The following is a 144,179-nucleotide window of genomic DNA, read 5'->3' as shown; positions in this document are numbered from 1 at the left end:
TTCCCCCTTACTTGTACCCCTGCTGTTATCCCGTCCGAGTAATGTAACATCTACTTCATCACCCAGCGTCCTCCTCAGGCCCCTTAAAAATGAGGAGTTATATTTTTCTTGCATAATATTCATAGATCAAAAATCAAATTCATCACTATTGTTGCGAAATGACTTTTTAAAATTTCTTCATTGATACCACTTCGTATATCTAAGTACCGTTAAACGTAAATGTTTATAATCTGGATTACACATGTAATGACCCTGTACATCAAGATTATTCACTAGTATTATAGGCCTACATTGGTGAAGATCAGGTGTAACATCATAATGGTAAATTGAAAATCAATCTGTTTTTAAAGGAAAATTACAGAAAAGAACGATGTGAAACATCAAATTAAACGCAATTTGACCTTCGCTTAGTTATTGCTTTTTCACTTGATCTCAGCAGCACAAAATTAAGATTTTAATAATAAGCACTTGTTAACAGAAGTCATTCGGCGAAAATTTCCGAATGAGACCGTGTTTGTAAGACCAGTTCGAAATACTCGGAGGTACCTTATTCACTAATAAGTTTAATCTTATTCATTGCTAAATTGTGTACTTGTCAAAGCAATATCCTGAAAGAACTTAATCCTTCCCTTAATCTGAGAATAGCAAAAACTCGAAATTTCGACCTTCCGATTGACAAAATAAAATTTACATGATTAACCGAAATCAACATCTATAAAATTTTATCAATTGTATTTCAGAGGAATGCGGAATATCTTTTTTAAAAAAATTAAGTCTTTGTAATGTTCTTAAGAATATTTTGATAGAATATCAAAAGATAAAGGTTAAACAACATTCAGTACACTAACAGAGCTATATCGTTTAATAGCAACTGATACGTACATCTAAGACACTAGAATAATATGGCGATGATTCCACTGCTAATGGGAATAACATAAATATTAGGTGAGTAAATGAATCAGTTACTTACCAGTCTCATTTTGTTCTCCAAACACACTCATTGACAAATTACTATTCGTCCCATCGATGTGGGAATTCACATATTCTAGCGTGTAGTGTTATTTGGGAGGCGTGTGAACCATCTTTTCATATATTTCTCGACCTCATCATTGCAGTTGGAATTTTTGTTCTTCCAAGTATTCCTGCAGTGGTTCAGAGAAATATTAATCACTCGAGGAGAACTCTGGTTTTTAGGATCGACCAAGTCAATGACAATTGCTGATGTAATAGCAGTGGAAGGACATGCATTGTCATGAAGGAAATTATGCTGTTTTTTCTTCGTAGAGCGTCATTGACTTCTATTGGTAACAGTTTGCTGTTGTGATCTGCGATGATTGTGACTCATGTTTCAAAAATCGTACAAATTACTGTTTCGTCAATATGCCGCCACTCTACATCGTATGTTGACAGGAACTCATCATCTTCTTGCAAATGCCGTGACGACATTTCCTTCCTGAGTAACTTCTACTCAAAGGACAACATTTGTTGGGGTCCAACCTGGCTATAATATTCCGAAATGCAAGTATATTGAATTATTGTTTCGACGCTCTCAACACTGGTGTTTGAATCTGATTGTTCCATTGTTTTCGACGCTTCCAACACTGATATTATTATTCTAGTTGTTGCATTGTTATGCCTCAATTGTTAGTTAGATTTGGGTTCACCATCTCTTTCAATAACGAGGCTATGAGAGGTCTACCTACAGTTTAACATGGGATCCAAACCAATGAGCTCTCTCCAGGAAACGAATCTGGGTCTCCCATGACAAAGGCGCGTACGCTATTCACATAGCCACAATGGAGCTCATGCACCGATTGGTAAAATAAGGTCCTTAAATCAAATTCGACAAATATTAATGTTAACAGTAGTGGGTTGGAGAGCAATACGGATCAAATTAACAGCGGAGTCTCTTAGCACTACATTGAACGCTGAACACTAACCATACATTTGTAATTTTAACAGATTTTCATCAGTGTTTTGTACAGTTAATAATCTTAAAGTTTCAGCAGGTTCACGTTCCTTTACTAAGAGCTTTATGATCCAGTGCTGCTTGACTGTGCATTTTACATTTTCGGTCGGTCACCATTTTACTGTACGTCAAAATGTTTACCCTATTTCATTAAAGATCAGGGATGGTTTTACGAGTGCTCTGAAAACGAAGTAAAATTTTTTAGATCTTTCAAGAAGAAGAAAAAATAGAAGTTGAATCGCCATCGTATTTTGTTATAAACAGATTTCAGAGTAACGTTTCGACCTACATTCTTACCTAAAGTACAAGAAAAATTAAACTTTGAAGACTTAAATTTTTTATCTGAAAAGTCTTACTTAAAACTTTAAAAAGAAAAATTATCATATCATTTGAAAATTCAATTCAACAAACTACAGCGTAAAATTATTACCCGATGATTTTGTGAAAAAGTTGCTTGTGCACTTCACTTTGCTTGTAAGATTTTTGCCATGTATTCATTTTGGGAAGAAATTTATAATTGGCGCAATTGAAGTGAATGCTTATTTTACGAAAGATTGAATAAGGGCTAGTTCTATATGATGTAAATATTGTCCTAAATTTGGTCTCTCATTTTCTTAAATCTTTTCCATTTAAAATGTAGTGCGAGTTACAAGAAGTATATTAAAGCTATTTTTATAGGTTTAAGTTTGTATGCATCAACACCACTGGACAATACAATGTTTTGCGAATGATGTGATTATCTTCGAACAAAAAGGAATAATAATAATAATAATAATAATAATAATAATAATAATAATAATAATAATAATAATAATAATAATAATATAAAAGGAGAAAATAGTTGAGTTTGGCTTCATCTTATTGGTTACAAGCTCTTCGATTTGCAAGTAGAGAATTCGAGTTCACGCAGGTGTGTATATGAGGGAGAATCTTGATTTTGATTCAGTGGTTTTTCTTATGAAAAGTTCATGATTGGCAGGCCAAATGATCAGATTTAATTTCATATTTCTGTAATTGATGAATTAACATCTTATCCTATGTGTATAAACCAAATATATATATATATTTTTTCTTTTTTAGGAAAGTGTTCTACGTAAAAATCCTGATATTGTCATAGCAACCCCAGGAAGGTTAATAGATCATCTTAAAAATACATCATCCTTTAGTCTCGACAGTATTGAAATCTTGGTTTTGGATGAAGCAGACAGGTAATATATATACAAAGAAGATAATCGCTGTTACTTATTTAAAATATTTTTTCCCAGCTCTTTTAGAAAACTTAAATATCTCGATGGAATGAAATGAAATTTTCGTTTTAACTTTCCACGGTTATGCCCTTCAGGCTAAAGTAGACGGATGATTAATGAAAGTGAATGATAGTGTAATTAAATATTTTTGTGCTTTCCTACCGGGAATCAAACCCAGTACCATGTGCACCAGAAGGGCACGCGCTTTCCACTGGATTGGCTGAGAGAGCTTAAATGTCGTGATCTATAAATTGTTTATAAATTGCTCAGGCTTGCGAAAATTGTTTTAAATAAATCCGAATAATGTAATAGATCGGATATAAAATCTAGAGAAAATGGTGGAGTGATTGTATCATAATGAGTGTAGCTGAACCCTTATAAATATGTAAAGACCGAATAAAGAAATTTAAATATATGCAACAAGAACGAATAGTATAATTTCAAAGCGTTGTGAATAACAACTCAACTCCTTTTCTTTTTTTTAAATTCTTATTTGTCTATTTATTTGTACAAAATAGAAATGGGTCATAAATGCATTGTCCTGGCAAGTTACATTTCTTAAAATTTTAGTGACAACTGAATGAAATGTAAAAACAATAGTAAAGATGGTGCATAGTTGTTACTGATTATTTATATTTTAGCGGTTGCTCCTTGTAGGCTGATGGAGAATGAAGGGTCTGGGACCATGCGCACTATATAGAAACTGTACTGATCGCTTAGTTACTCTGATTTAATGCCTTCGATATACATGTAGATTATTTTCTTTCATATTCTTTACTCTGCGTATGTATTTAGGTACACCATCATTCTGAGTTCAATCTTATAACCTGAGTGAATCTTTAACTCTGAAATAATTAAATGTAGAATTTAAAATTGATAAATAAATAAAATAATAGTACTTTATTCGACATCATTACTAAGTTTTTGTTCATCTTTTCCCCAAAGGATGTTGGACGAATACTTTGCAGAACAAATGAAGGAAATTATCCGACAATGTAGTCGAACCCGGCAAACACTTCTGTTTTCTGCTACTATGACTGAAGAAGTAAACGATCTGGCTGCAGTTTCGTTGAAGAAACCTGTTAAAATATTTGTTGACAGTAATCAGGATGTTGCATTTAATCTTCGGCAGGAATTTATAAGGTAAGTTGCCTTAAAGCAAGTTTTCTTTTCTTATAAATTGTGTGGTGTGCTTCATATCTAACGAAGAATTGTGTGCGTGCTAAGTGTCTGCAGAAGTTATCCAGATGCGGAAAGGCAAGTTATGCACTGGTCCTGAAAACTTACGGAGAATATTGCAGATTCATTCGAAATATTTCATAGAAACGTCCCGCAACTTAAACTTTTGCCTAATAGTTTTGACAGTTTGTTCTTTAGATTAAAGCTGCACAAAGTAAGAGCTATGGAAGTAAAGCAAATATGTATAATACAAGGATGAGTCATAAGTTTTGTAGTATTAGTGTACGTTCATTGTTTGTTGCGTGTGTAACACGTGACAAGTAATTCAAGCCATTGAAGGTGCTCTCTAGCACGAAAATAAATAGTGATAAATTGAACCCTGAAAGAATATGTACTGCTTCGTTTCGTATATTATTCGACACTCGCAAAGATGAAGGTGCAACAGATTCTAATTAAGGAACTTAGTCTTTATGATTTCGAACTCCATAACGCTGCGAAAGCTAACCGAAACATTAATTATGAGAATGGTGAAGAAGTTGATCAGTACGAGAAATTTCGCTCAGGTTGCAAGAATCTCCCCTATGAGACAAGGACAGGTAAAGAGATTCTGAGGTTATGCGCCAGAACATAGAGGCAAATGCAGTGTTTTGCACTCGGAGGTTGTCAGGTGAGCTCACAAGTAAACCTTACGTTTGGGTGAATCGAGTTGCTGACTGAGACACATATGAGAAAGTAGTACTAAATGTGGTCAGTATTTCAGTGAAGTTTTAGGTGCGAAGCTCCAGGGGTTTAGGAGATACAGCTACCAGAACATCACATGGAAGTACAGAATAGTCTTCATACAGTTGGAGGTAAAAGCTCTGTAAGACCTCTTGTAACGACAAAAGGTGAATAACAAATATATGAGTACATATTAGGATTAGGGGGAAGTCATATAGTAAGGGTATACCTGACGGCGGCCATCTTGAAATCCGCCATTTTGAATTAAGGTTAAGTTTTTAAAATAGGAATAGGGTCATGTGATACATGATTTAAGGCGCAAATTTAATCAGCAGAACAATGGTGACGTTAATTTTGATTTACGCGCAATTGGTAAAAAGTTACAGGGAAATTAAATATTATTGCAGTATATGTATTAGCCCTTTACCCCACCTTGTAAATTTTGTGTCAATGATAATAATTAAATAAAAAGCAGGTGGATAAATATTAGGTCTATGGTAAGAGTTGCCATGATGGCGGCCATGTTCAAATCCGCCATTTTGAATCAGATAAAAGTTTTAAACAAAACGCATAACAGTGACACCTTATTAATAGCAAATTTTACCATAGCTCCAACGGTATAACCATTTTTGCTTTATCATTAACCAGCATTTGTTATCGCATAAACAAGTTGCTAATTTAAGGAAAAACGACCAAAGTGGAATTGAGTCATAATTGAACTTGGGTCTTTCTTCCAGAAAGTCCTCAATTAGTACAATCAGTATGTAGTTCAGAAAAGAGTGCATGACTTGCACAAATGCTCTGCTCACAGTAAGCACACCTGACAAAGGCAATCGAGTTACACTTGGCACATTTGTCGTTAACAATTTCGTCAAAGCAGTAGTCGTAAGGAGCGATCCATTTAATTTTGTGCTGGTTAATGATAAAGCAAAAATGGTTATACCGTTGGAGTTATGGTAAAAATTTGCTATTAATAAGGTGTCACTGTTATGCGTTTTGTTTAAAACTTTTGTCTGATTCAAAATGGCGGATTTGAATATGGTCGCCATCAAGGCAACTCTTACCATACACCTAATATTTATTCACCTGCTTTTTATTTAATTATTATCATTAACACAAAGTTTACAAGGTGGGGTAAAGGACTAATACATATGCTGCAATAATATTTAATTTCCCTGTAACTTTTTACCAATTGCGCGTAAATCAAAATTAACGTCACCATTGTTCTTCTGATTGAATTTGCGCCTTAAATCATGTATCACATGACCCTATTCCTATTTTAAAAACTTAACCTTAATTCAAAATGGCGGATTTCAAGATGGCCGCCGTCAGGTATATTCTTACTATATGACTTCTCCCTAGTCCTAATATGTACCCATATATTTGTTATTCACCTTTTGTCGTTACAAGAGGTCTTACAGAGCTTTTACCTCCAACTGTATGAAGACTATTCTGTACTTCCATGTGATGTTCTGGTAGCTGTATCTCCTAAACCCCTGGAGCTTCGCACCTAAAACTTCACTGAAATACTGACCACATTTAGTACTACTTTCTCATATGTGTCTCAGTCAGCAACTCGATTCACCCAAACGTAAGGTTTACTTGTCAGTATCTCATACTCTAGTGTGGTTCGTCATCTTTACGATTTCAGTAGAAGCACGCGGAGCTTCCGAATTTTACCTCATGAATTGATCCCAGTACAACCCCAGAGACTGAATATATGCAAGGAAATTCTACAGAAACCACTTGGTCTCCGTTTTGTGAAGAGAATAATTTCGTACTGCAAAAAGTTGATATTATTCTGAAATCGTAATCGTAATCGTTTAATCACTGCATAATCAGTGATTAAACAAGAGCCAGGTGCCGAAATCTGTTGCCAAATATGCGTTTCGAATACATAGTGATGCTCTACGTCTAGTAAATTATGAGAGGATAGTTTACTACGGTTTCGTTGCGATCGGTCGAACTATCAATGCAAACAGTTGGAGTGGATATATATCATTCTGTGTCAAAAATGTTCTGCGAGCCCTTCTGTAGCAAGAAACACAAAAGCAGACAATGACCCGGAATAGAACTTGAGGAGATTGATAATTGCTACAACCAGTATTTAGTCCAGACCTCGAACACTTGGATTATTGTTTGTTTTGATCTATAACTTTACTCTTGCATACACGGTGCTTCAACAACTACGAGGAGGTAAAAGCTGTAGTGCAAGAGTTCTTCCTCTCGAAGGACAAGACCTGATATCGAAGAATAGGCCGAAAAATAAGTTGAAATGGTGCAACGATGGCTTCTACTTGTCCGTTTCTTAGTAAGTAACTTCACACATAAAACAAATGATCGAAATATTATTTGCTTTTTTTTTTTTTTAACTCATCCATGTATTTTATTGAACTACATTAGTACATCTGCTTTGCCTTTAAACGTGGACATAAGAACTCTGTAATTTTCTTTTCTTCTTTACGTTAATTTTTATAGTGTGAGCTGGGACGGAAAGTATTTCGTAAATTTTATAAAGACAGTATCGGAACTCGAAAAGAAGAAAGAGATCGACAATTTTAGTTATAGATTTGCCAAACAACTATATAAATAATGGAACATAAAAATAACGTATTGATTACTGTTGGATCTGTAGTATCTCATTTAGAGTACTAATTTAATTAAAGATGATTCACGACTCGTGTTAATCCTTGGTTGTTTCAAGTTTAGCATTTATGCTAGACATGAGTACTTATTTGTTGGAAGCAATAAGCTTCTTGGTTATATGAGTAATTCTGTTACGTCTTGATGTTGGTTGTCCTCGATCGAGGAATATTATTGTTAATTTCGAATATGTACATTTTTAAAAGTCGAAATTATTTCCATTAAACAATTACGAGCCTGATCGGTGCATCCAGTTCTACCAAATGGAAAATCTTTACTTAAACGTAATTACAATAGTAGTATTACTTAAAGTAATGAGTTTTCATTATAACGTAAATTGCTTGAAGAGCAGTCATCAATAAATTCAAAATATACTAATTTCGATCTCCATAAAATACTTTTCCTTACCTAAATCTTGATAATACTGTCAGCGAAAATTCTACGTTTAATATGATTTTTTAAAACATGTACATTTTGAGTTTATCAATTAGTTATTCTTCATCTGAATAATTTTGGTCTTTATGTATTAAAGTAGGGGAAATAAATGTGTAGTGACATATAATAAATCTTTGTAAATCGTGATTTATCAGAATCCACACTATTGATAATATATATTTTACAATTTCAGAATTCGATCTCATAGAGAAGGTGACAGAGAAGCCATTTTGGCTGCATTGATTTGCCGAACGTTTCGCGATCATACCATGGTATTTGTGCAAACAAAGAAGCAGGCACATACAGTTCACATACAGCTTGGGTTACTCGGTGTGAAGGTAATGTAAAAATATGCAATATTGTGTTTATTTTAAATGTTACTTCTATATCTTTTTTAATGTAAGCAAAGAGTATAGTGATACTGTAGGCTCTGTCTTGTTGAGTTACCAAGACAAAATAAGAGGGACACAAAGCAAGAAATTTAAGTTTGTATGTAAACAATGGAAGTAATAAAAGTGTTTCACTTCAGACACAAAAACCACATTAGAAAGGCAAATGCTGAAGTGTGTCTGGATTGACTTGGCCCTTCACCAATTCTCTATTAATAATGTATGATGTATCTGCGAAATATGCATAATATTTACTGTGTTTATTTTACCACGGTTCTAGTTTGTTGTAGCTACAATCGTTTTGATTGCTCCGTCGCTTCGAAGTTAACAGTAACATTTTGAAACGTATATATAGAGAGGGAGAAAGAGTCAAGATGGCCAATACTAAGCATCTAACGTAATTGATTTCGAATTAATAGCTGTTTGTTAGGTGATGCATTTGATTCCTGATGTCATATATATATATATATATATATACACGAGTTTGCGAAAAATTGATTATACATGTCCCTATGCCATATTGTTAATTGTAAAATACAACCAAGTGCCCAATGATGTAAATTTACAGCTTAAGGAAGGTGTTATGAGCCTCTTGTATCCGCCTCTGTATATAAATAATCTTTAAAGAAACTCGGAATTCTATTTGTTTATCCATTAATATTCGAAGTATTCAGTAATAGTTACCGAAAAAATTTAACACAGTACTAAGGCCAACTTTAGATTTTTTCACCGGTATCATTGATGTATGTTTCGTAATTTTAATAAAGCCACGCAAAAATACAAGAGGATACATTTGTAGTTTTTAACACCAAATGCAAAGGACGTTGTTCCACCTATAGGTAACTAAGAGCACTATTTGTTCTTTCTGATACTTAGATGAAGACAGCAGAACGCTAAAAGTTGAAATTATAAGCATCAACTAATAGAAATTGAACATTTGGTAAGCTGTTTGTATATATACTGATAAGTGCTATAAGATACATAATTCAAATAGAACGTTTCTACCTTGTATCTCAAATTAGGTGAATCATTTCGACAGTTTCTGTGTGTTTATCACTTTTTTTTCAGTAGCATCTTAAATTGTGGAACTATCGTAGAAAAAATAGAAAATCTTAATCTTCGGATATGTTTTTCTTTTATGGAAACCCATGTGTTGTGCTTTAGTAAGTTTAAGTTCATAATCCTTGCTACGAGTGATAGTGTTCGTCTATGTAACTGCTGTATGCTGTTGCAAAGAAAGCAGCGTTACTGGATGAATATCTTCCTGTGGAAGTTTCTCTTGATTCTTGTTCAGATATTCAGATGACTCAAAATTATATACTTAGTTATCTCTTCGCAAAGTAACCAAAGAGCTGTGGAAGGAATTTCCCAGTCGTTGTTCTCCGTTTGGGAATCATCATCAACATTTAGAATATAGTTGAGTTACTTACATTTTCATTGTTGATTTACAACTTATATAATACTGGATCAACTTATATAATACTAAATATACGAGGATAAATCAAAAGTAAATACGATTTCGTGTTTTACCAGAAATAATAAAGACTGGATATGTCTGATGTCATCACTTGTATACTTGTAGTAATGTGCAGTTAGGACTATGCCTCACTGTCGTACTCAGTCGAGTGTCGCATAGCAAACAGGCCACACGTTTGGACTCAAGTATGATATTCAGTGCGAATGCACTATTCAGGAACAGCACACCGTAGACCCACAGGGAAAGCTGTAAATACCGGAAGTTATTGTGTGATCCTGCAAAACAAACTGAAATCTGCAATTCATCAAGAGCGACGAAGACTGCTGTCTAAGTGGGCGCTTGTACTCCACGATGTCAGGCTTTGTACAGGAATGGCAACAGTAGACGCTTTGAGTTGCATCCCCATTCTCCATACAACCCTGACCTGGTACCATCGGATTACCAAATCTTCTGTTTAAAGGAGGTGTTGCGTGATCGTCGTTTCAGGTCAGTTGACGAGGTCCAGCAGGCAATGCTGACGTGGCTTCGTGAGAAACCAAAAATAATCTTCGCGGACGAGATACAGAAGCTAATTACACGATACTAAAAGAGCATTACCGTACAGGGAGCATATGTAGAAAACGGATATATGTAGTTTTTCTCCCTGTGTGGAAATAAAGATATTAAGTGAAAATTGTCTTCACTTTTTTTATTTACCCTCGTACATTGATCTTGCGTAGTATTTAAGTTGTTCACATAGAAACAATATATATGGGTTTTAAGTAGCGAATGAAAATGTAAAAAATAAGCAAATTTTAAAAATTGGGCAAATGTTGAAAAAGAGTCTTCATGTAGATCGTCCCATTTTCGTATTACTTTTTTTTTCTTTCTTTTAACTCATCGTAACGTATAATATACTGAATATCATTTCTAAAAATTCAGTATAAGAAGCTTCTGATTACTAATTAGAATGAGCAAACTTCACATCATTACTAACTGTGACTGACTTTATACATAGTTTTCTCTTAGGATATAAAATTTGTAATCTGTACCCTGTTTGTTTTTATTATTTTAATTGTGTAAAAATATTCTTTCAGGTTGGCGAGCTGCATGGTAATTTAACACAACCTCAACGTTTGGAAGCATTAAAAAAATTCAAAGATGAAGAATTGGATGTGCTTGTAGCGACAGATGTTGCTGCAAGAGGTCTGGATATTAGAGGTGTCAAAACCGTAAGTAGAAGTATTAATCTCGTGTAAAAAGATTTGTGGTTAGCTTATAGAATAAAATTTCTTAGCAAGCAATATAGTAAACAATGTTTTCCTTTTGTAAATCTATAATATTATTTTCTGTCTTGCTGTGTCCAGGAACTTCTCATTACTTTTACATTCGGCCCAACTAATTTTCTCCATTCTTCTACTTATCTCTGTTTAAAAATCTCTGATCGTGTTTTTAGTTACTCTGAATACAGTACTATGTTTCATACTAATAATTACAGCAATCCAAAAGCACAATAAGCATAACATGTTAGATATATGGTTGTTACCCTGATTATGTTTTTGTTTGGCTAAGGGTCGAAGTAAGACTAATTTTAAAAGAATAATGTTTAAAAAATAAAGCATATGATGTAAAAGAAAATGTAATTCTGAAAACATAAAGCATAGAATCATAATATGTGAAATAAAGCATAATTATGTGAAAAATTAATTATCTGTTGTACCCAATATATATATATATATATATATATATATATATATATATATATATATATATATATATATATATATATATATAAAATTTTATTTCCAACTACAATTTTCTTAATGCTTTATACTGAAGTTTTTAAGAATTTTAAAATATTAGAAGCCTGTGACGAACAGGATAATTAAAATTACATTACGGTGTGTAAAGTTGAATGCTTTCATAGTCAGTACCCACTTCGAATTGGAGCAGTTTATCTTCCAGTTCAATAAATAAGAAAAGCTTTTCTACGTTCAATTAGATTTTGAATTCTGAAAGATCGTGTCTAATAAATAAATAAATAAATAAAAAAAAAAAGGCTCACTTAAGCCTTGCAATTAATCCACAGGTTCAGGGGTATAGATGAAGAGACACAGTGACATAGGTGACTAGATTGTCATTCTTGAGCATTGCTGTTCATTATCGCAGTGTGTATTTATATAGCTGTATACTATCTTACGAGTACAGATTTACTTTACTGTTAAAATAATTCAATTTATAATATTGATAAACAGCATTAGATTTTTGTTTATTGCTATGAAAATAATTGTAAGTATAAAATATTAGTAAATAGACAACATATAAAATATTTAGAATATTTGCGTTAAAACAAATTTAAAATAAAAATTGCAAAAAGATAAGACATTATATATATATATGAGCATAACGTAGCTTGCTGTAATAATATTGATATTAGTTTATAATAGAGTTATTTGATCAAATAAATATTGTGAATGTCAGTAAAAGTATTATATGGATGGTGTCATTATGTTTATACTGTAGTTTAACTTGAAATAACGTTCAGCACGTTTTCGTGAGCTTCGTTTCTGTCTCTTTGCGTATGTCCCGTATTTTGCATAAGTAAAAGCTATATTAGTGTGAATGCCGAATAAAATATTCTGACATCATGTAATTTTAGAACATGGAAATACATTATTCAGATTTTTTCCGTTGTTTTTAAGGTCATTAATTTTGTAACACCTCCCACATTGGAACATTACATTCATCGAGTTGGTCGAACTGCTAGAGCTGGACGTTCTGGTGTTTCTGTATCTTTGGTGGGAGATTCTGATAAGTGGATAGTACAAGAAGTGATGAAACGGGCAAGGAATCCAATTAAGAGAAGAATTGTTCCACCAGGTAATGTTTGTGTATAGTGCCTTAGTTTACCAATTGTAAGGTTTTGCGACACTATGAATTTTAAAGATATAGATAAAATGGGACATACGTAATTTAAGATGATGGATGGAACTATCTTTAAATATATTTTCAAAAATTACTTCATATTAGTATCAAGTATAGACATTTTAATATTATGGACTAGAGATGCAAGGGCTCGGAAAAAAACCGGCTTTTTTGGAAAAAAACTCGGTTTTTTCTGCTTTGCTTTTTTGCTTGGGAAATTTTGGGCTTTTTTCAAAATTCTGCTTTAAATCGATAAAGCAGACTTTGTTTCGCTTCTCTATAACACAGAAAGTCATTTAATTAGTGGTTGATGCCGATAATAATATAAAACCTCGAAAGTAAACCATGAATTTCGAAAAGATATTTTAAACAATTTTACTTCAACATTTTTACATTATGAATTCCAAAGGATTAACCAATGTATATAATAAACACATTTTAACCTCCTATATACAAAAGTAAGCAGAGTTGGCAAGAACCTTGGTTGTTTCTGAAAATGCCAAAAACCCGTTTTGGGGGGACAGTTTAAACCAGGCTTTTTTGGGGTTTAAACCAGATTTTTTGATTTAGATATTTTGCTTTATGTATTTGTATTACATATTCACAGAAATAAGTTTGTTCCGCCTTGGTGCTATTATTCAACAACGTGGTTATGCTGGAAGAGGTCCCATAAGCTTAAAGAAGTCCGGTCAGTAAATTTCTTAAATTGAGAAACTCCCGCCCTAGCCATCGGGAAAATCCCCTCATTCTTTTAAATGTAAAACAATAACGGGAAAATCCTGTAAAATTTAATTTCCATGTAAAATTTAAAGGTCAACGTATTATAATCAGTACGCTAAAACTGAGTGACACACAATCATAGTCAACGTCTTGCGAATAAAATCATAAAAATAAACACACTGCTGAACAAGACTGCACTTATTTAATATAAAAACACATTTACACCTGACGTTTCGATCTTCTATCCAAGACCTCATCAGACGTGAGTGTACGTCTGATGAGGATCTTGGATAGAAGATCGAAACGTCACGTGTAAATGTGTTTTTATATTAAATAAGTGCAGTCTTGTTCAGCAGTGTGTTTATTTTTCTAAAACTGAGGTATTAAATTACAAATTTAGTATGTAGGTATCATTGAAAGTCCAATCCAAGCTAATGTTGGAAGCTAAGTAGGCAATCGATAAATTTTACCAATTTTAATCAATATATTTAAGCAACCTTCGCTTCTTTATAAAACAACAGACATGCAGAAATATATAATTTGGTTTCGTTTTGTATGTTTAGGCTTAACATCCTTACGTAATACCGAGGTTATCAAGGTTACGAGGTATTACGTAATACCGGTTACGTAATACCGAGGAAAGCGTAATACCGACTTTCGCTTTAAGTGACATCCGAAAGAGTACTTGGTTTACACATGAAAGAAGGGTTGTGGTTCGACCGAGAATTGAACATGGGACACCTTGATTAAAAGGTGAAAAGGAAATAAGACTAATGCAGATGGTTTGACATGTGAAACGTCACTATGAAGTTCACACGATTCGCATTTTTGTTCTTTTAATTTTTTTTAGTTTAAACCAGTTATTTAAAAAAAAAACATTTTTTTTAGTTTAAACCAGTTATTTTTTTAAAAAAAACAGCTGGTGTAAACGAGCCAACCCTAAGAGTAAAAACTTCTTTCAAAAAATACACAAATAACTAGCAAAATTGTACGTAGTATTTTTACTTCAAAATATTCCATACCCTCTTTTTGAAACAAAATAAAATTAAAATAAAACATAAGAGAAATACTTAGATTTGTATGATACAATTAAAGGCTGCACATGGTTCTGTATATTCTTGAAATTCTACAGTCAAGTTTTTTATAACCACCATCAAGGGCGCCCATCAGGGGGGTTAAGGGGGCGCTTGATCCCCTCTGGAGGAAAATGTACTTCAGAATATTGAAAATCCAATAGGATTTTTACATTAGTTACAGCAAAATTTGAAACTATTTTTGAAACGTCGCTTATACTTCCCCTCCTTGGAAACCACATGGGCGCCCTTGACCACCATCACGGTTTACCCAGTCCTCAAGTTTTCTGAATTTTTAACAAGAGGGATTCAACATATCATTACGGAAAAAAAAAAAGACTACGGAATATATTTAAGTTAAGCTAAATACAACTGCACAACAAACGTGACTGAGTGGTTGGCTTTTGCGCTTCTATCGGGAAGTCCGGGATTCAACCCAGCATTCGACCATTCTGACAAAGCCTTCCTTCATTCCATCTGAGAATGTAGAAATAGTGCAAGTACTGGCCGACTAGGAGTGTAGGAGTTGGCCGACTTCCTTTCTTATTGTTTTTAAATCGTTATTATTACTAATTACCAGCAGTGACGGTTTTGCGAAGGTTAGAGGATCGGTCTTTCGGACTGAAGCCTGTTCTCCAAAGTTGCGGAATGTCTAAAACGAACGAAATATCTATTAGTTATGCCTTTACTCATAAACTTTAAGCTCCCGTCAAATAAAAATTACGAATATTTAGAAAAACTAAACATTAGTAGTAAGAAAACCCCTCCCAAAACACTTTTTTAAATTCGCCACTGATTCTCAGTATAAAATGATCTTCAAGGTTGTATCCGGAAGATTATTGCTAAACATATAAACGAAACGAAATATTAGTTATGCCTGTACTCATAAACTTCAAGCACCTCCCAAATAAAATTAAGACTTTTTAGAAAACGAAACAATCAGAGAAACCCCTCCCAAAGTACTTTTCTAAATCCGCTATTGATTATTTGTATAAATTGGTATTCAAGGTTGTATCTGGAAAATTATTGCTAAATCATTGCACAACTACAGTATAACAGAAATGTGGAAATACGGTTTGACGGACATATTGAAAAACGTATGCTTTGACGGATATATAGAAAAACGTAAGTTAACTTTCGTGCTAGAAGCTGGAGTACTAAGCTCTTAGAAATGAAACACGGATGACAAACTAAAATGATCTAGAGAAGGAAAAAAATGTCGATAACTCAAAAGTTAAAATAAAGTTAAATAACCTGTAAAACTGCCCTCAAATACTACATTCTTCATGTTAGCTTTAATTCGTAAAATATGTGCTCCATCCATCTTGATGGTGAATTACAGAGCTAAATATGGCATTCAGGTCGTGGAAATCTTATCTAACTATAGAATATACTATAAGAAAGCTATTTGGATAGAAAAATCATGAAAATGAAAAAAGCCAAAATTTCCAAAATTCTCGGTTTTTTTCCAAAAAAGCCGGCTTTTTATGTGAAAAAAACCATCGATTCAAAAAAGCCGGCTTTTTTGCATCTCTATTATGGACACAATAGGAGACATTTATCCGTACACTGCTTTTGTAAAATAAAATATAAAAGGCCACTCGGTTTCAAAAATAACCGTAGTTTTTTCTTCTTGTTGTAATCTACTGGAGGTTTGTTTGCAAGTGTAAGTAAATGATCTCTGAAACAAAGAAGTTTTTTTTTTCTTTTTCTTTTTTTTTTTTCGTTTTTCTATGCTAATAGCTTTACGCTTAAGTTGAAACATGTATAAAGCATTTTTCTCGCTCTATAGTTAATATATCATTGATTTTTCCCGAAACTATTTTGTTAGTTCTTCCTTTTAAAAAAGCTAGCTAACTTACTTGTGCATTTCCATTTCTTTCAAGCGAAATAATTCGTAGTTGCCAAATTCCTTTTCCTCTCATGTGTGACAGAAATAGACAAAAAGACGTATCTCAGCAGACATTTCATAATAGGACTTTCCAACAAACCTTTAACAAACTTGTTAAATTGTACCAGCTTATCATAAAATCAGTATCGCTGTTCAGAGAACTCTGGAGACGTAACCAATCGATAGAATGCAACCAAACTTGTGGGAGTATATTTGGGAACATGCAGAAACGATTGATGTAGAAAATAAAATTAGTTGAAATTTTCGCCACCAGAGGTAATTGTGGCGCTGTACAACGCCAAGTAAGTGCAGCGTGGATGAAAAACAACACTCGTGATGCTAAATGGTAAGAAAGACTCTAAGTACCTCTCCAGGTGCATACTCACGCCTGCATGTGTTTCAGTGATACGGGTTTGAGCACCACTATGTGCCAGAAGTGAATTGATGGTGATTCGATGTTTGCTTCTTTTTTCTTTCCACATTCTTTGCCTTGTGATCAAGGAGTCCCGGGTTCGATTTCCGGTGAAGACACACGTGAGTCGGATCCGATGTTAACCTTTAGGTCCCGTCCTTAGAACATCATCATCTCATACGGTACTAGTCAATATGGGGTTTCCTTGCCCAGGGATCTTCACGTCAAAAACCTACCTTTGGGCAGAACCCCACACCACCATCATCACCCATAACACGCCCACAATGCCATGCGTCGCACGGGGGACATAATTAAGGCCATTATTTCATTGAATATCAATAATATCATTTGTCTTCCATACCACACTTACTGTGCTTAACACTGAACAGAAAAACAACAGCATCTTGAGGCGAGATTTGATACTAATCTTTTCCTGGAATTTTGGGGGAGAGCCTGCAGTTTATGAGAACAAGGAGGACTAACATTTAACTTCGTTTTTGTAAGATATCCAAGAGTTTTAAAGGGAGGCTTCAGCTCAGAAGCCCCTTCCCCGTAAATCCGCCACTGGCCACGGAGTATTAATAGCATTGGTAAGCAATGCCACGAGACTCACAGGAGAGGTAATTACAAACTTTCTTATTATTTAGAATCACTAGTTATGTTTTTCTTGCACGTTGCCACAGTTACCTGTGGTGGAGAAAATTGGAACTAATTTTATTTTCTACACCAATCGCTTCTGCATGTTCCCAAATATACTCCTGCCAGGTTTGGTTGCATTCTGTCTAGTAGTTACGTCTCCAGAGTTCTCTGAACAGCGATACTTATTTTATAATATTTATTGCAGATAAATTGACATCTATGTTCACTATATAACAAATTACAGGTAATTATTATTATCATTTATAATGTATTTCGTATGCAGAGTACAATTGTTCCATAGTATTTTCTGTTCTAAGCTAAGGTAACACTATTGTTATATTAATAAGCCACAACAATAGAAGATCTTTTATAGAAACGGCAATCGAATATAAATACATCGGTGTCTTAGTGTTTCTATGGAAAGAACTTCACACATCATAGTCATAATTACAATAGCGTAAATGTATTACCAATCAGTGATGTAGGTACATGGTAAACCGTTTCCAAAAATATAGCGTATACCCATCCTTATACTCTCCATTACCCCTCTGATTTTCGTATTGATGATAGAAACGTTTGTATATTATGCATTATATAACTTCGATTTCAGAAATTGTGGAGAAATATCGGTTAAAACTGGAGAACATTGAAAGCGATGTAAAGAGGATCCTTCAAGAGGAATACGAAGAAAGAGTTCTAGCGAAGGCAGAAAATCAGGCGAATCGCGCAGAAAAAATGTTGAAAGGAGATAAAGAAGTTCCACGAACGTGGTTTCAGTCACAGAAACAGAGAAAGGAAGAGAAAGGTAAGCTTTTTGTGCTTTAGTGATAGTCTCTCAGATTATTCTTCAGACACTATTTTTATGCTGTCTGTTATTGCGTGAATATTGTAATGTCGCTTTTTCAGCACCGTTGCATAAATTATCTTTGTGTTAAATCGTGTGTTTAAATTGTGTTTTCTTTCTTTTCCTTTTCTTTCTTTTTTTTAACTTTGGTAAGTTGAAAAATTGTTGGAGTTTCAATATGGCGGACCAGGCTTTTCAAACGTGACAATTTATCCTTTTTGTAGATTATTATTTTTCTTCGCGCGTGAAAAATCATATAATTACTTTCTTAAAAAGTAAAAAAATGTTGTTTTCGCTTGAAAAGTCACAATGTAAACAGATATATTACCGTTGGTATTTTCAGAAAAAAAAAAAAAAAGTGTTTTAAGTGGCAGTATTTAATATATGAAACTTTCGTATCTTATTTTATTCAATTTAAGTGAATAATATTGTTTTGTTGACGAAATATGATGGAGAACATGTTTCTGTAAAGGCTTAACAACTCGTCAAAGTTGATAGAAAGTAAATTGTAATGATGAAGCTACAAATGTAATGTAATTAAATAATTTTATCGCGATAAAGCAAATAAGTTTGTATGTGCGATTCTATAAGTGTATAAATAAGTTCCGAAATAATTAACAAAAAGAGGTTTGTTCAAGATTAAGGCGTACCTTTAAAGAGATGTAGAATGTGTAACTAATAGCCCTAATGTATCAGGGTAGCTAGCTCATGCTTGATCGACTTGTTTCAGGTTCTGTATTTGTACCGTACCCTATGAAGATTTCAATAAATGAATAAATTTTGTAAGCTGGTTATTTACTTATATGTAGAAATTTCATTGTTGCGTATAGGATGGTGATAGTTATGTATTGCTCAGATTTGTATATGTCAAATGAATCTCCGCTGATTTCACGTAGGTAAACCGCAGACGTGTACCGACTTAAAAGTCGATAACAACAATCAACGTAAGATAAATGTATTTGACGTAACGTTACAAGAACGCTGCCCTAGTTTGTTACATATCGGTATAACGTTAACATGAAGACTAAGGACCAGAGAAGGTGGAAGTTAGAGATTAGCGATCGATGACAGGAACGTTTATCGAACCTGATGAAGAAATGTTTCGGGTTGAAAGTGCTAGAAGAAAAAGGAAAATACTTGAACTAGACTGAAGCAAAAGCTAGAGACAAGGTATTAATAAGAAGGAATGATAAAGAATACTAAAAGAAGTGGTCGTAGTGGAAAGTCTAGGAGTAAACAATATAGTTGTTGCGATGGGCAAATATGGTGTATATCAATGGTGAGACTGTGAACAAATTCATTGTTCGATGAAATGAAAATCTAGATGTTAATTGGAAATACTCGACGTGTTCAAAGAAGAAACGTGAGGAAGAAGACAATGATAGCGAAAGTGAAACTAATGACGCAACGAATTCAAAAGTTGTGATAAAATTAAACGTATCGGGACAAAGAGAGGTTGTAACGGTTAATTTGGAGGAAAACTGTGGGAACAGTGGCAACGAATGAAGGAGAGCCAAGATCCAGGAATCCAAGACTTTTTACGAGGGCTATTCCAAAATTTTGAGGAGACGGTCAATTCCTTTAAAGAACAACAAGAGAGCTTGACGAAGAAGGTTGTGAATAATGGGAGATGGATCGATGTAAGATATTTCCTACTAAAGCAAGAAATGAAAGGAGACTGTGAGCAAAGAAAGGTAGAGTTAGCCAAGGAAGTCAAACTATTGGAAGGAAGTATTCGCTAAGATAAAGATAAAAGTTAATGCAACAAGATATTGATACTATGAAACAAGTGGTAGTAGCGGTAACAGAACATACTATATAATTGGAACACTGCTAATTTAAAACACACGAACAAATTCGGAATGTGGAAACGCGTTTAATGATCTGTACTTCAGATTTGAATGGTAAATATAATACTCTCAAAAGTGAAGTAGAGTTGTTGAGTGGTAAGTTGGCAAACAGGGGGAAATCCGATGTTTTTTTAAAATTATTATTTATTTTATTTATTTATTTATTTATTTATTTATTTATTTTAATTACACGATTTGCAGGTGATGGACTTCGTTTTTTCGGAGGATTCAGACTTTATTAACTTACAAGACGCACCCAAACAACTGATCTTGTTGTAAACTAAATGAAAGACTGGATTCTGGGAGTTCCACTGTCGCTAAGGTTGAAGATCTGCTATTCTTGTTATACGCGTTGACTAACCGATGGCTGCTTAATCATTCCGGAAGTGATTACCTCTCCGCTGGTTGCCTATATCCATGAAGGACATTTCGACGTAAAAAGCTGTGTTTCTTTCGTACCCTATTTTTGTTCCAATAGTTCTTTCTAACTTGTTCGCGAGACCTGGTTTGTGCGAAGACGAAATATAGAAACTGAGACACTATTGAAGAATCTTTTCACATTAATGTTAAGTACGCTTCCGAAAACTTACGTGTCAATATTGTGGGAAAATTACTTACTAGCGCCAAATTCTAATACATCTTTTCCATCATAGGTGTGCATACCACATTTATAACATTGTAACAGCTACAGTGCCCACGTTAAGGAAATTATTAATGACCTACATAAACTGTATTTTTGGAGTTTCCCTTGCTCAGCATATGTGGTCATGGATAGAAGATCACAATTTAGCCCCATTTGTGAAGCGTACTGTGAGAAGCATTACATCAAACCATGCTTCATCTCGCCGTACCCACGACACGCCAATAGTTTGATTGAACAACGCCATTCACAGTTGAATTCTCCAAATGAAGTGTAAAGATCATACGACTTGGAAACACTTCTTAAAGAAATACAAGATTTACTAAACAATTCAGTCTGCTCTGCCACGGGAAAATATCCTGCCAAACTGTTTATCTTATATTTGACGGTGAGTTATTTAAACAGTATTATCTTCGGCCAAGCCATATCAGTTCCGACGAAAAGAGATCCGATCTATTCAAGAAATCATGGTATCGTTCTTGTTGTGGCTATAATTATTTTATTTAGCCGTCGATGCGGTTCTTTATTTAAATTACCGTATTTGTGCGAATATAGACCGCACCTAAACTTTTGATAAAAGATTATAGAAAAAAAAATCTCGAATATAGGCCGCACTGCTAAATTTACGAGAAAGTTCAATTAGACAGTACTTTAAATTGCATCTCTCTCCTTCCCCTTCTGCAGTTCTCGCATAACTAAGGGTGACTCATCACCAACAGGACAGATTTTGCGTATTGGAAGGTCTGGTGACGTCACTAATGTAAGCTACATTGTAAGGAAGTTCAAAATTGATTTATTCGAGAATAGTTGATCATTTGGTTTCTAAGGATGGGAGAGTACTAGTTACACAGCGAAATTTAAACTTGAAGTTATCATCTATGCAAAGGTACACGGAAAGTGGAAAGCTGGACGTAGATTTGATGTTGATGAATAAACTTCGTTGGTGATGTGCAAGTGAAGAGAAACTCTTAGATACTTTGAAAAATCGGTGTTCATTTCGAGGGCAAAAGTGCAAATATCCAGATGTAAAAAAAGACTTGCTTGATTTTGTAGTTTAAAACAGGAAACGTGGATATGCCGTTACAAGTGAAATGAATCAAATTGAAGGCTACAAAATAATACGTGCACATGTCATTTTGCAACTGACGATTTATGATCTGAGGGGGAAAATCTCGATTATAGGCCGCACCCTGATTTTTCAAGCCCAAATTTAAGGAAAAAAGTGCGGCCTATATTTGCGAAAATACGGTATGTGGAAAAATATGTTTTTGTGAAGCATATGTAATTGTAACATAATACTTTCACTATCGTTACATATATTATCTTTTAGTTAATTCAAGGCTTCATATATTCATATTGTGCCCGGTTTCTTTTCTTTGATATGTTGAAAAACATTTGGAAATCCAGTATGGCGGAACCAGGCTTTTCAAACGTGTGACAGTTTATGCTTTTTGTAGTCATTATTAATATTGTGCGGCAACGTCATGATAGCCACAATGCGTGGTCCTCTAAACTGACCGAACAGTCGTCTCCTCTTACTGGTGGCATTGTAACTTAATATGCGTCCAAGGACTTTGCCATATTTTTACCCTAATATGCGTCCAAGGACTTTGCCATATTTTTACTCCCCTTTTAACTGTAATGAGTGACTTACACAGGAATTTGAGAGACCACTTTCCTTTTTTTTTTCTCTTTCTTTTTCTCCCCTCGACAATGAACGACAGATGCTCCGTTTCGTGTTAATATAAGTAAATAAATAATTAAAAATAATAAATAGAAATAGAAATAAAGTATATTAACGAATAGCCGTTTTCAAACATGTTCTTGTAGAGCAGAAATTTGAGTACGCAGTTTATGACATCATGATTGTTGGGCACTCAAATTTCTACACTATATAAAATACCTTGAAAACAATTATTACTTCATGTAATAGAGTTTTGTAAATATTACGTGGCTTACTTTCTAACTTTTATGTATTCTTCATTATCTTTAATTGATTCACTAAAATTCAGAAAAGTGCGGGTGAGCTTGGCGAAAAGCATTAATTTACTCTTGAAAGTATTTTTCGTAGCTTGATCTAGTGACAAGCTCTTCTTTCATAAATGCTGTTGAGAAGCATAACACTCGAGTTTGCATTAGGAGAGAAAGTCTAATTAAGGTAGATGTAATTATAAAGAAGTTGCAAATAACATATATATATAGGATGTTACAAAAATGTGTCAATATTTTGGGAACAGATTTATCACATCAAAATAAGGTGGAAAAAAAAGTTCGTGGACCTGTGCTCAAAAGTGGGTGGTTTCGGAGTTACAGGGTGCCGAAAACATGGAGTAAGAACTTTAAAAGTTCATAGCTCTACTACTATGGAATCTATCGTAGTCGGGACAAAACATCACTGAGGAACTGGTATGTGAAGTATCAAATATCTATGTTTAAGAATTCTCCAGTACTTGAACACTAATTTTTAGAGAGGTAGGTGGAGAGTGATCAAGTACTCCCAAACAGTCTCTCTTAAAATGATTGTGCAAATACCGGAGGTTCTAAAAGATGGATATTTGGATAGTTCACATACTAGTTCCTCAGTTATATCTTGATCCGACTACGATCGGTCCTATAGTATTGGAACTATCGACCTTTAAAGTTCATTTTTCACATGCACTTCCAATCACAGGTCCATATGAACTTTTTTTTTTATTTTAATGTGAGGAATCTATTCCCAAAATATCGTGACAAATTTTTGTAACACCCTATCTCTCTCTCTCTCTCTCTCTCTCTCTCTCTCTATATATATATATATATATATATATATATATATATATATATATATATATATATATATATATATCCCTCTTGCAGAAAGACTGGCACTGACACCAACTGTGGCAAAGGAGAAGAAACCGAAAGGTGAAGAGAAGGAGAGTACCAAGAAGGAGAAATCGAGAAAGAGAAGAAACAAACGAAAAGAAGAAAACGCAGATGATAGAGTACAAAAGGAGCTAGAGAAAGTAGCAGCCTATCAGGCAAGATTAGCCAAAAGGAATAATAAAATGAAAAAAATACGAACTGCCGTTGATTACGAAAACGCTCGGACAAAGAAATTACAAAGTAAGTATAAATTGGAGTCATTTCTGTTTTACTCTTCAAATTGATCCTTTATAAAAAGTTAAGTGTAGGTTCAGTTTTATCCTGTGAGGCTTCAGATACAGGAAATAAGGGTTTGTGACGTAAGTTCACGAAGGAAAATGTTACTAATGAGTCATGACTGTAACACTTGTTGACGACGGAATAACTATACCACGCAAATATTATATGAAAATAGTAATATATTTATAATAATCATAATATTTTCCTGGAGTCAAATCACGAGTCAAACTAACATACAATTCTTATGAGAAGCACATAAACTCAGAAATATTATTTAAACTATGTTGCATAACCCCTGAAAATAACATTGGTTGTCACGTGAAAGTAAAAAACGATATTAGTAATTTACGATCACTGACGGAAAAATTAAATGACTTTTAAATGACATCTGCATGAATATTGTAATTTATACTTCATTAGTACTTAAAAGTGTCTCCCGGTATCCCAACTTCATCTATACGTTCGTTGCCCCTTTACCGGAGGAATCTAAAACATTGATAATATTTAGATAGAGCGTATTCTAGTTCCTGTGTAATTCCTTGGCCCGATTACGATAGGTTCTATAATTCTTGAACTATGGAGCTTTAAAGTTTATTTTTCATTGTTTTTCGACAGCTTACAACTTCGGAAGAAGTCATTTTCCACCATATGTTTACCAGACAGTAGATTGGGTAGCTAACTTCTGACCCACTTTTCCCCCCACCCCCTAACTACCAAAAATTATGAAGCCGCCACTGTGCACTTTAACACACAAGGATACCCCCAAGTGAGATTGAATATGCTTTTATGACATTTAAAATCATAAAAACTTACACCTAAACTTACATCTAAAACTTACAACTTATAGCGCTGTCTTTGATTGAAAAAATAGTTTTTGTTTGGTGTAAATTGGTTCAAAAATAACTGAATTATAAGAAGATAAAGTTTACTATGTTGCATACTACAGATATATGTATATACTAGGGATGGCCAATTCCGGAATTTTTACTTTCCGGAATCCGGAAAGTAAAATCGGAAAATTCCGGAATTCGGAAAAATTCCGGATTTCGGAAAAAATCCGGAATTCGGAAAAATTCCGGAATTTAGAAAAAATCCGGATTTCGGAAAAATTCCGGAATTCGGAAAAATTCCGGATTTCGGAAAAATTCCGGAATTCGGAAAAATTCCGGAATTTAGAAAAAATCCGGATTTCGGAAAAATTCCGGAATTTGGAAAAATTCCGGATTTCGGAAAAAATCCGGAATTCGTAAAAAATCCGGAATTTAGAAAAATTCCGGAATTCGGAAAAAATCCGGAATTCGGAAAAATTCCGGAATTCGGAAAAATTCCGGAATTCGGAAAAATTATTTTTTCTTTTTGTAATCCTAAGAATTTTGTTCAAACGCAAACGAACAAATTTCCTTTTTGTAATCCTAAGAATGTATGATGCAAATTAAGCTGAAACTTACATCCTAAAGTATACACTACTCAATCTTCCCATGGTTAATGAGATGTAGTCCAAAAGTACGATGTACTTCTAATATTTAATTTTTGTTTTACTGTGATATTGTCCAGATGTAAGACATATATCACACTGAGATAAACAACTTGACATAATGAAGATGTTATCATACGTAGTTTTCCAGAAAATCGTGAGAAACTAATTTTTGTGAAGTTAAAATATGCGTCTCTTGTTGCCAGTGGGATGCAATTGATAACTTTTATGCTGGAATAGTCTTATTATTATTATTATTATTATTATTATTATTATTATTATTATTATTATTATTATTATTATTATTATTATTATTATTATTATCAATCGTTTATGTACTGTAAAAGAAAAATGTGAACCGTTAAGTAGTAGATTTTATCTGTTGTTTTTTGATATCTTCTAACAGTAATAACAAACTGCTTGTAAATACGCAATGATTATCAAGGACAATGGCATATTAAGGTAAGGACTACTCTGCAGACTAGCAATAAACAATAACAGATAAACAATAGTTGCAAAAAAAAAAAAAAAAAAAAAAAAAAAAAAAAGTAACTAACTTGGGCACGTCAGAATGTTCGCGAGAATATAGGGACGCATTGAGACTAGCAAAGAGCGTGCTATTATCATTACTCATAGGGCCGTACGATGGAGGCATTAATGTTAATGGCTCTAATGAGCACTTACTTGCTCTAACGGTTAACCTCATTTTTGAGATGATTCTTAGAAGGGGCATGTTGGCATGCAGTTAGAAGACCTATATCCATTATTTAAAAAGCACACGTTATCTGTGGAGTACTAACGATTTGCGTCACTATCGAACACTAACGTAGCACTAGCGACGTTTAAAGTCGAAATTGGAGTCTGACATAAGTGGCTTGTCAACTTCACGGACATTATATTTTTCTTGACGAGAGAATTTTGCGCCCAGGAAATTTGCGCCCTACCACAAAAATAGGAAAAAATGCGCTCGCAATATATTTGCACTGGGATGTTTGCGCCCTACCCCAAAAAGAGGGGAAAATGCGCCGGCTATATATTTGCACTGGGATGTTAGCGCCCTACAATTCAACTTATTTTTGTATTGTGTAAAGTAACTTCCACTCACACTTGAACTAGGCTTGCCTATCATCGCCTCAGTGAGTTACTCCATCCGTTATAATATTCCGAACAAATGAAAAAAATACAATTTTAGTTCACTAAAGGGCAATTTATACAAATACAATTTTTCATTATACTACAAAATTTACAAAAAAGTATAAATGACTGATATATAATTATTAATATAATCAAAGAGTATAATTTAATCTACAAAAGGTTGTTTGGCTCTACCCAGATATCTCTGTTCACAATCCTTGCGAGTTGTTTGGCTTTTCAGGACACAAAATATAGAAAAGAAAATGTAAAGTGAATGTAAAATCAGTTCAGTAATATTATCAAGAAAACTATGTACAGTGTGTTTACTTGCTGGAATTCAAACACACAATTGCGTTCAGTTGTTCTTTCAGAAAAAATGTTCCGGGGGGCACACTTAGTATTCCGGAGGGGGGTCACTGCTGGTACTATTCTATTTATTATTATATTATAGACGTATTATTTTGATCTCCTCCGAGGGGGCACTCTGAGAGCTCTGGGGAGGCCAGTGTTCCCCCAAAATCATCTCTGGAAGAAGCAGTGATTGCTTTGATCCGTTGTGTTCTTTTGGCTTATATTGAAGTTTATTCTCCCCTTATATAGCCACAATGAAAATAAATCACAAATGGCATGGTTGTGGGGGAGGATTGTTTATGCTGTAATGTCAGCCCCTCCGAGCAAATGCGTAAGCTCCAATAGGTTCTTTTATTTCGCAGGGCTCAACTTCCCGGTGGAGGTACATCGCAGGCGCAATTTTCCCTGTTCTTGAGGTAGGGCGCAAATTTCCCAGACGCAAAATTCTCGACACCGTTCGAATGACCTCGGAAAACTATATCTTTTTCAATACTTTTTTATATTCTTTTACTCGAGATTTCTTCATAGCTTCTAATTAAAATACTTACTAATATATCCTCATTTTATTGTCCTAACCAATCAATATGGTTATGTTGTCAGTAAAATATTTAGATTGATCGAGCCTCTGGTGTGTAACCACAGTATTTCATATCATCCCCCCATTTAGAAATCTTGGCTAAACGAACCAATATATGTTGCCAATAAAATAGTTTAGAATGATTGAGCCCCTGGTAAATAACCACAGTATTTCGTGACAGACCCCCCCCCCCTTCCTATTACCATATTCTAGCTACATGCCTGACTCAGCTAATTCTCTACATTCTTTACCAAGCACACATTTTCTAAAGCGGAAAATGCTCTCTAAATACCTAAGCTCATTATTTTCAGCAGATGCACAAATTGGGTAACATTCTATCTACATGAATGTTATATATATGTCGATTACTGGAAACCGCTTCTCGCTATCTATTACCATATTTACTATATAATGATTAACGTTAAAACCGGAAATGGTTGATTTGTACCGCTTCCGGTTTGAATATTACATTCATCAGGGAACTCGATTCTTAACTATTGACTCTGTACATCATGGCCAAAATTGATTGGTAATCCATCAGATAGTTCTTGAGACTGTTTGCTTCACTGACGGACAGAATGAATATATGGCTATAGAGTTTTGATAAACTAAATTCGTTAATGAGTGATGATGGAACAAATATAAGAAAGGTAGGCCTTCCACCGGGAAAATTTTCGAACACAAAATTAGCCATCGAAAACCCACATGTCCTGGGTTAGAATACCATAGATGAAAACTCTACCACTGAGTCATCAATCACCCGCTTATTAGTTTTATTAATTATTATATTAATATAAATTAATGAATGCCTGCTTATGTTAATTATTGAACAATTACATTGTACACTTCGTAAAGTCAAAAATTATAAATTTGTATTTACTGTACATACAGTGAGCGCAGAAAGTGTTCGTACACCTATGCTATTGAAACGAGAATGCCTGCGAAAAAGAAACAGAAAATTTAAGAAGTGTAATAACACACACAATGTGAATAATGAAAACTAAGCTTTATGAATGTATCAATAAAGAACCACAAAGACAAGTTTAATGGTCAGAAAGTAAATAAATTCCGTAGAAAGTGTATAGAGTAAACGCAAAAAGTGATCGTACACCTGACGTACGAATACGAAACAAAGATACCACAACTGGGGTTCACTAGTATTCACCTGAGTATACACCTCTGTATAGCATGACGAGTAACAGAATGAGTTTAGTTGTGAATAGAAGTGAAAAAACTGCACGTTGGGCTGTCAAAGTGGGAAGCAACCGAACAGAAACAAATGAGGAGACAAGAAAAGTAATTATTAAATTGCATAAGAAGGGTAAGTCTTTGAGAAAGATAGCAAACCTTGCAGACAGGCCTCGTACAACAGTACAAACAATAATTGCGATGTATAATGTTTCTATCACTGTGCGGAAAAAAAAAAAAAAAAAAAACTGGAAGACCAAGACTGTTGAGCGAACAAGATAAACGTTACATTATTAGGGAAAGAAAAAAGGTTCCAAAAAATAGTGCTGTGCAATTGGCAACGGATCTGGAAACACGCGGTGTTAAAGTATCAGCCAGTACAGTGCGGAATATTTCCAAGGTATCATGGTTGGATAGCCAGGAAAATGTTCTGGGTGAACAAGACAAATCGTATAAAGAGACTAAAGTTTGAAAAAGAGTATAAAGATAAGGGATCAGGCTTCTTTCTGGAATAGGGTCACATTTTCGGACGAAAGTAAATTTAACTTTATCGAGTCCAATGGGAGGCGTATTGTATGGCGCAAGGTGAATACAGAGATGAATCCTCAAAATCTCGTCCCTAAAGTAAGACACGGAGGAGGGTCCGTGCTCGTCTGGGGTTGTATGAGTGCCTCAGGGGTGGGTCGTCTCCACCTTATCGATGGAGTGATGATCCACAAAGTGTATATTAACATATTAAAGGAAAATCTCCATACTAGTGCGCAGAAGATGGTTCTTGAAAACAATTTATTGTTCAGCAAGACAACGACTCCAAACATACAGCGGAAAATACTCGATTGTGGCTACTCTATAATACCTTGAAACAGCTTCGCACACCTCCCCAATCCCCAGACATGAACCCCATAGAACATCTATGGTCTGTTCTGGAGACAACAATCAGAAGGCACAGCTTCTCTACTCAGGGCCGGCGCTAGCAATTTTGCCTCCTTGGGCGGTGCTTTCACATGCCGCCCCTTTAATCCGCAAACCTTATTTTGACAGATAACGTTCAAGTGTCATTTAAAAACATGTATAAAATGGAAAAGTAAAAAAAAAAAAAAAAAAAAAAAACTACCTTTCTGGAATGTTCACGTAATATTTAAACGACTCTATACTGACACAATATTCAGTATGCTCGATTTCGCTGTATATCTGTAATATAGAGCAGCGCATACAGAAAATAAAATTTTAAAAATATACTTTAATCATGACTAAGAATTTTAATTTTTAGGCTTATTTTATATCAAAAGGCGTTTTCAACAGAGTATGGAGCAAGAAGATAATACAGTAAATCAGATATTATGGTAAATGTAAGTGATTAGCTTAAGCCTTATAATGTACTAAAACACAATAGACATACATAAATTTAACATATCTTAATTGAAAGAAACTTTTCTTGCTTTGATATGAGCAAATCCCTTTATCACATCACGTAGTCCAATGTTTTAGCCAATTTGTGTTCTATTGATATCGTCGCTAGACCACTCAAGCGTGTTTCAGACATAGAAGAGTGTAGATAGTTTCTAATAAACTTAAGTTTCCAAAAACTTCTTTCTCCACTTGCCACTGTTACAGGCAAGATTAACAAAATTCTACGTGCAATACTAACATTGGGAGCAAAGTCATGTTCCTTAATTATTATTATTATTATTATTATTATTATTATTATTATTATTATTATTATTATTATTATTATTTTGTGAACTTTCACAGGCTTAATTATAGTGGATAACACTTTCAGTTTGTCTTTCAAATCACTGGGGTTAATATCTTTCAATTCTTCGTGTGTTAAAATGGTGGTAAGTTTAGTACACTTTTCAGACAAAAAGTTCAGGTGGTAGGCTATATCTTTACGATTACTTATATCGCAAAGAAAATTGAAATATTCGCTGTGATGTTTAAGTTGCTCAAATCTTTCTCTTAAAAGCTAACACAATCACTTCTAGAACTTTGTAATAAAAATCGATCTTGTATCTTGTTTGTGGATGTTTTCAGTAGCTTCATCCTCTGCCTCGTACTGAAACTGTCTCTTCTTTCGACTTCGAGCTTGCACTGTATTACATATCAGTGGATCACCCGTATCTAATGCTGATGCCAAGTCCATCGTATCAACTCAGTAAGATTTAAACTTTGCATAATTTCTGCTCCTCTCAAAGTACCCAGATATATTTTCAAGAAATCCTACTGCATCCAACACATGAGAATCAATGCTTTAAAGTCATATCAGACAACGAGTGAGTAAAGGAAAGAAAAGTAACTCAGCTGGTTTGCTATACACAGAGCATCGTGGACGACCATTCTATCGGTTCTATTGTCATTACTTATTTGAAGTAAGGCATCATAAACTTCCTATATTTGATAACTGAGTCAGAGCATCAATTCGGCTCTCCCACCTTGTGGTGGATTATGATTTTAAAGTGAGACTACTAATATGTTCCTTTAGTATGGCCCAACGTTGAACTGACGCAGAAAAAAAAAGTCATAAACTTTTTTTTAGCTATACAAAAAATGAAACATTTCTCAAGAAATAATACGCTGTACGATTTACTATATTCGGAATGAACAATTTGTAAATTGGTCAAAAACTCGCTATTAGAACCTAAATGTCTCTAGATGCTACCAGGGGCGAATACAGGGGGGGGCGATCGGGCGATCTCCCCCCCCAGAAGAGGAAACTTTTTTATTTTATATATAAATAAAATATATAGTTTATTTTTTGACGCTCTTAAAAGTAGCTCTAAGTAGCAGTATTACAACCCACCGCCCCCCAGAAGTCCGTCCTGGATCCGCCCCTGAATGCTACAGGCTAGAACGGCCTGTCTCAAGTAGGAGTGTACCTTTTGCATACTTGGAGCGGAGCGTTAGAACATTATTGAATAGAAAAAAATATAAAAAGACACCGTGATAATCTTATGCACTCTAGCTCAAAATCCTATCTACACTGCTGCAAGGGAAATATTGAACGAGATACCTGTGGCTAGTAGTTTGATAATTGAAAACGAGGAGGAATGCTCTGAATTTCCTGAGAGAGTATTTCTTGAATGTGAGTGAAGTAAGTTCAATTACATTCTCAGGTTAACACAATCTTATTTTTCCATGTGAGCCTATTACGAAGCATTATATTTTGATAGTATTCTTTTCTTTTTCAAATTTTGCCGCCCATTAGACTTGCCGCTCTGGGCGGTGGCACGGCTCGACCCTCTCTCGCGCCGGCCCTGTCTCTACTAAAGAAGGCCTAAGAAAAGCTATTCAAGAAGAATGGGACATAATCAGTCCCGAAGCTACAGAACTACGAACTACTACAGGTGAAATCAATGCCACGAAGACTACAATCATTAACGCACAGGGTAATCCCACAAAATATTAAATAACGTAATATACTTTATAAGCACTAATTCAAGCATAAGTGTACGGTGACATTTTGCGTTTACAAAAAAGGAATTCTCTCTTTTCTTCTGAACAAAACAGTGATTGTGTTTGTTTGGCCTTTCTCTTGTATATAGAAATAAAATGTATGAATGTGTAGTCTTAATTCTGGTTATATATATATTTTCCACCTCCCGTTCTCATGCTAGCTGTTTTCAATATAAAGTATGCACGGTGTACGAACACTTTCTGCGCTCACTGTAGGTATGTTGACAAAAAGCGAATGTTATTAGAATATTTGTTGAGATTTCTTTTCCTCCACTGCCTTTCGCCTGGTTACAAAGTAGTTTGCAGTGCTTTGGAGTAGCTGTAGGTGGGAACGCGATAATGTTTGAGACATACCGGCGACTTTTTTGTGTGTGAAAATAAGACCCTTATAAAACAGTAAATAACTGCAGTAGCAATTGTCTACGTAAGTGATAAAGACATATCCAACTACAAGAAACTAATACAGTATATATATTCATTATTGTGTTTCTCTTTTAACAGCTACTAGCTAGGGATGGCCAATTCCAGAATTTTTACTTTCCGGAATCCGGAAAGTAAAATCGGAAAAATTCCTGATTTCGGAAAAATTCCGGATTTTTTCCGAATGTCGGAATTTTTCCGAAATCCGGATTTTTTCCGAAATCCGGATTTTTTCCGAATTCCGGATTTTTTCTGAATTCCGGAATTTTTCCGAAATCCGGAATTTTTCCGAAATCCGGAATTTTTCCGAAATCCGGAATTTTTCCGAATTCCGGAATTTTTCCGAATTCCGGAATTTTTCTGGATTCCGGAATTTTTCCGAATTCCGGATTTTTTCCGAAATCCGGAATTTTTCCGAAATCCGGAATTTTTCTGGATTCCGGATTTTTTCCGAAATCCGGAATTTTTCCGAAATCCGGAATTTTTCCGAAATCCGGATTTTTTCCGAATTCCGGATTTTTTCCGAAATCCGGAATTTTTCCGAATTCCGGAATTTTTCCGAATTCCGGAATTTTTCCGAATTCCGGAAAGTAAATTTTCCGATTCCGGAAAACAAAATTTCCGGAATCCGGATTCCGGAAAATTTTGGCCATCCGTAGTATATACACTCCCGCTCAATCGCACACACACATTTACAATATCAGCTGTCGAGCACACATATACATATATAGCAAAGAGGAAGAAGGAGGAAGTAAAACTTGAACGCTTGCCAATTTTTTTTTCTCTCTCTCATTCTCTCTCTCTTTTCTTCCCATCAGCTCTGAACGATAGAGAGGTTTATGCAATAGAAAACAGAGAGAGAATGATTAACGGCGGCATATACGTCGCCTCTCATATACTTAGTATTGAAATTAACAGCTAAACATAGCTCGGGCGCTGTATCCTTCGCTAAAGTTTTCTCTCGTAACGATTCGTAACGTTTAGAATCCGAGCGAAACATTTCACGCTGTTACACGGCGGACTTTGGCTGTGAGCATCCTTGACAGAGCCTCTATTTAGTTCCAAAACATGCCACATGCGCGCGCTAGTGTTTCACATACAAAATGTATTTTCTCGCATCTCTTTTTCTCCCCACACATTCTAGAGTTGAAAGCATGCAATAGCTGAGTTGTATTTATATATTCAAAGATCTCAGTTTTATGGGTTTATTACCATAAAACACTTAAAACATACTTAAAATTACAAGTTCGGATACTGATAATGGAATCTTCTGTTAACCTCGTTCTCTATAGGAAACAATGACTTCTTAAACTCTGTCCACTGATCGTAATTCAAGCTGAATAAACAGCCGTTAATATCAAAAACTACTTGAACTTCGGTCTGCACATTTTTCACAATTACATTGAAATTGTTAGTAAGTATAAACTTCTTTTGGGGATCCATTCTAATCACACCATTTTTTACTTCTGACAACATATTTTTGTTCATTTTCGTTCATTTTTGGATTTACATACAGAACTCAATAGTTGGATAGTTACCTTTTAGACCAGTGTATTTGATTTTTATTCCATCTTTAGCGATCTCATCAATCATTTTATCTGTTAAGTGTTTTGTAAATCTAGGTGGAAGAAAAACCTTGAACTTCTCACACTCATCTAATATGCTCTTCCCAAACTTAGTTTTAATCTTTTCCATTTTCACAATCTTATATTCTGTATTTAATTCTAATTCTCTTAATCCAATAACCTCTTTTTGTTCAAGACTTAAAAGCTTGTTTAAAAAATCAACGTGTTTTGCCATCGTATTTATTATATAGAAAATCAATCTTCAATTTTTATCTTCACTAAAAAATATTTAATCATTTTTTATCAATTTCGTTTGATGGAAAAACTTCCATAAAACAATCGTTAATGAAAACAGTTTGAGGGTATCTTTTCGATACCCTTATGCCCGTTGATATTTTGCTAACTAACTAAAACTCTTCTACTACTTTTTCATTCTTGGCATCATATGTAAAGTTCTTTCGTCCAATTAAAATCGCATAGCACATAGTATTAGCAGCCACAGCTTCTGTAAAGTCTACAACAATCTTTATGTTCGTTCTTTCATTTATCGATACATTCTTTCTCTTACTACAATTAATCACATACATTGGTCTGTTGTCTATAAACTCTTTAGGATCATAGTACATTTCGGTGTTGCCACACGTTATTCTCTTAAATGCAGTATAATCTTCGTACATCTTGAAATAATCCTTGTTAGCAATATCTAAGTTTCTTGATTCTTTTGGAAATACCTCATTCCTCCCATTCTTAAGATAGATATTCTTTACCTTACAATGATCAAACTTACTTGCATCTGCTGTTTGTTTACCACTTCTATCAGTTTGGAACATTACAACTACGAAATCAGGCATATCAAATTGTCTAGAATTAAATTGAGTAGTAACATCAAACTCCAAGAAAGAACCTACAACAGCCTTTTGAACACATTGATAAGTATGGAATGAAAACATGATTTTTGGTTCTTTAAGAATGCTCAACTTTAACTTGTTTTCCTAATTAGATTCGTATTCAACAATAGGCATTCTTATCTCCATACTTTTTATTGTTATTTTTCCATCATGAGGAGCTGCTCCCGATCCAGTCCATTTGTACAAGACATCGTTATTGTTGTTAGCTTTTGTAAATGTTATTCTCAATCCACCTTTCCACATAACCTCTTTATAATCACTTAAGAAGCCTGGAATTAATCTTAATGGATACAAAACGCTAAAGTCCTTTCTTAGACCAAGTTTATCATCTGTTTTAAATCCTGCTTGTTTTAGATATTCAACTTCTGGTTTGGAAATCTTTAATGTTCCGATAGCTGTAGATGTTATCCCTGGTAGCTCAATTTTGTCTATAACAACACCATGCTTTCTAACCTCAATTTGAGAAAAGAAGAATGGGAAGAAGTTATCTACAAGTTTTATAGTATCATTTGCACCAAATGTTCCTCCAGCTGATGCACCAACAACTTCAAAAGTCACATGACAATCTGCTTTGTGTGGATGTACGAACCCACCACCCACGTTAAAATCAAACTCAATATCTTTGTTAGCTTCATTCAAATTATTAAATGTTCTTGTGTTAGCTTTAAAACTCTGTAACTCGTAACTTTCAACACTATCCATTTATTATAAAGAAAATCTTGAAACAATGCTTTGATGGGATATACCCATAAAAGAATCATACATAATAACATTTAAAAACTTATAATCCCCATCCCAACTTAACCTTAGCATTCATAGCAGTACCAACCCCAAAAGCAGCTAATCGTTCACCAATTGGCGCATCACTACTAAATGCTCTTTTCCATGCTTTAGTTTCCAGTTCCTTATCTGCAATATGTCTCGACTCTGTATCTTTATTGTCTCTGTAGTATATATCGTGTTCTTTACAAGCCTCATCTAATGGGTTAATACCTTCATCACCTCTCTCTAACCTTTCTTGAAGCTTGGTCCCAGGCCCGCAAAATCTAAAACCTGGAATATGTAATTCAAATGGGAGTTTATTAATCAAATCATTTACTAATCCTTTCCCAAGCTTCTCATCATTCCAGAATCGTGGTGGTAATGTATTTAAGATCTTAATCAAATAACCTATACCTTTTGGATCATTAGGAATAAACTGTGAAAGCTTATTATTAATCATACTCACTATACCTACTTTCTCATTGTAAAAGTTATGATTACCAGCCCTTTCTTCTCCATCTATAACTATTAACCGATCAATTAACTTTCTCACATCATCCATCCATATATATTCTTTAGGTATCTCTGTATATTGTTTAATTCCTTCACCAGTCCTTTTAGGTGTTGTATTCTTTTTAGGAGTTGGGGGTAAAGTTGGTTTAATATAATTATCCCAAATAGGCTTGATAATATTAATCTACTTTGAACCTCTACTAGATGCTACCTTTTTATCTCGATTATATTTTTGGAAGGCAGCATCTGAGTCTATTATTATTTCCTTGTACTGTTCAAAATCGTCATCATCATAATCTTCAATGGTTTTACTAGTATTCGTCGTTAACAATTCCCATAGACCTTCTGTTCCTTTATAAGTTTTACCATTAATTATCAAATCATCACCATTCACTTTAACTTCCAAATTTCCTATCTTGTTTATTAGTTTTCCATCTTCTTCTACAGTTCTTATTCCAAACACAGTATCATTTCTTTTACTATAATATTTCGTTGCAATCTTACCAAATGACTGTGCTGTTGTTAAAGGTTCTACTCCTTCCACTTTGTCTTTAATTTGTTTCCTCATTTGTTTTATTTCTCCCGTTATAGGTGTATCACTACTACTTGGAGAACTATCATAAGTTATCTTTTTAGGTGTTTCTAGTAGACTGGGATCTATTGAAGCCGTCTTATGTGCAACTGGAACAAGTTCAGTTATTAGATTTTTATTTTGTTCTGCTACTTCTTTGATCTCACTCCCCAAGTTTTGAATAGCATTAATTACAGGTTGTTCTTGTGTTTTAAATTTATCGTATATACCTGCTCTTTCTTTCTTCCATGATTTGAAGCCCTTTATCAAGAACTCCTTCAACTTAATATTCTTATCAATTTCTTTCTCATCCATTTATTGTATAGCAAACGAACAAACGTCAATGAACGTCAAAGAACGTCAATAAACGTCAAAGAACGTCAAACGTTAAAACGTCAAACATCAAAAAACGTCAAACGTCTATAAAGTGTTTTATCTTGTTCCTATACTTACCATTGTTTACCTTCCTTGTCATATCAATTACTATGAAACCATAATCTTCTTGCCAACATTTTGAACATATCTCTTTAAACTTATCATAAGACATATCTCCTCCAACAAACTCATTATACACATGTTTGAGATTAGTATCATCTTGCCTGAATATACATAGGAAGTTAACGTTATCTCTTATAAGCTGTTTAGGTACTTTTGAATATGTTTGTGCAAGATAGAAACAGTCTAAATGTCTATGCCTATCTCTTGTAAAGTAATTTCTAACAGTATCTTGATTCTCCAAAATGTAATCGTCAAACACAACAACAGAGTATTCTTCACATTCATCAATAGGTACAATAAAATCATTACCGCTTAAGAATGTTGCTATTTGCTTCTTAAACTTTAGTTCTGCTTTTTCAAATCGATCTTTTAACTGCTCATACTTTGGCTGATTCATGCTTTTAGAATATATGTAGAAGTAATTATTGTTTAACCAACCTGGCTGTAATAAAAAATTAAATAGCAAAAACGTTTTACCAGACCCCGACGAACCTACGATAAGGCATCGAACATCATCAGGTATAAGCTCTCCATTTCTTTTCTTAGCTGTTGTTTCTTTTATCATTTCTTTTACATCCCAATTAATAGTTTTCTTACTCATTTATTATAGAGAAAATCAGGGGGTGAGCGTTTTGCTCACCTTTAAAAATCTCTATATGTCCAGTACTAGTACAAACTCGGTTCGTTGATGAAGATTGCTTTACCATCACAATGGCCGTCGATTTTCCCGACGTCTGTAAAAGACTTAAACTCGCGCCTGTCTTACGTAATACGAAGGAAACAGTTGAAACGTTTCCAAGACTTTCAGGCCCTTCACTTGTGAAGGGCCAAGGATTAGAGACTTGACTTGTATTTACATAGCCTATCTTATATCTTAAGTTGTTCTCTGATCTTAAGCAACGTATCTTTTATATATTCGTTGTCCATTTCGCCATTCAATGTTATTATCATCTCTAACTGTTCTTTAAATGAGTTAATACAAGTGACAATGGTTTTATATTCGTCTTTTCTTTTGCTTATGTTTAACTTCGAAGACAAACCTGTTATTATAGCACTTCCAGTTGCAAGAGACGTTGTTAATATTGAGTAAATTGTTACAGGTATAAAAATATTAATAAACCCAGTTGTTGCAGAAAGAATAACCGACAACGTGATCAAAGTGTAGTATGCATATTTAACAATTCGTAGTTTTCTCTTTTTCTTCTTTAAACTGCATTCTAACTTTCGAATGACATCTTCTATTAACTTGATTACTTTCTCTCTTGGAATATCTCTAGGTAAATCAAACTCATTCATTTATTATATAATAAATGGTTAAGGTATTTAAGCTAACGAGTGATACTTCGGTTTTAAAGAAGAAACTCCATTACGAATTAGACAACAAGAGCAACTATTTAAGTATAGGACTAGTTGGGTTTTACAGTACATATCTAACTCCAAACATAACAACAAAGAAAAACAGTTTCTCATATGGTGATAGACAAGTTTTTATACCAGAAGGACAATACAGCTTAAACAGTCTTAATGAATATTTAAAATCTCAATCCATCAACATAACATTATCAGAAGATCATTTAAGAAATAGAGTTAAAATTGAAACTGATAGTAATGATGTTACAATTGGGAGTATAGGCACTGTCCTTGGGTTTAATGTTTTTGAAGTTTTAGAAAAGAACAAAACACATATTGGAAGTAAGTTGCCAAAGTTTCATCCGTTTGATACTGTAAATGTTCACTGTAATATAGCAGATGGCATGTTTGTTAAAGATACAGAATACACACATAGAGAAACAGGGATCATAGCATCATTCAAAACAGATGTCGAGTTCAAACATAGTATTATTTACGAGCCTACTTATCCATTATTTTTCCCTATATCCAAAGACAAGGTTGATAATTTTGAGATAAGGATAACAGATGAGAATGATTCCTTAATTGATTTTGGTGGAGCAACAACAACTGTACTTTTGCAAACCAAGATTTTCTCTTAGATAAATAGGAAGATGTGTTCTATTAAAGGCTGTATGTTTAGTGTTCCTTATAACGAACTAAAGGATTTAAATATTGATCATGTATTAACAAAGAAACAACTTAACGATAAATCTAAGAAAATTAAAGAAGGTAAAGGAATGGATTTAACTTTAACTACTGCACAAATGAAAAAGATTAAGAAAGAGCATATTGGCGGTTTTATCTTTACAATTCCAGCCATTCTAGCAGCTTTAGGAGCAGTTGGCTCATTAGCAGGTGGTGCAGCAGCGATTACTAAAACTGTACTGGATGCTAAGAAGAATAAACAAGAACTTGAAGAACAAAAAAGACACAATATGGCTATGGAAGAAAAGCAGGGAGCAGGTAAACCAAAGAAGTCAAAAAACTAAAACCATTGACCAACTTCGATATAGAGAGGTTGGCTAAAGAATTAAAGATAAAACGATTTAGAGGTGTATTTATGAGTGATGAACTTCCACAAAAACCTTATGTACATGAGTGTGGCGTAGTTAACCTTGATAAATCAGAAAACATTGGTACTCATTGGATATGCTATTGGAAAGATAACAACATAAAGTACGTGTTCGATTCTTATGGTGGTGTTCCTCCTAAACAACTGGTACAATATCTTGGTACTGAAAACTTATTCTACAATGACGAACGAATACAAGACTTTAACTCAGTTATATGTGATCATCTTTGTGTTAAGGTCTTAAATCTTCTAAATCAAGGGTATTCTTTTAGTGACGTTATGTATATGATTAAAAATGATTAAGTGCTTTTATGGTTTGTATCCATAAAAGTTTTGCTTTAAGATAAATATGGAAGCTATACACAATAGATTTTTAGATTATTTTGAGAAGCATGAGGATGAACTAGATGCACTAGATAGATATAATTTTTATCAGTATTTTCAGGATGTTAGCGAGATAGACTTAAAAGATAAAGACAACGTATATAGTTATTGATCTATGGAAAAGGTTAATACCAAAATTTTTGTACACGGAAGAAGAGTTGGAAAAGTTACGTCCAATAATTACCTTAAAGGACTTGTTGTCAAATTATAGCTCTAGACCATTACAATGCAGTTATTGTGGTAGTAAGTCATTAACAAAAGGTATGAGCAGTTACATTTGTGACGATTGTTCTGTAGAGAGTGGTTGGGTTTACAGTACTTGTGAAGAAACGAAAGCTGCTTGTGCGAGAAAACCCTGGTACGATACTACAAAAAGATTTAAGTTACAGCTATCTCGTTTGCAAGCTTTACAGGATAGAATTATTCCCGAAGAGGTGCTCAAGGTGTTAAATGATGAACTTAGAGATATACCAAAAGATTTAATATCAACAAAAGATGTTCTAGAAGTACTAAAGAAAAACAAATACACAAAATATTATGATGATGTCTATTTAATACACTATCACCTTACCGATCAAAAACCATTAAAATTACAACATATGGAGGAGACACTTATAGACGACTTCGAAAACTTACACGAGGTCTTTAGGGAGCTGTATCCGGAAAGAGCATTGTTTATTAACTTGAAATGTGTATTGTACCATCTGTTGAAAAAGCATGATGTTCATGTTGATATTGATTTTAAACACTCGCCTAGACAAATAGAGATGTTAGAGAAATGTTTTGAAAAACTAGGATGGACATTTTCTGTATAATAAATGAGTATGGATATATTTGGTAATGTTAAAGATAGAAAAGACGATGTTGATATTAGTGAAGAAAAATTAAAATTATTGGAGAATTTAAATGATATTGTTAGCGTAAGTCAACTTAGATCAATAGAAGCTCAATTAGAGAACGATAGAAAACGATTTGAAGATGCATTAGAAACGTTACAAGACACATACGTCAAGAAAGAAGATTTTCAAAAGATTAGGATGGATACTACTAAATTGGTTATGCAGAAAGAAACCATGCCTCTACTATATCGATTAAAAGTTAAATACGTTAAGGAGCCAATCTTTAGAATATTTAATCTCTCTAACGGTTACAAATTTCTCTATAATGGAAAAATAATGCACATGGACTTAAGTTTGGATAAATACTTTCTAGATATATATTTGGGTGATACTTTGATTAAAGAGATACCTTTTGACTTTAAGAAGAACGATATAATTACGATTAAACCAAATAAAAATTCTGCTATGGAAGAAGGACAATTATTGTTTGTTGTAATGTACATAGAAAGAGAGCTTTCCTAAAGACGTTTGCTATATAATAAATATGGATATCTATGGTAATGTTAAAATGACATCAGAGTTAGATAATACAGTTGTGAGAAAAGATATTACTATGTTGAAAGAAGAGCTTAACTTCATCAAACGGAGTTATGTTATAGAGCTTCATAGTCGATTGATATCAGGAAATGTTGAAACTCCGTTCTTTTTAATACATAATCTATCTATCACATACAAATTTCTTTATAAAGGTAGGATAATGCATATAGAGTCATCTTACAATACGTATTATATAGATATATATTTAAATGATTCTCTAGTTGAAACTTTTCCATTGCACTTTAATACAAATGATAACTTAGCAGTTAGACCATCTAAAGATTCTGATCTGAAACATGGTAAATTACTATTGCTTCTTATGCATGTAGAAAGAGAAGACGAAGATAGTGATGATGATGGTGAGAATGTTGATAGCATAATATTAAACAGCGATAGTTATTGATTTTCTATATAATAAACAGGATGTATTGTGTTAAGTGTAAGAAATCGACAGGTACGAAGAAAGATACCATTAGAATTGAACAAACAAAGAATGGAAGATATCTAAAGAAAGGTATTTGTTCTGTATGTGGTGTTACTAAAACTCAATTCGTTAAAAAGCCTGATTGACTAGAAGAAGGTAAAGGTGTTAGAGAAGACATTGTAGAAGAAATTCACAAACCATCTAGAAAAAACTTTGACAGATTAAGTGTGGTTATAAAAGGTATCGATGATCTTTGGCAAGCTGATCTTGTAGAAATGGATAGTGGAGTTTTAAAAGGTGTTTCCAAAATCAATAAAGGTTATAAGTATTTGCTAACGATTATAGATGTGTTCTCGAAATATGCGTTTGCTGTTCCTGTTAAAGATAAAAGTGGTAAGAATGTTATAGAAGCATTCGAATCCATATTAAGAACGAGAAAACCTAGCAACTTACAAACAGATCAAGGTAAAGAGTTTTACAATAAAGAGTTTAAGAAGTTGATGGATGAAAATAAGATTAATCACTACTCAACCTATAGTGGTAAGAAAGCTTCTGTTGTTGAGAGATTTAATCGAACGCTTAAGCAGAACATGTGGAAAAGGTTCACAACACAAGGGAACTACAAATGGATAGAGATATTACCAACACTAGTTAAAGAGTATAATCATCAAATTCATAGAACAATTGGTTTAAAGCCTGTAGAAGTTAATAAGAAGAATGAGCAAACAATATTGGAGAGAGTGTATCAAAAAGAATATAAGCGTGTTAAGCCCAAATACAAGTTAGGTGATCATGTTCGTATAAGTAAGTCGAAAGGGTTATTTGAGAAAGGATATACACCTAATTGGTCAACAGAAGTATTTGTTATTAGTGAAGTTATTCCATCCAATCCGCCTACATATAGAATTAAAGATTTGGAAGAAGAGGATGTGCAAGGTAGATTTTACGAACCAGAACTATTAAAGACGAAACATAAGGATGAATACTTGGTAGAAAAGGTGTTGAGAAAGAAAGGTGATAAAGTATATGTCAAATGGCTAGGGTTTGATGATTCACATAATAGTTGGATAGATAAGAGTAATGTTGTAGTGTAAATATAAATGTTTGTCTTTTATGGTTATTATGCCATAAAAGCTGTTTGAATGAGATAAGGGGGTAACGAAACGATACCCCCATAACATATTTCCGGGGTCGTATTTCGACTGTGGAAATTATCAAAAAATAAGCGACTCCTCTAATCATAGGGGTCGCTCCAAAACAAAGTTAATAACAAACTAAGAGGGTCCCGATAACGATTTCGAAAATGATTAAATAAACATTTTATATAATAAATATGAGTACTATGGATAATTCTCCTAGTTTAAACGATATTTGTTACGAGCAGATCAAGGATCAGTATTGGTATGGAATTTTTGGCGACTTTAAACTGATTATAGATAAGAACACTGGATACTTCAATGCTACTAAACTGTGTCAGGTCAATGGTAGAAGGTTAGATCACTGGTTAGAAAATAAAGGATCAAAAGAACTAATAAAAAAATTAGAAGAAAAGTATCAGTCTAAAAAAATATATTACATGATTTTAGGAGGAAGACAAAGGATAATCAGGGGTACATATGTTCATCCAGACTTGTTCCAAGAAATAAAAAGATGGTCTCAATTGAAAAAAGATAATGATAAGTCAGGCTTTGTTTATATAGCAACTACCAAACAGCACCAAGACAAGAGTATATATAAAGTGGGTTATACAAAAAACCTTGAACAACGCCTAGGTCAGTTTAATGAGTTTAGACTTGACTTCGAGCTATTTTATTATGAAGAAACGTATAAGACAAATGATGCTAAAAAGTTAGAGTCACTTGTGCATAAACAATTAGATGAATTTAAATATAAAGGTGAATTTTTCAAGTGTGAACTCAACACGATCAAAGAAGTTATAGAAGAAATTCAAGATGATGAAGTAATCGAAAAATTAAAAGGATTGGAGTTAAAAGATGAATAGGCGTAAAAACAAAATATCAGCGGGTATATAGAGATTTTAAGGGTGAGCAAAACGCTCACCCCTTTCAAACATACAACCTCATACAATTTTCATCAACGAGTCCGGTCTCTACTCATTCTTATTACAACTTTTATGGTATAATAGCCATAAAAGATAATTAGTTATGCATTAAGAAACACAAACAAACTCCCGAACGGAAGATTTTCCGGTTGCAAAATACACCATCATAACACAAAACAAAACATCAGAAGACAAGCTCATTTCAGAAAAGATAAGCGGTCTAGATATCTAAAGAATTATTGGAATACTACAATGAAAAATTAGCTTCCTATAATTGTAGGAAGCTGCAAAACCCATTTTACTATGTAGAACCATGTGGAAGGTTGGATATGACAAATTTAATTTCTGGCACGTATGTATACAAAAGAATTTTTCTATCTATTGCTTTTTGGTTATCACGCGACTTTTGTCTTTTATGGATTAATAACCATAAAAGGCTAGCTTGAATGAGATAAGCGGATTACGAAACGTTACTCTCATTGCATATATTTCCAGCGCTTGTATTCCAGCTGTGGAAATTATCAAAAAATTAGCAACACAACAAACTTCGAAGTGGCCGGGATTAATCATCGGAATTCCGAGGGTTTCAAACAGGCATCATATGAAGTCAAATTAGCACAACACAACAAACTTCGAAGTTCCCAGGAAGCTGGCCACTTCAGAAACTCATCTTACACAGTAAAATTAGCAGGTAACGAAAATGAAGTTAAAAATAAAGATTTTCTATATAATAAATATGAGTACTATGGATAGTTCTCTTAGTCTTAATGACATTTGCTATGAACAGATCAAGGACAACTATTGGTATGGTATCTTCGGTGATTTCAAGTTGATTATAGATAAGAGTACAGGATACTTCAATGCTACTAAACTGTGTCAAGATGGTGGTAAACAATTTAAACACTGGTTAGAAAATAAAAGCTCAAAAGAGTTATTAGATTACTACAACAAAATTCGAAGTGGCCAGGATTCCGACCACTTCAGAAACTCATCTTACACAGTAAAACTAGCTGGTAACGAAATAAACAATCTAATCTCAGGAACATATATGTATAAAAAGATATTTCTCGCTATTGCCTTATGGATATCACAAGAATTCTACGACAAGTGCTATGATATCATCGAAGACTATTTCGTTTCTAATTTTAAACAAATTCAAGAAGACCAAGAAGAGTTGCAAAGAAGAGTAGAAGAGATAGAACAACAAATGAACGATTTAAGAATAGAAAACACAAGACTTAGAAATATAGCAGCTGAACATACAGAAGATCCAGGGAAAGTACACAAACTAGTTATTGTTAAAAAGAACCTCACGGCTGGTCAGCTTCAAGACATAGTAGACAAGTACGACACAGGCAAACATGATCAGGTTAGGCGTTACGAGTCATACAAATATTGGGTTGGAAGGGTTCAGCAGCGTAACGTCAAGGCAAGACTCCAGTGTCTCAAAGAAAAGTACCCAAGAATGTCAGTGCTATCAGAAACCAAAGATCCAAACTCGGTCAACCTCCTAAACAAAGTCAAAGAAAAATACAGCTGTGTTGTTTCGTATGGTTGTCACGTGGATATTGAAGGAGAATACGACGATGAGTTTGTTGTTGATTTGTTTTTGAGTATAAGAGATTTGTAGAGGTAAAGGTAATGAGTTTTGGTTACAACTGGGGGTCTACCAGCGCTGGACCCCTTTCAAACATACAACTTTTATGGTATAATAGCCATAAAAGATAATTAGTTATGCATTAAACCCTCTGCTGCAACATCGAACGCTAAATTCAGCATACTACCTAAATCAGGATTATTATGATATTTTCTTATTATGGCTCTCCAATCTACGTAATGTCTAAATATATATATAAAATCTACAGATAGGTCTTGATAAGTTGAAATGTTAGTCCAATGAACTCTGCTTTCAAACTCTGCAATAAATTCTTCTGTTAAATTTTGAGACATTGAAATCATTTCCCAATCTACTTTGTCAGCGTAATCTCTTATAAAGTTTTCTGATAATTGACGAGTTCCAGATATGTACCACCAATTAACTCTATCTGCATGTTCTCGTATAAAGGCTTCAGAGAGTTCGTTTTTGTAAGATATAGCATCAAAATCAACTTTATCTATAAACTCATTAATAAATTCTTCAGACAGCTTTTGGTGATACGATACTTCTTTCCAATCAACTCTATCTGCAAATTCTCTTATAAAGTCTTCTGATAAGTCTTGGCTTCCTGAAATAATCTCCCAATCAACTTTATCAGCTAATTCTCTTATAAACTCTTCCGATAAATTTTTCCATAAACATATTTCACTCAAATTAACTTTCTGCAGATATTTGCGTATGAAGTCTTCTGTAATGTGATCATAGTTATATTCCTCCTCATAATCATCATAGCCTATAGATAGCCATTGTTCATCAGTCAGTGAATCTAATATTTCATCAGACAAGTTCATAACGTTCGCATAGAGAATGTTTTGTATGAGAAATGAGTTCTTTTCTTTAGTGGCTTTCTTGAACAAATGATCTAACATACCTATGGACACGCTAAAATTTATTTTGTCTTTATCATTGTAACCACCAATATCTAAATATTTACATACACAATCAAATATAGGTTTGTAAGATAATATTTCCTTAGCACTAGTCATGTTTGTTTTTATTCTTAGATTTTTAAATTTATTTCATTTTTGTTGGTTTTCTATATAACAAATATGGAGAAAGATTTTGATTTATTACATGATAGACTTGAACTAATTCATCATGATCTTAAACTCTTAGCAACACTACTAGAGAAGCAAATACTGTTAAAGGAAAAAGAGTTATTAGTAATGCAACAAAAAACATCTGATTTGAGTAGTGATGATGAATATAAATATGGTAGTGATGATTATGATGATGATGATGAGTAAGCTTACAAAAATGATTCAGTTTTAAATGTGTATATGTGACTTTGATGGGTTAATCCCATAAAAGCCGTGTTCTAATACAACGCTTAATATGTAGACAATGGCAGGAGTGTACAATGTTAAGCGTTGTACTGGACAAATGAAAATGAACTGAAATAACCCGGCGAAGAGTACTAACGAAGATTTTCTATATAACAAATAAGATGAGTAATTATAATAAGTTTACTGTAGTAGAGTTAAGACGCCAATGTAAAGAGAGGGGAATCAAGATATTCCCGATTAAGAAAAGCAGAACTGATAGACCTTCTTAAACAACATGACGATGAACAAAGCAGAAGGCAGATTAGAAATATATACCCATTTCAACAAGAAGTATTTGAAGAACCAAGAATCAAAGTTGAATCAGTACCAATCGATGTAAAACTTAAAAGCACAGCATTCAAATCAAGATTAGAAACATGGAGATTTACAACAGATTACAAAGAACATGATCCTCTAGAGCAATATATCACCTCAACATCGAAAGCTTTAATAAATAGATTGAACATCAGCTTACAAAAACATGGATCGTTAAAGGCTAATCTCCTAATAAGCTGCCAATATAAGAAAGGTAAAGAGATTCAAGACATTTACTTCAACATTAATAACAAAGAGGTATTCCAATCAACCAATCTAAAAGAATTCTTAAGTGATGCTAAACAAATATTACGAGCAAGAATGGATTAGTTCCAAGCTAGAGGTTCTGGATGGGCTCTTACAAATATAAACTACTTAGAGTTAGCTCTTAATAAATATGCACCATATAGAGGATCATCATACATAGAACTACCAAATGAAATTAAAAAGAAAAAAGCTGTTATCAATGTAAAGAACAAAGATGAAAAATGTTTCTTGTATTCAATTGCCTCTGCATTGCATCCTGTTGAGAAACATCCACAACGACCACCAAAGTACAAGCAAGTTGTTAAAGACTTAGAAACAATATTAAAAGATATTAATTTTCCTGTAAAACTAAGTGACATCCCAAAAATTGAAAGACGGCTCAATATATCATTTAACGTTTATACATATAGTGATGATAGAAAATATACAATATACGTTTTATATCATACTAAAAACAAGAAAGACATCCATGTGAATTTATTATATGTAAAAGAACAAAATGAAGACCAAGTTAAAACACACTATTGTTGGATTAAAGATCTAAGTAGATTAGTAAGCAGCCAAATAAGTAAATGGAGAGCTCGAAAATACTTATGTGATAGATGCTTGTTATATTTTTACTCACAATGTGCATTAGATAAACACGAAAAAGATTGTTCCACTCACGAAGCTGTTAAGATAGAAATGCCACCGAAAGATACATACGTTGAATTTAAAAACTATCAATTTACGATGAAATTGCCATTTACGATTTACGCTGATTTTGAATGTTTGCAACATAAAGTTATGGGTTGTAAAGAATGTTATCCGGATAACGAGCCATATACCAAAAAATATCAACAGCACAAACCATCTGGATTCTGTTACTATATTGTAAAAAGTGATGGGAGTAAAACTAATCCTGTTGTGTATAGAGGTAAAGATGCAGCAAAAAAGTTCATAAGAATGTTAAAGAAAGAAGCTAAACAAATATCAAACATATATAGTGAAAATAATGAATTACCATTAACACGTAAACAGATAAAAGAGTTCAACCAATCCGAATCCTGTTCTTACTGTAAAGTAAAATATACACCAGAAAACCATAAAGTTAAACATCACGATCATATAACAGGAGAGTTTCTAGCTGCATTATGTAACAACTGTAATTTGAAAGTTAGAATACCTAAGTTCGTACCAGTGATTATACACAACTTATCCGGATATGACTCTCACTTGTTTATAAAAGAGCTAGGATGTAATAAAGAACAAATAGAATTAATACCTAATAACGAGCAACGCTACATATCATTCAGTAAAAAAGTTGGAACTATCAAATTAAAATTCGTAGATTCATTTAGATTTATGGCATGTAGTTTAGACAAATTATCATCAAACCTAACGAGAGAACAAATGGTGCACACACAACACTTCTATCCTGATGAAGAACAATTTAACCTTGTAACAAGAAAAGGTGTTTACCCGTACGATTATGTTAACAATTGGGATAGGTTTAGAGAAAGAAAATTACCACCAAAGGAAGCATTGTACAACAAGCTTAACAACACATATATAAGCGATGAGGATTATAAGCATGCAAAGAAAGTGTGGAAAACATTTAAAATTAAGAATCTCGGACAATACCATGACTTATATCTAAAAACCGATGTGTTGTTATTAGCAGATGTGTTTGAGAACTTTAGAGAAACATGTCTTAAAGCTTATGGTCTCGATCCAGCTTGGTATATGACAGCACCAGGTTTAGCTTGGGATGCAATGTTAAAGTTGACAACTATAAAACTAGAATTATTAACTGATTACGATATGGTATTGATGATAGAGAAAGGTATAAGAGGTGGGATTAGTCAATGCTCAAAAAGATATGTGAAAGCAAACAATAAGTATATGGAAGATTATGATAAGAATAAAGAAGATTCTTACTTAATGTATCTAGATGCCAATAACTTGTATGGGTGGGCAATGAGTCAATATCTACCGTATAAGGGATTTAGATGGTTAAGTGAAGATGAGATAAGAGAAATAGATTTCACAAATATACCTGATGATTCTGATACTGGTTACATATTAGAAGTTGATCTTGAATATCCTAAAGAATTGCATGACTATCACAAAGACTATCCATTAGCTCCTCAAAATATATGCCCGCCTGGTTCAAAACAATCAAAACTCTTAACAACCCTATATGACAAAGAAAAATATGTAATTCACTATCGAAACCTAAAACAATGTCTTTCACTTGGATTAAAACTTAACAAGATACATCGAGTAATAGAGTTCGAACAATCAGATTGGTTAAAGAAATATATTGATTTAAACACACAGATGAGAACTAGAGCAACAAATGACTTTGAAAAAGACTTTTATAAGCTCATGAACAATTCAGTTTTTGGAAAGACTATGGAAAATATTAGAAAGAGATGTAAACCTATAAAAATAGAATGTGATCCAACAAGAGTAGAAAAACTAATTGCTAAACCAAATTTTAAAGATAGAATTATTTATACTGAGAATCTATGTGCGATCATAATGAATAAAACAAAATTAACTTTCAATAAACCAATATATGTTGGGATGAGTATCTTAGATCTATCGAAATATTTAATGTACGACTTCCATTACAATGTGATGAAACCAAAATACCAAGACAAAATAGAAGTATGTTATACAGATACTGATAGCTATATATATCATATTCAAACAGAAGATGTGTACGAGGACATGAAAAACTACATTGATTACTTCGACACCAGTGACTACCCTAAAGATAACAAATATAAGATACCACAGGTCAATAAGAAAATACTTGGTAAAATGAAGGATGAGATTAAAGGCACAATCATAGAAGAGTTTGTGGGTTTAAGAAGTAAGATGTACAGTATAAAAGCCCCCCAAATAGATTTAACAGATAAAGACTTTAAAGGTAAGTTCGATAAAGAAAAGTGTTGTAAGAAGGCTAAAGGTGTTAAGAAGAGCGTTGTGTATAAAGAACTTTCATTTAACGAATATAAGGACTGTTTGACTAGCCAAAAAGAATATTATAAGAAGATGAACTTGATTAGAAGTTATAAGCACGATTTGTACAGTATAGAAGTAAATAAGCTAGCTTTAAGTTGTGTAGATGATAAGAGATGTGTTTTAAAGAATGGGATAGATACTCTACCATGGGGACACTATAAGATAGAAGAGAAATAGTTTTAGATGTAAGATTTTAGGTTGTAAGTTTTAGATGTAAGCGTTTTATGAGTAATTTCATAAAACAAATGTTTATTTAGCTTTACTCCCAATTTGAATAAGGCATCATCCTTACCCTCCATTTCAAAAATGCACTTATATAATCATTCCACTTCTTATTATTGATATGATTAATAAAGATATAATGGTTCTTAAAACTAAAATAGTAGTCTAAATTCTTATAGGGTAATGCATTATTCCACAGCTCGTGTATTTTATTAAGATGATATTTTGCTCTTTCATCAAGTTGAGCTTTCCCATTCTTGTAGTCGATGTAAAATTCTAAAAACATTAGTTTGATATCATTCAATTTGTTTTGTAAGTCTCTAAATTCTTTTTCAGATAATTGTTCAGGATTTACAACATGATAAGCAAACGCGCCCATTTTTTCTATTTCATCATTTTGTTTGCTCATTTTATTCCGGCATGCTTTACACTCATCTCGTCTTGTATTACCATTTCTAGAGAACTCTTGGTATTGTTTTAATTCACCGCAAATTACACACTTCTTCATGATTTATTAAATATAAAATATTCAAAATACTTAGTTCATTTTTGTTTGATTTTTAAATGTCATAAAAGCATATGCGTAGTGCAATTACCCAATCTCGCTTTATGCTATCCTTCTGTGTTAAAGTGTAATGGTCAGTGGCGGCTTCATAGTTTTTGTTAGTTAGGGGGCTTTATGCTATCCTTCTGTGTTAAAGTACAATGATCAGTGGTGGCTTCATAGTTTTTGTTAGTTAGGAGGTGGGGGGAAAAGTGGGCCAGAAGTTAGCTACCCAATCTACTCCAGACAGTTTTTACTTCTTTCGAGGTCTCGTACAAGATGCCTATCTCGTTATCGCTGTTATTTCAGTACCCAATGTAAACATATATACATATGAATTTTTAAAATACTAAGAGAAGTATTCTATTCTGTTTATTTTATTTTAATTTCATTTCAAATGCACTGGTTGCGTTTAAAACGCAAAATAAAATAAAAATAAAACACGTATGGAACACCAAAAAATTAGTTTAATTAATTATGAATATCTTTGTGAAAATTATGCCGAATATATATGAAATTTTTAATCGAAAATTTACATTTGTTGTCTACCACTTAGCAACCGCCTTACTTGGCAAATATCATTTCAGGAGAAATATGTACAAAATGTTGCTTAGAATGCAGTCCCGAAATTATTTTTCGGGTGTTTAGGAACACCTCTGAAAGATGTCCTAGCAGAACAACTCTATGCCAGTTATACGGCCAAGCCTGTTAGTAGCAACCTTAGTCATTATGTCAGGTAGATTAAATATAAATAGATCATATTGTGAATAATATAAAAATACCTTTTAATTTCTCTCTTAAACACGAAAATGGAAAATTTTTGCAGAAGTAAATAGTTTGAAATTGTAGTCTACTAATAAAATTTATATATTTATATATAATGATGCATTTATTTTATTTTATTTCATTTTATTTTTAATTTTGTAGATCAGTTTAAGAGGAGGAAGAAATCGTCTTTTGATGAAGATCTTACAGATACTAGTAACAAGCGTGCGAAAAAGTTGAGATATGAGTAAGTATATAATATCTACTTGACCACTATATATATAATATATATATAAGGATATATATACACAAAGCTTTTTTGTTGTTGTTTGTGAGGTACGTGGGTGTACGCGTACCCTTAAACTTTGGGAGAGATCAAACTACAAGTAACGCTAATCCCTAGCTGTTTGTGTCACTAATCACTACAATCTGAGCTGCTAGTTTTGTCAATTCACAGCGTATGCATTGAACTGATGCTTAGGTTTATTAACCACAAATGCTGTTAACGTCTATATGTTTATACCACTAGTGGCTATACAGTCTAATTGCATCTTTTGTCCATTCACAGCATAATCATTGATCTCATGTTTAACCGTGTTAACCACAAGTAATGTTAATCTATATGTTTATGCCACTGGTGACTATACAATTGAATTGCATCTAAAGCTTAACTTTATCGCCGGAACAGTAACTAAAAGTACCGTTAACATCTATATGTTTTTATGTTTAGTGACGAAATATCAAACTACGCCAACCCCATAAGTATATGTTATTACAAGCTGCGAATTTAAAAGAATAAACACCAAACAAGAATAATATGATTCAACTGTAGTTGTTTCTTTACTAGTAGATTGCTGTATAATAATCTTTTTTCTGAAAAATTGTGGTGTGCACTCAAATTCATATTTTAAATAATTATTCCAATAATCAAAAAGTAGAAACGTTAGAATTGTGGAACATATTCCGTTAATGTACTTACGTACAAAGCTGTGGCGAATATTATAGGCTAGCGGAAATACATACAACATTATAAAATAATTTTAATATAGCATATATAAACTAATTTATATTAATAAATTTATACTTATCATCTCCCTTTAATAGTGCAAGTTCCTTTACATTTTTCACAAACGTGAATACGTACTAAAAAATACAACCGTTATCAGCTTTGAATGAGGTCCGCCTTCTTTTTAACGAGATTCGACATATGTCAACAATGTAGAAACCGCTGGCTGGTGTCTGCAGCAAGAATCGTATCACTTATATGTGTTCACTTTGTAACAGTGTATTAACGGGCGGAGTGACTGACAGGTCTAGTTGCCTTTCAGCTTATCGGTTTTTATGTATGAATTAAGGTATTTTTCTTCCTTTCCTTTGGAGTTGGGTGCAAATGACAGTGTGTGATTGATGTGGATTAGCGGGAAAATAAAATACTACGAAGAAAACTGCTTTTTCATTTTTATTTTTGCAAGCATTTTTCTTAAAGAGTAGAGTAGTTATAAGTTTGTTTATAAGCCTAAAAGGTAGGACAGTAACTGGATTTAAGGTTAAATAACCAAGGGCCTAGTTCCACATCACTCTTAGTAAAGTTTACGGACGGCAACGCAACACAAACTATTTTTTTAAAAGATCTGTTAATTGGTTGGGTGATTCGAGTTTAGTGTCTCTCACCAGCCAGAATTCATGAAAAACTCTGATTTGTTTCAGCACGGAGAAAAATCTTGCATAATACATCAACAAGAAAGGCGGCTAATACATCAACAAGAAAGGCGGCTAATGAGTTAAGTCACGTCGGTAAAAATTAACATTATCATAACAAGCTAGGACAAGTTAACTGCACAGAGGTATGATGGAGCTTGAGTTGCGGCGATAAACATAAATGATCTGCGCAGGGCTTAGTGGTAGAGCACTGAAGTCTGCCACGTAGAATCACAAACATTGTACGTGAGCTTTCTCGGGGTTCTTCCGTTTCGTCTCTCTTAGCCTCTGTCCATAGTCGTGTTATGTTGAACTAAATAATAATAATAATAGTTTGAAAACTAAAGTTCAAGAACAAACATTTCCAGCCACTGTTTCTTCATTGTTATGTATATTTTGTGCATTATTATTATTACTCAACTATTACTACTACTAATAATAATAGTTGTAATAATAATAATAATAATAATCAAGGTTAGTGCTAGCTCAAGCCGTTAAATCAATATACTTCACTGGTACAGTGACGAACATTAATAAATGGAGGCTGAAGACATTATTTCTTATGGTTCCAGCCTCCATATATTAATGTTCGTGACTGTACAAAGTACGTAATTTACATTTTCTTTTTTTAATTTTTAATTTCTGAGTAATGTAGTACAAATTAATTTTAACGTCATAGACTTCGATAACTTATTGCATAAGAATAAAAGAAATTCGGAAAAACTAAGGGAATACTGTTTTTAATTAAAACTAGCGCAATATTCTAACGCTATTTTTGACTAATTGTGATCTTACAGTTTTGTATCTGAAGAGTGTAAAATTGGTAGTTATGTATTTTTTAATTTGAAAATTTTGAATGAGTGTTCAGCTATGGGAAAAATATTAATACAATAATCTATTAAATAAATAACGTGTAACCAATATTGGAAAACAAATATATCCACTGAACAAGAAAACGTAACTTACATTTTTAGGCGTTTTACATAACAAAATAAGTTCTGGACACGAAATTATGGGAATGCATATCGAATAAGCCATGTGATGTGTAGTATATAATCGTCGCACATACCTTTAAGAAGTAATAGGTTATTTCACTTCTTCTACTAGTGAAATAACGAAGTTATTTCTTCGTTAAACCAGCTACAATAATTTTACACTGAAGCACATACGTAGATATTGCTATCTTGGTGTTCTTACTATAGAGACTGATATATTGTTAGAAAAGGAAGATTGTTGTATTTCTCTTAACAATAGTAGATATAAAGTTATAAGTATAAATATATTATTTTATTTTGTTTTAAATGAAAAAGCAACTGTTAAAATGTGTTATAAAATAATATTAAAATTGCAGTTCTCGTGCACATTTTCTACATGATCAACTCCTGGAAGTTCTTTGTTCAGTCACTGAACATTTCTTCAAAGAAGATATTTTGGTCAGTTCTTTATTACATGCAATTAATGAATCTAAAACTTCCAGCTGCCATATTGCAGATAAAAATCTTCGGCTAGGATACATAACCAAGTAAATTTGAGGAAAATGAGTAATGCTAATAAAAAAAAATAAAAAAAAAGAAATTGAAATGATCAAGTTTTGCAGTGAATATAGACTGAAATAGTGAAGTCGTCATTTCCTTTTCGTTACCATGGTGATCGCCATGTTTTTTTTTTTTTTTTCCTAAACAAATGCATGGAGCGATAAGAATACTGTGAAGTATACTGTTAAAGAGACAATTGTAAAATATCTTGAAGACAAAAGTAAAGTTGGCGAGTAAACGTGCAGATTGACAATATAGAGCCACTACTTAGAAAGTTACGAGTGAAATCTAGTAAGTCACGAAGTACGAGGATCATTCAATAAGTAAAGAGACAAAGTCTATATTTTTAACACTAATCATTTTTTTTTTTTTTTTTGTTTTGTTTTGTTTCAGGGGTGTTAGCTGGCAACCTTGGGATATGCTCTGATCTGCTGTTTCGTAATTTTATGTCAACATAACTTCAAAAATATCAATTCATCATGGCAAGTCCTTTAGAAGATTGCACCTTAGAAGAACAGCGCTCAGTCATTAGGTTTTTAGTCGCAGAAGGTGTAAAACCAAGTGAATTTTTTTCTCGAATGTTGAGACAGTACGGTAACAGTTGTATGAACCGTGCGAATGTGTAGAAGTGGGTTGATCGGTTTAAAAGTGACCGAACAAGTGTAGGTGATGAACCCCGATGTGGACGTCCAGTGGAAGTTTCTGGTTCTTCGTTGGAATCGAGGATTGACGGACTTATTCGTGATAACAGAAGAATTACTGTTGAAATGATAGCTGAGGAAGTTCAAGTAACTGTTGGAATTGTTCACAATGTCATTAGGAACATTTTAAAGTACAGAAAAACGTGTGCCAGATGGGTTCCCAGACAGCTTACTGACGCTCATAAAGAATCAAGGCTTTCCATTTGTCAAGCCTTAACGCAACGAATTTGATTGAAGGAGACGCTTTTTTTGAAAGATTAGTGACTTGCGACGAGGCCTGGACCCATCACTACGACCCTGAGACCAAAAGGCAGAGTATGGAGTGGAAACATACTAGCTCTCCAGTTCGCAAAAAATTCAAGGTTCAACCTTCCGCTGGTAAAGTGCTGCTGACCATCTTTTGGGACTCACAGGGTCCAATCTATTGCGATTTCCTTGAAGATCAGCGAACTATCAATAGCCTATACTATTCAGAGATGCTAGAACACAAAGTTAAACCAGCTATCAGGAGCAAACGCCGTGGACTCTTGTCAAAAGGAGTCATTCTTCAGCACGATAACGCCCGCCCTCATACAGCCCAGCTGACCCGAGATAAGCTTCAAGAATTGGGTTGGGAGGTCTAACCTCATCCTGCCTACAGCCCAGACCTCGCCCCATCTGATTTTACCTGTTTGGACCACTCAAAGACGCCCTACGTAGAAAAAGATTTGCTAACAATGAGGAAGTTAAGGCAGCGGTGCAAAGGTGGCTTCGGGGTAAATCGAAAGATTTCTTCGCCAAGCGAATTAGGAAGCTGCAAGAAAGATGGGACAAATGCATAACTGTAAAGGGTGATTATATTGAAAAATAGCCTTAGTTTTGAAAGATTCAAATAAATCTTTATTGAGCTATAGCAATTTGTCTCTTTACTTATTGAATGCCCCTCGTAACATCTAAGAAACCTTTTTCTACAGGGGCCACACCTCTACGTAAACTAATAAGATAGAAACTGCCTATGGAATGCCATTACCAAGTAATGCATAATGAACAAAAGCAACTATACGCAATGTAAAATCTATAAGGTACAGACTGACAAGCTGTTGCCACAATGAAAATAGAATAAATATACGATTTATTTACGAGGAAAAATCATTTTCTACTTTGAGAATAATGTTAATTATGTTGGCGCATTTAGATTTCTTACGCCCACCCTTTAAAATATGCGTGCATAGTTACAGTGGCTACAAAACAAACAAACAAACAACCAAAACAAAAAAACAAACTACACTGCTTGCAACTATATGCGTGTTGAGAATTTTCAACTCGAATCATTTTCTGATTGATTAACATGCATCGGATCTTTCCTTATATTTCCTATTTACTTTAAAAATATACACTGACAGTACAACAAGAAAACATCCAATTATGAGTGGTTCAGCATAAATTTTAAACACTAATTCTGTAGTCCTACACATTTGCGATGCCAGGTATGATATTGATGGTACTATATATATATATATATATATATATTATATATATATATATATATATATATATATATATATATATATATATATATATATATATATATATATATATATATATTTTTTTTTTTTTTTTTTTTTTTTTTTTTTTTTTGAGAATTATTTAAATTTAATATCCGATCGTAAACAAGCTAAGTATATTTTCACACTTACTGTAACCTCCACACGTATAAATACACAATATCTGCGATATCAGAGGAAATATTTCACCTTTCAACGCTTGACACATTTTATCATATGACCTAACTGCATGCTTTTTCTATCTTTTCGTAGTTACATACATTGGATTTTTTTAAACACATATAGGTGTTTCTTTTACTCTAATGTATGCAATCCGAAAGTTAACATGTCACTGTTTTCGCTTTGTACTTAGGTTCTTAGGCCATGTTGTTTAGAAAATAAAAATTGCGATCACAATGACAACAAGACGGATGTGATGTCACACTATTTCAAATGAAATCTTTAAGTTTTACGTCCCACAGTTATGCCGGTTAGGCTAAAGGAGATGGTGATGATGAGAAATGAATGAAATGGTGGAATGAAGAAAGTGGGAGGAAACGGGAGAACCCCGAGAAAACCCACGAGCACGATGTTTGTCCACGACAAAGTCCACGCGGCGCGAGCTAGGATCAAAGCAGGGACCCCAAGCACCGGAGGTGCACTCTCTACCACTGAACCACTGCGCCCCCCACACTATTTCAGCCTATTGTAAATACTAAAATGCATTGTACAGAAAGTAATGAAAATGTCACTGCTGAAATTTAACTTGATACAAAGAATATTTTCTTTGAAACATGTAATATGACCAATAATCCAGATTGATTTTTGAAGGGGCTGCGCTGGCTCAGTGGTAGAGCGCTCACCGCTTATGTGAGGGGTTCATAGTTCGATCCCAGCTTGTGCCATTGAACTTTGTAGTGGACACCGGGTGCGTAGGTTTTCTAAAGATCCTCCCTTAGCCCTGATGCATAATCGTGTGACATTAAAGTAAAAATATTATTTCATTTCATTCTACTTTTTGAAGTTTTGATATCTGCCTTTAACTCTTTGCCTGTAAGCAGTCGCTGTCAGCCAGTAAAGCAAAGATCTTAGTGAATGTGAATGTTGATTGGCTTGGAATGAAATTTAACGTTCCTTGCAGCATCGAAACTGTATGTGACGTGGACCTACAGTGTAACGCGGAATAGTAACCACATGAGCTAGTACCGGTAACCAAACTCAGGTCTCTCGCTAATGCTAACCATATAGTCACGAGAAATTCCCATAGACAGAGACTATAGTAAATTCATTGTAGTGATACGCTAGGAATTCACTTGGAAGGTTGTTGCACTGAACTTGGATTTAGGCTCAATGACAGGTTACCTTTCGAATTTACATTTGTAATTATTAGGGAATGGATTTCAAGGTGCTGGAAGGTTGAAGAATATATATGCGAAGAAACTAGAAAATATTTGCAAAAATTTAGAAATAGCCGTGGGATAATTGTCTTGATACACGTGCCATGTCAGTTCACTTAGAAGTCGGATTTGCTTCTATGATGGCACAGCTGACTACAAGTCAGCATCTAAACAAGTCAGCATTTTGTAATTTTATAAAGATAAGTATTCAACGACAATTGATCTATTATACTATTCTTTTATAATAGGAGGAACGTATTTAACTCGAAGCATTTTGTGTGCATATTTCTTTCTTTCATAACTCAGTAATAGCAATCATAATTTTGTTATTAAATTCGAGAAAATATAACTTAGAAAATTAAACTATTCTTTTAAAACTGCAAACTTCGGGTTGATAGATTACTAGGTATCACTTTATTAACAATTAGTTACTCCAGAAGTTTTCTATTTGCATTGCTCGTAGAAAATTTCGAACAGTCAGCACACGACTGCTTAAGATTCTGGATCGAATTCAGAATGCGTGCACAAAGACCGTTGGCATTTTTCCTTTCCCAGCGATTTTATGGATTTGGATGCTGGTGGCCTTGTAAGTGACGATTCCCATCAGTGCTTGTAAAACGCATGCTAGCTTTCACAGAATCATTTACTGTTAAAACTTAAATTAGAAACTGATGACGGGAGTCAAACTTACATTGAGCTTGTTATTTTGATTAAATTAATGGATTATTATTGACCTACATTATATTTACTTGTTTAATTTCAGGTGTTTCTTATAAGTGTAGATATGTTAATAGTGTTCATATTAACATTTTATCTTCTTTCCAGAGCAAATGTAAAACAGAAAAATGATAACACGAAGAAATTCGGCAAGAAGAATATAGGAGGCAAGACATTCTCACACAAGAAAGGAAATAAAAAGAGATAGTAAAAATTAAGTTTTCCAGATATTGTGAATGAGTGTGATACGTATGTGAATACATTAGGAATGTATTGAAAGAAAAATGTATATTTTATTATGAATAAAGAACTGTCAAATCGGATAAATATATTCATAAAAAATGTATTATAATAAAGCAATTTAGTAGACAGAAAGATGTTCGTTTGTTTGTTGAATGTATATATAGATAATATCTATAGATTATAGTTTTAATTTCCCTAAGTAGGAATGTTTTAAAAGCATTCAGATTTAGGGAAGAAATCGAAAGAATGAAAAAAAATAATATACTAATTATTTACAGCAAAAAGCGATACTTTAAATCCTATATTCAGTAGCATAGTTAAACGTTAACATATTATTACATTTTTTAAAACTTAATAGCAATTATATAGGAATGCAACACGCAGGATACCCGGGGAAGAAGTGGCATTACTTTAGGAAATGATAATGTAGGTGATTCTATAATATATATATATATATATATATATATATATATATATATATATATAAATGAGATATGAACAGAATTAAAAATGAAGTAGAAAAACGTAAACAAAAGTAGCAGTAACATGTAAAACATGGAAGTGTAAGGATACCTGCGTAAGTAAATACTAAACAGAGACGCTGATACTAATCGTTATTACATTAATTTGTGATGTAGTAGTAATTAGTACATAATAATTAAGTAATTAAGCAAGTAATTAATGGTGAAAAATTCAATGTTTACACGCGTTGGTCAGTACTGACATGAATGATTATAATGAGGCGAAAAGGTCATAGCAGGTCACAGATTTTCAAAAAAAATTCCGCCACCATCGATGTACTTCTGAGCGCATCGGAGTATACTAAGCTTCCGATTTGTTCGCCGACAGGTTGGCTGGTTTAAACCAGCTGGTTTTTAAAAAAAAAAAAAAAAAAAAAAAAACTGGTTTAAACCAAAAACTGAGAAATGTTAGTAAAAGTGTAAGTGTTCGTAAAATCATGATGAACACACATTTGTGGGTTATTAGTTTCACTCCCGTATATTATTCGTATTATATCCAGACCTAAATTCCCCATTCATTACTCAAAGAGATTATACTACAAAAGCATTTTTTTTTAAAATACGTTTATGAATGTTTCTTTTGTGATTTTTTTAAATAGTTCGTTGTTATTGTTATGCAATTACAATCAAATTAAAATTCTAAATATTGTTTCGTTTTTGAATAATGTTCACCATTGATAAAATACATCGAATTGCCGTACTTTTTTTGTTTGTGTGTGTGTGTGTGGGGGGGGGGGGTCATACAAACCTTACGAGAGGCATTTATTGAAATCAGAAGTATCTTTGGTACCTATTTATGTATAAATGGGTCAGCCAAAGTCAACTCAAATAATTCGTATTTTTATTCACTTTTCTTACTGATATGCAAATTAAGTCGTATTTCTTTAACTTGGACTAATAAAAGTAGTAGTGAACTAACTTGGACTAAATTAGTTCTTCTGTACTCTGCAGTATTTTGAAATTGACCATGTGTAATTTTTGTATAATGGTTATACTTGTGCAATTGTTTATCTTTTTGTCCTTCTGAAATGACTCTTGACAATTATATTAAAAAGTATGTAAAGATTAGTATAACGTATTTTTATCACGAGTCCGTGAGTGGGTCGGCAGACGTATCGCATTTGTAACCAATTAGTCCCGGCTTCGAGTTCAAATGGAGGACAATTTCTCTCGGATGTAAGCCGAGAAGCAGTTTAGATTCCGCTTTAAGCTTATGTGAACCCTTCCAGCATAACCCGATTGTTGCATGATAACATCAATGGGTTTTTTGTTTTTTCAATAAAAACCCTGGTTTTTGCCAACTGTGTTCGCCGATTAGCTCAGCAGCATTCATAATGCGAACTTGCAGTTCATGCCTTGTATTACTTTCCCGATAAACCTTTTTTATCACTCCTAAACACAAATCAAAAGGGATGAGGTCAGGGAAACGAGATGGCCAAGTAACCAAGCTACCACGACCAATCCATCGATTAGAGTAGATGGCATTCAGATGTTCAGTGATCAACCTATTGACGTGAATCGGTGATTGGTCATGCTGCAAGGTGAGGTTCCGCCTTGTGTTAAAAAAAAAAAAATGTCTAACTGGTCCGTCGAATTATTTTGTAACAGATGAAACTTCCGCTGTGCATTCATGCGTTCAAGAAGGATAAAGGGACCAATGAGAATGTCCTATGCCACACCTCATGTTTATGAAAATCTGTCGCGGTGTCCTGTGTCAATGGTTGTGTAAGGTTTTTGCGAGCATACGTATGTATATTGCGACTATTCACACCGACACGAATGAAGGTTGACTTATCAGTGAATATAATATATATATAACACTCGTACTACATGGTGTAGTAACCAATGGAAAAATTGAAAGCAGGACACGTAGTCTGAAAAACGTAAGTACTGTACCAGTTGATAGTAAAATGGTTTAAATTGTTCACCACACATAGATATTTGGAATACCCAGACATGTTGACGTTTGGGTGGTACCTTCGGCAATACCATGTGTCTTTCCTGTTACTACCTATCACATGACCCACATAGCTAAAAAACTTTTCATATTGGTCCCCGACATGGGTTTCCTCGAGGTTCTCCAATTGTCTGGCATATTCTCATTCCCTCAACTCTTCATATTTCGTTCATTATTCGCCTCCTTCAGCCTAAGAGACAACACTGTGGAAAGTTAAATATGTTTAAAACAAACCTGAGAGGATAAGTTATCAACTCTTCTCGAGATATCTACTTTATTAACAGGACTTTTCCCTCTTTTTGTTGCATAACCATAATTGTTGCTTTTATGTGTCATCACCTCCCATACGTTGTGAACACTCTTGTTCGTTTCGTGGGAGGAGGGAAAAAGGTACGTGGTAACTCAAGTGTGCACCAATATGGCAAGGGGTCCCATTTCAGATTCACGATCAAACGAGTTTGTTACGAAGAACATTGTATCAATTGAATTTTTCGTTGTTTTTTTTTTTTCAGGGATACTTGCATTTTCTCGAAAATTCTCATTGCGCCAATTCTTTCAAAATCATTACGTATTATTAATGTATGTCTCCTTTAACACACACGTCATGATTGTGGGTCATGAACTGCAGATGTAATGATTTTATTTAATTTCATTTTATCCACTACATTCAGTCCTTGTTGTAGTTATGCAACTACGCACAACACTCCAGATTTCCTTCTTACCTTGATGCTGCTCAAAATATCGATGGTCTGTCAATGGCTTTTTGTTACTTGCTGGGATGTCGTTTCATCTGTCATGAATTGGACTCATCTGTCCTAACGACATATCCGGAACGCCTCACTTCCTGTGGGGACTATCTTGCGCAGCCACTGAACAATTCAGATTCATACATTTTTGGATAGAGGAGATTACAAGTCTAAGACAATAACATGCCACCTCAGCTCAATTGCTACTAGTTTTAGAGATATTCGTCCCAAAGTTCATTTTTCCACGGGTTTTGACAGCCCTAGCTCTGAAATTATGCTCTTTTGACCACAGGTCCATGCAGAGATAAATTCAGGGGGTAGCCCAGCGGAAATCTCTCCCCGAAGATAATTCATTCTGCCCGGAGAAACTCTCAAGATTTCAATCACAAAATGTAGAAATTACTTCACCCAATTACCTGCATTTTTTTTTTCGTGCACGTGCAGACGAAATCCGATCTCTCAATATACATATAAATGACTCAGACCCTCTTCTGTATAAATATTAAGCGTGTAACATGTAAGATAGAATACCAAATAGTCAATAGCACCTGTGTTTCTTAACTCTATGAGCGAGTTTGGCAGAACATGAAATTGTCAACTGTTGATGAAAAGTTTGTATTTTAGTAGGTACTATACTCTCGCCCTATATTATATATTAGTAGATAACACTAGCACAGATTGAGATAGGAAAGAAAAGATAGGGAAGATCCTTCGATCATTCCATATGATTTCTGATGTCAGCAGAGATGAGTTCTTGAAAATTAACGGTTCTTGTATTATTTGAAATAGAGCGACCTAAATACTGTTTTTCACATCAGAGGTAATGGACGTAAGTGTGTTTTAATATTGTTAAAGTAAATACACTTTTCTTGAATTAAATTGGAGTCAGTGAGAGAGCGTCATTTAGAGGGGTCAGGGAGGAACAGTTGCCCTCCCTGGGTTTGAGATTTATATAGATTTTATCAGTATAATAGTAGCTAGTATATCAGTGAAAGATTGCTATTGAAGGTGACGAAGATCCTACAGAAGATTTCGTGAATAAAGTTATTGATGTCTATACAGCGAAGAAGCCAAGGCAAATATGTTTGATTTAGAATGAGAACTTTTGTTAAAATATTTCTATGTATGTTTGTTTTACGTCAATTAAAATATTTGAGTTATTTTAAGTCTTCTTTTACCAAACTTCTACATTAATAACAAACACTACTGTAAATACGAAATAATAACAAAAATAACTACTGTAAATATCAATTAAAGTTTAATCTAAAATGTTTTTTGCTAGCCTTTATAATTATTTTGTTTTAGATAAAATTATACTATTTTTTTTAAATTATAATCTTACATTGAATATCTATCAGCAATTAGTCTCAATATTAGGTAATGTGCATGTGAATGAAATTGTTGCTACTTTCTTGCAAAAATACAGACCCCCCTGAAGAGTTCACATTTCCCCTGGGTGAAAATGTCTGAATTCAACACTGGGTCTATGTGACTTTTTTTTCTTTATTTTGATGTGAGGAATCACCAGTTTCAGTAGATTTATATACTCGTATCTGGCAAATTGGACTTCATTATTATTGATCCGAAAATAAAGGAGTCTTTTCAACCTGTGTAGAGTAGTGATAGTTAAAGTCCCGGGAAGATTCCCAAAAATGGGAATTTTCCGGGAATTTACGTATAATCACCAAGAAAATTGCATTCTATTACTATATTAAGATTTCAAAGTAAAATTCGTTTCGTTTTATCACAGTATATTATTACTGCTGTCTCCAGAGGATTCTTTAAAATATATATTATGAACGGTATTATGCTATTTTATTAAAATTTTATTATATTTAGAGAGTACGTATAAATGTATATTTACTTACAATATGTTCTATGCAAGTAAATATGTGGTAAAAATGGTATAGTAAGTCCACATATTTTCACACCAATAAACAGCTTAAATTTATATGTAAGTGGATTTTCTTAACTTGACTCTACTTCTGATATTATGAACATATTAAATTTTTAAATGTTATAAACAAATTAGGTTGGGTATCGTCCAGAATACACATGTCTCACCATTTTTTCAACATTTGCTTATGTTCACAATATTTGCAAGATACTTACTTATCTTTAGATTTTTGCACGTAACATTGCCCCACACGACCTTTCTTCCTACATATTTCTCGAAGTTTCGTGCGTTAATTCACATGTAAGAGAAGTTCGAGTACCTCTTCAGAAATTCGAGTCAGAGACAGGAAACAGACCGACGTCTATTACTAACGGTGGTTCGGGGTGTGTTAATAGTACACTCTACTTCATCTCTATTTCTAGATAATGTCTACATTACTTTACAAACTTTTTTTTTTATCATTTGTAAATTAGTACTTTGCTACTTTTTTAGTGCAAATGGAAATGAAATTTAAAAATCATATTATTAGTTATATAAAGTACAGTCAACGAATTTTAAATATTTAACCTTCAAATTATTTAAAACAAGTAAATCATAATAAATGAAAATAAAGTAATTAATCGCATGGTTTGTATAATATGGAAGATAAAGTGAAGAAATGGAAATAAATTCCTTCCCGGAAATTTATATGCCAGAGGAAGAAACGGTAATATTCCCATTTTTTTCCTTCCCATCGGAAATATTCCCACTGCCCATCATTAGTGTAGAGACGTGTGGTCAATCTTAAAGATGATGGCAAGTTCATGAGCTGAACAATTTTAAAGATCGCGTTTGGTATACAACAAATATAAAATATGTAGAAATACGAAAAAAAACAACTTTAGAAAAATTTTAAAATCAAGTTTCCGTTTGTCATATCATGAAACAATGAGTTCCTGATTTCTATTGTCTTTCAATGAAATTTCATATCTTTTACCTCTTACTAGTCTCCATCTTAAGCTTCTACCTGGAAATGTTTAAACATTTTAAGATTTTCTCATAGTTCATATCACCGCCAGGAGGTGGTACTCACAGAACGAAAACAACAAGAATTTTAGGAATTATGTATTTAAAAGATGGATTAAAAGATTGCGATCTTGGCCAAGAATTAGTTTTTGGATCAGGGACCACAAAATTTTCGAGTTTTCGTATTTTCTACGGAATAAGCACATCATCAGTGATGCCAATTTAGCCTATATTTGACTAAATCTAGCCTATTTGCAGAGACATTTAGCCATACAAATCTACGAAATACTTATAGCCTTAAAAATAGCTTATTTTTGAAACTCTTTTGCCAGTTTTGGCTCTTTTATTAGCCGTTAAATTAAGTCTAAAGTTACTTTTTCTTTGAAAATAAAGTGTAATTTTTAAAAATTAGCCGATTTGTCATTATCGTATTAATTAATCAATTTAAAAATATTATCGTATTAATTGATTTTTTAGACAGGTGTTTTATTACGCAACAATGACTTGTTTTCCATTCTTCTCTCTCCCCACCTACAGGTTTACAATTACTTAACAATACGTATCGACTCAGAAAGAATTTTAATGTCACTCCCTTAACGGCCCCGTCTGCTACTTTTTTTATTATTTTAATTTTTGTATTTCATTGCAAGAATGAAAGTTTTCTAACACAAATTTAATAAATTGTTCGGTTCTTCAACCCACAGAAATTGTTTTTGTTTATTAAAGGAAACAAATAAGATATCTAATTAGCTTGAGAACTCTCAATGCAATCATGATGATTCATGTGGATGTACGGAGAAATAAGAAGCATTTGTAAGGACTATGACCTGCCGAAAAAAGTACTACTGAAAATTGGGACAATGGCAGTCTACATAAACACAACCAATCTACAATCCAACGATGGTGCATCCAGTTCCAGTGCCTCGGCCAGCTGTGACATCATCGATGATGACTTATTTCAATTCAACTCATAATACTGTTGACTTGCACAAATCAGATGAGTTGTTGATGGATTTTATTCTAATTTAAAGTTATATATGTTGCTTATTAGTCTTCAGCGAATAATATTCAACATTTTAAAATTTACTATATAAGTCATTTATAATCCTACACACAAAAAGGGGATTAAAATCTACAATGTGGGTTATAGGATAACAGCTCAAAATCTAGCCATTTTTTATGTAAAAATGCTTATTTCTGAAGACCATCTAGCCTATTTTGTTCAGAGGTTGTTGGCAACACTGCACATCATACTGAGTTAAGTGATAGTTTGGGTTTGGCTACACTGTATGTAGTTCTTCAGATATAAACGACCCGCTCTGGATATACGTTTTTTCGCGCGCTACCCTAGCCACCTGTTTTAAGTTGGTAACAAAATTTATATCATAGGGGTCAAGGTAGAACAAAACGAGGCTTGCGGGACTTGTAGTCCGTTCCTACTACTACTACTACTTACCTGTACAAAAGTAAATGAATTACTTTTTGAGTATTCATCTTATTTTAATGAAAAAAGTGTATGAACATTTAAAAAAACTAAAAATGTTTCTACGACCGGGTTTGAACCCACACCAAAAGTGATTTCCGTTACTATTCCGTAGCGCTAGTATGCTCGGCCATGAGGACGGACAGCGCCATGCTTTTGATTTCTGCTATATGTATGCTACTTGGCAACAAACGGATAACGCCAACCAATCAGAACGGTGTATTTAGTTCCTATTCTTGGGAGTATTACTCTTCCGAGCTAGTCCTAGATATAAGGCATTTAAGAAAACTTTTCTTATTGAAATATATTGGATTTTTATCCAAAAAGAAAATTTTGACTAGATTCCGAACACCTCGCGGTTGTGCAACCATGCTGGAGGCAATGTGTACCGTGGGAAAAATTCTCTCATTACCATTAGTAACGGCCGTATCAACATTGTATTCAGAGAAAAAAAATTACAACGAAGTTACTCTCCCGGAGCAGTTTAAACTGTTTAAGTTGTCATGTCACACGTTTTAGAATATCAAACAAGTTAATAGTGAATAAGATGATGTGCTTTGTACAAAAATTATTTCAAACACTTTTTAGGACAATGTTCTTCTGGTAGGCTATATAAACATCAAATGGATATTGCATCCATCAAGTTACATACTGATGATTTCTTTATATACGTTTAAGGTAAGTAAATATATACTGTTTACGTTAACCATGTGATAAAGGGTTCGTTAAGATATCCATCCACAACACTGGCGCCAACAGTAAACATCACAAGGAGTATTTATGCAACAAAAGTCCCAATTTGTATCACTACATTTGTTGCTACAGCATTACGATAAAAGTGAAAAGCATGATAATTTAACGTTACCGTGTGTTCCGCTATAAACACTAAAGGAATATTTCAGAATACAAGATCTAACTTAAATCATTACTTTGATAAGAAACGCTTTCCAAATGTGAAATATAATACGCAAGTGTCTGTTGAAATTCATAAACTTGAAACGATTAGTAACACACAATTAGGATTAGTAACAAACGATTAGGATAAATACCATCCTCGGCGCGAGACAGACAATTAACTACTTATTAAAATATGTTTATTTTATAAACTGTTTGTCACGCTACAAGAATTTGATATTAATTATACTGTAAATACTATTCACACTTTTATAAAGCTATTAATATATTCGATATATTTCTGATATGATTTTAAGTTAAATAATGTTGGTGAGAGACAGCATCCATGTCGAACTTCCCTTTCAATTGCACTCTCCTCTGTCATTTCCTACCCTATTCTAATACATACATGTTGGTTTATATATAAATTTATTATGCTTTTTCGATCTTTCCGTTCCAACCCAACCTTCTTTACAACTCCCAACAATCCCCTTTTCACGCGGTCAAAACCTTTTCTACATCAATAAATACAACATATACTCTTTCCCTTTTTCTATAAACCTTTCACCGATTACCCTTAATAATCCAATTGCATCTCTTCTGCTCTTATGTCTCCTGAATCCAAACTATCCCTTCTCAATTTTTACATTTGTTCTTCCATACAGCATTCTGTTCAGTATTCGGAGTAAAATTTTTGCTGCGAAAATGAGACTAATATTTCTATAATCCTCACATCTCTCTGTGTTTGATTTTGTACACTACTGTCAACTATTTTTATAAGTGCCCTTTTATCAAATTGACAAAATATTAACTACATTCCTCTCTATTATATTAAATATAGTAAAATGCGTATATTAGGAAGGAAAAACGTAGTCTAAAAGTATTGTACTTAACCATATTAAGCATCTATAAGTTGTTAAATGTAGGCGTTTCTATTTGGAAATAAAGGGTCCTATGAAGAATCATTTTTAGTGTTGTATTTAGGGTATGGCTAACGTGTGATGCTAACTCCTGTATTTAAAAAAAAAAGTGAAATTAGCCATGATTTATGCCATGGGCGGCCGAAGGGGAGGGCGTGGTGCCCCCCTTGGCTGACGAAAATGTATACGTAATATAGCAAACCGTGTATATTAAATACCAGAAATACCAGACTAATATAACAACCATGGAGATGGGCCCCTACCTAGAAAATTTTTTTCGGGCGCCCCTGATTTATACCGAAAAAGGCCAACCGCGACTTTTCGGAAGGGGTGTCCAAAAATACCAGGAGAAGAAGGTGCAAGGGAACTACTTTCTTATACCTTGATTTCTGCTAATGTGTTTGGACAACGCTGCGTAAAAGTCGTGGCTGGTCATTTTCGCAGGGTTGTCCATTCTTAACTTCAAATATGTGTTAATAATACGAAAGTTAGCGTCATGCGTTAGTCAAGCTCTTAATACAACGCTAAAAACGACTGCATAGGGGACACAATGTCTTTGTACAGGCTAGTAGCGTTGCCAAGATCTTACGTTTTTTACAGCAAGTTTTTCGATTTTCTGACACGTTTTGCTATGTGAAACTATATATGAATGTCACATACCGCTAAATCTACTTTTCCTCTATAAAACTTCAAGAATCCTAGATTAAAACTAGGCACGTTTCCACATCTACAGAGACCAGTACCGTATAGGGCAAACTTCGTAATCACTCACACTCTTAGTGGTAACTCTGTTAATGTTACAAATCCGAGAACATTCGAATCCTACTGAAAACTAACCTCAAACTTTTGTATGGCATAACCATTTAACTGTTGCCTCACGGAAGCAGAGAGCCCACCTTCTTTTAAAAAAGGTTTTAATGGCAGCAGTGAAATATTTGTAACCGTAGTCACACAACAGTTCTATCTTCAAATCACGAATCCTATCTGACCGGGGGCCACTCACGCGAGGGTTCATCGGGTCCAGAGTAATTCGGTATATATTTGTATACTTTTTTACTAAAAATAAAGCAGAAAAATGATTAAGTACCGGCAGCATAAAAATTTGATCTTTCAGTTCATCTCTACCTTTCCCTGTCTTAATAAAAGCAATCTAGTTTTATTATTTTTTTCTTGGAGTAGGGGTCTATAGGTGGCAGTACTTAACAATTACTTATCGACTTTTCGAGTGCAGAATAACACTGGTTCAATACTACTTAAACGTAGTGTCTTGTAGTATTGGACCCCCCTAAACTTTGGATCCCTGTCAACAAAAATTTCTAAGTGCGTGCCTGTATCTGACTAAAACTGATTGAATTTGTTCAAATTCTTGCACAAGAAACAGTTGCATCTGATATATAAAAATGATTGTCGTGTTATTTAGAGTAAAAAGAACTCCAAAATAACAGTAAAAGAAACGGAAATTCAGATTAAGAGAATAAAAGGAAAAAGGATGCTGGAAACATCTGTATTTTCAAACTGGATGCAACATTTGGTACCCTAGGTGTTTTTTAGAGCTCGTTTGTGCTCTAAAAAAGTGTGCACCTAAAAGTCCTAACCATAATGATTAGTAAACTATAATATTGTTAGGACTTCTGCGTGTTTCATCAGTCATGATGAAACAGAATATATTTTAATCCTTTAATGGGCAAGCATTGATAGCAATACCATTAAAATATTTAATTTGCTTTTATGGTTGAACCATTTCTTCCTGATTATAATTTCGTAATTTTTAAAGTAGTTTTGTACTTTGGTTACAAAATAAAGGGTGTTTATTTCAAAGCAACATTGCCATAAAATAGGTCTTATGTCTAGCTACTGAGCAGCATGCATTTTTGCCGATCCCAAACGTTTCAGCATTCTTACCAATTTGATATCGAGAACAGAACCCAAACAACCCCTGCGGGGCTTCTAACCCGTTCCTACTACTACAACTATTACATTAGCTGTGGATCTATATAGTACAAGGGCAAACTTATTTTAATGAAAGAAGTTTAATAAAAAATTTTTAAAAATGTTCGTTAAATCACTTTTCGTATATTATTTTTAATCTTATTTTAACGAAAGATGTGTTATAAAAATTTTAATTTTTAAAACTAGTAAAAAAAACTGTCCGCAGGCAGGATTTGAACCCACGCTAAAAACATTTTCTTTACTAGCATGTTGCTCTAGTCCACTTAGCTACCAGAGCCAACACCATTTGCCGTTTACCTTGTGCTATATGTACATCATGTCTTGTGATATCGTATCTGTATTGACCAATCAAATCAGAGGATATCTGAAACGTTTGGGATCCGCAAATATGCGAGCAGCATTACCCTTTATCGTAAAATATCATAAGAATACTCTCAGTAATTACTAGAACAACCCAAAAGCATAAAAAGCATAATAGCAATTTAGACATATGGTTGGTACCTTGAACATGGTTGTGGTTGTTTAAGGGTTCAGAAGAAACTAATTTTAAAAGCATAATTTTAGAAAATAAAGCATAAAGCACAATTTAAAATATATAGCACAATTCTTGGAAAATTCTTTTTAACTGTAAGTTTAACATACTGTATTAATATTTTTAAGACCAATATTTACAAAGTAAAATCATTGAGAACGTAACAATGCAACAATGAAAAGCTAATTTCTATTTCTGTGAATATTTTGTTGTAATCTTTTGATGTAGTGGAAGTAAAGGAAAAGAAGAATAAAACTTTCCGCCAACAATGAATAATGCACAAGAACTCATCACTATGTTGTTATGTGTACCTCTTGAACTTGAGTACTTTCTGTACTTTTTGGTGGCATCTTTTACTTTCCCTTTCTGTTTATATGCACCTCTATGGAACACACAAGTGTTAAAAACTGACTCGAGTAAAGCATCTCTCTTTACAGTGCATTAAGTAGAAAGTTCATTAAATATGAAAGAAACTGGTTGCATAAAATATTAATAAATAGATCAAGATATTTAGAATATTTAATGTATAGTAAATATTATACATTATACACAATTAATATAAAACAATGATTTAAATTAACAATAAAGCATAATTTGGAAAAAAATAAAGCATAATTACACAAAAAATAAAGCATAATGTGGGTTGCTCTAGTAATTACCAACAGTTTCGTTGAAATATTTTCCTACAGAGCAAGAAACCACAAATAAAAAAATAATAAAAAAATGGACTTTTGCGGAATGTAAGAGATAAAGCTTCTACTATACTAAATTTGACTGTCCCTTGTTGACGAAGATTAGAAGTATCTAAAGAAGCGACTCACAAATCATGTATATGAATATTGTATGAAAGCAATAATGCCAATTAAATCGTCACATGAGAACCAGAGGAACGTAACTCCATTTTCGTAGGTTTACAGGCGAGAAGGCAAAAATGTTATTTTCTTAGAAAGATGTGTTTTTAAGATGGTAATTGAGCTAGGGAAAAAGTACCGTATTTCGTCCCCGCGCCTAATTTCGTCCCCCGGTTTATCTACGTTGATAAGCGCCGCAACCTGTTGGCACCTAACTGAAATTTACTTAAAGGACCAAATTGTGAGCTGGACGTTTTTGTTTTGTAGTGATCATTCTGTTGTTTAATAATTATCAGAAGCAAGAATGTTTTGTTTTCCTGGTTGTGACACTCTTAGCATCAAAGGTAAGTAAACGCACCACAATTTTCTGTCTACAAATAGACTATAATGTCTATTTTAAGATTGGAAAGTTGTAATTGTTTGAAGCACACTATCGTACTGCTATGTGCACTTGTCGTCATATTGGAGAATGGGTGAGTTCGTAATTTCGTCCCCTTAGGTATACCTAATTTTCCCCCCCAGGACGAAATTTGGAAAAAAATGTTTCTCTCTTGTCTCGGTTTAGATGTTAAAATAATGGAATTGATTATTCGTTTCCCATCTAATTTCAGATACCCTTGTCACTGAATCTCCTCACATGACAAACGTCAGAAGATGGATGAGAAGAAAAATATTTCTAGTTGTGTATCTACTGATATAAATAAACCTTTAAAAAGAGGCACGAAAAGAAGACTTCTGGAAAGTTCTGCAGAAAGTAGCCTAAAATATCTAGACATTTTGGGGAAGTCCTTCTCCGCAGACAAGAAAGGGGAAAAGTGGATACGTGTACACGGTGCTTTCAATGGTGTCACGGATTGTTTTTCCCCTCCTAGTAAATCATTTACTGGTATGTGTGATGTATGCCTAGTTTAAATTCTTAAAAAAAAAAAAAAAAACCTCAATGCAGTTTAGTGAAGTATAATATTTCGTTCTCTAAGTATTACTTAGGGTAGTTTTTTTTTTTTTTTTTTTTTTTTTGTAAGACGTTGCAAGTAGCAGGCTATTACGAAGTGGATATTATTTTCAAAGAAACTAGTGTCCTATTTGCCATTTTTATAGGCGTAATGTTTCATTTTCTTAAGTATTAACGGGTTTTTGAAAGTGACGTTGCATGTGGCAAAGTATTACAATAGTAGACATTATTTTCGAAGAAACTCATAGGCCTAATTTTCATTTTTATACGCATTATGTTCCAGTTTCCGAATATTTCGTATGTATTGGCGTTTTTTGTGTAGTACCTTTATAAATGAAGCAATTTGTACACTTAGAAATGAAACTTACATATTCTTTTCTCTCAAAATACTGGGGTACGAAATTAGGAACACTTATTTGAAAATCAAAAATTCGTACTTTTTAATATTTTTCAGCAGTTCTTTTATTTTATTATTATCTTTCCAAAATGCAATACGGCATGTCTTAGCTAAGTATCCAAACTAAAATAGTATATCATTTCTATGTATCTAAACCTATTATTGTTCCAACAGGAGTAAAAAAACAAATGGATGACGAAATTTGGGTACTTTCCCCTACATTACAACAGATGATCGGCAAGGAAAACAGATGGCGTTACGTTCCATTTACACCAAATGGTTCTTTCAAAATTATGTCCAAACATGAAGAAAACGAAAACTGCATTTTTGGAGTTACGTTCTTTTGGTTCTCATGCGACGAAATGATCACTCAAGTTATAATTCGTGCGGATAACCCAATAGAATGCGATGTTGCTTGAGAGCAACACTGCCCAATAAAGGGTTAAAAGAGAAGAAACAAAATCGGAATCGAGCTCAGGGCTCCCACACACAAAGCGAGAACGCTAGCTGTTTACTAGCAACGAGAAACATATGCATTTCTTGGAGGACACCAATAAACTAACCTGACCAAACAATAATAAAGATAACAGCGACATTATTATCAGCCTTATCATTAGTATTCACTATTCTGTTTGTTTATATTATACCAACTCAAGATTCTCTAATATCATGATTCTTTCCAACTTCTGTCCTGACCCAGTGACGTGTTACTATGTAGCAGAAGAAAAGCGATAAGACGCTAACTGCATTCTTGATTGCTTCTCTCTGAAGGAAACTTCACTTGCCTCTCAGCGAATAGCAGACGCAGCAGGAGGTGTTGCTACGGTGATTGTGTGTAGTTTTGTCTCTGAGGGTGTGTGTGAATATATTCGTCGGAGATGGTAAGTGTAAAATTAGAAATAACAGCTAATACTACCTTATATGGAGGTTCTTGAGATTATAGCCAGTGTCAGGATCATCCCGTGGGTTAGACGTTTGCCCGATACCCCGCCGCGCAAAAGGGGGAAAAGAGTTTGGTCCTTCAGGAAAAGTAATAAGTTGACTATTTTTAATTCAGTCTTGGGATTCAAAATATTTAGAAATAATCATAATTTTATAACATTTGAGGAGGTGCCAAGCGAAAGGGCACATGTCACCAAAAATTTGAAATTGAGATTTCAATTTAATATTATTTTCCGTTTCCATCTCTGTCGAATACAATACACCATTTCAACCAGAAAAATACTGTCCCTATATTTTACACGGGACGATTGTAGTTTGCAATCATATCATTACCCTCGAGGGCTTATTGTATAATAATAATAATAATAATAATAATAATAATAATAATAATAATAATAATAATAATAATAATAATAGTTCCGTATTGCCAGAAACTGTTTCAGGGTAACATGTGTCTTTTGGAAATGCAGCTCTCATTTTTACGCCTGTATACTATTAATGTCGTGAAGCACACTCTTATTGAGATGTATATCATTAATGTTAAAAGTCAACGTTGGCATGCTGGAGCTCATACTGTAACGGTTTGCCTCAGTGAAACGCAAAATATGCATTTTAGTTTGCAATAATCGGCATAGCAGTTACTGCATGTTTCACGTTGCGTTGCATTGCGTTACCCAAATTTTGCGAAGAGTGGTACAGAATGAGAGAATTGGATACATGGCATTTTTCTCCCCAGTCTCCTCTGAATCGACTGTACGGGCTTGGCCAGTATATACCATCTTGATATGTTATATATTTGACTTTTCATCCCATTTCCAGTTCAACAAGAAAACAAATATGAATTAGCATATGTAGAGGTTGATTAACAGGCAGTAATAGCCACAGGTGTCGATAGTGTAAGGATGAAGAAGCGAGGGAACACTCTCCTCTCAAAGTTTGCTCCTCTAACCCCAGGATCTGGGGACTATTTATCAAAGCTAGTAATCTTGTGATATATTTTTTATAAATAGGAAAATATCATGGAGCAGAAACACTAGAATAATAGTAAAAATCATTTCTAGATACTAGTAGCATAATGTTCATACCTCTAATTTGTCATGATTTTATGATATAGGCAATTGTAAAATTTTTATTTTGAAAAATTTCACAGTACTGTTACAAGGCTAGTAGTTTTGAGAAATAAGCCTCTCGATATCTTTACTTGTATATTTGATAACGAAACGGGTCTTCCGAAAATTATACAGAAATCGATACCACTGGCAACAGGGGATCTAAACGGCTCAAGAGGCAAATTTGTGGTTCGGGAAAAAGCTACTTAACCGTCTGTCTCTGTATCTTCGTAAAGAAGTATATTATATGTTGTAAAAACAAATTACCTGTAGATAATTAAATCAGATTAAACTTTTGGAGTGATGAAGTAACTTCACTGGTCCGCGGACTAACGGTTGAGAAGCATTGGGGTAATGTTCTGAATGATAGTCAATCTGAATGATGGTCAATTCTTGTCACTGTGGACTTTGAAGGCGGAGATCTTATCCTAACCTAGCTTTAACACTCTTACAGAAATAGAACTACAGTTGGCTAAATAAATAACCAGTAACTCAATGACCTATGTCAATACAAAGTGCTGTTTCTCCACTCAGTGCTGGAAAAGAAGCTTATTTGTTGGTTTTTCAACGTCCATACGTTCTCTCTTCAACAAGAACTGCTAAAGGATTTGTAACATCATCATTGAATCAGACCATAGGATTTCCTACTACATCTTTTTGGTTAAAAAAATCGTATTAAACGGCGCCATTTGAGTTTGAGATAATATATACTTTAATTAGTAATATTCAGTGGTGCCATTCAGCTTGTTCGCACCGGTTCGCTAGAACTGGTTGTTAAAATATTTCGAGTTCGTAGAATCGTTTGTTATAGCCAGACATAACAGCAATTTTCCCAATTATATATATATATACCCAGGAACAGTAAATTTTAGTTGAACTATCTTTGTTTCTAGAAATTCTTACAGCTAAAGGGTTAAAATATGATCTCTCAGAACAAGGTATAAGCGTTTATTTCTTAATCTAAAATGCTTTGATATCAAGAATAAGAACTGGAATCATATGAATGTAGTGGTGAGGGTTATTTATATTTGAAACGCACATACTATTATCAATAATTGTTGATCCAACTGAAATTTTCCTTTGGTGTATCCACTTACCAAATTTGAGCTTCTTAAATGTATGAGCTCTCGTGCCCTTTGTAATTGGCGCCGACGCCGATCATTTGAACTTTGTAATATGCACGGCCCCGGGCTCGATGGGGCACATAGAGAGTTAGGATCACATATTAAACTGTACGTGTAGATAATATCCAATAAGCTTCGGGAAGACCAATTAAAATAAATTTCATTCTATTAAGCCTATTTTGGGCAATTGGCAGACATTGTCAGACTTTAATCGAAGAGATAAAATGATTTTGGAGCGCTTGTGTATCCGGCATTCTCAGCTCAGCTATCCCTATTTAGTGCATAACGTCAACTGTCCTAATTGTGAAAACTATCGTCCTGTTCAGTAATCGGTACATTATTCAGTGGTGCCCACCCCCCCTTATGTCTATGACGCACCCCCCCTCAATTGTCTATCCGTAGGTGTTCTTCCATGAAAAAATCTTCTTTTCGATTAATTTTACCCCCCCCCATCAAACATATTTATATAGATTTTTACCCCCCCCCAAATATTTCAATGACGCAGTTTGCGTCATAGCCCCCCCTTGTGGGCACCCCTGCATTATTGTAGTATTAAAATTCCAACCTTATAATTTGTTTAGAACTACTAAAATTCTTAGGGCCTTATGCAGATTCTTTCTAACGTGTGATTAGTGTCATACTAAAGAGTTCAACTAACATGTTTCCTGCAGTAGTCATTCCTTTAGTATGATGCTAATCATGCGTCAAAACGATTCTGCTTAAGGCCGTAAGTTTTTTAATACCTAAGTTAATCAAGAGTCGGTAGAAAATTGCACCTTCTGTGCGGTACAGTTTTCTTTTCTTTCTTTCCTTTTTAAATAAAGGATAGGGTTTACAATCAGCATATTGGTGTTGATGTTTCAAATAGATATCTAATCACTCTGTGTTTTTCGTACAAGGGACGAAATAACAAATACATTTTTCGCTACGGTGTCTAGAAATAGGCCTAATTGTGCTAACTAATCAAAAATAAGAATCTACAGGTGAAGTGATATGGGCTAATGTGTCGTATTTTATTTTCATACTATCGATAGCAGCAAAGGAAAGACGATACTTTTCCACAAATAAAATACATTTATTTGTTTGACATACAGTATTTTGTGCATTGAACGTGGTGGGTAACAGTTTGAACAGTATTTGTAAGTACAATAAAAATTGTCACGTAGTTTTTTTTTTTATTTTATTTCTTCACATATTGGGGAACGTGACTTTGTGCCCAGCCTGTATTTTGATTTTTATTCCCCTTTCGAAACATTTTCGGGAAGAAAGTCTGGATGGACGGGCAGACACACGAAAATATCTTATTCTACGCATAGTTCTAGCAATCTCAGAAAGTATAAATAAGTTTACATATATTTTTTCTTTCTCCATCATTACAAGACTTCAAAACTCGTGTACTCACTCGAAAATAAATAAACCTCTAGTCTACTTGTAGATACCTATAGTTTCTTTTCTTTTCTTTCTTTTTTTTTTTAATGAAAATAGTAAGAATTGTAAACTTCCTAAATTCTATCCGTAATATTGGTTAACTTTCCACATTTTTATTGTTTCGTAACTAAGGATTTGGTTGAGATACGTAATTGGAAAGAACACAAAATAATTTTATAACACTTTAATAATAGTCATGTGTTTGATCTCTTAATACATGTATAAAACTATATTTCTATCCTAATTACCATTATAATTGGAGGGAGTAAATACGAAAGATCATTGTAATCATATAAATTTCAAGGGCACATATCAGAACAAATGATAAGAGAGAAAAGATTATGCGATCTGTAGCAAAGTGTGACATAACAAACAAAGTGATAACGTGTTTGCCCTCTGAACTGAAGCTGTATTCATAAGGGAATATTTCTAAGTACTTTTTTTAAAAAAATTATATTTCGTATCAGAAACTTATAACAGAAGTTTATCAACGTGAAAACTCAGAGAGACTTTGCGATTATCTTTAAAACTTTTAGTATTTCGATTTCAAATTTCGTAATAAGTTATATGGCGGATACAAAATAAATTAAATTCTTTTGTTATTTACTTTTATCTTTCGGTGCTTTATCCAGTCTTCTCGATTTCGGAGGGGAATTTAAATCTCTAGGGGAAAACTATTCATCACCTGCACACTAAATCCTATATATTCAAAATTATGGAGTCCCCCTAAACATGTATGGATAAAACACTGCAATCTTTGCTTGTGGACTGTGTAGGCTATTGTGTGTGGGGCAAGAAGAGCCATACTAGAGGGAGCATAGTAGTGGCCTACTGAATAACACGATTGTAAGGAGGATTGTGAGGGAAATTATCAGGGTTTATTTCAGAAATCTTCCTGTGGGGGTATTTTTGAATGCGTGGAGGGGAGAATAATCGAAGTAACTCCAAGGTGTATTTACAAAAGTCTATAAGACTTAAGATTCTCCTCCTGCACTAAAACTTAATCCAGACTTCTATTTATTTGATATGTAAAACATAATGGGCCTTATGGAAAGTTGTCCTGAGGTGTGATTAATGCCATACTAAAGAGTTCGAGTTGAGTTGATTTTGAGTTTATCGTCCCGTTCAGCAGCGAGGCTATATGAGACATGGACCTACTGATTAACGTGGAATCCGAACCACATGAGATCCTACCGGGAATCGAACCCGGGTCTCCCGCGCCAAAGGCGCGTACGCTAACCGCTTACCCAGGGAGGAGCTCTCTAAAGAGTTCGACTAATGTATGTTTCCTGCAATAGTCAGGCCTTTAGTATGACGCTTATCGTATGTCAAAACGACTCTAGTTGTTGAAGTTGACTAGAGGGTTTACTCTACGGATACTCCATAAAATAAAAGATTTTTAAAAAGTTACATTTTTTACGGTACTATTTGGTTTCTCTTTATTTCAACATGCGCATGTGTTGAAGTGATTACCGTACTAAATAAATTTGTAAGTAATAAATATATCTTATTATGATACAAAACCACCTAAACCAAGTATATATATATATATATATATATATATATATATATATATATATATATATATATATATATATATATATATGTGTGTGTGTGTGTGTGTGTGTGTGTGTGTGACTATGAATTCAAAACTGCTCTCTTTCTGTTTACTGACTTGGGATTTCTCTAAATTATTACAGGAAAAAAAGTTTAGTTTCAACTAGACATAGCGTTTGAAGATTTTCAAAGTAGCACTTCCTTACACTAATTTAAGTTACAATAATCAATAACGAAAATATTTGCAATTTATTATACATAAAACTCATATAGTTATCTACATTTTATTGCAAATTTCAAATATTTTAAATTTAATACCAGACGATTTATATACCAGAGAATTAAATATAACAAAAGTACTTATTATTTAATATAATACATTATTAAATCTTGTTCCTTATTTAAATTAAATGCATTCCTTATTTAAACTAAATGGGTTCCATTTTGTCTTTTGGATACATGCAACTCAAGAATCTGAATCACTTGTAAAAATTCTTCACTTTGAATATCTCTTTCAATGGGAATCCTCATGTAGTGGTCTATGATGAACTTCCGAGTCTATTTCTTAGTGGTCTCATTATTCTGCTAATTCTGCTGTTGAAACAAGCACAGTTAACACGTGAGCCTTTTATCTTAACCCAACCTAGGTCCAACATAACATAGAGATGAACTCATTAATGTTGACACACTGTCATTCACACGTTTTCCAAGAATTTGAAGGATTTTTGGATCTGCTTGTAAATGATATTCATCTATCGCATGAAAACTGAGATCTCTATAATCTCACATTTTTATCGGCTGAATATGAACGCAAGTTTTAAACAAGGAATACAAGTAGTTTAAACGTACTGCGTCTCTGTCAGCTATTACTGTGTTGGTATATTTAAGAAGTATTTCCGAACATTTTTCTTCTTTTACTACATCTATCATAGTTTTAACCATTTTCTGGGGAGAGGTGGGGGTAATACCTCCTCTTTCAACCCCCTGAAAGAAACACGGGAAATAATAGTTTTACTCGTTGTTGAAATTTAGGATCTTTTTTCAGCACTGAGGCTATATGAGACGTGAACCTAGTTTAAGGTGAAATCCCAACCATCGTAATGCGTTCGATTTTTTAGACGTTAACCCATTGAGAATCGAACCCGAAATCCCGTGGACCAAAGGCGCGCGCTAACCACTTGACTAACGAAGGGGTAAATTCGCATGTTGTAAAGTGTATTAAGAAAGTATTTTAGTTTTGAAGAAGTTTAATTTGCCAAAACTCCTTTACCCTGTCTGTACATCCGTCCAAGAGACAAACAATCTCAAGAATACTTCACCAATCAACACCAAAATTGGGGATATGTAGAGGGTCGAAAGCTAGGAATCGAGTTTCTTTTTGAAGTCGATATTGAAACCAGAAGTTGTAGAAATTAACAATTTCCAGTTTTCATGTTGATTACTATAGAGCAAAAACGGTAATAAATAGGAAAAGATGTTTTTTCTGCAATTGGTTAAACGTCCCAAGAATGCGTTATATCTCTATCATTAACTCTACTAAAACCGGAAGTGGCAGAAATCCACTACAACTTCTGGTCCCAATATTGATTTACATCGAGTAAAAACGCTGAGATAGCAGGAATCGGTTTTACTGAATCGATTTACCGTTCTAGTATTAGACACCATCTTATCTCTTAACCTCTATTTGAACTTGTGTTTGAAACCAACCGCTTCCTGTTTTAACGTTGATTGTTATAGAGTGAAAATGGTAATATATAGCGGTTTTCTGTAATCAACTAAATGTCCTAAGAATATATTCCATTTCCATTCTACTAAAACCAGAAGTGACAGAAAATCAACCATTTCCGGTTTTAACGTTGATCGCTATGGAGTACAAACGGTAATAGATAAAGCAAGGCTGTTTCCTGCAATCGATTAAACATTTCAAAAATACATTTCATTTCCATCCTTAAATTCCTACTAAAACCGAAGTCTATAAATCCATTACGACTTCCGGTTTCAATATTGATCTACCTAGAGCAAACAAGCTAATAGATAGCGAGAAGCGGTTTTATGGGATTGATTTAGCGTTCTAAGGATAGGCCATCTTCTATCTTAATCTCTATTCAAAGCGGAAGTGATATAAATCAACCACTTCCGGTTTTAATATTGATTGCTATAAAGAGAAAACAGTAACGGATAGTGAAAAGCGGTTTTCTGTAATCAATTAAGCCTCCCAAGAATATATTCCACCTCCACTCTAATTTCCCTACTAAAACCGGAAGTAATGTAAATCTACTACCCTTCCGGTTTAAATAATAATTGAAACAATATCACACAATACAGATAAACTCCTTCACGTTATATACAAATGACACTACTACTTCTTCGTTCATAATAATTTGTATATAAGCATTCTATTCATTGCTTCTGCTTTTCGCCAGTGACATTCTGCAAACTTCCACAGATCTTTATATACTCCTACAAGCGGTGAAAAAAAAATTGGTTCTTTTTGGTCTAATTTCAAGTTCCTTTATTTTTATATTACTCACAAAGAATAGGAGCACAGAATACACGTAGAGGAACTTTTCGTTTCAGAAAGTACATATGTATGTCTTTTCTATGAGTAATTTCTTTGTGAAAATTTAGTTTCCCTTTTCAGCGTCGAGGTTATACGAGACGTTTAACTTTATATTTCTCTCAACATAATAATACAAAGACGTATCTTGAACGTCGAAGGGACATTAGTTCCGGGATACTGAGATATATATATACTGCACGTCCAATTGTCCCCGGAAACAGAATTTTCTATAGGATTCCTGTGGGACGTTTCCGGGTTGTTTTCTCCTGGTACAAGACGACCTTTATGTTTCCAGACAAGGGATATATTTAAATCCAAGTTAAACCTCGTGAAATATCCGCTATCCTTAAATTTCTACTGCGAGGCTGAATGTTCTGGGACATTTATGGTTCTGTGAGTCGTTCAAAGGCCATCTCGCGGACATGTTGTGTCATTATCTGGATCTCTTAAAGCTTTTTGTTGTCAACTGACTTGAATTTCTATAAAATATTATTAAAGATATTTAGAAAATTCAGCAGAAAATTTAATTTATTAAATGTGGCAACATTGCGATTTATTTCGTACAACTTATAAAACATTATTGTATCATATTGTTGATTATCTAAAATTGACAAACTTTTGTTTTCTGTTTTTAGAGGAAATTTACGTTCAGAGGTTTGATGGCTCCTGTGTTTACGCCGATTTCAAGTGATGGGTACGTATTTTGTATCTTTAAGTTTTATGTCCATTCATTATATGGTTGTATGCAGGCGATTAAAATTATATCCACACTTTCAATTTTCACATCCTTCAACGTTAGATAACCAACACTGCACTGAAGATTAGTTTGTTCAAAACATATCAGTGTAGCAAACTTCAAAACAGTAGAATAAAATCAAAGCCTCTGCAACGAATAAAAATAGGTAAGAAGACATCGTTTAGTATCTACAGAGTTATTGATATAATGAAAAAGTTACAAAGTGATTTTATTTAATCTTAGACATAGCAAGGAAAAATCAATCTTGTTCAAACTTTCATTTTGTTTCACATGATACAGTATTTTGTAAAATCTCTGGATGTTTTACATTATTCGTTTTAACGTTACCTTCGCTTTTGTTACTTTTCAGTACTAATATCTCTACTGAAACTTTATTAAAAAATATCACGTCGTGCGGGGGGATTTGACTCCCATCTTTGTTTTGTGATTTTTTATTCGCAAAACTATCGTATTTTTCATTTAAAAAAGAAAAGAATTATTATTAAGTGTCGTTTACACATTAAATAAAACAAGAATATTTTCTATGTTGAAGTCGGAAGTGGACGGGGCACCAGTGATCCTAAGATAGTGTCCACTATGAATTGCTAAAAGAAAATAAATAGTTCCTCCTTACGTCATTATGTATTTATTTATACAATATTTATTTTTAATATATTACTAGCTGAACCTACGCTCTCTACACAGCGCATCATTCGCATATGAGCATAAATCTCCTTCTCATTCCTCACAACGTATGTACATGTTCCTTTACAGACACAAGTGAAAGACGTCTTGATTTTTAAAAAAATCGGCAAGGAGTGCCATAAAGGGGAGATTTTCGATTATTTTTTTCTCAATATCTCGCACCGTTTGCAAGATTTAAGCGTACTTCCGGTTGGAGTTTCTAATTCATGTATAACCAGTGTTTTCTTTCTTCTTGCATGCAGTATGTAATAAGCAAATACATTACATATACAATTAATTATAATGTCATTTACATATGGTGTTCATTGGGCAAAACACTCAAAAAATAAAGATTTATCTTAGACTCGAGAAATGGTTATCCTTCCTTTTTCATTATTATTTGGCCATGAAACAAACGCCTGAGACATATACAACCCCAATATACAACAATATGGTGTTGGAATGTATGACGCATAGGATATGATGTTTTAGTTTTTTTTTTTATTTTCTTAATTTCAACGCTTCCAGTGTACCCTTAAAATGTAATAAAGAAATAATGGTCATGCTTTTTAAATATTCAATTAGAACTGGACAATCTACGCAAAATTTGCAATCGATCAGTGAAAACGTCATCTTTCTAGAGCCTGTAGTTTCCGAGATCTCATTGTCGAAAAGATTGGCCACAAACATATAAATATCCTCAACTTATAGTTTAAAATAACTCGAAAGATGGAAGCACAACTCACATGCATTGATTTTAGAGAAGGCTTATTAAAATACAAAGCCTTTGAACAATAATTTGATATCATAAACTTTATGAAAAAGATATAGTTAACCAATTTAGACTATTTAAAGTACAAATACTTAAAATGTTTGTCTCTGTTAAACGTGAAATCACACATAACCGTAAATGAAAGATTTGAAAGCTAAAGTTATAGATTGGAGCTCAGGCGCTTGTAATTATACTTAGCTGGTTTCCAGCTTTCTCACTAGAGGCACTCTTGTAGTGTCAAGTCTAGGCTGAGAATATTACGCGTTTGTGGACGCAAGCGTGGCAGTTCTCAGTTTTTGGGCGAGAGAGTGAGAGAGATCAAGGGTTTCACCCGAGTGGAGGCTGCACTACCGTACACATTAGTGTACTAATTTTTGGAAGCTTTTGCTTCATCATTCATCACTCATCACATCATCTGTACTGCAATAGACATCTGCTACACTTACATACACAGCGTTCTGGAAATTATCTTGTCCGGCTACTATGGCCAGTGGACAACATCCTGGTCTTCCGCCTGCAGTTCCTACAGCTTCTACTGTCTCTACGAAAGTAGAGAAGCGCAAAAGTTACAAGGACGCTTTTATCACTTCAGATCACGATCGCGGATTAGTGGGTAATCCTATCGACGGCGACCCAGCAACTACTCCAAAATCTCCTCACAAAAAGCATCACGATGACAATATCAGCATCGCCAGTTCAGACGACAGCTCTCGCCTAATGATTGTTGATGGCATTCAACAATTTCCTCAGAAACCACAGACAGAAATTCATAACTTTCTACTCCAGGATTATGATCCGAAATTCCGGAACACCAAACTTCTACTCCAGCAACTTCTCAAATATCGACCTCGTTCAGAAATCACACAGATCATTCAAACTCAAAACGGATACATTATCAAATCGCCATTACCTAACTTTGCAACAACAGTCAGAGACAAACATAGTTTTGAGATATTTGGAAAAACAGCAAAACTCACAAAACTGAACGACAACCGTAAGAAACAAATGCCACCACCCAGACGAACTCCTGTTCTATCTGTAGTCATCCGCGGTGTTGATCCGTCTTACAGTGACGAAGAAATCGAAGAGGAACTACACCACGAGGGATACACCTTCAAAAAATGCATACGCATTAGAAATAATCAAGGAGCTACTTATAAGGTCAGGGTACTGACAGAGTCGCAGGAAACTGTTGACGACCTGCTTGAACACGGAGCATTCATATACAAGCAAAGACATAGAGTGGAACCATCCAAAACATCGCCTCCTCTTCCCATACGCTGCGATCGATGCCAGGAATACACTCATCCTACGCCTAAATGCGTAAATCCGTTTAAATGTGGCTACTGCGGTGGCCCTCATCCTACCCGCTCTTGTCCAAATATGCAACGGCCGCCTGAGTGTTCAACTTGCCATGAACGTCATCCAGCCTATAGCTATAAATGCAAAGCCAAACCTACTCCAGAAGAAGCCAAACCTGAACTAGTAGTTCCACTTAGAATACATGACGCACAGAATCAAACTTCCGAACCCAGCACATCTGATCAACCAATTACTATTAAACAGCTTCTTGCCTTCATTACTCTTACTCTACAAAACATCCATCCGTTTGCACGTCCCTTAGTTCTACAACACGTCCAATATGCTGCTCAATCAGTCTTCCATCTTCAGTTCCAAGCGACTTACAATGGTCCAACTGCCTACTTTCATACTTTCCCATCTTCACAAACCTTCTAAATATCATCTCAGTATGGACATTATGGGTATTATTTTTCTGTTTGCTAACATACGCTCTCTCTGCACCCACAAAATACTATTTGAACAACTGTTACTCGAAGAGAAAGTCGATGCTTTTCTTCTTAACGAAACACATCTGACTCCCAAACTGAAATGCAAATTACCAGGATATACGATCATTCGCAAGGACAATACTTTACCAGCACGTCGGGCAAATGGCGGGGTCGCTGTTGGGTTTTCACCTCACATCCCATATCGTATCCACACTCCAGCAATTCAGAACCTTCCAGAAAATCTAGTAATCACTCTTTACTACAAATCCGATTATATTACAGTGGCCACTATCTACGTCCGCCCAGGGCATCCAATTCCTCTGTCATTTTTTCAATACATATCGAACACTTTTCAGCGTTACATCATTCTAGCCGATATCAATTTCCATAGTCGTTCCAATAGGGACCAAACTCATTTTTTGAATTTCATTCTCACCAATACGACGGGCACTTTTCATCATCTACCTAAACCAACCAGACCTGAATCAAATACCACACCCGATATCGCTATCACGTCTGCCTCTGTAACGCCACGCTCCACTATAGATGTCCTTGATCCTTTCGGGAGTGACCATGTGCCCATAAAACTCAGTATCAAATGCCGTAACCCCCGACCTCTCGACGCACCCCCACCTCGCATGATTCCTCGATATGACAAAGCGGACTGGGAGAAATATCGAACATACCTCACTGAACATCTCGAAGGCCTAAATCCTCCTACAACAGAGTCAGAGTTATATCAATCATTAGAGACTATCACCAATCATATCAATGAAGCATCTGCACAATATATACCACAATCTCAATATGCACCACACAAACCTAAACTTTCACCACAATATCTTGCCATGGTAAAACGATCACGTCAGTTCTTCCGTGAATATACTCGCACAGGAAATCGAGAGGCACTTAGACATCACAGAGCACTCCAGCGCACTGTTCACAATTATGTTAAAGCCTTTAAATTAAGACAATGGATCAAAACTTGCAATTCTCTCTCCGAAACCTCTCATCCTACTCGATATTGGAAACGGCTAAACGCTCTCTCTGGCAAATATACCAAAACTTCATACCCGATCATCATCAATGACTCGCCTTTAGACTCTGATCTGGACAAAGCAAACGCCTTCGCCACTTATCTCCAAGATATCTTTACACCGCTCACTCCCGAACATCCAGTTCGCAATCACCCAGTGGATCACTTCGACTTTTCTTCACCTCATCTTCAGCCAAACAGTACTCACCCGCTTAATACATCACGTCCTCTTACAAAGCCCATCACTCCAGAAGATATTAGCACAGCTATTGCACGAAAACGAAACACCGCACCTGGCACTGATAACATCTCATATCGACATATCAAGGAAAGTCCATACGCAGTATTATATATTCTTTCTCTCATCTTTACATTCATCCTTCGCACTGGCTATATACCATTACAGTGGAAAACTTCAAAGGTACTGATGTTTCTCAAACCCAACAAACCCGCCGACTGTGTCTCCTCATATCGACCTATTCAATTGACTCCAGTCTTCAGCAAAATCTTAGAAAAGATTCTAGTATACCGTCTTCATACACATCTTTCCAGATATAATTTATTACCATCACATCAAGCAGGTTTTCGTCCAAATTTCAGTATTAATGATCAGTTATTCCGCCTTCTCAATTACATCACAAATCACTATAATACTTCCTGGCCATCTTGTTTAACTCTTTTTGATCTTGAAAAAGCTTTTGACAAGGTTTGGCACCATGGCCTTGTTTATAAACTTCTCAACTTTCGTCTTCCTCTTACTTACATCAGATTCATATATAATTTCCTGTTCTGTCGCCTAGCATATGTTACCATTAATCATACCCTCTCTCATCCAATATTTCTTCATTCTGGTGTACCGCAAGGATCGTCTCTTTCTCCATTATTGTATCTTCTCTATGTAGCCGACTTTCCAACTCTGCCCGATAATATACACGTTTTTCAATACGCAGATGACACCGCCTTCTTAGCGCTGGGCAAAACCATCCATCAACTAAATACTTCTATGCAATCCGCCATAGATTCATTTGTCCAATGGTGTAAAGTGTGGCGCTTAAAGATCAACGCTCTCAAGACACAAACTATAGTTTTCCTACACCCTAAAAAGCGCACAAAAGTACAGAGAAATCCCAAGCTCCTTCATCTCACAGTCAGCGATACACGTCTTCCACTCAGCAAAACAGTAACATATTTAGGACTTGTCTTAGACACACATCTCACCTGGAAGGCCCATTTGCAGCACATCACCACCAAAGCTTACAATCGTCTTAATTTACTCAAACGTCTTACGTCTTGGGGTCTCAGTCCAAAAACTGTACTCAATACCTATAAAGTATTTCTACGTCCGGTCATCACATATGCTCATCTAGCCTGGATTGCCGCACCACTCTCATTCTACAATAAATTGAAGATATTGGAACGACATGCACTGCGCATTGCTTACAGAATCAAACTACCCAGTCCGACATACGAACTATATCAACGCATGACCTTTCCACATATTCTTTTCCATCTTGAGTCTCTCCGTCTTAAGTACATCACCACTCGTCTTGAGGATCACCACCCACTCCTCATCGATACAATGACAGCACACATCGACTTTCCACTTCGTGCCCATCTTCTCCATACACCATTGGCGCTGCTTTTTACCCTCTATCACTACACTCTTCCTCCGAATCACCATCATCTCCTCTTAGCCGCAGAATTGAAGGACGACGTCATCCCACCCTTCATATGTCCATCATTCGCACAGTAACTCCTTTGTAACTAATCTGGGCTCCCGCTGTCTTTTCATCAATGCTTGGAGTAGCCCCCAAGCGAGAAGAATAACATGCATCTGTCCACTAACATAACCCTGTATTGTGTATGCTGTGTATCGCACTTCATCACATCATGCTCATCACCTCCATCATCACTTCATGATTGTGATCCAAAGATCACAATGTCCCTCCGAAAAGTGAGATAATAAATAAATAAATAAATAAATAAATAAATAAATAAATAATAAATGCAATCCACAATCTTCCTTCATTGTTTCACCATTTCCTTTCTCTTTATCCTTCACCATCCACATATCAGTATACAAATATCACATAGACCAACTCCCACTGTTCTTCCTATCAGTTCCCATGCATCTACCTTCCCATAGAGGGCGTAACCCTCGCACGGGTGGCTAGCCGCGGCTAGCAAAAAAAAAATAAATAAATAAAAAGCTTGTAATTGCTATTGTAGCATTTGAATAGATAGATATTTTATTTATTGCGTTTATTTATCATTGAGAGCGCAACGTGATAGGGTTTGCCATCCTAGTCACTGCGCTGTTTCTCAAGTTGTTCCGGCTTCAATTATTCTGCAATAAACGTTGTATAATACTAACAAGAAAACTCATAAAGGTAACAAGTGTCTCATACATAGTTAAAATGGAAAAAAGTAACAAGAATAGTAAGAAAAGTTACTCTCTCTCTCTGCTTACGTGCAGTGAGCCTTCTTCTATTCGAATCATTTGTATACCAGTTGAGAAAATTTATTGAAGATGTATTTTCGATTGACGCAAATGAGCGACGAACCAAACTAACATGCACAAATACAGCGACACACGATCAGCGGAAAGGAAGAAAACTCTCATCTTCTCATTATTCAGATCCTTACATCTGATTTGCAGTAAATCCCCAAGTAAATGCTGTGCCTCTCTTGTACATTTTGTTTTTCAAATCATATAGACGTTTATAGTCATGTACATAAGAGTCTGTCCGAACTTTGTACAGTTTTCTTCTTGGCTCCACATCCATAAATTCAGCCATTTCGATCCACTCTCACACAGTGTGAGACACGGACTGAGGTAGATCACAAAATTTATAAATTAATCTCAGCTAGTTGAGATTATACTCAACCTTATGCATACGAAAAGTGAGAAATCACAGCGTAATTCATAAGTTCCGAGCATTTACTCAGGTACCTGAGATTAAACTTAAATGACGCCACGTTGTCTCGCATTTTATGCATACAACCTTGAGGTTAATCTTAGTCTTCAACAAAGAGTAAGATCTCACTTTTATGCATATAATCCATTGTTCTAGATTGTCAGCATTTCTCTAATCAATTGTGGAGAGCCTAGAACGAAGTTACTCTGTTCTCTCAGAGATAAATTTACAAAAGTAGCTTAAATCGTTTGGGCTTAATTTGTTATAGTTTTTTTTTTCAGAGTTTCTTCATTAATCGTTATTTTAAAAAAACAATTAATTTTGAGGGCAAGAACGACGTCACCCTTGTCCTCCCAGAACCTTTAAAATTGGAGATCAAATTACAAAAATACCTTAAATCGTTTGTGGTGATTTTTTCTAATTTGTTCTAGAATTTCAGAGTTTCTTCTTTAAGCGTAAAAAAATAGAATTAATTGTGAACGGGCTAAAGTGACGTCGTCGTGACCCCTCACAACTTTAAATCAGGAATAAATTTACGAAAGTAGTTTAAATCGTTTGTGCTGAATTGTTTCTAATTTGCTCTAGAGTATCAGTGTTTTTCCTTTAACCACTTCAGAAAAAACAAACCATTATTATTATGGGCGGCAAGAACGACGTCGTCCTGGTTCTCCCACAACCTTCAAATTATAGATAAATGTACGAAAGTAACTCAAATGATTTGTGCTAAATTTGATCGAATGAGTACTAGCGTATCAGAGTTTCTTCTTTAACCGTTTCAATGAAAATCAACTAATTATGGGAGCTAAAACAATGCCGTCCTGGCCCCCACAACCTTTAAATCGGAGATAAATAGACGAAAGTAGCTTAAACCGTTTATCCTGAAATTGTTCTAATTTGTTCTGGCGTATTAGAATCCTTTTAACAGTTTCAAAAAAAAAAAGAAAAAAAGAAAAAGAAAAAAAAGAAAAAGAAAAAAAAGAAAAGAAAAGAAAGAAAAAAGAAAGAAAGAAAGAAAAAGAGAAACGGGCTAACATAAAGTTTTTATTATGGTATTTTGATTAAAATGCGTATCATAAGGGAGAAGTGAGAGTAAAAGAATATGTGACAATTTTGAGTATCTCACAATCTTCCCAACTTTCCACAATCCTATTCTCCTCGTACAAAGAACAGACACTTCATCTGGTTTTCATGTACAGATAACCGAAACAAGAATATAAATTAAATTTTGCCAATATAAAAACCATTGAAATCGTTATGTATTTTTAAAGAGGAACAGCCAGTCTTTTTTCTACAGCTTTTCAGCCTTTGAGTGTACGAGGGTAAGTCAATAAGTATCGCAGTCAATTTTTATTACTTATTACCACAAAAGCACAATCATTCGTATTATTTTTCAACATAGTCATTCTTCTTTTCAAAGCACCTGGTCCACCGTTGCACAAACGTTCCGATACGCTCTACAAAAAAGATTTTTCATTGCGCAGCAAGCCATAATTACTGCTTTCTTCACTTGTTAATTAGAGCTGAATCGACGACCTCTTTGATCATCTTTAAGTGGAGAGCGAGATTATGACTACATGTAGGATGCTCCAACACCTCGAAACGCAGCGTCTGAAGAGTTTGAGCGGCGTGGGAGACAGAATGTGGATGCACGATGTCATGCACATAAGAATTCCTTGTGATAGAGCGTTCACCTCTAGTGCATGGGGTCTCGGGTTCAAACCCGACTCCCGCCAAGTAAACTTTGTGGTGGATAAACACCGTGTGCGTGCTTTTCATCGGGGTTCTCCCGTTTCATCCATTTTCTTCATTCCACCATTTAATTCATTTCTCATCATCACCGTCTCCTTTAGCCTAACCGGCATAACCGTGGGACGTAAAACTCAAAAATTTCATTTTTCATTTTTACAAGAACTCCTTCCAACAATCGACCTCTGCATTTTATTACGAATTTCAGACTTCAACTTACTCACCAGTATATTACAGTGCCTTTTACTGTTTTATTGTTTACCCCTTTTCCAAAAAATCTCAAGTGTTAGTATTTGTAAGCCCCAAAGCACTGTGAGCATTATTTTCCCTGCTCACACTCTTGATTTTCTTCTTGACAGAAGATCCAGAGTGCTTCCATTCAATGCTCTGCCGTTTGCATTCTGCTTCAAAGTGATGAATTCACGTTTCACCTCCAGTGATAATTCGCCTAAGAAACGCTTCATCTTCGTTAGCATAACGGTCCGAAGATTCTGTTGACAGATCCTTACATGGTTTCGCTTATGCTCTTTATCAAGTTTTTTTCGAAACCTATTTCGCACAGACTTTCTGAAAGTTAAGACTGTTACGCACGATGTCACATGCAAAACTATTACTGATCTGTATATGGGTTGTCACTTCATCAACAGTCACTCGTCTGTTATTCAGAATCAAGCACGAACTCGTTCAACAATGTTATTAATTGTTGCTGTAGCTAAGTGCCCTGCTCTTTCCTCATTTTTCACCCACATTCAACCATTTTTGAACTGTTCAGTCCACTGGTAAACTTCACTGCGGCATCACATTGTCCCCGCATTGTGCTGAAAGTCTTCTAAGGGTACATCTTCAGACCACATAAAATGATTACAGAACGCTGTTATTCCTTGGTGCACACAGAGAGTGGCGCAGCATCTTTACTTCGTAATAGCGCAAAGCGAACTGATGTGTTAATACTGCAACCCACCACAGGCAAAGCCAACGGTGACAGCTAGCGTCTGGTGAGCACACAATATTGTATAGCCAAACTAAAACGAAATAGAAAAATATTGCTGTTACTTATTGATTTATCCTCGTATAAGAAAGTAATATGAATTTATCGTTTTTAGTTTAAAACTACCTATAATAAAATGTGTAAATTTTAACCATATCTCTTAAACTAAAGTAGGTTTATAATTGTGTATGCTGTATTTTCTTCTATCTATATGACTGTTTTAATGTATGTTCCTAAGAAAGATTATACTTTATAAATCTAAGTTTTGGCAAAAGCACCGCCATAATTAGTTGTTTTTTTAAATGGTTGAAGAAACTCTAGAACAAGTTCAGCACAGATTATTTAAGTTACTCTCGAACTTTTATCTCTGATTTAAATATTATGGGGGGAGGGCAGCACAATGTCAGTCTAGTCCCCACAATAAGTTGTCTGTTTTTTTTATGAAACGTCTAAAAAAGAAACTGATATTTTAGATCAAATTAGTACAAATTCAGCATAAATAATTTAAACTACTTTTGTATATTTATCTCTGATTTAAAGGTTGTTGGGGGAGCAGAACGATATCTTTTTAGTCCTCCTCCACACATTTAATTGTCAATTTAGACAGCAGAAAAAATTCTGTTACTTTCGGATAAATAAGAACTAATTGAGCGCGAACAAATTAAGCAATTTCATTATTTGTGTGGGATGGGGTAAGACGACACGTTTCTTTTTGTATTGTGAGTTATTATAATTGAAAAGAGAAGACTGCTAGCCTAAGCATGAAAATATTCTTCATTCGTGATTTTTACTTATATTATGAATCACGTATATAGATTATATTATCACCTATTGAATATTGTTAGTCTTTATATTTCATTGCTTGCTTTTGTTTTCTTTTTGACAGCACTCAATCTGTTAATGTGAAAGTGATTCCCCAATATGCGAAATTTTTGTCCGACTCTGGAATTAAAGCAGTTTTAGGTAAGTTGTTAATATTAACACTCTCAGCCCCAACCCTGTTTGAGTAAATTTCATCCCGGGACCAGACTACAGTTTGCTATGAACACTGTCAGCCCATGTGTATCTATTTGATACACGTGGTCCATCAGTAAACCCTCACTGTGTATCAAAAAGATACACATGGGGCTGAAAGTGTTAAAATGTCATGTATGAATTATCCCATGTAAGCCAACTTTGCCAGCTGTAGGACAGCGGTCGACTGTAAGTAGGGACGCAATCGACAGACGATAGTTCACCACAATTTCACCTACTACAGTGTGTTGTAGCGTGGGGTGCTATTTCGAATAGTGTAGTTTTATTTGATTCATCTCCTTTAATGAGAATTTTAAATATTCAGTTTATAACTGGATTTATTGTAAAATTTGTAATGTTTAACCTGTAGAATGAAAAGAAAAGAAAAAGAAAGTAAAAAGAAATTAAGAAAATTTATAGGAGAAGGTATCTCTGTCAAACACTTGATTTTACCAAAGATTATCAGACTGCTTTACATCGAAGAATAACTGGCGTATTAAAGTGAACGTTTGTGTAATTAAGCCGCATTCAGTTCCTGTATACGTGGTGTACTGGTAGAAATTTAAAAAAAAGTATCTAACTTTTATATACATCTAATGAGAAACAGTAATTGGTACTGCAACACTGCATTTTTCACTACGCCCCTTCTGTTCTAGTTGCCTTTCCCTTCCCTTGTTTCAATACACTAAGTTTGAAGACACACTCCACTCGCTACAACCAAGCACAATGTAACAAATAGGCAGGCCAGTTTGAAATACACTTACTGAACTAGGAAATATTTTCGTTGTTAAATTATCAGGTATTACAACCGATTATCTTACTTTATAATTGAACGTTTAGTATATTGAAAAACTTTTTCTTGACAAGAACAATACATGAATAGGCTAAAGTTAAGATCATACACAACTCGGGAAAGTAGAACAGCCAGCACCGTAACTTAGATTTTTTTTTTGGGGGGGGAGGGCAAACATTAATACGCGTATTTGGGACCCCTAGAAAAAGTTGTTTTTCTAATTCTTGGGCTCCATCTTTCCATCTTTCTCTTACTCTTTACGGGCCCTTCCCCCATGGGCCCTCCCGAACGGCAAAGTCTGCGGGGCCGTTAATTACGCCCCTGGGCCCATTCTATACATGGCAAATTAATTAAGGTGACAATATTGACAAATCTCAAAGTCATATTAGGTTTGCATACATCAATAGGAATCTATATGTATGCATTGTACGGGTATTTCAATTTCATCAGACGGCCGTGGTGGCTAAGTGGTAGCGCATTCAACTCTGATGCGTGGGTCCATGCTCGCGCTAAGTGGACCTTTTGGTGGCCAAACACCTTATGTGTGGGTTTTCTCAAGGTTCTACCGTTTCCTCCCACTTTTCTTTATTACATTCGTTTCTATCATCATGGGCGGCGATTAGGGGGAGGGCAAGAGGGGACAGTTGCCCCCCACTTTTTTTTTGAAGTGGAGACCTAATTTATTTGGAATTTCCTAGTTTCATTTGGAAATGTAAAAGGGTGTCCACACAATTTGGAGAAAAGATCTCTGACTTTTCCCTGACTTTCCATGACGAAAGTTCCAGATTTCCCTGACCCCTGAATAACTTACAAATATAGAAGAAAAAAAGAAACCCAACCTCCACACTCCCCATAGTTGGCCTTGTTCTCTTCCGCTTCTCTTTCTTTCTTTTTTCAATTTTCTTTCCAAAGGAATGTAAATTTACAAACATGTGCATTAGGCCGATATTGATTAGGCCTACATATTACACAAAATGTAAAGTTACAAACGAAAGTGTGCAGCATACAGAGTACTTAAGATATGAAAAAATTACACATTATAATACCAATTACACAGCATTATAATATTGCGTATAGTAATAAACATGATTTCATACATGATTTTACTGATTATTAAACACACACACTACGTAACACATATTACATTATGTAAAACACACACATTACTTTTGCTGGTGCAGTTGTTAAATGCAACCCATTTAGAAATTTGTTTCCATCCTTTCTCGCACAGTTTTCTTCTCATTGATCTGAATATCCTTCTTATTGTCTCCGCAGTTTAATTTTCTTCTCTTCTTCCTCCAGCTTCTTTAGTTATTGCTGTATCTTCCGTTTCTTTCTCCTCTTCTCGTCTTCAGCATTTATTTCTCTTTTCTTTTCCAAATACACTTGATATTGTATCACTGAACTTCTCACTGAATTTATCATACCTCTTGTAATTATTAATCCTGATTATCCACCTATTCTCATCACAGAATCATATATGATCCGTTGAGCAACCAGAGATTCTTCTTGTAAGTTTTCAACAATGAGAATGTTATTTATTGTGAGACCACTTTCAAAAAATGCGTTTCCATGAAAGAAGATAAAACACAATTTCATAACTGACCGTAAGTCAACGAAGTTCTTCCCATTTCCTAAGTAAAAAACTCATCAAGTCCAATACCATCTCTATCATTGACTATGTATTCATTCCAGTGTTCCTTAAATTCTTCAGTCTGAGCTTTCACTGTGAGCTGGAGATATTATTTCTTTGCGTTCTCAGCCAGTTGTCCAGATATCCTCTTGGTACCATTCAATTCTTCTAGAACAGTGTCTACCCTTTTGAGCAAATATGCCAGGATGCAGTTAGATGTGTTTCTCGCAGAAAATTAGTTTCAACAACTATATCAGAGAACACTGATTCCCTCAATATCATCATTGAGAACACGACATTTTGCATCCAATAACAGTAAAGAAATCAACCCTATTTCATAAATTCAGTAATTGAACAATGGACCTAAATTGATTTTTTCCTGACTTTCCCTGACTTTCACTTATTTTCCAGAATGTGGACACCCTGGTAAAGGTTTTGTATGTATTACTGTTTCATAGAAAAAATGGTGCCATATGATATTTGCCGTTGCGTGAGTACGTATTGGTTATTTGTCTTCCCATGAAGTTAAGAAATCTACAGGATTGTTATTGCAATTAAAACGCAATTCCTGTAGCTTTCTTAACTCCATGGGAAGACAAATAACCAATACGTACTTACGCAACGGCAAATATCATATGGTACCATTTTTTCAAAGCAATTAATATTGTAATTGCATATTTCTTTAAATGTCATAGCATATGCTTGTATTTTATTTTCTAAGAGAAAAAACATTCCTTTAATGGCATGTTTGGAATTAAAAGTATAAGTTGTTCATTAATTCCCAGTTTCAATATAACTTCTGCAAAACAAGCCTCATTATTCATTACTATGATTAATATTATCCTTTCTATTTATTTGCTTTGCGAATTTATTATTGAATAATCTGATCAAACAGTTTTCCAGACAGAATTTTAAGATGTTCATGAGCAAGATCTCAAATCTCTTCTTACACTTTCGATGTTTAAGAGTATAAAGGGCTAGTACCTACCTGTATTGCTCTTATGAATTTACTTAAAATAGAAATACGATATACGGCATTTTAAGTGAAAAAATATAGTATCCTATTAGTTATACAACCTTTCATCAAACAGTGTTAGAAACAACCAGGAAATCTAACATTGATATACAACTGTTCAGATCATGTCTTGCCTCCCCACTTTTAACGTCCAACCGCCGCCACTGTCTATCATCACAGTCTTCTTTAGCCTACACAACATATTCGTGGGACATGCAATTGAATGATTTCATTTTTAATTTCATCTTTAAAATCTTGGGATAGAAAGCTTCAATGACCTATCAATAATCATAAACGGAAACAAGCATTTGAAAATTTGTATATGGAAGTTCATTTGCTGAATAGAACTGTATCAAAACGTAAATTGAAATTTTCTCTCACTCTACTTTAGAAAAGCTAACGAGTGTGACCCCAGGACCTATTTTTGAAAGCAACAAGTCTTTATGCTTTTACAAGTCATAAACTATCATGAAGTAGAAAATCTAGAATAACAGAAAAGTCATTTTTAAATGTTAATGCTGATATCTTTAATTTGTCGTGATTTCATGGTTTTACAATTGTACAATATTTTACTCTGAAAAATATAGAATAGTATTGCAAAACTAGCTGTTTTGAGACCCAGATCGTTTCCTTATGTATTCTTGATAGTCGATCTTCGTTATATGCCACTGTGCAATATTAAAGTTATGAAAAACGGGTCACTGTATAAATTGATCTGACTCTTCAATAATTTTATGGTTTACCTTGTTGAGTTTAATTTTACACTATTACCTTCTATAGGCTAAAGCAGAATGTGAGAAATACGTAGTAAAGATAAGGAAATGAATGGTGATATAATAATAAATGAGGACTTGAATCCTATGTAACGCTTTAAGTAACGCAAAACCTAAAGTATAAATTCGTTTTACTTATCTTTAATTAGTGACATTTCTGACAGTAGATCTCTCTCTTGTGATCATACACTCAGTCGTTTTTTCTTTCAGAAAAATGTTCCGGAGGAGCACACTTTTTTTCTTTCAGAGCTCCGGGGTGGCAGTGCCTCCCCAAAACATTTCTGGAAGAAACACTGCATGCACTTAGCATACCGGTATAAACTTTCAGTTCGAGACATCCAGCTTCGTTTCTCTGTAGGAGCTCATGTGATTCGAACACCACGTTAAGTTGTAAGTTCACATTTCACAAAACTTCGATACTGAAGAGTCGTTAAATCCCAAATCAACCAATCTTTGTGACAGTAGTAACATTATTCCTAGTTTTATTATGTGAATGAAATATAGTTCTTTATTATAGTTTAGTATCTTCCCTCATCTATCTTTTCTTAATTTACTTTCCAAAGAGCTTAATATCGGTTATAAATATGTTAATAGGTTTTTCTTATTATGCTAAATTTTAGAGACAAGAAACTACGATGTCGTCGTGAAAAAAAGATTGTGAATAAAAATCTCTTATTATTTACATCCTTTTCAATTAAATACTTGGTTTTGGAAATACAATACTTCGTTAAAGTAATCAAATTAAGTTTGTGCAAAGATACATTTAATTGGTTGAAACTTAGTCTTCTTGAGTAGTGAAAATTTACACAATCTTTGAATTTTTAATAAAAGTCCTGGACATCCACCACCATAACCACAACCTGGTATGGGCTTTCAACTCATAAACGTACATGGAATATTTTGTGAATTTGGTTTCGGAAGATGAAAAAGATACAAAAGATATAAATAAAATAAATAGCCTTTAAAAGAAGTTGTTTTACAAACGTAAGAACTCCTAACACTTTCTGTATCCTCTCTCTCACTTTTCTTTGTCTTCTCCTGTTTCCTTGTGAAGTTCTCCGATATAATACATCAGTCAGATGGACATCATTGCCTTATACCTTCCAGCTTGCTTTTCGAGCTTTCAAAAGCCCACATAAATTTAAATTAAGTATGAATAGACACATGTAATGTACATAGAGTATGCTACATTTTGTAGGACCACGTATAGTTTATCCTTATGTATTTTACTAATTATTTTTGTAATTTTTCCAGTGAATGGTACAACAGGCGAATGGATGTCTCTAGACGTGGACGAGAGAAAAGAGATTACCGAAGCATGGATAAGTGCTGCCTCTGCTAATGGTCTTGCTGTTATGGTTCAAGTCGGAGGAGGATGCCTTAAGAACGTCAAGGAGCTTGTAAAGTATTTCACAGAATATTTTCCAATTATTTAAGGGGAATATAATCGTAATCTTTCTTAGTAATGTAATAGTGAATCACACATCATAAGCACTGCTATCTTCCACTGATCTCTTCTAAAGACCCAAATATACTGTTTTGTATTATTTTTTTAGCTTAATATTTCCTCCTTAAATCTACTTCATGTCTACTGTATAGCCTTATTTGTAATATAAGGTATCCAAATAAGTTCTTGCAGTTTGTGATGGCCTTGTTGTTCGAGGGTCACAGAGATGCTATGACGTTAGTCACGTGCACGCGACGCGATAAGGAGGCAGGCAGAGCACTGACCGACATCAGTGGATGCTCGTTGGGCACACTACAGAGACCTGGCACAGTGAAATGGAGGTGTCTAAGCAACTCATTAGGGGGTGTTTGCTATATGACTTCAAAGTAGGCCTATCAGCGGCCGCATCACGTCGCCGCATATGCCAGGCGTTCGGGGAGAATGCCGTGAATGAACGCACCGCCCGACAGTAGTTTCAAAAATTCCGGACCGGCGATTTCGGCTTGAGTGATGAGCCCCACAGTGGACGACCACATGTGTTGGATGACGACGCTCTAAAGGCAGCCATCGAGGAGGACAGTAGTCTTACATGTCAGGAACTTGCCGAAAGGTTTAATGTATTGATGGAAACAGTCAGACTGCACCTGCATCGCATAGGGAAGACATACAAGTTGAGTAAGTGGGTACCACACACATTGTCACCGACCAACAAACGACAGCGAGTTGAAGCCAGTTTATCCTTGCTCTCCAAGCACCAGAACACATCGATATTTGGTCGATTGACCACTAGTGACGAAAAGTGGGTCCTTTACAACACACCCAAGCGTACTCGACATTGGTTGTCGCCACGTGACGCAGTTCCACACACCTTAAGACCACCTCTGTATCCCAAAAAGGTTATGCTGTGCGTATGGTGGAATTATCGCCATGTGATTCATTATGAGCTCCTACCACCAGGCCAAACCATCAATGCGGATGTTTACTCCCAGCAGCTGTAACGAGTGCACCGTGCATTGCAGGAAAAGGAGCCGGCATTGGTTAATCACAAAGGTGTGCTGTTCCTTCACGTTAATGCAAAACCACACGTGGCAAAAAGGACCCAGGAAACCATTCTGCAACTTGGTTGAGAAACTTTTTGTGTCATCCACCATATTCCCCTGACCTTTCTCCTACAGATTACCACCTGTTTCATTTCCTGGACAATTACCTTCGTGGGAGACAATTTGAAAATGAGAGAGACCTGCGGACCGCACTCAAGGGGCTTTTTGCTTCCAAGACCGCTGACTTTTATCACCATGGCATTGTACAATTGCAGGAACGTTGGCAGAAGGTGCTGGATGCAGATGGCGATTACTTCGAGACGTAACAATGAGTATTTTGTGCTACAACGTAGACTCTGTGCGAACTCTGAAATCGGCAAAACTTTTTTGGATATCTGTATTTTGATAAAAATGCAACACTTGTATCTCTATCGAGCGCAGTACTCATAAAAATATTTTTAGAAAATAAAAACGGCGAGTTGGTTATAGTATTTTAAATAAAAAAACGTTAAAGATATTTCAAACGGTATTACTGACTGTAAACTTCAGAATTTCGGAAGGTGGAAGAATTTGAACTCAATATCATTCTCAAGTACGGCATTAATTATACACGAATAAATAGGTTCCAAAATATTGAATTTAGGACATAATGGCAGGAGGACAAAATGGCAGGGGACATAATGGCAGGAAATAAAGGCAGGAGGACAAAATGGCAGCGGACAAAATGGCAGGAGGACGAAATGGCAGCGGACAAAATGGCAGGAGGACGAAATGGCAGCGGACGAAATGGCAGAAGGACAGAATGGCAGGAAGTTAATTTGACAAAATTTATAACTCCTAGGGCTCGTATTTTTAGGTTAGTAGGTAACGGTTCTCGGTTTATTCATTTCTACCTCAAATGTCCAAAGCATATAAACTCAGCTAAATTGAACCAAGAGCGTAAAAGAGGGTAAATAGAAGTTATCCATGTCTTAACTTTTTTCTTAAATTTATTTCTTTTTAACCATCTTCCAACTGGTATCTTGGTTTTATAATAATTCTAAGTAGTGCAACTTTTGTTTATGACGAAATAATTTTCCTTTGGATTCCCTCTGAATTTCTCTCAGGGTCTAGCTATCATGTGACAAAGAATTCAATCTACTAACTGCTTTCACACACAATATAATTTTGAAACTTGGGAGCCTTGTAATAATGCTGATACGTTATTCTCTTGAACATCTTACTGGTGTTTGTCGCTTGACTTCAGAAGACTGAGTTTAGCCTGCAAGTACAAGTTGCCTATAGTTAAAACATATCAGATGTACGATCTTGTTTAATAAAACCTGTCCCTCCCCCTCCTCTATCTGAAAAGTCCTATATTGTTATTCACATATGAAATTCAAAGACAAAGGCAATCGTCTTTATCCAGTCATATTTTTATTTCAAGTGTAAGTATTAAAATGTGCTACGCATGGTTGCAAGAGGCTGTTTTTTTTTGGGTTAATACTGAACTTAGGTACCTAATATTGGAACTAATTTTCTTCATGAATTGATGTAAGAAGCGGCCGAGTGATTTTCGACCAATTATTTCATCACTGGTATCTATGAGCATTGAGATAATAAGAGTGGAAGACAAACTTCGTTCTTCTCAAACTTGATGCTTTGAAAAACTTATGAAAGTAGTTTCGTTATCCAAATACATATTCAATCAAATCAGTTTCAGAAGTAGCGTTAATCTTATAATAACGTAATGGCTGTAAGAGTTACCCTGAAAATGTATTTTGTATGTTTTCTTTTTTTCGTAATTCAGAGGTTTTTTCCTGAATTTCACTGGAGTTATGAGAGACCTTAAATTATCAGGCATTCCACTTTAATCGCTCCCCTTTCATCCCCAATGCGATATTGGGTATATTTACAGCTTAGTGCAGCTTAAAGGAATCATGATCGTGCTTATTTGATTTCTAACTTGCTTGCTTATAGCGTTGCCCTCGAGACGAGATGAGAATTCAGGTTTTGTCGTCTCGTGTCGTAAATGTTTGTAAAAGTCTCGTCTCTTTTTGTAAATTTCTGTACAAAATATGTCCTGATTTCCGTCTTAGTTTCATGTAGAATTTATCAGAATTCTTCCAGGTTACGACGAGTCCACGAAAGATTGATATAACGACACTTAAATCATATTTATTAATGAAGTAAATTGTGTAATGACTTGCGCATCTTTAAACGTTGATAAATGCTCTTTCTTGTGTTCATACTATTACCTTATCAAATTGCATATGACATATATACAATTAATCATATGACATATATACAATTAATCGGGTCTAGGAAAATTCGGTGTACAGAAAATACGGTGTGGGGAAATTCAGGTGTAAGGTAGATTCGGTGTAATACATATTGAATATTACCACTTACGATAATTTACGACACTTCATATTGTGAAAACGAAAACCATAAAATATAACGAATAAAATGTTATTACCTACTTTAAGAAAAGCAAATTTACTATTATTATTATTATTATTATTATTATTATTATTATTATTATTATTATTATTATTATTATTATTATTATTATTATTATTATTTTGCCTTGAGTCCAATATCTGTTTCATGTCTTTTTCGGGGTATTACTATGAACTACTTTTCATCACACAATGAATCTGATACTTTTTGTCAGAAATAAAACAATTACAACTATAACTTCAGAGAATAGTTACAGGAACAACTAAAAGCACCACTTTGCCTCACGTTCTGCCCCAGACAGAAACATAATATGGTTGTTAGAGAATAAATTGCAGGAAAGAGGATCGCTTCTGAGGAAGACAGGGAAGGATCGGACCTCGCTGGCGGATGTTGTGGAAGATGTCATTTACCGACTCTAAGTCACCCAAGAAATCTCTATTCAACATGTGATTTATGTGTGTTACCACTAAAGCAGATTTCAGATGAGAAGCGGCATGGCCTTGAGTTGGCTTTACGCGGCGTCCAATTGGCTTTGAGCGGTGTTGACAATTCGCGACAAGCAGTTCTGCACGCTGACTTCTCGCGCTACTGCGAATCTTGACAATAGCAGAGGCGCTTATTAGAAATATTGTATTAGCACATTAACTGCTCACTTTACGAAGTAGAGAAAAGAATTACGAACACATACGTGAAAACTACATCTTTTTATGACAACCAGTTGTCATGATACACGCTTTGAAAGGTTTCCATATAAAACAATTAGTAAAACGAGCGTTGAGTCCCGTCTAATTTCCAATGGATTTTTCTTCGATTTGGAAATGGAACTCAACTTTTATTAAAGGATAATCAGGGGTGTAACCAACAAGTTGTTCTAGTGGAACATTACTTTCAGGGGGAGGAAAGCTTTTCACACATTAAAAACAGAACAAATGACCTCTTTCAGAATATGAAAGCATTTTAACTCACCATGTATACTATACACATATTATGTTTTCTCGATGCTACCTTAACCCTTTATGGACGGAATTGTTTTCGGTATCAAGCTGTGATCCACACTGAAGACGCCAGGCTTCGCTACTTGTCAAATATAATCCTCGAAACGTAACGGATATGAAACGTTCGTCGTTTCCAATAAAAAAAATGCTCGGGCTTGCAATACAACAATACGTTGAAACGTTACAAATTTGTTTTCGTCGTCCATATCGGGTTAACAAAAGACGGATCTTGACAGTACTGAAGTTGAAAAGCGGATTGTAAGAGATAAATCAATAAGCTATTCATAAGAAAACAAATGCTGTTTCTAGCAGTCTGTTTATCTGACTTTGTGTTAATGTAGATTAAAATACTAAAGGGGAAACAAACTCGAAAAAATATCAACTCAGATATTATTATGCAATAATATAGTAGTGAGTTCACACGGTGAGCGTCCAGTTAGGGAAATAAGAATATAAAGCATATAATTAATGTAAGTTATTTTAATTAGGCAAGGGCGTAGATCCTGGGGGACGGAGGGGGCAGGGCCCCCCAAAACTCATATGGGCCCCCCTCATATTATTTGTAAATTTGCAATATTAGGCATAATTTGAATGCAATTTGTCTTAAAATCATCATATATGCTTTCTGCATCTGAATGCACCCCCCGCCAATTTACAGAGAAATCAGCGTCCTTGTAATTAGGTACAGAAACTGTATTGATGATGTTTTCTTTTTTCTTTTTTTAAAAATCGTATTTTATTAAAAACGTTCCTAATTTGCATTAACTATTAAATAAGTTTACTAAACATATACTAGATGAACCTCATTTCGGGGCTGGAAATATTTTGGAAAGTCAAGGCCCTCTTTTCCCCCGTTTGAGAATAGTAAGAGATCGAATTAAATAACAAGCCTCTGCAATTTGATTCATATATATATATATATATATATATATATATATATATATATATATATATATATATATATATATATATATATATATATATATATATATATATATATATATATATATATATATATATATATATATATATATATATATATATATATATATATTCGATTCCCGGCGGGAGCTCATGTGGAAGAACAGAAGGTATAAGACATTCGTAATATTGTTTTGAAATTGCCTTCATGCAGGATTCTTCCTTATTCGACAGAAGAAACGCAGTGTGATTTTTTTTCTTCGTTTCAATACCTTACGTATGTGTGGCCAATTACGTGCTCCTTCTTAAGCACCAGGCGTCTGAGTGGTGTCATAAATTATTGTAACCCAAAACAAACTCGACCATATCGTGTTGCTTACGAATCAGATGGATTGTTGTTGTGAGACCTACATCAAGTATAAGAGTATGTTATTATAGGAACAGACATGGAAGCAAAGGAGCTGATTGTGTGTGTATGAACGCAACTTCTCTTCTAGCATAAACAGAATTCATTAGTGTCTAGGTTGCTTTCTTTCGTGGTAGTTCATTTGTTCTCCAAAATTATAGTTGACAATGTCTTTAAGGAAACCGAGTAGAAGTGCGGAATTTTCTTAAAAAAAAAAAAAAAAAAAAAAAAAAAAAAAAAAAAAAAAAACTGCTACGAAGTGAAGCTCGAAGAATTTTTGGATTCTTGGAGCTTTCAGCTCGAAGAATTTTTGGAATGTTTACAATTTTTGGAACTCATAATAAAAAATTTACAAGAGTCAGATTCAGACAATGGCGAAATATTAATTGACATAGACAATAGTGAAAGTAGTGTTGAAGACGAACGTTTAGCAGTTCCACTGGAATAAGTTAATAGGTATGTTATTCAGTTGCTATATATACTTCTAGGATACACAGCCAAAATCTTTGAGTTTGCTGGAATAGTATATTTACATTGTGAATAATGTTGCCAATGTATGTGTAATAATCTCAACTAGAGGAAGAGCGAGAAGGGTAAGGGGAGTCCGAAATCCGGCAACACCGCGCGGAATATCGCACAGCATTGGCTACTGCCCGTGATGCTTTACATCTGAAAAACACAATAACACTTAATTCGTATTTTTCAATTTCGCTTCAAATATCCAATATCTCATTCGAACTGTAACTTACAATGGCGAATATTTGCTGTTTTTCTTGCAGCCTGCTCTATATTACCCCGGATGAATTTAAACCAGTAAACATAGTCCCATAAATCTCCCATCCTTCCTTGATGATTTGCAGTAAACCGCATGAAAATCGGACTTCAGTTAGAAATTCTAGAGCCAAATGAAATCCGTGAGTTTTGAAAGAATCACTCTGCATATACATACGTAAGATGCAAAAATATATTGATCAAAAAAGTCTTAGTGGAAAGGGCAATATAAAGCAGGATGGTTTTATCAGATAATAGTTGTACAAATAGTTGGCTTCTCCTCCAATCAGACACTTTAGTTTGTTTGCCTTAAGTTAAAGTAAACAAGTATTGCAACCCTATTGACTCCTTATTGACTTCTCCTCCAATCAGCCGTAGATACTTTAGTTGAAGCATTTATTTTTACACCTTTGAGTAACATAAACAAACAATGTCATTTGTGAAGAATTTAGATTTAAATATTTATTTATAAAATAGACATAAAATCGTCAGAACATTTTTGAAAAATCTACAATTTTCAACTTTACCCACCCAGTAACCTACATTTTTTTAGAAGTAGAAAATTCTAGGAAGCACCCTCCAAAACAGCATAAGAACTTAAGTTTTAAATTAAATGTCGATTGGTAGCGATGGTCGCTTCGCTAAATCACACGAACGGACTTCGAAAAACAAATTTCTTGTCATGTAAGGGCCATAAAATGTTAAAATCCATCGAAATCTAGAATTCAAATAATTTCAGGAACACAATTCAATATAAAGCAATATAAAGTAGACAGTAAACAGTATAAATGATAGTAGACAGTAAAAGTACTTCTACACAAAATTTGAACTTAAAACTAATACGTTCATTTATCCTCAAAGTTAAATTTTTAATAAATCCTACGGCCTACTACAACGAATCTTTCTTTACACCTAGCATTCCGCACACCGAGTTTTCCGTACACCGAATTTTCTGTACACAGAATTTTCCTGCTCCCCAATTAATCATATCCTATATTTTGAAAACGGGAGATCCTATGTCTACCAAAAGTTCTAGTGCTTCTTGTGAGTACTCTACAATTTGTTTCTTCCGATGATTTTTGCCCCGAGCTTCCCTTGAATTTGTCCCTATGCATATTTTATAGACTTAAAAATACTAGAGACAGTCACCAGAAAATAATGAGTACACATCCTACATATCCTCTCGTCAAAAACTTCGGAACGAGTCAAATCGACCAATTTTAATTCGTTTTCTTTGCTACAGAAAGTATCTGATTCTTTGTACAATACCGAGGTTAGTTTATTCGCAAGTTAATATGAAGGATTATGTTTTTTTCCTTTTTTTTTTTTTTTTGCTTGCTACTTAAAATGTTTTGCAAATAACTTCAATAACTTTTTAAACTGTTTGTCTTCACTTGAGCATATACAGATCACAATGAGAAATAAAGATAAAAGCTGCTTCCTTCTAGTAATACCCGAAAAGATCTTAAATAATATATATAAAAAAGAAAACGACTAAACTAATTTCTTTCATTACGACACTGCTGGTATGAATAGAAAGCTTGCAATACTAAGGTGTTTGTAGATGACTGCCAATTAGAATTGAAATATTATTAGCAGTTTGAATTTTGGAGCATAATGAATAAATCGAAAATTTATGTTAAAATCTCCATTTATCAAGCAAGAAACAAAATAGATTAAAACCCGACAATTCAAATTAACTTCCTGCCATTCTGTCCTCCTGCCATTTCGTCCTCTGCCATTTCGTCCGCCTGCCATTTTGTCCCCTGCCATTTCGTCCGCCTGCCATTTCGTCCTCTGCCATTTTGTCCTCCTGCCATTATTTCCTGCCATTATGTCCCCTGCCATTTTGTCCTCCTGCCATTCTGTCCGTTCCCCAAAATATTGGTACGGTAATTGTACCTAGGCGTAAGTTTACGATTTTTAAAAAATCCGTGGAATTTAGTTCAAGCAATTGTAATATGCGTACTTAAGATCATGTCCAGAAGATGCAAGTGTATATTCGAAGTACGATTATTTCCGGAACTGATGTCACCTAGTGTGCATCAAAAGATCCAAGTTCACAAGTTGCAAGTGCTTAGTGCGTAGTACGCAAAGATTCACAGTACATTACTGTCCTTATAGATTTCAGATGACGGTTCCTCGTAGATGGAACTACGATACTGTCAGAATGACTTCTAAATAAATTTTTGAAAAGCATATTGTTAATATTTGTTTGTTAAGGTTAATATTTTCGTAAGCTGATGTTTAATAATTTTCATTACAAATATGCAAATTAGTGACTCTATGAGCAGGATATCAAAATGTTACAAAAATGACTTAATCTTCTTGAGTAATTCTAAAGAAGACTGTGTTCATATCTGAGAGTGTCCGTAAAAGAGAGGGTTATCTGCTATAAAAATGCATATATTTTTGCATTGACAAAAATAATTGTCCATATTAAGGAGGTATCCGCTATGAGAGGTGTATGTTAAAGGAAGTTTCACTCAAGGGTGGATAACTTAACGAAATGTGCAATATTTACAATTTGTTATCTGTTACGGTTACTATTTTGTAACCCATTTCTGCACCTAGTTAATAACGTTATTGGTCAGTGTAACTTTTAAAATGGTACGCTCTGAATTATGTTACGCTAAGTAACGTTACTCACTGGAACATTCTGCATTTTGGTACTGTGGTTACAGTCACCAAGGGATTAGCGTTACTCGAAATACCCACGTATGTCGTACCTGCTTGAGATTGTTAAGATAAAACTGGTTCCACTGAATACCAGTTCTCTCTCGAACCCAAAGGGTTTTGTTCCTTGATTTTAGCGATATGAAACGCATTGAAATTCTGCAGAACATTTTTGTGTAAGTAGACATATTTTTGTTATGATGAGTACCATTTCTATGTTTCTCTTTTCTTTATCGGTTACCTTTTGTATCTGTATTTCATATTCTTCAGTTCTGATGGTCTTGCAGTTACGCTTGAGTAACGTTTAAACATCCTTGGCGACAGGGAGTCTAAGGTTAGCTTTAAAAGAATCTCCATTATACTAGTAAATAAATTCCACGTTTTTCAGTCTGTTTTCTTTTTCCTCATACTTAAGATTCAGTAAACACCTTAGGCCCTCAGGCACATGTCCTTTGAGAATAGCATTACTTTGATTGTTCTGTATTTAAAAAGAGGAAAAAGAGAAACGATCAAAGAGTGAAGTTTTTAATGTAAGCTTATTGATAAGATTTTTACTTCTTGTGATGACACTGCCGATAGTTGAGTTGATTTGGAGTTTAACGTCCTTTTCGGCAGCGAGGCTTTATGAGACAGGACCTACTGATTAACATGGAATCGAAACCACATGTGCTCACGCCGGGAATCGAACCCGGGTCTTCCAGGCGAAAGGCGCGTACGCTAAGCGCTTAGGCATGAAGGAGCTCACTGCCGGTAGTCACCATATATGTTTATTTTACAACAGTCTTGCACTGACCAATGTGGTTGAAGCTCGAGCTCACTTCCCAACAAGGATCGAACCCGGAGCCACATACACCAAAGTTACACATATACTGGCCCCCAGGGAAGCAGGAAGGACATTTCATTTGCTTGCAAGCAATTTAGTTTATAAATCAAATACATATCAGACATCAGTGGCGTAGCAAGAAACTCATCAAGGGGGACCAACACACAAGATTTGGTAGAAACGATCTTCTGAGGGTGCACCAATAACTACCAGTAGGCCTACATTTGAATTGAATTGGATTTTTTAAAATGCCTTTAGGCACCTGTGGTGTGAATGAGGAAATGCCCTGGATATCCTAAGTATCTGTTCTCGGTGAATCCTTTTGTTGAACTTTTAGAAAATTGACTTAAACTATCGACTTTGCAAAACTTCCCTTTGATTTAAGCCCAAATCGAAACATGACAGAGGAAAATTTCGGAAAGTGTTGCTATTTTCACTCCTAGCTTCTCACTTTAGGTAGTGTATATTTACAAGGAAGGGGGTGCACGTGCACCTTTGCACCTTTAAACATATTTCTATTTTATCTTATTTTTGTAAAAAAAAAAAAAAAAAAAAAAAAAAAAAAAAAAAAAAAAAAATCTGCCAGAGAAAGAAAATTGTCAAAAAGTGCTACCCATTCAGAAGACTATTTTCTTCTCATGTGAATGTTTTGACTTCTCGTGGCAATGTGGTAATCTACAGTTTATTTTGTCTCTTTTTCTCCCTTTGATTTTTAATGTTCATTGTATTGTTTAAATGCTTATAAGTTAACTTGCGAGAAAGTGTCATAGTCGAAGGTTGTACTACTTGTAGAACTAATATTAAAAAGTAAATAAAAGAATTATCATGGAAACAAATTTTTCATGTTGTATTCAGAAAACAAACATAGGGTTCTTGCGGTTCTAAATTGCGGTTCTGAAATTAATATATCGCAGGCATTCGTTGATATAGTAGCCTACATGTTGGTTTTCACCAGGTACATTCGTGAAGTGTCCCCTCGAGATTCGTGTAAAATTGATTTAAATACAAAGTTCTCTGCTGTCTAATGTGTATTGTACTAAATTTAGCTGCCCATGCCGGTAATTGGCATATTTATTTGCCTTCATATATCCGGAATTCTATCATACACTACCATAACGCTCGGACACAAAATTCATTTTAGTTTCTTTAGATGTTACTCACTGGACATGAATATGGGCATATGAAAAACAAATTGGATCAAGTACTGCTTCTGACACATGTCACCCATCCCGACCGCCATCTTAGATCCGCCATATTAGATTTTACTTTTGGTTTTTCAAATGGAAATAGGTGCAAGTGTTACATCGGACATTTACGTTTACATTCACTGATGTAATGTATTTTACCGTAGCTTGTACCATTTGGAAGGTATTACATGTTCATTCCCTCCAGCCACTTTGCGAATAGACATTGCAGGTTAATATCAGTTACGCTTACGTTTTTGATGTTGACAAATCAAAACAATTTCTAACTGGTAAACTCCTATATATATATATATAAATGTGACATCTGTAATAAATAAGAGATTTATTAATTTAATATATTTACCAACAATAACTATGCACGTATATATTGTCTGACATACACACACTTCACCAAACCTTTCAGAACGTGTTTAAATGTACTCACGCTTGTCCCCGTAGCTCTCTATGGTTTATTTAGTTGTTAATTTGGCACGAGCGATAGCCACGATCACAAGCCTTTGCTAATTTTTCCATCCATATTGAAATCTTCCACTTTGCGTTATTACATACAGGTCGAAAAAAATAGTTCAGTCTTTTGAAAACCACTAAAATTATCAGTTAAACCTGACATACTTTATTTATTTATTTATTTTTTTTTAAGAAAATCTAAATATTAGCGTATCAAACAAGAAATGGATTATTGCTGGTCCCGATTTCTGATATCAAGGTCAAATCGAAGGACAAATATTTAAAATCTTTCAATTCAAATTTCGAGCTTGTGCTTCTACTCCCCGCTAAAGCTGCGCTCTTCACGCATTTTTCTCCAAATATCGATTCCGTGATGGGACTCAGGAAGTCAACACTTACAATTACTTTACTGTTAGGTTGCAGATGAGTTGATTCACTATGGGTTACGTTATTCAAGTAAAGTAAAACATTACATTGAAGTTTTTCTGACAACATTATTAGCGTGGACAACAAACTGTACAGCGAAAAGAAAGGTGGAAAAATGAAGGGTTAACTTTAAAAAACCCGCTCCAGTTGAAATGCTTATACAGACACGGACAATGACACAGAGAACCAGTCGTATTAACAAATGTTGAAACAAATCTTCAATTATGCGCTTATTTACCTAATCATCACGTTCACTAACATGTCCGCTCACTAGCAGCGTATCCCCAGCCTGTACGTTAAACATATACTTACGAGAGAATACCTATATCTCAGATTTTGAGTACAGTTTCAAAAGTTCATTTCTGTAAACTGTAAAAGGCAGTGATTACTATGCTAATTATCACAAATTGAATGCGATTTTTGAGTTGCATACACACAAACTACTAGGGAACGAAGACCATGTGCTAACAAAGAGTACACTGGAAAATAAAATAACATGTTATAACAAAAATTAAAATAAGATGATAATCGATACAAATGTAGAGGATGAATATGACATGTCCGAACTTCTCCAAGTATGGTAGAAGAAGTTAATTATTTGTCTACTTCTTGGCCAACCGCTAAGAACATTTATAAAACCATATGTAGCCTTGTTGTACGCAATTAGTACATTCACATTCACGAACGATGACGAACTGAAGGGTACGAAGGTGCAATTGCAAGTAACAACCGTAGTCATAATAATATAGTTCAACTAAACAACTTTGAAAATAGTGGGTAATTAGGTGGTAAGTAGAAATGACCAAAACTGAATAGTTTCCATCGATCATTTCGAAATACAGCTAGAAGATTAAACTTACAAGATATAACAAAAATCAGTGAAATTTGGAGTTATACTGAGCATAGTTTGGGGGGGAAAGCAAGCATCCCCGGTGGGGATACTTCAGCTGACTTCTTTGGGGGGGGGGAACAAAATGTGATTGCGGGGGAAAATCCCCCTCATCCCCCCGGTAATTCGCACCCTGGTATAATAAGGAAGTATTGTATTACTGTCAAAATGCCTAATGTAGATCCAGATACGGCCAGATTTGGGTGAAGACCTACCATTTCCGTATTGACATCTGTGTGTCTGCATGTATATAAGTTCAGAGAATATTTCATCAACGATAACACATAAAAGATTGCATATACACACGGGGCCCTGCACAACTTTCTATTTGGTTCAATATGAAGTGCTTGACATTTAATGGTATATACAAGCTACGATAAAACTCAGTACACCAATGAAATTCCGAGAAAAGTTTACATTAATTTGATGTATCATTTGAACCTATTGCCATTTGAAAAACCGAAAGTTAAATCCAAGATGGCGGCCAAGGTGGGTAACATATGTCAGAGAAGGAGTACTTGATTCAATTTGTTCTGCTTATGCCCATATTCATGTCCAGTGAAATCTAAAGAAACTAAAAACAACTTTGTGTCCGAGTGTTATAGTAGTGTATGATTGAATTCCGGATATATGAAGGCCCATAAATATGGAAATTACCGGTTTGGGCCGCTTAAATTAGTACAATACACATTGGGCCACGGAGAACTTTGCACTTGAATCAATGTTACACGAATCCCGAGGGGACACTTCGCGAATGTATCATACCTTGTCAGTCTCCGTACAACTTGGAATCGCTTAACATTAGTTTTACGGGAAGAAAAAACGACATCATTTGGAACAACTTTCCAGTTTCGATCATCTGTATTTCCTCCTTATTTATTCGGTGTAAGGACCTCAAACTTATTTTGTTGGATCTTGCTTATCGCAAGGTTTTTAAAACTGCCTTACTGCCCCCAAAGTCTGAAATTCAGGGTGGGGTGGGGGCGGATGCCCTCCTGCCCCATTGACGCCCCTATCTAGCGGCTGTCATATGAAACTATCCCACGGCCTTTAACGTGGTTTTAGTTATACTTATTGCGGACTCTTGACTGCGAAAATATTACGTTTGGAAATAGAATTCATTTGCTGAGAAAACCTGAACCTTATTGAAAATGGACTTGGATCCATAGTGCTCTGAACGCCTCATATATTACTTTTCTTCAATGAATTATTGACTTAAAAAACAACCAATTACATAGGCTTCCAGAAAATATTCTAAAGTTAGCACAACATGAAGTGTGCTTCAAAATATCATTACTTTTCGAAAATTTATTATTTTAAGATAATTTTATTAGTATGAGTGTTCTGAAATAGTAATCAAATTTTTGCAATTAAAATTCACACCCGCCTCCATGAAACGCGATCTTAGCCCCTAAGAGCATAATTAGGAAATTTTCAGGAGCAGTAACTCCGAAATGACTTGTTTTAAGGCTAAAGTAACCGCACAAGCGTATTTCCGGTCAAGTTCTAGCCTTAAAACACGTAACATGACTCCATTTGTATTTGAAATTTTGAATTCCAATCAAAGATGCCAGCCATGATGCTTGATAGCACTATCTGATGTGTCAGATCACTTAGAAGTTTCATCATTCTCCCTCAACCCGTTCTCAACGCACAAGGGTGGTGAGAACTTTTGTTTCACCATGCATATTGATAGATTGTGTGAAATCTCCACAGTAGGTAGATTTTAAAATCTACCTAATAAGCTAATTACAACCAAGAAAGTACTTATGAGAATCACTGGCAAGAGGGTGTAATAAAAAGGGGTTGGAATATGAAATAAGTTGAGAATTACTAATCTATACTGAAATATTCTGTACCCAGCACAGTGTTATTAATCAGGATAAAATAAATGAAAAGGTCGGTTGCTAGTAAAGAGCAAAAAGTCCTAAGAAATAAGTTATTACATGATTTTGAAACGTTAAAAATCGTGTTTTAAAGTGTTCAAAATGTTTAAGACTTTTTTTTTTCGTCTGTGTTTTAAAACATGTTTAAAACGTTTTGAATATCTTTTCTTTATGTTTTAAACACATGTTTTGTTCTTTTTTTTTTTTTAAATAAAACTATTTTTTCCAACCCTTGTGTGGTGCCTAAGTAATATAAAAACAAAACCATGTACCAAATTGGTCGCCAGGTTGGAATTTTCGATCGCCAATGATGATTGAATATTTCAGTTTGGCGATAGACATTTGCATAAATTATATCTTTTTTTAAAAAAAAAGAAAGAAAGAAAAGAAAAGAAAAAAGAAAAAAGAAAAGAACTAATGATCTTGTTGCTGGATTCAGACTTGAGGTTTCGTGGCGTGCCTGTAATATATAGCAAATCAATATATAGAAGTCATTACATATGCCGGCATGAAAAGGTAAAAAATATGGCGTTTGAAGCGAATAACTGACAATGTACAGGGCCAAATGAACACATTCTCACACCCAATATTATACTTCAGCCCCTTCACCTTCCGTCAAACAAAATATATTCGTAGTTCTTTTGTTGTTGTAAAGGCGAACCTGTCCTTTGCCCTGTCGCTTTGTAAAGTATAGTGATCTTTATTCTTTGGACAATGGGCTATCTGCGCACCATATTTCGATTATATTCAGCCAGTAGTTACGGAAAAATAAAATAGAACATACAAGGCAAGCCGAGCCGAGCCTATCGCCGGCCGAGCTCGGCCATCACATGTAGTGATCTTTATTCCTTAGATGATTGGGTATTTTCGCATCAAGTTTGGTTTAAATTTAGCTGATAGTTACCGAGGAATAAAGTACTACATACACACACACATAATTACAGTACATCTCGAGTAAAAGTACAACATTCGGTCAGCTTACGCCGGGAACTAAAAAGAAAAGTCCTAACATCAGGATCACAAATAGAACATAGGCCCTACTATATGTAAGCGGAATCCACTTTCAACATCGCAATATTAATGGGGAGGGGGGGATTGAGCCGAGTGATCCTCCCTGACTACGCCACTGTCAGACATGACCTACAGCTAGGAGGTGTCTACCCATCATCAGAGGCTTCAGAATCTCCATAAGGTAACATGTAAAATTTAATTCGTAAATATCTTACAAAATACTTCACTTAGAAACTTGCAATTTTCTATACGAATACCAAAGAGCAATACAAAGGAGATGGTTATCTCAATTTTAAACTTAATGACTTAGATTAATTGTAATAATTACTTCCGTAATGAGGTAATCACTACTGCAGGTAAAGGATCAAAAGACCACTTTCATACTTCACAAATTACTACAGGTGACATTCTTTGAAGAACACATGCTGGGAAAGGATGCATTATGGCAATTTGAACAGCGAAACTCATGTCTATCACCTCCATTTTCATAATCATTTACGCCTTGAGCAGTTTCCCTTACCACTCCCCGCCCCAGACGGCAACTACCTGAATTTGCCTTTTCGATGGAAACTGGAGTGACTCAAGTGTCAACAAAATACTTGGTAGAACAAAGATCTTTGAAACCTCACTATCGAAAATAATGTTTCCGATTGCTTTTCTACATGTTTTGTTTCTTGAAACGGATGAATTCTTCTTCCAAGCAGTAGCTTTCACCTCTCTGCCACTCAAAACTATACAACCAAGAGAAGTATGATTCTTAGTTAGCTATGTTTTTTTTTTTTCCTCTGGAAGGATAGGTTTCATTTCATTTTATACTAGCAGCGTTCACCCCGCTTCGCTGCGGTCACCCCGGAACGCAATAAACTTTGTTACTTAGATAATTTTTACTTTTTCGCTTTCAAGTGATATGATAAAAACCATAGAAGATTGCAGTAAATGTTAACATTATATCGCCTGTCATTTATGTTAACCCGCCCCGCTTCGCTGCGGTCACCCCGGAACGCAATAAACTTTGTTACTTACAAGGAACCCTAGGTATCTATCAGAGCCCGATTTTCACGAAACTTTGTATATAGAGAGAGTACCTCGGGAAACTAGCACAGCCAAAATTGTAGCTGCAGAGTCCAAGACGTTGGGTCACTAGGGCCCGAGAAAGATCAAAAGTGGAACGTCAGTACATTAAGGACATGGTGAGAAAATGCACGTTTTTCTTTAAAACTAATCATTGTAGCGACACGAAATGAGCATACATGAATACGAGAGGTTGATATGGTCAGTTGAAAGTTACGAAAAGACTATCCGCCATCTTGAAAGAGGCCATGTTGAAACTGGTGCGATTGGTGTAAATGAGAAGAGGTTCATGCGATGCATTAATTTGAACTAAATAGCCACAAAAAGCTGTTGGTGAAGTCTGTTGTGGGATTACATTATTCCTGTGCTTCTGGTAGAGTGGTTTATTTATTTATTTATTTAACGGCAGAGTTAAGGCTATGTTTGCCTTTTCTTACACTCAACCAACTCAAATGTATACAAGATATACGTACTACCATTGACGTCAAATCCATAAAAATTACAATTGCTACATTAATGCATATGCACATACACACATAAATATCCCTACACACGAATATGCTCCCTTACATACCCCCCTCCCCCGTCTTACCCTCACACTATTTATCATAAAAACACACACATAAAAACAAGAAAACTATACAAGATGAGCAAAGTGTATCTCATGACACTCGAGCAGATGCAGATTATGGAGCGCTATGAGTGGGATCAGTGGAACTAGAAAACCGAGCGAAATATAATTTTAGCACTACAACATTTGTGTCACAGTCAACATGTAATTGTTGTGGATATGCTGATATAATGGGTTCAATCTTCATAATAATGTCATGGTTGACATTAACTTTTAACTTCTTATTAGACTTAAATTAATTCGAACAGAAATCAAAACGTCATATTGGTCCACCTATAGCGCTCCATACTCTGCATCTGCTCGAGTGTCATGAGATACACTTTACTCATCTTGTACCTAAACCACTCTACCAGAAGCACATGAATAATGTAATCCCACAACAGACTTCACCAACAGCTTTTTGTTGCTATTTACGTTCAAATTAATGCATCGAATGACCCTCTTCTCATTTACACCAATCGCACCAGTTTCAACATGGCCTCTTTCAAGATGGCGGATATTCTTTTCATAACTTTTAACTGACCATATCGACCATCTCGTATCCATGTATGCTCATTTCGTGTCGCTACAATGATTAGTTTTAAAGAAAAACGTGCATTTTCTCACCATGTTTTTAATGTACTGACGTTCCACTTTTGATCTTTCTCGGGCCCTAGTGTCCCAACGTCTTGGACTCTGCAGCTACAATTTTGGCTGTGCTAGTTTCCCGAGGTACTCTCTCTATATACAAAGTTTCATGAAAATCGGGCTCTGATAGATACCTAGGGTTCCTTGTTAGATAATTTTTACTTTTTCGCTTTCAAGTGATATGATAAAAACCATAGTAGATTCCAGTAAATGTTAACATTATATCGCCTGTCATTTATGTTAACCCGCCGAGTGACACGGTCATGCGGGTTGCATATAAATACGTTTATTTTTACCTATGATGAACTAACAAAGGATTTGTACGTTATGGACACTTGAATGGTCAATTATCTCAAGACACTGGTAATTAAAAATTAAAGTGATATGATAAAAACCATCTAGGGTCCAAATCCTAATAACCCCCCAAAAATGAAAGAAATTGGTTCAGCCGTATTAGCGTGATGAGGGAACAAAGGATTTGTACGTTCTCTTTTATATATAAGATTATTTATCATAGAAAACAGACAGTGCGACGTTTCTGTGGTTAGAACGGATTAATTGTATGCAGGGGTGGCAAAAGCCAAGTTTTCCTTGTTTAGTTTTTGAATAACTAGAATTTGGTTTACCTACTCCTTTATATATTTACCACCCGTGTGTGTGTACGTGTGTAAAAAAAAAAAAAAAAAAAAAAAAAAAGTAAAAGAAAAAACTAAAGAGCTGCTTGATGTATCATCACCAAATTTGGTCAAAATATAATCAAGAGTAATGAATTTTATTTGTCATTAAAACCACCTACCCAAACCGGAAGTGATTTAAATAAACCATTTCTGGTTTGACCTTTGATCACCATAGATCGAAAACGGCAATATGTAGTGAGATCCGGTTTTCTGCTTCGTAAGAACATATTTAATCTCTATTATTAACTCTACTAAAACCTACAATGGTTCAAATCAACTATAATTTCTGCTTTCAATAAATATTGATCTATATATAGCAAAAACGGTAAAAAAAAAAAAAAATAGATGAAAACGGTTTCTTCCAATCGAGCAGCTCTCAAGCGTCTCAGGTGTACCTTTCATCTCCTCTTGTGATCTTCAATTGAAAGCTCGGTTTCAATAGTGATCTCCATAGAACAGGAATGAAGCGGGTTTTTGGTTTTTATTCAGCTTTCTAAAAATAACTACTATATTCGGTCTTCCAAAAGATGTGGAAATCAACTACTTCCGATTTTAACTTTGATGGCTATAGAATAAAAACTGTAATAGATAAGAAGCGGTTTTCTGCAATTAATTAGGCGTTCCAAGAATATATTTCGTTCCTAGTCTAATCTCTCTACTAAAACCGGAAGTGGTAGAAATCTACTACAATTTCCAGTTTCAATATTAATTGTGAAAATATCGTACCACAGATACCAAACTCTTTTGCGTGATGTACATGTGGCACTGCTACTTGTTTTTAAACCATTTTCTATATCTTGTGGATAATCGTGGCCTCTATTTTTTAAATAATAAAATAAGTCAAAGTCGAGGTCATATGTAAACTAGTTTTACAAATGATTTACCAGTAGAGCACAAATTATTTACTAGTCTGCCCATTCATTACTGTTCAAGATTGAATAAGCCAAACCGAGTAGCGTGTCTGAACAAAGGAGTGAGTTAGGGAAGCTAATACATGAGATTATTTGCATGAATAAAATCTACTTTAGATATGTAATAAGGGATAAGAAATCTTAAACATCTGAGAGATTATTTGGTTCACACAGTTACAGTTAAGAAATTGATAAGAGAATAAGATATATTGGCCTGGAGCCTAAGTTAGGATAAAGCGGGAAGTATAAAACACATTTTTGTAATGAAAGTCTTGATTCTGAGCGAAAACAGCTAGTTGACCTTTGACCTCGAGTTAGACCGGTTTGCGGTCACTTCTTAAGATTGAGACCGAGATCAGTCGAATTAGCACCCTCAAGTTGCAGTTATTCATTAAAAAAAAAAAAAGGGCCATGGCTACAAAACTTTTACTTTATTTAGATTACATATGGATAGAAATAAGTTTTTTTTTAGGCCCATTCTTATGTAACAGGGGGTTATGAAGGACGGGACCTACAGTTTAAAGTGGGTTACAAACCATTACTCGGTTTGAATCGGAGAGAAATTCTCCTCTAGCTGGGCTCAAACCTGGGACCCCTGCCTGATTACAAAAGTGACAATTCTACAGACTCATCCACGGAGAACACCTGATAAAGATATATTGTACTGATCTTGCATGTACTGTACTTGTGAATATTTTAAGAATCACTTTACAAGAGGAGAAAAAAAAAATGCACAAGTGAAATCAGTACAAAGTACAGAAGATATACTTTATTCCTCCAAGTTAGTTCACAGAGTCAAAAATTTAGCGACTTAATTTAATTTGCATATAAATATAAGAAGTGAATAAAGATATGAATCATTTGAGTTCACTCTGGTTCTGAACCATTTATATTATTTTATTGGTTTCAATCAATTGTTTGTTTAACATACACATACAAATTCTAATTATATGTATTTATTTGAACTTCAATAGGAAAATAATTTTGGATCACACACAGCGGAACAGGGATGGGCACCAGTCGAGCTAAAACTCGACTCGACTCGAAACTCGAGTCAAGTTTAGAGTCGAGTCAAAGGTAATTTTCTCGAGTGGGGTTCCGAGCCGAGTCACTGTTTTTGACGTCGAGTTTCGAGTGAGTCGAGTTTCATAAATGGCTCGCTCGTTCAGCTCGTTTTAACTCGTTTTGAAATCATGGTCTGATTAGACTGGAAAGCGAAAGCCATGAGAAATGTAAGCAGTAGTGTGGAATACTTTTAGTGTTGCTCAGGACAAGGAACACTACTCGCATCTCGTCTCGTCTCGATAACGAGACGACAATAATTTTTATAACGAGAGAGCCTCAAGTGTCATGAGCACCAATATAAGTATATACTGTAGCTCTTACTATCAAAGCTGAGATCTGCACGTTCGAATTTTTGAGCTCAAGCAGAAGCCCAACCCGAGTGGTGATGTCAATCGGGTCGGCACTCGGTTCAACTGAGCGAACAACTCGAGCCGGCTTGGTTCAGATGAGCCATCGGCTCGGCTCAATTGAGCCAATGGCTTGAGCCATCTCGGTTGAGACGAGCCGTCGACTGGCACAATTGAGCTTTTGGCCCGAGCCTGCTCCGTTGAGATGAGCTACCGACTCGGCTCAGATGAGTCACCAACTCAGCTCAGATGAGCCATCGGCTCGAGCCAGCTCCGTTGAAACTAGTTCATCGCCTCGGTTCGACTCGGCTCAACTGAGCCGATTGCTCTAGTTGGCTAGGTTGGGTGAACTATTGGCTTGGCTCACTTCTCGGTTCGGCTGATAGTGAATGAGCTATGAACCAAGCCGCTCGAGCCACTGACAACCCTAAACCCGAGCCGAGCAGTTTTGAACATGTTTGACCGGCGCCCTATAACTTTTAACAATTTTTGGCTCGAGCCTGAATACTTGCTTCTCCGGAACTCAAACCCAGATCCTCGTGAACAATGTCCTTGCCTCCTGAAGACTTCTCGGCGACCGAGCTCGGAATTCAACTAATTTTTAGTATACAGGTACACCCCGCCTACTTTCTTGGTTATACATGATATAATAATAATAATAATAATAATAATAATAATAATAATAATGATAATAATAATAATAATAATAATAATAATAATAATAATAATAATAATAATAATAATAAGTAGTAGTAGTAGTAGTAGTAGTAGTATCATTGACCTATTATCTATGTTGGATACTTAAAAATAGTAATTGAAACTATACACGACTCGACTCGACTCGAAACTCGACCTGAATTCGGAGCTCCCTCGTGGCTAAGCGGTTAGCATACGCGCCTTTGGCGTGGGAGACCCGGGTTCAATTCCCGGCGGGAGCTCATGTGGTTCCGATTCCACGTTAATCAGTAGGTCCACGTCTCATATAGCCTCGCTGCTGAACGGGACGCTAAACTAAAATCACCTCACCTCGACCTGAATTCGAGTCGAGTTGGAGGAAATTTTTCGAGCCAAGAACTCGAGTCGAGCTCAAAGATGTCTGCTTCGAGTCGAGTCGAGTTTCAAAGAAAACTCACTCGTATCCATCCCTACAGTGGAATAGGTATGAAGTTCGTGACCCGAGGTCTCACTATGTATGTTCACAGGGTGTTCGAAAACGACATCAAATTACTTAAGGAAATTAATCCTTACACGAGAACGTAAAATGAAAGTTACGGGTCACCGTACCAGAAAGATTTTCGCTTAAATTTTTGAGTTAAATCATATTATGTTGCAGTCAAATACAACAAAACTTTAAGGCGTTTTCAGAAAACTCCAAAATATTGCTCGAGTTGTTGCTTTCTTGTACCGTTACGACCAATTTTCTGTGGACAATATATCTGAAATAACGCAACTGTGCACCAAGGTTGATCTATAGGCTTTTTCATGTTTTCGTCCCAGAATTCACATCCCGAAGTTATTTCCTGACACCATGTGTATATATTATATTTGCTTATTTTCGAGTAACAAGATCTAGAAATGTTCGAGGTCCTAGTTCCACTTATATTTATTACCATAATGAAAACTTTAAAAAAACGTTCACGTAGTCTAAATTATAGTGACATTACTATGTCCGTTCTTCATTAGCTTAGTTGGTTTGGTGGGTTTAGAGTTTAGTGTCCCTTTCTGTACCGATGTTATAAGAGACGTGAGCCTTCAGTGAAATCCGAGTCCTTAGTGATCTGTTTATATTTCAAGGCTCTTCCGCCGGGTATCGAACCCGAGATCTGTGATCCAAAGGTGCGCGAGCTAGCCACTAGACAGACGAACGGGAAGGGCTATTGTATTTTTAGAATGTTACCTATGTATGTTTATTCACGGGAAAGTTGGTTCATCGGGTTCAATCCATCGTTTCAATCTGTTGAATTTAGCATGAAGTAAAGTTGATTTTTTTTTATTACATCCAGAAAAATATGTGTTGAATAGCTAATGTTGCCAGAAAGTAGAAGTAACTACCTGTCACGAATTTCAAATCCCAGTTACTAGAGGGAATTTTGTAGTTTGTATCCATGCAAACGTCTCATACAAACTTAGTGCTGCAAAGGAAGGCTAAATTTCAACCATGATCTGTATCAAATTGTTGATCCTCCTCTTTGGAACGTACTAATATGAAATTAGTGGTTAGCAATAATTATCTAACTAGAGTTACTAGTAATGAAGAAATTGGCGTTCTCTACCTGATCTTTGCTTTCGCAGTATACATCATACAGCATGAAATCGCAAGAAGCAAATATTTCAAATTGTCTTGGAAGCAAATATTCTTTCTTTGTGACATTTACAGAAAATGTATCCGCTCTGCAGAAACGAAGGGAAGAAACGGGATGAGGGTGGCACCCCGCGGCGTTCTACCACACTCATTGGAAAAGGACTTAAGAGGGGGAGGGAAATACCTGCCTGTCAGCACGACATCAGTTCGCGAAGATCACATTGGAACACACAACCTTCAATATATAGTCCATTACAATGTAACTTTAAAAAGTTCATTACTCTTGATCTACGTCATTAAGCGTGAAATTGAAACAACAATTCATTTCTATTGCTTTTCTGTATACATATGAAAAATTTTAAGTTGTTACGTACCGGTACCATATTTCGTTAGATATTCATGAATTACAATTTACATGTTATCTTATGGGGACTGAGAAACCAGTTGAAAAAGGTATAAGATCCCCTTAAGGGGATGTCTTCCCATCATCAGAGGCTTCAGAATCTTCATAAGATAACATGTAAAATTTAATTCATAAATATCTTAGAAAATACTGCATTTAGGAACTGGTAATTTTGTTGCCAAAGAGTAATACAATTCAGATGACTGTCACAATTTTGCACCTAATTACCTGGATTAATTGTAATGCATTCTTCCGTACTGCAGGTAAAGAGTCAAAAGACCACTTGCAAACCTCATGAATTACTATGGATGACATTCTTTGAAGAACAAATGCTGAAGAGGGATGTATTATGACAATTTGAAAAGTGAAACCCGTGTCTACCCCTCCAGTTTCATAATCATTTATGCCTTGAGCAGTCTCCCTTTCCACTCCCACCTCCCACTTCCCACTGATTTCCCACAACTTTACGACACAACTATCTGAATGTGCTTTTTCGGCGTAAATTGGTATGATTCACGTGTCAACAAAATACTTCGTAGAACAAAGATAATGATCTTTGAAACCTCAGTATGGAATTCTTTCCAATTGCTTTTCTACATCTTTTGTTGGTTAAAACGGATGGATTCTCCTTCGAAGCAGTAGCTTTAATCTCTTCCACTCACAAATGTACAACCAAAAAAAGTCTAAATGTTTCTTATATATTTGCCTATTTCTTTTGTTTTCTGGAAGGATAGATTTCTTTTCATTTTATAATATTTATCACAAAAACGCACACAGTGCGATGTTTCTGTGGTTAGAACGGATTAATTGTGTGTAGGGATGGCAAAAATCAAGTTTTCGTTTTTTTTTTTTTTTTAATAACTAGAGTTTGGTTTATCGAAACTCCATTATATATTTACCATATTCGCGTGTGTCAGTGTGTGACAAAAATAAATAAATAAATAAAGTATTTCATGGATCATCACCAAATTTGGTAAAAATACAAAGAGTCAAGAATTAGGAAGTGAGTTTGTTATTAAAATAGTCTTCTCAAACCGAAAGTGTTTTAAATAAACCATTTCCGGTTTGATCATTGATCATCATAGATCGAAAAACGTAATACGTATTAAGATCCGGGTTTCTGTTTCGTAAGAACATATTTAATCTCTATTATTAACTCTCTACTAAAACCGGAAGTGGTTCATTCAACTATAATTTCTCGTTTCTATAAATATTGGTCTACAGAGAGCAAGAGCGGTAGATGAAAGCAGTTTTCTTCATTCGGATAGCTCTCAAGTGTCTCAAAAGTGCAGTGGCGTAGTCAGGGGGGCTCACCCGCCGCAAGCTCTCCCCATTAGTGTTGTAATGTTGAAAGTGGATTCTGCTTACATAAAGTATGTTCCATTTGTAATGTTAGAACTTTTCTTTTTAGTTTCCTTAGTAAGCATAAGGGAGCTTGTAGTTTTACTCCAGATGTAATTAAGTATGTGTGTATGTAGTACTTTATTCCTCGGTTTGCTGCAAATCATCAAGGAGGGATGGGAGATTTATGGGACTATGTTTACTGGTTTAAATTCATCCGAGGTAATATAGAGCAGGCCGCAAGAAAAACAGCAAATATTCGCCATTGTACGTTACAGTTCGAATGAGATATTGGATATTTGAAGCGAAATCACATGTTGAATAGAGATTTCTTGGGTGACTTAGAGTCGGTACCTGACATCTTTCACAACATCCGCCAGCGAAGTCCGATGCTTCCCTGTCTTCCTCAGAAGCGATCCTGTTTCCTGCAATTTATTCACTAACGACCATATTATGTTCCTGTCTGGGGCAGAACGTGAGGCAAAGTTGCGTGTAAATGCCCTTTTGCGTAGCAACAACAGATCCCGTTCTCCAAAAACTTTTTAACGATAAAATCACGTTGCTCCAAAGAGTACATTATTGTAACCGTGTCCTGATCATATTGATACAGTAGCACAGCATAATTCTCAATACAACGGCCCAGTTTCTTGTTTCTTATTGACCGTCGCGAGATTGCCATCTAACAAAAAAACTCAAATCTCCACACCGCACCTCACCTAATTCCAATTCGATACAGTGGTGAATATTTGCTGTTTTTTTTTTTTTTTTTTTTTTTTTTTTTTTTTTTTTTTTTTAGAGGCGTAGCCGATATTACACCAAATGAATTTAAACCAGTAAACATAGTTCCATAAATCTCCCATGTTTCTTGATCATTTGCCACAAACCGCATGAAAATTCGTGAGTTTTAAAAGAATCACCTTGTATATGTTCTATGATGTATTATAGGAAAGGTGTTTTTAGTTGTTCCTATAACTATTCTCTGAACTTATAATTGTTTTATTTCTGATAAAAAGTGTCAGCTTCATTGTGTGATGAAAAGTAGTTTATAGTAATACCCCGCGAAAGACATGCAACAGGTAGTGGACTGAAGGCAAAAAAGTAAATTTGCTTTTCTTGAAATAGGAAATAACATTTTATTCATTACATTTTATGGTTTTCGTTTTCACAATATGAAGTGTCGTAAATTATCGTAAGTAGTAATATTCAATATGTATTACACCGAATCAACCTTACACCTAAATTTCCCCACACCGAATTTTCCTACACCGAGTTTTCTTACACCGAAATTTCCTACACCGAATTTTCCTAGACCCGGCCTACATGTGTAAACTTTCAACATGAGATTGATTTTACTAACTCCCTTCCCCCTTTTATACTTGATGAATTGCAACCTCAAACAACAGCATTATTCCTTAAGTAAAAGGAAGGCACATAGCACGTAACCGGACTCCGCTAGTCTACCGTAAGCTTTTCCATTGTCTCAAGATACTGAATCAACGCCGGAAAAGTACTTTAGCTCCCACTGGAAATTGAAACCAAGGCCTATGTGGGGATCCACAGGATTCAGATTCCTCCCCACAAAACTTCGCAAGTCGACGAACATTTGTGAACTTTCTTACTATAAGTATACTTCTTTGTCATCGAAATGATTGACATAGCCTAAAAATTTTAATATCTTTAGCTCTATCATGTTTAATAAGAGGCACTAATTAACAATTACTTGTCGTCTTTTCGGGTGTTGAATAACAGGTTAAATACTACATATACGTATTAGACCTGCAAAAATCTTTGGATCCCTCCAAACAAAAAAAATTCTGGGCGCGTGCCTGGCGTGCTCTAAACATTCATTTATTTATGTAAAATATTTCAAATGCAGCTTCTAAGGCCAATTTACAACAAAATATTTTAATATCAATAAGGGAAAAAGGAAAGGAGAAAATCAGGCAGGATTTATGCTTAAAGATAACATCCCGACATTCACTTTGGGGAACAACGAAAAAAGCTGGTAAAACCGGTCAGGGTAGCAGGCCACAAGCTTTGAACCCAGGATCTCCCTTTTGCGAAAGAAGAACGCTAGCCACTAGGCTATGCTCGCTAGACATAATAATAATAATAATAATAATAATAATAATAATAATAATAATAATAATAATAATAATAATAATAACAATAATAATAATAATATAGTTTGATTCAATATAGTGAACAAATTGGGGATGTGCCTGGATTAAGAATCAGCAAACAACGGTGAAATATTCCAAAAATAATGCAGATTGATAGCCAATGACGTGGCCATGCATCACACAATTTCCTAGCTATTTTGTGGGCTTTGTTTTAATAATAATAATAATATGATTTTCACAGGCTTGCGCCCACCATTCATGGAACAGTTCTTACATAAATTAATCCTACTCTTGTTGTGGACAGCGAAGAGCGCTATGAAAACAAAGCAAGATGAAGAATGAAAGAGATTGTCTATTTTCCCTCCCCTTTGCTACTTTTGTCTCACTCTGTGCTTCCCCCTGACCCTGCTGTCCCCTTCCACCTGCCTTTTTCCTTGTATGTGACTGACTTCCTCCTATGATATTCACAGAAATCGATCTCTTTTTTCTCCCTGTCTCTACTTCATATTTGCAATAACAACATATGAAAGTGAAATATTTATTCTGCTTCACCACCTGAAGAACGAAATTCAATGTGACCCTCTGAAGAACAATAAAATAGATACCATGTCCGAGGAACTCTCCAAAGATCTGATAAGATCTGTAACTGATGAACACAATACCTTTACCAAACCTGTCTGGTCAACTGTGTTACTCATGTGGCAAATAGTATTTGTAACGAAATAGCTTCTGTTCCACACATTTTCGTTCCATTAGATACCCGCAGAGGAAAGAATCTCATTCAGCTGGTACCAGTTGTTGATTTTCTCCCACCAAGCGTGAAAGGAATACCCGAAACAGATTTGTTCCTTCAATTAGTTACGGTACAATAACGTTACATGCTCGAATAACGTTACGGTGTCGTAACAAAAATTGGTGTTATACCTTGTACCTACCTACATTAAATAACCAATAATTTTGTTACAGAGAACTATTTTCGTTACGTTACAGTTACGTTAAGTTATCCACCAAACTTTCACTGTATTTTACATTTACAGACAGATAATTTGAAACGAACACTCGAAGTATTCACAATAGGGGTGGGTAACTAGAGGACATTTTTCTACATCTGGGTCACTAACTCAGGGCCCATTGTCCCTAGTCCAGAGTCAATGGCCTAGGGGTACATAGAACCATTCCTCTAAATTTTAGCAGCGGTACCTTGACCCTTTTAAATTTTCGGAAGGACATATAAGACCACCCCTTTTAATTTCGGAAATTGATAAATTTCTACACTTGATATGGTAGTATAGGACCTTGGTATGTATCTTTGTAAATTTGAGTGGACCATCTCCTACCCTTTTATGAGTAAAAAATTCGCTTAAAATGTAAATTTGCGACTATTTTATTCTCTTTGATGAGGCTTTATGACCTATATGGTTATATGGTTGAGTCGGGAGTCCATTCCTTTCTACAAAACATGGGTACATTGAGGCTTTCCACTTAAATTTTGGGAGGAGTAATTGGCTCACCTTCAAATTTGAGAATCGTGAAAAAACAGTTTGGTAAATGTTCTCTAGGACTCGAATATATTTTCTGTAAATTTTTTTTGGTCCTGTTTGTTCTCTTTTATAAGTAAAAAAGTCAAAAATTAAAAGTTTGGACGTTTTTTTACATATCCTGTCCGATGATGGTTTATTGTAATACAGTATATGCTTATATAGATAAACAGGGGTTAGTTCTGTTTTATATGCCACGTGTACATTCATTGTTTCCTTTACAATATGGAGGGGTACATTGGCCTATCTTTTAAATTTGGGAATTGTCACAAAATATATATAGTGGGAAATGTTCTCAATGACTTGAATATATGCTTCTATAAATTTGGTTGTTCATGTTTCTTTACCTCTAAGTACAAAATTGTGAATATATATATATATATATATATATATATATATATATATATATATATATATATATATATATATATATTTGTCGAAAGTAAATTTAAGGGGTGATCCTGTGTATTCCTTCGAAAATTTAAGAATGTTTTATGAAAGAGAATGGACTCCTGTACTCGATCATATAACCATATTAGGAATAGGTTATACCTATAAAAGGGAATAAGAAGGACCACCTGAATTTACATAGTACATACCCCGTCCTATACTACCATAGCTATTTTTTTTAAATTTGTGGACTTCCATGATTAAAAGAAGTGCTCCTATGTACCCCTTCCAAAATTTGGACTGGGCCAAGGTACCCTTGCCAAAATTTAGAGGCTCCTGGATCCTTAAGTTTTCACAAATCACCCGCATACTATTATACGATTCTGGATAAGTATTGTAATGACAACTGTAAGCATTTTTCCCCAATTCGTAGAACAATATTCACAACAAAAAGTTATGTTTTCATAGGTAGTATTGGAAAGGATATTGAGATTAATTTTAAATTGAATTAGCAGTAGAAGACTTATCTGATTAATGAGCAGCCCGGAGAAAGATTATGATAAGCGACATTTTTTTTAAATTTTTCGAATAAACTGGAAAAGAAAGTTCAACATTCAACAATGCAATGTAATGACACATACCAAACAAGCTTATCTTGTTATCTGTAGGTTCATTTTCGAACGCAATCTGATTCTATAGTCCGATCCCAATCGATTCTACCTAATAGCTCATTTTCGTTAGGAGTGGCACTTATCATTATCTTCCTCCGAACCGTTCAAATCTTGCTACACAGTATTTTAAAATATTGGAAAGACTTGAGATGCAGAACTCTAAATCTGGGTTTTATACAAAGTCAACCAGGCATAATATACGGATTGATTGAATAACATGATTAGATGAAAATGTATTAAAATGCTAACAACTTACTTTAGTGACAAGAGATATTTCTTTTTCTTAATCTTCTATATGTTTATTACTCGTTACTTCCCTTACAGGATTATTTGATTTTGGTAAATAAAATATGGTGTAAATAAATTATAATAATATTAGATGCTATGTTTTTCTTTTCCTATCAATGATAGAATACCTTTATGAAAAAATATATCCTTCCGTAAAATAAATATGTAAATAGAGGTATTCTTCATAATCAATAGGCTTGTCATGCAGAGAAGGTTGGTGCTGGAGCCCTACTTTGCCTTCCAGATCTGTTTCATCGGCCATCAACCGTCGATGAAGTTGTTCACTATCTGAAACTAGTAAGCGCCGCAGCACCACAGACTCCACTCTACTTCTATCATCTTCCTGGCTTCAACGGAATCAACTGTTAAGTATTTTAAAATATGTTGGTTTCTCTGCATCATGTATTACATTAATTAAGAGCCTGTCTTACTAAAAATAATACAAAATTTACGATTTTTCTTTTGCTTAATTATTCATCAGTGAAAGGAGATAATGAAATGCAAGTTACCACAATCATAGATAATGCTATTCTACAACAGAAAATATGAACCTGAAGAATATTCAGTGTTACCATCCATAGAAATTACAGTGTTGTCAGAAAAAACAATTTCCCTAAAATCTAAGTTAAGACAGCGAGTAGAGGAATGAACTCAACTGCATTTGATTACGTATCGTGTTGTTTTGGTTTCTTGTGAACTAATTTTTAATTAACATTATTATTTAGTTTTATAAACTGTATGTTAAAACTATTTTGTTTATTACAAACTAAATACAACTATTATTTAAAAAGTAATAACGAGTAATAACTACAGAAAACGAAAACAACCGATTCAGAAAACGACATACTTAGCTATATGCTACAGGAACAGATCGACTCACACGGATCGCATAAACTACTGGGAGCACATTCACTCCAGCGGCATTTTTATTGAAGCCAAGAAATTCAAGTGAAAGATGTAATGACTTTTTCCCCTTTCTTTTTAAATTCTGTAAAAAAATCAAGTAGTATTTGTACTTGTGCAAGTCTCTTGCGCAAGAGTCATGCTCTTGGTCTTGGTCTTGCAGGTCGGTCTTGTTCTTGCACCCCTTGGTCTTGGTTTTGCATTGGGATTCCTGGTCTTGGTCTTGGTCTTGCATGCAAGACTCTTGCAAAAACTGCAAGATCAAAACTCTTGCGCTCATCACTAATCAATGCTTTAGTTTCAACACAAACGCGTGTAAAAGACGTACATTTACTGTCGGATGTCTTCATTGTTAACTGTAAGCTTGTCCCTGTATATTTATATTTGCTGTACTAGTGTGTGCCGTGGACTATATTGTGTTCCTTGTTCTTCTGGGCCTCCTCACTTTGCTTCTCCGAATGTTCAACATCGTAACTACCTGCCTCAAGTGATGAGATATCAATCTACCAAAAGTCATTCCGATCCGCAACATAGTTTTCTTTTTGAGTGACGAAACACAAACTAATTATTTTTATATAATAAATTAATGTCTTCTTTGTCTTCATTGAGAAAAGTTGAATTTCATGAAACGTTCAAATATATGCCTTTATTTCTAAGCAGAAGTTTCCATACTGAATTCTACGTTTCATATTTTAGCGACTACAATTTGAATCATTTTCATCTCAATTCGTGAGAAGTTAATTTCCGATCATCTGCGTTTAATTTCGAGGTTCTTCAGGCAGATACTCTCTTTCTATTTTTAGTGAGTAGATAAACTATATTTCGTTGAATTTTGTCTCTACTTCAGAACTTCGTAAAACTGCTATTTTGAAATAAATTTCCCACCCTCACCCCCTAAGATGCTCACTTAGAAAATTATTTATCTTTTATCTACACCATCAAAGATAGATACTCTCCAAATTTGAACTTAGTGAGTACAACAGTGTCGGATGAACGTTGTTCGACGAACCAATGAGCCATTTTAGCCTTATATATGCAGTGATTCAAATCTTCTTCTTCTACTTCCTTGTCTCTGTCTTTTCATATGTTTACATGAGATCGACGTTTCCGTCTTTAATCATTTCCCTCCATTTTCTTCTGTCCTGGGTGTCCTCAATTTTCCATTTTCTCTCTCCGTCAAATCATCTTGTATCTCGTTCTTCTAAATTATCTCATCTTAGGTCTATCTCATCTTCCTTCTTCCTCATACTTTTACCTTTTCAATTTTCTTTCCCACTTAATCGTCGTTTCTCTGTTCTACATTTCCCAACATCTCAACTTCCATTCTTGAAACTCTTTACTCAAGGATCCATCTTAATAGTGCCTTTTATGTATCATATCTTCTTATATTCTTCCTCGTCACACCACACGTCCTTCTTAACATTCTCATGTTGGCCACTTTTATCTTCTTTTCCTGTGCCCTTGTGATTGACCGATTTCACTAATGCACATATTGCCGATCTTATTATCATTTTATATATAAGGCTTTGTAAGCACCCTGCTAATTCTTCTCCAGTTTAGTCAGAAGATGATTGTATTCTATGTTGGATTTCTGTATGTAATCCTCCATCCTGGTCGAGGTTCCATTCAAGATACTTAAGTTTCTTACCTTTCCCCTTATAAATGTAAGAAACTCCTGTTTTCTTTGTTAAGTGCTATATATTCTTTGTTCTACTTATCCTTACATATTTCTCTTACAATACCCTTCTCCATTCTTCTCTGCCTTATCTTTGGATATTTTGCATGATATCATTCGCTACTCCTTGGTGCTCTACTTTTCACCTCCCTTACTATATAGACTGAGAGCTGATCCTTGATGCAGACCGATTTCCACAGTAATCCCTTTTGCCATGCCCACACTGCTCTTCACTTGGGTCTCTTCTCTCTTGTATATGTTCTTTACCAGTCGTACACATTTTCCAGAAATCTCCCTCTCTGTCATGCAACGCTATAATTCTTGTCTGGACACTCTGTCGTCTTTTCCAAGTTTATTGCAACTCTGCTCGCATTTCTATATCGTTCGATCAACCATCTCAACGAAAGATCGCGTCAGTTCCTCTTACTGGTAGAGGAAACCAAAGTGTTCCTCTCTAACAGACGTCTCTTGTATCTTTCCTTCAACTATTCTTTCTCAGTTATTCATGGTATGAGAGATTTTTATTTCCCTGTAATTTCCAGTCTTGCACTTCACTTTCCTTTATAAATTGGTGCTGGTATATTTTTGTTCCATTCATCTGGTATTTTCTCCTGCTTTTATGGCTTTTTCATTAGATTCCATACGGAGGTTTGATCAGCACCCATTACTTTCCTGTTTTTAATTTTTCTAATTGCGTTTTATACTTCTATACCTCTTCCACATTTCTGTGGTCACTATCTCCCTGGTTTCCCTCATTTAGATAACTTCTTAAAATAACCTCTCTACCTGTCATCTTCTGCTCCTGCAGCACTTTACCCTCGTCGTCTTTTATCTGCTTGATTGATGTGAGATTGTGAGATGTATGTTTTAACTCTTGCTTTGGCCATTCCCATCATTCGTCTCTATCCGTTTCTCTTTTCCAGCTCCTCATAAATCTCGTCTATAGCATTTGATTTTGTTGTTGCCACAGTTCATTTGTCTTATTATCTGCTAGGTTGAATACCGCCTTGCTTTCCATGCTATATGTTTCATCCCATCTTTTCTTAATCCCTTTCTTACACTTTATTCCCACTTGTGTTTCCTGAATCCACCACCAAGTCTCCTTCCCTTATGGTAGTATTTTTCCTGATATTTTTCCCAGAACTTCTCCGACTTTCCTTTCAGGCCAGTCATCCTGAGTCAGGTTTTATCTGAGTTTTCCTCATTCACATCAGTCAAGTGCTGGGATGGTACTTAACAAACAGATCCCAGGTTGCTTTCCTATTCTTTTCTTCTTTCCCTCTTTCCCGTGTAGTGTACTTGCCGAGAGACATCATCCCCCATAAGTGACCGGCTTAAGACCATAGATGCCGATAATCCCCAAAATAAATGTAGAAAATATTGTATCCTTCTCCGATACCTCTTGCTGTATTTCCTTTGTATCGTGTCTCTAATGAAACATAGAATCTTCATTTCTCTCTCTCTCTCTCTTTCTCTTTTCATCAGGTCTACAATTTCTCTGTTTTTCCCATTCAATGCTCCGATGTTCATTGTTTCAATTCTTACATTGATTCTGTTATTGTTTCTGAGCTAACTCCTTTAGCCGAACCCATTCATGATTCCTACCCTTTCCCACTTCTAACAATTTTCGGGCAATATGACTGCGCGCCGCTTCTGAGAGACGCCCTAGCCTTAATCTTTGTTTACAGTATTCCATCATCCATAGTGGTTCTGGCAGTTTCTTTTTCGGCAGGATACCCGTCCTGACGTTAACTCTCACCATTTACCCTTGCTTGGGGGCGTTACTTGTTGACCTCCTCAGTGGCTGGTTTGTAAACTGTGATTGGAATATCTGATAAAAATTAATAAATTTACTTTATAAATAATAACAATAATAATAATAATAATAATAATAATAATAATAATAATAATAATAATAATAATAATAATAATAATAATAATAATAATACATTTCCATCCTCTTTTGTATCAAGAATGTAGTACACACTTGAAAAGGTGTAAAATCAGTAACTACGGGCTGTTTCGCTATTAAGTACCAAAGACCATTTTCGTAAAGCAGATAGCTTATATTTAAACATAATAGTCATTTTGAGAGCAGGAAAAGAGAACCAAAATTTAATTTCCAATTCGATGCGTTGGAATTAATGCATAAATGAAATAAAATATTTTTTGTAATTAGCCAATTTTAAAGTATTTCTTTAACATTACAAAGAAAAAAACTTTGGGAAATATACATTGACTATTTTGGCATATTAGTACGAATAAGCATACATAACTCTCAGAAAATTTCAAATAAAAGTGGTCAACTTGTAACATGAATTCCGTTGCTAATAATATATACTAAAGGAAACATTTTCCAAGTAGCTTATAAGAATTAGACCTATTAAAACCCCTAAAATTGAACCAAGAACTGACCATCAATATATTGAATCTTGAATACAATAAGTTTCTCCTTATGTACTGTCATATCAACAAAACAAGTAGTCATTTTTAGAGTTATTACTGTTTGATACTGTTGTCTTTGATTACTGTTATTTATAACTGTTTAATATGTTTTGAAATTTATTTTAAATATGGCGATGTAATTTATTAAATGAAACAAAGAAACTTGAATAAAAGTTTTTAATCTCTAACTGCCAAGGAGTGGTAATAATAGCAAAAAGAAAATATTAGTTACATCCACTTACTCATATTTATTTAAATAGCTTATATTTGCAGAAAGGTTTTCTTCAACGTCCTCTCCCCTTAAATCTTTTCTATGTGTATATTGACTATAGTGAATTGGATTTAAAGACAAAAATAGCAACAACTGCATTTAAACTAGTCGATTTATTTGCCACATCATGACCTCTTACATTTCTTTAACACATCCGCAGTTTTTGAACCACTATAACCTGAAGTGTGCGTAATACGCAAGTTGTATGACAGTGTTTCTTGATCTGGAATTACTATTCGAGAGCATTAACCACTTCTTACCTGGTTTGATTGATTATTTGATTAAAAGTTTAGCACTCCTTTTTACAGGGGGAAATTATCAATAGATCTAAGACTAAGGAAGAAAATACAAAGTCAATTTTGTGTTCGTGCTTAAGTTGTTTAATCCAATCTTGGTATTATGAGTAAATCTTAACATATTTTCTCCCCGCAGTATGCATCAATGAGCTTCTGAAAGCCGCCCACGAAATACCAACATTTTGTGGTGTCAAATATACTCACAACAATATGGAAGATGGTGGCAGATGTCTTGCTGTCAGAGATGGAGCTTATCAAATGTTTTTGGGCAATGACGAGGTATTAACCTATATTCTTCTACTTGTTTAATATGCAAGGCTTTGAAGAGCTAGACCGACAAACTGTAAGAGGTGATTCCTCATATCAATATAAGAAAAAAAAATGTTCGTATGAGCATGGGAGGAAAAGTGCATAATTTCGTAACTAGGGCACTTCAAAAGTCTGAAAAAATACGAGAAACCGTGAAGCTAGCAGTTCTTAACACTTCCACCTACTCATTGATACATCTGTCGACGTTTAATGTTTGTTTATTTCAGTGATAGAGAGCTCACTTCTCGTGCATGAGGTTCTTGGTTCGATCCTAATTCGCGCCAAGTGGGTATTATGGTGAACAAACAGTATGTGCAGGGGTTTCTTCGGGTTTTCCTGTTTCTTCCTACTATCTTCATTCCACCACTTCATTCATCATCATTTCCATAGGCTAAAGCTATGGATAAGACGCTAAACTACAACTTTTATTTCGTCTTACTTTGGATCCACTTAAAAGCATGTCTTGGTATTCCTTATGTCCTGTGGGGAATCCCCTGCCTACCCACTGCACAATTCATAAATGCGCATCTTTGAATGGCGTGTGTGTGACTTCTTTTACACTGATATGGACCACCATGCCACGGTTCCTCATGTTCGAAATGACACTTGTTGCGATGCATTTTGCAATGCTTTGGGATGGCCCTAGCTCCGAAACTATGCACTTCTCTCCACAGATCCAAATCAATTATTTTTTCTTATTTTGATGTGATAAATCATTCTTATAGTTTTTCGGTTTAGCTCATTAATACCCTGTATAATATTGCGTTTTAAATCATACGTGTTTTGAGTCATTCAAAATTAAATATTAGCGAAATGTGTGTCACTGCCAACACCAATGCAGAATTTTGATGAGAGGATATTTAGTTTATATTAGTACCATGTATTGTTTTTGTTAAGAAATATGACTCTTAGGCCTCTATTACACGTATATTGTCAGTAAAGATAAGTTATATTCATAGGTGGTGCCGCAGTGAGTCCAGTAGGTGTAGCTGCACCCACATCAACTTCGATTTTCAGATTTCCTACAATATTCCTTTCCATTTTGTATATTTGTTCTTTCCTGTTGGGATATATTTAAGTGACTTCTTAAGTCTCTCATAATTTATTTGCTATCATACATTGATTATTTTTGAAATTTTAAGGCTCAATAGTGCAGAGCGTTCTGGCAACAATGTTAGAATGTGTTGGTACAGCGTCTTGTTGGCTAGTTGCTCATGAGAACGGAGTTTTTCCAAGATGAATTATGCCAAGTCCTAACTAAGATCAACTATGCTTCAAAAGAGACAATGTTGCTTTCTGTTGAAAGGTCGATTTCAGTGAGCATAGGTATTGAAGATGTCACTAAAGAATTTAAAGCCATGGTTCCTTTGAACAGAAAAATGTCCTTATAAAAGCTATTGTAATTGATGCCATTGCAAAAAAGTACCCATATACACTTAAAAATTCTGATATTTATTTATAAATCCATAACTCGTGTACATGTGTATCCATGCATGAAGTTTCTTTAAATATGCACATAAAAGTTTTTATTGCGTACCATGTTAATATTTTTACTATGTCTTATCCCTTCCCAGTCTGCACCCATAGTACCAAAATTCTGGCGCCGCCTATGGTTATATTAGCTAGTAGGGTATAGATTCAATTTCACAGAAATTTATTTAAGATTTTAGAGTTCGAAATACCAAACCAAATAAAGGACAATATTTCTACCAGTAACAACTAGTTAAACCGTATATTCTGGTTCGATCTCAAGCTGTAAGTTCGTGATGAACAGCATAATGCTCGTTGGATTTCTTGTTCTTCAATTTTCTCATTCCACTGGACAATGTGACATTAAACTTTGTATAGAGAGATACATACCATCCTAAGCTGATTTACACATTCCAGTAATTTTGAAATATGGTTTTGGAGATGTAATTTATTTGATTAATTTGCATGAGCTGTAAACATTTGTTTTGTAATGTATTCTATACTGTCTTGTATTTCTTCACAGTTATTAATGGGCGCATTTGCAATGGGTTTTGACTCAGCAATCAGTACAACATTTAACATTATACCACAACCATCCATTGATGTTACCAAGGCTATTAAAGAAAACAGACTTGAAGATGCCAGGAAATCTCAGAAGATAGTTTCTTCAGCTGTTAGAGCCATAACTAAAAATGGTAACTTATATTATATAATTTTATTTTGACATTTTAACCTTGCAGTGATGTAATCAGTAATATGTACAGTGCATTACTCCACTCAGAACGTACTTCTAGCAATACTGACTCAGAAGTACGAGAATTTTCGTTCTAAATGTGAAGACAAAATACATAGGTAATATTTCTATTTATATTACAATATGCGTGTTTAAACAATTTAAGGAGAAAGCAGTGCATATTGGGGAACAAGGTAACAGAAAATGCTAACTTCAGACATGCAAAGGATAGATCGGTAATGAGAGCAAAATCAGCCAAGTGGGCTTTGTGGTGAACAAACACCGGTGCGTGGCTTTTCTCGGTGTTCTTGCGTTTCCTCCCATTTTTTTCATTCCGTCTCCATCTCATTGTGATCGTCTGCCTTAGCTTTGGTACATTATTGTAGGACATTAAACTTAAAAAAGAAAGTTGTTGAGTTGAGTTGATTTTAACATCCCTTTCAGTTAGTTTATCGATTAGGCCTATATTCGAGTTTAAAGTAGAAAGAAAACACAAAAGAAGATACTAACGCAAGCTTCTAATCATAGTCAGTTAGGATTTATTAGTATACGAGGTATATGTAGCGAAACACTAGAAAACCTGATAATTTTGACCAGACAAGTATGACTTTCTCCTAGATATGTTATACAGAAGATTGTTCCAGATATATGTAAACAAATTTACCATTATCACTATTTGACATAGTAATTCCACGAATCCGACAGTGATGATATTCGGTTCGGCCACTACCATCGTGGATAATCGCTCAAACATCGTGATTTATGTTCTCAGAGACGGAATGAGTCAGTAGGTCGTCGGTTAATTGTGTCAAGATTTGTGAGTGCGTCAGTGGGTCGTGGGTCAACAGTATGTGGCCCACTGCGACCCACCACCCACCGTGACCCACTCTGGCCCACCGACCCAGTCTGTTCAGTGCATTGTAGACAGCATCTTCTGAACACTGGTGAATTTGTCTATGTTTTACTCTCAAGGCCTCCATTTTCCTTCCTTTTTCATTTTTCTATTTATTTACCTCAGATGAGTAAATCTAAGTGAATAAAGAACTTCAGGCACTTTTGGATATTAATATTTATAATTGTAATAATAGCAATAGGACTTGCTACTTGGCTTTCGACACACAGTCGAATTTTATTCTGGTTTTTCCTTTACGTTGGCTTATTTTACCTTGATTTGAGAGTTTCGATCATCCTATTTTCCACTGAAAAGTGTCTGTAATTTAACAAGGAAATAATTATGTAGATAATTAAATTAAAATTCATTGTAATGTGGTCCATGACAAACACTTTACTATTTTACATCGTAAAAGTCAGATCCACCGTTATTCTAACACAGCAGTGCTTGAGCGATTGACCGTACAAATTCAAACTCCGATTAGTGATAATTTCGTAGCCTTGTTTTATTACAAGTGTAAACTCTTTAGTCAGTGGAGAGGAGGACGTGGATCATAAGTCAGAGTTGATGACGATGGGTTTTGATAGGTCAGAATGGGTCATATCATGGTGGGTGGTGGGTCAAAGTGGATCATGGTGGGTGGTAGGGCAGAGTAGGTCACTGTGGGTGGTGATTCAGTGGGTCATGGGTCAAGTTTTCACTGACCCACGCATCTGTGGGCAGCTCCTCTTAGCTATATTGTTAGTGCACGTGTCTTCGACGCGGGAGACCCGAGTTCAATTGCCGGCAAGAGCTCATGTGGTTCGGATCCCATGCTAGCCTATAGCTCCATATCTTATATAGCCTCGGTACTGAACGACATACTAAACGCTAATTTAACCAATCAACCTATTGTAGGAGACTGCGCTGGAGAATAGATGTAGTCTTTGTCTCCCGCTCCTGTCTGCGAACAGTGCTACTTTTGGGCATCGTTTATGGAGTCCAGGAGCACAAAAATACTTCGAACTGGCGTCATGACTCTTCACCGGATGCAGTAAACAAAACAACATAGATGCATGTTTCCTATTGCATTTGGTACTAAAATCGGAGAGTTATTAAAGCCGTTTGACTTGACGCTTTAATCATATTAATACGCACATTTGAAGTGTCTTGACTGTATCTGTGAGAGAATGGGATAGTAATTGTCCATCTTTACATTTTTGTCAACCTTGAAGATAATCTACTTCCTAGTGTACCAAGATCAAGCAACAGCCGTGAAACAGTACAGTAGCAATTGAGGAAAAAAGTCGTTCACAGCACAAGGGATTCAAATCCTCCAATTACGAAGTTGTAAGGAAAAGAGATGAAATTTGTAGCCTTGTTTAAATAAATGAAATAGTAAACAGTTTTTTTTTTTTTACATTAGAAAAGTTATTTACAATATTTAGAATGAATTTTTCAAGCACTGTTAGGAACATCATTTATAAATGTTAAATGTAAAATGTGTCCACAATGACCATAAGTAAACTTGAATTCTTTGGACGCCATTTACGTATTTGATAGCCTTTGGAAACAGCCTAGTCAATAGTCATCAGATCTTATCCCAACCAAATTGGCAACGTTGATGTGATTAAACATATTTAGAATATATTAAAATGGAGAAATCGGATTATGCAATATTACGAAGGTACTGAGTATGAGAAATAAAAGAGAAATATGATAAATGAAGGCTGCAACATTTAAGCGATAGACTTCTAGACAGAAATATCTAAAACTGATTATATTAGAAGTATGTTTATTCATAGAATTTAATGTTTGTTTCATGTTTTTGTATGATGTTCAAGTGAAGATTATATTCTTTATTTAGTAAAGTTCAGATGAAAATATTCATTTTCGCGTTACAGAGAAAATGTGGCGATAATCCTTTACTGTTACTGGTGCACTGGTGCTTCTTTCTACTCTGGAACATTGATCTTGCTCCTCTTCTGATTTGGCTTCTCCCCACCAGTCTCGTTTATACAAGCAGCCAAGAGGTCAGAATCCACCGCTTCATTTGACACTATAGTCAATATGAAAAGGAACAAACCGCATTTGCTAAATCCTTAAATCTAAATTTGTTCTTTGTCAGGTTTAATTGCGTAGATCAATGGTTTCAAATTACCCATACGGAATATTTGCTTCTTACTAGGTGAAAATAATATTTTCTATTTTCTATTATAACATCTCATATAGTGGTTGAAAATGCAAATATGCAATTGCTCTTCTTCCTGGTCTAGTAGATAGATTACATGCCTTTGATGCACCTGCGATTCGATTCCTGGTGGAAGATAATTGATTGGAATACAGTGCTTCACATCCCCCTTTATTTGAACAGTAAGACTCATCCTGCATAGCCTCACTGCTGACAAAGAATCTAAATAAAAATCAATTATTCAATTAAGAGCAAGCATTTTTCTCAATGTAGACATGTGACGGAATGAAAACACTTGTGTAGTTTCCAGTTTTCTCACCAAAGTCCAACTATCATTTTGCAGCAGAAACTTTGTAGCTCACAAAATTCACGTTAAAACGTAGACAATACAAAATATTTAGGAAGCTGCGATCCACCGAACTTTTTTGCATTCATGTTAGTTGTACTACATCGCGGAATCCACATTCGCAAGCATGTTTCAAGGTCTCATATGAAAATATATCGCTAATTGCATATTTTTCCAATTAGTAGGGCGTTGCCTTTCAAGGTAATGACGTATAAAAGGGAGCTTTCCAGGTTTTAACCCCCTCCCCATGAGCAAGATAAGCAAAAATAAAAATTTAACATATTAAGATATCTATAGAAACGCCTGAAATGGTATGAACTTGGAAACCTAAAACCTCCTTGATGAAATTCTGTGAACGCCACTGTTTCAAGGTACACAAAATTATTACGGTTAACGGTAGTGATTCGGATCCCACTTTAGTGGTGGGTCCCCTCTTTCACGGCCTAACTAATACTTTCTTAACACACGTGATAATTTTTCCTAAATGCACATTGAAAAACCGGGTTGTTTCACAGATCGATCAATGGAAATAAATGATATTCATTTCGACAATAACATAATCTTCTTTAAAACGTTCATGTACAACATAATAATATTCCTTCTTTTTGCATTTCAGCTTCGTGGGTGGTAGGCATGAAGGCTGCAATGTCACTTCTGACACCAATTGACGTTGGGCCTCCTCGTGAGCCACTCATTCCTCTCAGTGGACAGAAGTTAGATACTCTTATAAAGGATTTAGAGGCATTGAAGCTTTTGCCGAAGAGAAACTAAAGGTTCGTGTGGTTTTCAAATGAGAACTTTATAACATCATTATCATTATCAAATTCTTTCTATACATGCCAAAAGTGCATTGAAGTTGGAGACGAGTGAGATTGAGTAATCATGAGGTAGTTTGAGGTTCAGGATAGACGTGGTTTCCACGTAAATTACTCTAGTAGCACTTATTACAAATCTTAGATGTGTTGTATTTGGGAAATATAACGTTGTTTTGGTTGTTATTGCTCTCCCTCAAGTCAGTCTACGAGCTTTCTTTTTCCTTATGTAGACCTGCTTCTCTTCTGTGGATTCTTGCAGATTTTTTATTTTTGAGTAAGAAGTCTTGTGTATATAAAAAAAAATTTATGTGTTTGTGTTTCTTTTTTAGCAAAGGCTTGGATGATTAAGCTGCAACACCAGTAAACTACAATGATTTATAGTAAAATTTAAAATGAAAAGGTTTCACAATTTCTTTAAGTAAAAAATGAATAAATATTAACCCATGCTCATCTTTAACATGTTACAATATCAAATTACAATATGGTATTACAAGTAAATGTATTTGTGCTCCTATAATATTTAAGAATAAATTAAGAATGAGGCAGATATGTTTTCGAATATCGCTCAAAATTACACAAGTAAATAGTATGTAAAAATGTAATAAAAATTATGGGTTTTCATAGTTAGATTAGATTTTTAGGTAGTAATTTAGTAGCAACAAAATATACCAAATATATATTTTAAACAAAGTTCTGATGTAATAAATTTACACTGATCTATATTACACGACAGTGTCGAATTAAAGTACATAAAACTTGTGTTTTTAAAAATAAAGAGGGGGAAAAGGAAATAAAAGAATCAATAAATAACACCAATCTAGTAGTAAAGGAGAGAGAGAAAAAAACTAAGAACTTTAAAGATATGATAGTGAGGATGGGGAGGCGGCTCAGAAGGTAAATTCAAACATTATTGTAACAAGGCCTTTCAAAAGATTCTTCCAATTTTCAGAAGTAAAAAAGAGGCATGTTCTCCTAGCAAAATATCCTAATTACACCAGTGAATAAGATCATCCTTAACTTCTCCATTCTAAAGTAAAAATTATTTTCTATGTTGTAGTCCTTCAATAACTTTTTCTT

At 34.7% G+C, this 144,179-nt stretch overlaps 2 protein-coding genes across 2 annotated transcripts in view; both read left to right on the top strand.

Moving 5' to 3' along the window:
* The window catches only part of Rs1 (Dead-box helicase Rs1), a 75,459-nt gene extending 15,043 nt beyond the window's left edge, over nt 1-60,416 (top strand). The window contains exons 6-14 of the mRNA XM_081745373.1: nt 3,050-3,177; nt 4,162-4,359; nt 8,387-8,531; nt 11,136-11,270; nt 12,741-12,918; nt 18,309-18,503; nt 23,889-24,137; nt 52,633-52,717; nt 60,150-60,416. Of these exons, the coding sequence (XP_081601499.1) occupies nt 3,050-3,177; nt 4,162-4,359; nt 8,387-8,531; nt 11,136-11,270; nt 12,741-12,918; nt 18,309-18,503; nt 23,889-24,137; nt 52,633-52,717; nt 60,150-60,249 (1,413 nt within the window). The 3' untranslated portion in view covers nt 60,250-60,416. The remainder of the gene's footprint in view (nt 1-3,049; nt 3,178-4,161; nt 4,360-8,386; nt 8,532-11,135; nt 11,271-12,740; nt 12,919-18,308; nt 18,504-23,888; nt 24,138-52,632; nt 52,718-60,149) is intronic.
* Nucleotides 60,417-75,106: 14,690 nt separating this feature from the next.
* LOC145675005 (N-acetylneuraminate lyase-like) lies at nt 75,107-143,060 on the top strand. Its single transcript, XM_081745358.1, has 8 exons — nt 75,107-75,270; nt 83,745-83,803; nt 94,666-94,742; nt 100,262-100,407; nt 130,973-131,141; nt 136,504-136,646; nt 138,670-138,841; nt 142,904-143,060. Exons 1-8 carry the CDS (start codon nt 75,268-75,270, stop codon nt 143,056-143,058), a joined length of 924 nt encoding a protein of 307 aa, XP_081601484.1. The 5' UTR covers nt 75,107-75,267; the 3' UTR covers nt 143,059-143,060.
* The last annotated feature ends 1,119 nt before the right edge of the window (nt 143,061-144,179 follow it).

This window comes from Thermobia domestica, chromosome 2 (genome assembly GCF_964235325.1).
Source record: "Thermobia domestica chromosome 2, izTheDome1.hap1.1, whole genome shotgun sequence".
In the NCBI taxonomy this organism is placed as follows: domain Eukaryota; kingdom Metazoa; phylum Arthropoda; class Insecta; order Zygentoma; family Lepismatidae; genus Thermobia; species Thermobia domestica.
The sequence above is the reverse complement of the archived record's forward strand: the minus strand, read 5'-3'. Positions and strand labels throughout refer to the sequence as shown.

Excerpts from the sequence above, each read along its gene's own strand:
- LOC145675005 (XM_081745358.1), top strand. Across the intron at positions 94,743-100,261 it reads TGGAATTAAAGCAGTTTTAG|TGAATGGTACAACAGGCGAA; the intron begins GTAAGTTGTTAA and ends TAATTTTTCCAG. Across the intron at positions 138,842-142,903 it reads TAGAGCCATAACTAAAAATG|CTTCGTGGGTGGTAGGCATG; the intron begins GTAACTTATATT and ends TTTGCATTTCAG.